At 40.7% G+C, this 121,896-nt stretch overlaps 1 protein-coding gene and 1 long non-coding RNA gene across 4 annotated transcripts; one reads left to right on the forward strand and one right to left on the reverse strand.

The window, feature by feature from the left end:
• Positions 1-46,408: 46,408 nt before the first annotated feature.
• On the reverse strand, positions 46,409-108,892 carry VAPA (VAMP associated protein A). 3 transcript variants are annotated; one of them, XM_058277355.1, is made up of 7 exons: positions 108,105-108,892; positions 79,904-80,056; positions 77,155-77,258; positions 76,635-76,715; positions 70,012-70,146; positions 65,668-65,841; positions 46,409-46,549 (listed from the first exon to the last, which is right to left on the reverse strand). In XM_058277355.1, the coding sequence occupies exons 1-7, from the start codon at positions 108,688-108,690 to the stop codon at positions 46,424-46,426; spliced, it is 1,359 nt and encodes a 452-aa protein (XP_058133338.1). In that variant the 5' UTR covers positions 108,691-108,892; the 3' UTR covers positions 46,409-46,423. The 3 variants fall into 3 exon arrangements, with proteins under 3 accessions (XP_058133338.1, XP_058133337.1, XP_058133339.1); XM_058277354.1 differs by lacking the exon at positions 46,409-46,549 and adding an exon at positions 58,455-61,749; XM_058277356.1 differs by lacking the exons at positions 46,409-46,549; positions 70,012-70,146 and adding an exon at positions 58,455-61,749.
• Positions 108,893-109,754: 862 nt separating this feature from the next.
• On the forward strand, positions 109,755-118,354 carry LOC131273653 (uncharacterized). The gene is made up of 2 exons (XR_009180910.1): positions 109,755-113,625; positions 118,113-118,354. It is a non-coding gene; the product is annotated as an uncharacterized lncRNA (long non-coding RNA).
• Positions 118,355-121,896: the final 3,542 nt, after the last annotated feature.

Consider the following 121,896-nt stretch of genomic DNA (forward strand, 5'->3'; position numbering starts at 1 on the left):
ATGAGCTAGATTTATGGTGAATGGATTAGTACAGATAAATCCTCTCTGCCCTCAGAGATGAACTAAATAAACAAGGGGAAAACATAATCTCAGTGTAAGCTTTACAGTCTAAAGGACTAGAGATGAGTAGAATGATGCAGTTGCTGTAATTGCCTTCATTGAGATGCTTTTTAAAATGCTGATGCTGATAATTGAGCCTGCTCTTTTCTTGGTTTTCCTTTGTGGCTCTTTCCAGCCTTGATATAAGTATCCAGAACACTAGGTTTGTTCTTTTGAAAGAAAGGGCTTATGGTTAGAGTTCAGGGTGGGCCAAGAGTCTGCTTAACCAGCTGAAAGACTTCAAAATATAATTTCAAAATTTATGTACTTGTCCCAATCATTTCTGCTGTGTAGCAAGAGAAATTTCAAATCTTGAGCAAAAATATTGCCTTGGGGTGGACAGAAATGATGTAAATGGCTCATCCTTGTCCATTTACTGTAAGCCACCCTTGCATAGGAGGGATTTGCAGAAAGGGCATTGTGTTCCTCTATTTTGTGTCTAGTATGTGCAAGCATGAGGGAGGTGGAATACAAGGGATTTGTATGGGGAGTTCACTTTTTGAGCAGGGCCTAATGGATGATAGTACTCAGATAACTGAGATTGCGTGAAGGGAGAGGAAGCATTTCAGCTGAGAGAAAAGTCATGTAAAAGGGTGGGGCAGCTCAAAACCTGAGGTTTTAAGTTTAAGTGAAGAGACTTGGACAGAGTTAGTCAAGTGATGAAAGTCAGGTTTTGAGCCCCCATCTGTGTAATGTTTCCACAAGCCAGAGAGAAATCAACTGATGCTTTGTTTTTGAGGGTCCGATGTGTCAGTGTTGCAAAGTCGACAAAGGGCTGGAGTCCATTGGAGATGACCTCTGGTATCATGAACCCTATGGTGAGGTTGAAGAAGCAGGGCATACATGACATCTGCAAGCCAGGCTCCCCAGCCCATTCTCGTTCCCCTCTCCATGCATGTAGGGCCTTCGGCAGCCCCATCCCCCCAGAGTACTTCTGGGAGTGCCCATGGGCAGCACCCCTTTCTTGCCAAGCTAGACATTCAGCCACACCTCAGACCTCTTCCTCTCCTGCTCAGGCTCCCTCACTTTGCCCTCAGGTTTGTGAAAGGGTTTCCCACTCTGACACTGCTAACATTTCCCCTACAGTATATATATGTAAGGGTATTGTCTCTTGATACTCTCAAAGCCACCAACCCTTAGGGTGACAAAGAAGTGCAGATATCTGAGAGAAATGGAGAGATCCACTATGACAAGAGCCCCTTGGCTCACACCTCACAAAATCTATCATGAAAAGAGCTTTCTCAATTTCTGGCCCCAAATGCACCTTCCCTAAGTGATCCAGCCCAGTCCAGAGAGAAGACATTCATTCCTCCTCTCTCATTCCTCGCCCCAGCTCTAAAACAAAAAACAAAATTTGGGAAACGGATTTGGCCCAACAGATAGGGCGTCTACCTACCACACAGGAAGTCCAAGGTTCAAACCCAGGGCCTCCTGACCCGTGTGATGAGCTGGCCCACGCACAGCGCTGATGCACGCAAGGAGTGCCCTGCCACACAGGGGTGTCCCCCGCATAGGGGAGCCCCACGTGTAAGGAGTGCTCCCTGCAAGGAGAGCCGCCCAGCATGAAAAAAGTGCAGCCTACCCAGGAATGGCGCCGCAGACAGAAAGCTGACGCAGCAAGATGATGCAACAAAAAGAGACACAGATTCTGGGTGCCGCTGACAAGAATACAAGTGGACACAGAAGAACACACAGCAAACGGGCACAGAGCAGACAACTGGGGGGGGGGGGAGGAGGCATGGGTTCAATCCCGGTCCTGGTACCTCAAAAAACAAAAAACACAGTTACCTCCTTCAGTCAAGCATAAAAGCACCATGCACGTATAGTAAACAGTGCCCAGAGAGGCCAATGCATCATTAATCTGTAAACAGCGCATATTTAAACTACATTTCAAGCAATCAAGCTATGCGTGTGTATATAAAGGTATATATGTGTGCATAAAAGAATAAAATTTATAAAAAGGATGAATAATGTGTAACACAGAATATGATAAACATCTAAAGGATAGTATGTTATGAATTGAATTGTGTCCTTTTGGAAACAGGCTCTTTGACGTTAAAATTAGGCCAAAGTACATTATGGTGGGCCCTAACCCAATAAGCAATATGACTGGAGACGGAATCGGACACACACAGAAAGAGACAGAGGGGACCACCACGGGATGAGTAAGGGTGATGAAGGCCAAGGATTGCCAACCAACCACCAGAAGCTAGGAAGAGGCATGCAAGGATTCTCCCCCACCACACACAGGCATGCACAGAGAGAGAGGGACAGAGAGAGATTTTGGCCTTCTCACCTCCAGGACTCTAAGACAAAAATTTCTGTTGTTTTAAGCTATTCAATCTGTGGCCCTTTGTTTTGGTGGCTCTCAGAAAGCAAGAAAGTACCCATTCATGAGAAATCAATCATAGTAGGATGCCTTTCAGGAAAGACAGAATTTTACCAAGAACTTAAAGACAATTGAAGCAAAAGGCTCATTTATGTGTGTTTGCATAACTCTCAACTCTTCCCCTATCATAGCTATTCTGACACAAATTTTCAATTGTCTATATACTCCTCTATAACCTCTATTAAACTTAAATGTCCATGGGGGAAGGTCCCATATAGTTTTTTTTTCAATTATTAACATAAAATTATAATATTTTAGAGTACCTGGTTCATAGTAGGATGCAATAAATATATTGGATGGTTGGATGGATGGATGGATGGATGGACGGATGGAAGGGTAGAAGGGTGAGAGGATGGGTGGGTGGGTGGATGGATACATGGGTGGATGGAAAGATGGACAGGAGAACTACATTGGCAGATGTTCTTTATACAAATCAAGCTGAAGCCTAGCTAGCTCACTTTCCTTGATACTTTTCCAAAGCTGCTTATCAATTTAATGTTCTTTAGAGAGTACAGGTATAACAAAGTTGATAAAATTATTATCACCAAAATTCCTTTCCAGTGAAAGCACCATGTAATGAAGAAATGTGAATAGGTGAAAGGGGCAGGAGGGAAAGGAAGAGACTGAAGCTCCCATATGCAGAGTGAGTAATTGGGAGAGAATTATGGAAAATGCCAAATGGGCCATCCTCAGTTTTTAAAAGAGTTATGGATAGATTCAGTCTATAATTTGGGGAGGAGGGCAACAATGTAGCATAGAGGAAATCTGAGGATTTGAAGTCTAAAGATCTGGGTTCAAGTCTACCACCTACTTGCTCTAATATACTAGGAAACTCACTTAATCTCTCTATGCTTTCCTTGCTTCATCTGCAAAAGGGCAAGGAGAACAATATATGTTAGTCTTCCTGGTGGGTAAGAGGATCACAAGAGATCAGAAAGTGAAAGCTCTATGTTAACTGACAGGCATCTTGTGAATGTTGATATTCATACTCAAACCTTCGACCAACCTGTAGACATAGAAATGTCACAAATTGCATCCCCTTTCCCATTTCAAAATGAAGAAACTGAGACACAGGGCATTCAACTAGGTTAAGTACATGTGTTGAAGCAGATAAAGGTTTGGTCATCTCCTGGCTCCCAGACTGTGCCACTATTCCTACTGGCATTTCACTTAGGTGGATGTGGTCTACCTAGGATCTTCAAAGAACACTGGGACTGCCTACCTTTGGGAGACACCTGCAGCTTTCTGATGCTTCTTTATATAATTAAAGTTTGAGATACTTCCTAGCTCTGGGAGACACCTGCAGCTTCCTGAAGGTTCTTTATACAAAATTGAAGTTTGACCTGAAAACAACACAATCTTTCAATGTGCCCTTGGTACACCTTGCTTGCCTGGGCAGAAGCTGTGAGATTGTGTCTTACCTATCGCAGTATCTACACTTTCAGCCTGTGAGTGGTGCACATTGGGTCTCAAGAGTCTCAAAAATAGTCCAGATTGTGAGCCAAAAGGCACCTTGAAGATCATCCAGGTCAACCTTGTTAACTATAAAAATGAGAAAATGGGTGCTAAAGAGGTGGAATGGCTTACTGAATCCTCACAACCTGTTGGCCCTGGGAACTTCAAAGCAGATGCTGTATTTAGCAAGAAAGAGAAAAGGACAAGGCATCAAATTCTAATTCATGAATTTTTTTGAGAACACAGACAGGAAGAAAATGCAAGAGTGCTGTTTATCAAATGCTGCTGCCCACGGCAACACAATAGTATCTCTTGGCTAATGAGAACTTTGGTAGACGTTATCCATTTAGTACAACACCTGTTCAGCCTTTAGTCCTTTGAATTTGCCACAAGGCCAGATGGTAGGATAGGACTGCATAGAGATTAAAATACCCTTACTCACGGACAAAGAAATTGCAGCCATCTCAAAACTTTCTCCATTGACCTTTCTCTCCTCCCCCGTCGCCATAAGTTATTGCAAAGATCATCCTGGTATGTTTAAAACACACTTACCCGAAGTGACAGCAAAGCCTGGGACATCTGTCTCAGGCATAACTTCTGACCTTGAGCTAATGAGGTGAAAGACAAAGTCCCTCAGAGTTTGAAATGCAGTATTGGTTTAGTCACACCCCCAGCGAGTCTTCTAAAAATAAAGCTCTGAGGGCAGCACAGGCTGAGATGAGGGAGGGAAGGGGGTTCCTGGGACTCTGCCTGGCCTCTAGATTAGGGGGAGTCCACAATCACCCATGTGGGCTGGACATCCCTAGCCACGCACTAACCCACCTTTCCCTCCCTTGGATGGTTCTGGTAAATGGTGAGGAGACGGAACTACAAAAGGTGCCGTGTCGTCCTCCCATTTTGTTCTCAAAGATTAAATGTTGCATGTGTAAGTCTGCCTAGATAGGTGGCTTAAATTTATGTCAAAATGTCTGCAGCAGTTTGTCAACAAAGTTTAGTCCTTTTTTAATCAAAACAGTGCAAAATCGGGGAATTATAAATATGACCCCTGGAGGCCTGATCCTCTCTGGTCTGTGCTTCTCCTGTTGTGCTATTGGCACTACTGACTTCCATAGCCTCCTCATTACCATTCTTACCAGCATTATCGGCATCAGATTTTCTTCTGCAACATGAGAGAACAGCATATGCGTCCTTACACCCATAAAAACAACAAGCTCAGAACATAAAGACTTAAACAGAAATTAAATTGAATAAAAATCACTGCACAGTTAATAGCCCCCTACAACAGGGAATCTTTTTTTTTTTATAATTTAGACTAGAGTCTTATCTTTTTTTTTTACTTTATTTTTTTTATTTATTTCTCTCCTTATCAGCGGCACTGAGAATCTGTGTTTCTTTTTGTTGCATCATCTTGTGTCAGCTCTCCATGTGGGCGGCGCCATTCCTGGGCAGGCTGCACTTCCTTTCGTGCTGGGTGGCTCTCCTTACGGGGCGCACTCCTTGCACGTGGGGCTCCCCTACGCGGGGGACACCCCTGCGTGGCAGGGCACTCCTTGTGCGCATCAGCACTGCGCATGGGCCAGCTGCACACGGGTCAAGGAGGCCCGGGGTTTGAACCGCTGACCTCCCATGTGGTAGACGGACGCCCTAACCACTGGGCCAAGTCCGCTTCCCTACAACAGGGATTCTTAACCAGGGGTCCCCAGACCCCAAATATTTCAGGGAGTCTGTGAGCTTGAATTTTAAAAAATCAACTTATTATCTTAATTTTCTCTGACATCCAACTGAAATCTAGCATTTCCTTCACTTAGGAACGTGTGCAATAAATAAATTACAGTAGTATTCGTTTCACCTGACTGGCGAAAGGGTCCGTGGAACAAAAAAGGTTAAGAACCCCTGCCCTACAAGGTGCCATGTGTCATGCTAGGTGTGAATAAGGAAGTGAATAAGGAAGCTCCTAATATCAGGCACATTACTTGCCATTTCAGGAACTCAGTTCTCCTGTGTGTGGAGTGGAACCAATGCCCATTATGCTGAACTTCATAGTCTGAAAGGTGATGTGATGACACCAGAGAATAAGCAGTAGCTGCTGTGGTGTATCCCTGCCCTTGAGGACGTCACAAATTGGAGCCCCTGCACTCTAGGTTCTTTTATAGCCTCCTTCCTGTGGATGAGGAGGGGGTAGCCTGGGGCAGCAATGCTTTGTAGAGCTCCTGAAGGACAGACAGCATCTCAACAAGACTAGGCTGGAGAAAATGGTCAACTATGGCCCCTGCCTGGTGTGCCAGGCAGTCAAAGGGAGGTGGAAACACCGAGGATGCACCAGACCAGTTGAAGAATTGCACGTCAGAAGGAAGGTGGGTCTTGCCTGACCTGAGCTGGTGACTGACACAGGTGGACCCTCTGTGGCCCCCAAACCTGGTCTTCCATGGGGTTAGTGAGTCCCTTTCTCATTAGGTGGCCAAACCTTGTTTTAGTCTCTACAGCTTTGTAGCTTCTAGTTCAGGTGTGATTACACAATTTCGAATAGCATATGTGGAAGAGTTTTGTGTTCTCTTCCTTCATTTGTCCGGATAATGAAGACATTACTCCCTAACAAATGGTCACTTTACATAAAAACTCGTCTCAGTTGAACAGCTACCTGGGCCTGTCACAGACAGGGTGCTGGGCTTCAGGCTTCAAAAGCTAAGAATTTACCATTGCCACAGTCAAAGAAAATCGAACACACAAGGTAATTACAATAGCAGGTCAGCATCATAAGGAAACTAGGAAAACAAAACTGGGAAAGATTTTGTGCAGGAAGGGACATTTAACATAGACTGCAAGAATGGGGAAATTTCCAGTTATAGAAGCATTCTAGGAGGAAAACAATGAGCAGGCTGTGGAGGCAGGAACACTCATGCTTTGGGAGAAGAATGGGAGAGAGACTTCTCAAGTGTTGGCACAGCTCATCACCCCTTCTCATTCTCAAGGAATGCCTGCAAGTCATTGAGGTGAGTCTTCAGGTGTTGTGTTAGCATTGAGCCTCTGATGTCACTTGACTGGACCAGATCCAAGTCCCCTGGAGTATGGATGGCCAGGCAGTATACATGTGGCTATAACAGTAAGACCTGAATTGAGGGGCTGCAAAGATGCCCCTTAAACCATAGGAGATGGGCAGCACAGAGCAGTGGAGGGTGGAGCAGAAGACAAGTGGCACTGACACACATGGAGGAGCCAGGAATAGAGACACAGAGCTAAGACCCAGCTACTGGGGTTTCACGGCTGTGGGGAGATCAGTCCCAGGCCCTCAGGAGTGACCCCAAGACCTTAAACAGGAAATCCTCCCTGCCAGCAGCACTTGGGACAACCATCAAGGAAATTAGGGAAAACAGCACCTGTGGTCCGGGGACTGTACTTACCTTGTTCTCCCTGGCCCTGTAAGAGATATTCTGGTTTCCCACACTACTACCTGGAGAAAAAAAGAAATATAAAGTTTCATTTGCATGTGGGGTGTCTATCCTCTTCCTTGCTAGCTCCCATCTCAGTGAGCTCACATGCATCAGGTTGTGCTATGATGACCCCTTTGGGTTTAAATCGGCTCTTTTGTATGACCTGGAATCTCTGGAATAAATCCTTAGAGTTGCCAATTCCCACTCCTTCCCTGCGGCAAGCTGGGGGTGCCTTTTGTCCACACAGGAGACTCTGGATCTGGCTACCTCTGCTGCCGAGTCCTGATCCAGCCCCGTTCCTGGACTCAAGTCCCTGAGGGGCAACTGGTCAACCCAGCCTTCTCAGGAAGGGGTTTTCTGGCACCCACAACTGCAGCTCCTCCCCAAGTCATTTTCCTCCAGCCAAAAACCAATGCCCTGCATTTATGCTGATCCAGCCCACCCCACATCTCTGCAGCCCCTGAGGGCACTGTCAGCTCTCCGTCTTGAGTTTCCTCTGTATCCCTTCTTCTGTTCAGAATCCATGGGATGGGAGAAGGCAGGCTTTCTTCCTCCTTTCCCTTTCTAGGGTGTTCTTCCTTATGAGGGCCCTTAGCTTCATTGGTCAGCCTTAATTCTAGAAGGGCTTCCTCTCCATGCCAAGGAAAAACCTCTATGGCTTGCACTCCTTCCTGGCTTTTATCATGTTAATTAGAGCTAACCAAATCAAAAAAGTTTTTTCTTTCTTGATAAGATCTGATTTTCAGGAATATTGTTTTTTGTTCTAATGTCAAAACTCGTGTTACTGTTGTTAAAGGCAGAGCACTGATTCTCATTTTCTGCTTCCAGCCCTGCTGTCAAAATCTTAGTTGCCTTTCACAGAATAGGAAGGTCGTGTAAGAAAACACAAAAGAGAAAAAACACACTAGTGTATTTTTTAAAATGTTATACTCACTGGTATCTAGACCAATGATCATATGTGGTGTTTTTCTGGAAGTTTCGTCTCCTTTTCCTAAATGAAAGTTTTATTGTAATTGTCATGTGTTTTCCTATTAGACTGCCCACTAACATTATAACATATTATATATAAATGGTTAAATATACATATGTCTAAATCTATCAATTAGTTCATAGAGTGAGGAGTTACACCAAACTCAACAAGAAGAGAAATGAATATCCCCTGAAGATCATGGATTACACAAAAGAGAGGTCTCCTTGGTATCACTTGTGGATGCAGCTCCTGGATGAAACATTCTATTGCCTCCAATCAGAAGAACACTAAGTGTGTTAATGGTTGTTATCAGAAATTTACACACATTGGGTTGGTCATTAGGGGTAGTATGAGGGATAGGCAGAGTGTCGGGCCACCAGTGGTGGAGTGGGGTGTGCCCAGAGCCCAGTAGCCTCCCTTCTCCAATCCACAGGGCAGGCTCACAGCAGCTATTTGTCCCACATTATCCTTTTTCCAATCCTCTGATTGAGTCAGAGGTGGACAATTGCACAGTTGGGTCAGTCACAGCCTCTCTCCTGGGAATGTGGGATTCCAGCCTGAAGCTAGAAGCAGGACCCCTAAAACCCGGGGTTATGAGGTCACAGTCTTCTGTCACTTGGCCGGAGGGGCACAGGAGGCATTCTTCCAGGGAAAGCACAGTGACACTCAGGGCCCACGGAAACAGAGATGCAGGCAGAGAGATGGTCCCTATTCCTCCCAGGTGCAGGGGCTGGTTCCTCCCTGGGCTCTGCCGCGTCTCTGCCCTTCAGCTTTGTGGAGCATCCGATACCCTATCCTCTCGCTCCTTTTTTTTAACGCCACACTGCCTCTGTGGGTAACTGTTACAATAAGAATGTTCTGATTACTAGATAATGTTTGTCTACAGTATAGGGTTTAAATAAGCAAAGAATGACTGACGGTGCTGGAGAGGTGGGCTGACTCCTCAATTGATTATGTGCAGGCTGCTCCTGGAGCACAAAACATGGGTACCATGCTCTCAAATGCCATTCCCATCGCAATGGGTACAAATGCACCTAAATCAAATCTTTTACCCAAAACCAGTCTCCTCAATTACTTTCAAGTAATTTCCAGGGACTTTTTATTGCCCAACATCTTTCTCCTAGCAATGGGTACCTTGAGAATGCTCTCTCTCACCAGCTGCCAGCACAGCAAAAGGCTTGGAGAAATGAGGAGAGGGATGACAGAATCGCCTGACTCTCACCTTCTTTGTTCTGTGTTCATAATTAGATAAACAGCAGGAGTCACCAGCTCAGAAGCTCGGGCCACAGAGCTGAAGCAGTCTTCTCCTCCAGTCAAACCCTAACACTTACCCACAAGGCATTACAAAGACACCACTCCCCTCAAATTATGCCCTGACCCAGCTCCATTTTCAGGAATCTGAAATGTTACCGCTAAAACTTCATTTCTTGTAAAGGAGCTGAGATCAATTGTCCCTACAAATACCCCAGGGAAGAGTAACACTTCACACCCCTGAGTGGGAGACATACTGTCCTTAACCAACCATGGCTCATCAAGAACCTGCACCTGCGATTAGCAAGATCCAAATGTAGGATGATGTTCTGGCCTTCGAGGAGCTCAGAGTTTCCTGGTGTTATTCTTGAACGCAGGCATTGACATTGGAGGAGGAGAGACAGAGGAGAGAGTACTATGTGTCTTTTTTGGGGTTAGAGATGGGCTTGAGAGGAGGACGGACGGGAAAGACGTTAAGAACAGGGAAGCTGGGTCACTAATGTAAGTTACATCCCCAGTGACTTTCTTCCCTTGGACTAGAGCAACAGAAGTGGTGCCAGGACTTCATCTTTCATTCAACCACTCATTCACTGAGTCAGCCACAATCTCTGAGCAAGTGGTTATGTGCCTACCTGTGCATTAAGCCATGGACAGTCTTGCAGACAAGATCATGGAACACAAACCTGAGTCTGGATTGCTCATTTGGACGTCCCATTTCTGAACATGGATCCCCTAAAGAAGGGCCACTCCCTAGTGACTCTCCAATATCAAGTTCATGACCAAATCGGAAATTCCCTTTAATGTATTAGTTTAGCCCCAAGTTTAAGATCATGTAGCCACCACAAAACAATTATTTAATTCTGCTTCTTCAAATTTGCAGGTTGGAAGTAAATGCCTGAGCAATTCTGACTTCCTGCCCTCCTGGACCCCTGCCCCATGGAGCCCCTCGCATGGACAAAACAACCAGTTGTGGTTTCAAACCACATTTGTACAAACCATCATTTTCCCTTCTCTGATTTCTAAGTTCTGTTCTCATGCACATGCCAGGCTTATGAAGTTGTGCAAAGTTCAGGAAGTAAATTCCTCAGCAAGAAAGTGATTTATATTACTGTTGTAGGTCCGGATGCTGTCAGAATAAATCTAATTCCATTTTTCTCCAATTTTTTTCTTCATCATTTATTCCACCCTTATTCCCTCTCCATACTTTCTCCGACCTACCCCAATATATACACACGCACAATACCCACAGCTCCAGCTGACTCCATCTCAACGCTACAGAGCTGTGGTCTAAATTTCCTCTGGGGCCTCTTATTTCCATTCCTGTGGTCCCAGGGTGTGTGACCCAGCTGGAAAGCCTTCCTTGAAAAGTCAGCATCAAGCGTCCTCCAGGACAAAAGCCTCCTCGTCCTGATACGGGCTACTAGGCCACGCTGACGGAATTCAGCACACCCTTCCTGGACGTTTCTGACTGCCAGGACAGGGCTGTGAATAATCAAGAAAGGCAGCTCATCAGCTAGGATGGCATTTTGCTTTCAAAGGCAAAAGCAGGTTCCAGAGACAGCCAAAGTAGATACAACTCCAGGTACTGGTTCTCCAGAGGGCTACAGAGACCCACAGGTTCTATGGTCATGGCAGATGGTTCTGGAGTTCAGGGCCATGTCAGTTGGCCCTACTTTGGAGTTTGTGTTCCTGAGTGTGATGGAGTTGGACTCAGATGTGACCTTTCTACGTATGCCTCTTCTGTCACTTTTCTGGACCTGTGGTTGGCACTGGGGTTGGTGTATACTCAGGAGACCTGAATCTCTGACCTGTCTATGTGACAGCCAGGTCCTGAGCCTCAGCAGACTTGCAGGTCCTACCCTCTGGTTTATTGGACTTACCCTGGCCAGCTAACAGGGAGGTGAAGATGGTCGACCCACCACACCAGGGAGCTGAGAGTGCCTACAACTGAAGGCAGGAGAATTTTATCCATCATTCATGTGGAATCTAAGCCCCTCTTGATACAGAGGTGAAGTGGACATAACCATCCCAGGGTCCACAGGATGAAGGAATAGAGTATGGATTAGAGTGGATTTACTGATATTCTACTATGGGACTACTGTGATTAGTAATGGAAGAAATTATAGCATTGATGTGAACAAAGTGGCCACGGTAGCTGCTGGGGCATTTTCAGGACTTGGAGTTGTCCTGGGTGGTACTGCAGGGACAGATGCTGGACATTCTATATCCTGCCATGGCCCACTGGGTGGACTGGGGGAGAGTGTAAACTACAATATAAACCATTATTCATGTAGCGCAGCAGTGCTCCAAAATGTATTCACTAAATGCAATGAATGTGCCATGATGTTGAAAGAGATTGTTGATGTGGGAGGATTGGGGTGAGGGGGGGTGTGGGGTATATGGAAACCTCTTATATTTTTTTAATGTAACATTTAAAAAAGAAAGAAAACATTTTTAAATTTTTTTTAAAAGATTTATTTATTTATTTCTCTCCCCTCCCCCCTCTCCACCCAGTTGTCTGTTCTCTGTGCCTATTTGCCGCATGTTCTTCTTTGTCTGCTTCTGTTGCTGTCAGCGGCACGGGAATCTGTGTTTCTTTTTGTTGCATCATCTTGCAATGTCAGCTCTCCGTGTGCATGGTGCCATTCCTGGGCAGGCTGCACTTTCTTTCGTGCTGGGCGGCTCTCCTTACGGGGCGCACTCCTTGGGTGTGGGGCTCCCCTACATGGGGGACACCCCCGCATGGCACTCCTTGCGTGCATCAGCACTGCACATAGGCCAGCTCCACACAGGTCAGGGAGGCCCGGGGTTTGAACCGCGGACCTCCCAGGTGGTAGACGGACGCCTTAAGCACTGGGCCAAGTCCGCTTCCCGAATTTTTTAATTTAAAAAAATGAAAAACAGGGAAGCAGACTTGGCCCAATGGATAGGGCGTCCGTCTACCACATGGGAGGTCCACGGTTCAAACCCCGGGCCTCCCTGACCCGTGTGGAGCTGGCCCATGCGCAGTGCTGATGCACTCAAGGAGTGCCATGCCACGTTGGGGTGTCCCCCGCGAAGGGAAGCCCCATGCGCAAGGAGTTCACCCCGGAAAGAGAGCCACCCAGTGCAAAAGAAAGTGCAGCCTGCCCAGGAATGGCACTGCACACACGGAGAGCTGACGCAGCAAGATGACGCAACAAAAAGAAACACAGATTCCCATGCCGCTGACAACAACAGAAGCGGACAAAGAAGAACATGCAGCAAATAGACACAGAGGACAGACAACTGGGGTGGGGGGGAAGGGGAGAGAAATAAATAAAATAAATAAATCTTTAAAAAAAAAAAAAGAAAAACAAAGGCAGAAGCAGGACTAAGTTTCAGTAGCTATCCCAACAGGCGCCAATCCCCACAGCACGGTACACAGCGACGTTAGACATGCTTGACCATCCTAGTGGAGCCACGATTTCTGTGCCTTTAAAATGCAGATAAGCAATGAGTCAATGAAGAACAGTTATCTAACCTGGTCTTAGATATCCTCCCGCCATACTACTCTGCCTACCTGTTGTGAACACGATAAAAAGAATGTGAGTGGTTATTCTCAAGGTAATTTTCCTCCTGACCCTTCATATTTCTAGCCTAAAGAAAGTGTTTACATGGTGGCGGACTTGGCCCAGTGGTTAGGATGTCCGTCTACCACCTGGGAGGTCTGCGGTTCAAACCCCGGGCCTCCTTGACCCGTGTGGAGCTGGCCCATGCGCAGTGCTGATGCGCGCAAGGAGTGCTGTGCCACGCAGGGATGTCCCCTGCGTAGGGGAGCCCCACGCACAGGGAGTGCGCCCCATAAGGAGAGCCGCCCAGCGTGAAAGAAAGTGCAGCCTGCCCAGGAATGGTGCCGCACACACGGAGAGCTGACACAGCAAGATGAGGCAACAAAAAGAAACATAGATTCCTGTGCCACTGACAACAGAAGCGGGCAAAGAAGACACAGCAAAGAGACACAGAGAACAGACAACCCGGGTGAGGGGGGGAAGGGGAGAGAAATAAATAAATCTTAAAAAAAAAAAAAAAAAAAAAGAAAGTGTTTGCAGGTCTGGTGAATGCAACAATGTGGATGAAACTTGAAGGTGTCATGTCATGTAGACTGAAAGAAGCCAGACACAAAAGGACAAATATTGTATGATCTCACTTTCATAAAGTACTAGGAAGAAGTAAATTCAGAGACAGATGGTAGTTTACGGATCACCAGGACGGGGAGGAGGGCAGTTATTGCTTAAGGGGTGCAGAGTTCCTGTTTGAGGTCATGGAAGAGTTGGGGTAATGGACGTTGGCAGTGATGGTAGCACATGATTGTGAATGTAAGTAGCACCACTTGACTGTACAATTTAAAGTGGTAAAAATGGGAAATTTTGAATTGGACTAATTACTACAATAAAAAGAGGAAGGAAGGAAGGGAAAGAATGAGAGAGGGAGGGAAGGAGGGAGGAATTTACACTGCTTTCAAAGATGTCCCTAAACTAGCTGGCCTGACCTCACCAGGGCAACCAAGCACTGATCTCAATTTCTCATGCAAGAAGCGAAGGCAGTGAACTCTACCCTAGGAGCATTTGCCTACAGGGTTTAAACAGACTACATTCTGACCCCAAATCAGAAACTTGGATTATCTGGATTTTCAGTTCTATCCTGTTTGTTAGATTTCTTGGAGGCTGCTTGAATTTCTCTCCATGGTAATTGGTCAAGAAGAATGTCCCTTCACTCTGTACTCCTAAAACATCTTTGTCTGTTCAGCTTATCTCTCCTCTATGACTTTCCATAGTTAAAAGTCAGAGAAGAGAAGTTTACTGAATTCTGTACTACATGTGCCCTACCAATTTTTTGATGTTCAACAAATGTTATGAATAATTAGTCATCAGCTCCTAGCACATGAACCTGTCCTCAGGAAGAAATTGGATAATTTGAAGGATGTATTAACTTTTACAGACCATGAGTAAACTGTGGTTCCTCAGAAGGCAAGTTCATCAACAGGTATCAAAGGCACATCAATTTTGGGGGACATGGCAAATGGAATGGTTGGAGATTTGCAATCCTGCTACAAGTTGAACCAAATACCTCTTTGAGATCACCCAGGAGCTTGATTATTCCCAACCTAAGTAACAAATCTCACTTAAATCTATTAAAAACACAGGAGATTTGTCCATTGGAAAATCATAAAATCTTATGGTTGGCCAAGACCCTAAAGTCACCTACTTCAACCTTCCTTCTGATGCTTACAAAGAAGGGGATGATGCACTATTTCCTTGATGGATACTCACTCCTCTTGGAACACTTTTGGGGACTGTAAAGAAAACACCTAACACCCCTTTCTCATAAAAGCAGCCCTTCAGCCCCCTTCCCCAATTTATGTGTCCCCAACTTCCCTCACCCATTGCTTGCATGGCATGATTTGGGGTGCCACGTGGTCTTGACTATTCTCTGTTCAGAGGGGCTCCCTCTGGATTCTTCCCCTCTTAAGGAGAGGTGCACCTCCCTAAGATCAAACTTGTTTCCCCAGGTGGTCCGACTAAGCCAGAACAAGGCAAGACTATCACTTCTCTCATTCTAAATACTACATTTTTATTAACACAGTCACGGCTCAGAATCTTGGCAACCACAACATACTGGTCCTGAATATTAACCTTATTCTCAACCAACCTTTAACCCATTTTCCTCCTGTTCCTGCTAAATCCCATCAGCCCCAACCTGTACTTCTGCAATTAGTCTTCTGGACCCAAGAGCTGCTGAGCCTTTTATTTGACAGGTATTTTAATTTAAAAGTAGACGGCGTGACTACAAATCAAACGTATGGCACACCCATCCAAGTTCTTTCAAAGTTGCCTCTGAACCAACCAAAAAAAAAAACCCAGCAGGAGAACAAGAACTGTCAAGTTGAAATGAAGCCCAGACCATATTTCATTTAGACAATTACTGCCCTATTAATTTTAGTCAATTATTAATTCGGGGCCCTGGGTATCCAGGCAGCCTGAAAGAACGAAGGCATCTATCACAGCTGCTGCTCCGGTAACAATGACAAGGGGCCATTCTCTGGCTTCAGCTCCATGAAACACAACCGGGGGCCAGGGTGGGATGGAAGGGCCCTTCAGAAAGCACCACTGCAGCTCACAGGCTCTTGTTTTCACCCTGATGTTGGCCAAGAGCCAAGCAAATAAATTATTATCCCTGTACAAACCAACTCTCTTGGCAAATTCTCTGCCAGTGAGTGGGCGCCCCCAAGTGATTTCTTCACCAAAAAATTATAGACTCAGTCACTGGGTTTTCCTACCACAAGCATTAAGATGTACTGAACTTTCTTTCCTCTCTCCCTTTCCTTAATATTCATGACCTCTGAGAATGCAATGGTAGGAAGAGAGGAAGAAAAAAAAAAGGAGAGGATGTATAAGGACGACAGAAGAGGTGGAAGTGGTTACGTATTTGCAGCTCTTTTTAAAAATGGACTATGCATGCTCCAAAGTTCTGTAGGAAAGTAAACTTTTCAAATAGTCCACAGATCTGGTTTGGGAAAGGATATAACACCTCCCCTTCTAAAATACCTTAGTGGAAGAGGGCTGCCACTAGGACATACTAGCCATCAGTCAGGAATCAAATTCCCAAAAAACATTAAGTGAAATCAGGGGCGTTGGACAATATGAAAATCCCATGAATGCTTTCACAGAAGTGAACCGGACTTGCAGCTTTCCTGGAGCCATCGAGTTTGCAGACGTGCTGGTTCCAGTTCATAGTTAGGTGAACCAGAGTTCTTGCCTGCTCACTGGGTGCTTATAAATCGATCATCAAAGATTGTTCTTTCTGATTATCCTCCTTTTCTCTCCCTCTGCTCATAAATCATTTTTAATTACCAACCTCAGTGTCTTCCTTTGGACTTATTTCTTTTAGATGGCTTTTGGTTAAAAGAAAAATCAAGTGCCATTAGCAGTACAGTCTGAGCGTTTCTTCCCAGACATTTCCATGGCTTTGTTGTTATTTTACTCTGATGTGGGAGGATCTGTTGGCCAGAGGCACCAACCCACTTACACACAGCTGGCGAATGAAAACAATATCAGAACATCTCCATTACACGTCAGGCTTTTATTTGGTGATGTTTCATATTTTACTGCAGTTTCCTTTGGAAGTCCTCAAAGCAACCACATCTGTTTCCTTTCATTGGGATTTTTATGTTCTTCCAGCCAAAAAAGGAGAGGATAAAGGTCATTAATTCAGTACAGTAATAATTGCAATGTTCACATAAATTTCATTTGGATTGGTGCTTTTAAATATTGAAGTATTCACAGGCCTCCTCTTCTCCATTTCTTAGTTCAAAAGTGAGGATGAATAGAAAATGGGTAAACTTCAGGAGTGAAACTCCAGAGGTCTTGCTGGTCATGAAGAACTTGCCATGGACTTTCCAAGAGGATGATGACATTTCCACCGTGCCACCAGGAGCTGAGAGCTTTAGGACTGCACAACAGGGTGACTACCGCATGTGTCGTTGGCCAAGTCGCCAAGGACAAAGGGAGATTTAAAGTGCCCAACATTTCATTTCATGAAGTAGGCTTAAAGCTGCCTCTTTTCCCCCACAAACTATTTTAAACCCATTTAAGAATCACTCCATCACTCTCATCTAGTTGTCTTGGGTGAAATTGTTGGGGTGAAAGACAGCTTTAGGGGCTAGTCATGTTTCTCTCTGGTAGCATTGGCTTCTGCCAAGAGGTCTCCTCCCTTCAACCTTCATAGCCACCAATTCTCTCCTTGCTGTGTTTCAAATTTCAGTGGATGCCATTTGCTTCTGCTGAGCTGATCACCATTGCCCCCGTGGGCATTGTCCCTTGTACTGAGCCATCTCTCAAACTGCTGTGCAGGCCTGGGTGGCTGCCCCTAGGCTAAGTGTCCTCTTTGGCTCCACTAAGAAGACATTCCTGGGCTCCTGAGCAGATGGCTGGAACAGCAAAGATAAGGGGCACAGCACACAGATGATGAGTGAAGACCAATATTGGGATGAGGCCCTGTGTGACAAGCCCGCAGGACTTTGTCAGCCTGGTGCCTCCTCGCTTCACAGCTTCCCTGCAGCAGAAGCTCTCTTGGGGTAGGTGTGCAGCAGGAGAAAGGGCTGTGATGCCTGGGGAGTCCTCACCTATCTCCAAGGCTGCCTGCTCCAAGCAAACAACTCCCTCTTCAATGCCCAGTTGAAGAAAGAAAGATATGGGGGGAATGCATTTCCTTTCCCTTGTACTTTCCCAAAATCCCTGGATTGAAAACATGTCTCAATAGCTTTGTAATTCTCAATTGAAAGTTAAATATATAGATTTTGGAGATAGGAACACTTAAATTCAAGGCTGTCTCTACCATCATCTGATCAAGTTGCTTAACTTTTCTAAGATTTGATGTCACCTTTAAAACAGTGCTAACAATACCTACATCTAGGAAGTGTTGCGAAGTGACCTCTGTAAATGACATTTACAGGAAAGTCATTTGTTATAGTCTGGTAGATAGTAACTCAATAGCTGTTAGTTACTAATAGTTCTTACTGATACTCTTAATCATGATAATTTCACAACATCTATTTAGCCCCTAATACACTGTCAACTCTGCATTTAATTCCAAGTATAAAAAATATTCAAGGCACAGTCTTTGCCCTCAATAAAGCCACTATCTAACAGGGTAGGCAGATGTCTACACACTGGACTATGTCTTTCTGTAATTGAGATGTGTTGTAACTTAGGCTAATGGTATTAATGGAAAAGGCGTGCAGCAGGTGCAGTGATTTATTCTCCCTACAAGAGGAGAGGGAAGCCTCTGCACGGATGGCACTCAGCTGTACCTTGAAGGCTGAGAATAATATCATGAGTTAGAAAAAGAAGGGAAGGGAGCTCTGGACAAATGGAACAGCAGGAATAAAGGCCCAGAGGCATTTATTGGAAAATAATACAGTGTGCATACTTTACCTTATACCTTATACCTTAGAGATCATAATCTCTAAATAAATCTTTCAACAAATAGGTATTATTTTAAGTATTCTTTGGTTTCTTTTAGCAATGTTCTGTAGTTTTGTGAATACAGGTCCTTCGTTAAGTTTATTCCTAAATATTTGATTATTTTAGTCACTATTATAAATAGAAATTTTTTCTTGATCTCCTCAGATTGCGCATCAGCAGTGTTTAGAAATGTTATTGATTTTTGCATGTTAATCTTGTATCCTTTGCTGAACTCATCCATTACTTCTAGTACCTCTGTTGTGGATTTCTCTGGATTTTCTATGTATAGGATCATATCATCAGCAAATAGTGAAAGTTTTACTTCTTCCTTTCCAATTGGGTGCCCTTTATTTCTTCATCTAGCCTAATTGCTCTAGCCAGAACTTCTAGCACAATATTAATAACAGTGGTGACAGTGGGCATCCTTGACTTGTTCCTGATCTCAGCAGGAAAGCTTTCAGTCTTTCACCATTGAGTACAATGCTAGCTGTAGGTTTTTCATATGTGCACTATACCATATTGAGAAAGCTCCCTTCTTCCCTATTTTTTGGAGTGTTTTCATCAAAAAATTATGCTATATTTTATCAAATGCCTTTTCTGCATCATTCAAGAGGATCATGTGATTTTTCCTCTTCAATTTATTAATGTGGTTTATTATACTAATTGATTTTCTTGTGTTGAACTATCCTTGCATACCTTGGCTAAAATCCACTTGATAATGGTGTATAATTCCTTTCATGTGCTTTTGGACTCATTTTGCAAGTACTCTGTTGAGGATTTTTGCATCTATATTTATTAGAGACATTGTAATTTTCTTTTTTTGTAGTATCTTTATCTGGTTTGGGTATAGGTGCTGTTGGCATCATAGAATGAGTTTGGTAGCATTCTGTCTTGTTCAATTTTTTGGAAGAGTTTGAACAAGATTGGTAATATATCATCTTTGAAGGATTGGTAGAATTCACCTGTGAAGCCATCCAGTCCCAGATTTTTCATCTTAGGGAGGTTTTTGATGACCGTTACAATCTCTTTACTTGTGATTGATTTGTTGAGGTCTTCTATTTCTTCCAGAATCAGTGTAGGTTGTTCATGTGTTTCTAGGAATTTGTCCATCTCATCTATATTGTCTAGACTATACATACATATATACATACAGTTGCTCACAGTATCCTCTTGTGATCTCTCTTATTCCTACAATGTCAATGTTAATGTCCCCCCTCTCATTTCTGATTTTATTTCCATCTTCTCTTTTTTTCCTTTGTCAGTCTAGCTAAGGGTTGGTCAATTTTCTTTTTTTTTTTTTTCATTTAAAAATTTTTATTGAAGTGTATCATTCATACATGAATATACATAAACAATAGTGTATAGAAAACTTGAGAATTTACAAAACAAACATGAATATCATCATACAGGGCTCCCATATATCACCCCACCTTGCATTGTTGTGAAACATGTATTACAGATTATGAAAGAATTTCATCAAAATATTACTACTGATTTTAACCAATATCTTACATTTGGTGTATTTTCCACCAATCTACTCAATTATTAATACCTTGTATTAGTATTTTATATTTGTTAAAGTTCTTGAGAGAATGTTTTCATATTCTGTTAACCGGTCAATTTTCTTGATCTTCTCCAAGAATCAACTTTTGGTTTCGTTGATTCTATTGGTTTTGTTGTTGTTGTTGTTGTTCTAAATTTCATTTATTTCTGCTCTGATCTTTACTATTTTTTTCCTTCAGTTTGGTTTAGGGTTAGTTTGCTGTTCTTTTTCCAGGTCCTCCAGGTATGCAGTTAGATCTTCAATTTTAACTCTTTCTTCTTTTTTAATGTAAGCATTGAGGGCTCTAAATTTCCCTCTGAGCACTTCCTTTGCAGTGTCCCATAGGTTTTGATACATTGTGTTCTCATTTTCATTCATCTCAAGATATTTCCTAAGTTCTCTTGCTATTTCTTCTTTGACCCAATAATTACTTAAGAATGTGTTAACTAATCTTCATATATTTATTCCTTTTCCACCTATCATTGATTTCCAGTTTCATTATGATTAGAGAAAGTGTTTTGAATAATTTCAATATTTTTTAATTTATTTTGACCCAACATATAGTCTGTCCTGGAGAAGGATCCATGAGTGCTTGAAAAGAATGTATAGCCTGCTGTTTTGGGGTGTACTGCTCTGTTAATGTCTGTTAGATATAGTTCATTTATCATATTATTTAAACTCTGTTTCTTTATTTATACTCTGTCCAGATCTTCATTCCAATACTGAGAGTGGTGTATTGAAGTCTCCAACTACTATTACAGAGACATCTATTTCTCCATTCAATTTTGTTTTTAATAAAATAATAGATACTTTAATAAATTTGAACAGAGGATTGTACCTACCAGGAAAATTAAAGTTAAAAATATTTTAAATAAAATATCATATTTCCCCATTCCTTTACACTATACTATTGTTTGATATGCTTTATCATCTTTTTTAAAAAGATACATAGATCACACAAAATGTTACTTTAAAAAATATAGGAGGTTCCCATATACCCCACTCCCTACCCCCACACATACTCCTCCCACATTAACAACTTCTTTCATTAGTGTAGTACATTCATTGCATTTCTAGAGTACATTTTGGAGCACTGCTACACAGCATGGATTATAGTTTATGTTGTAGTTCACACTCTCTCCCAGTCTATTCAGTGGGTTATGGCAGGATATATAATGTCCTGCATCTGTTCCTGCAATATCATTCGGTACAACTCCAAGTCCTGAAAATGCCCCATTGTCACACCTCTTTTTCCCTCTCCCTGCCTTCAGCAACTGCTGTGGCCACCGTCTCCACATCAATGATATAATTTCTTCCATTGCTAGAGTCACACTAATTCTATTGTAGAATACAAGTAAGTCCACTCTAATCCATATTTATTCCTCCATCCTGAGGACCCTGGATGGCAATGTCCACTCCATCTCTAAATTGAGAGGGGGTTTAGATCCCACATGGTTGATGGATGGAATTCTTCAGCTTGCAGCTAGAGACTTTGTTGGTTCCCTGGTGTGGTGGTTGACCATCCTCACCTTCCTGTTAGCTGACCTGGGTAATGCTTGCACACATCTCAGCAGGAGCTCAGAGACAGCCAAAGTAGATACAACCCCATGTACGGATACTCCTGAGGACTAGGGAGACATCCAGGTTCCTACAGTCATGGTAGATGGCTCTGGAGTTCAGTGCCTTGCCAGTGGGCCCTCCTTTGGAATTTGTTCTCCTGAGTGTGATGGAGTTGGACTCAGATGTGACCACTCTATGCATGCCTCTTCCGTCACTTTTATTGATACTGTGCTTGGTGCTGGGGTTGGTGTATGCTCAGGAAACTTGGATCTCTGGACTGCCTATGTGCCAGCTGGGCCCTGAGCCTTAGCACACTTGCAACACCTACTCTCCGGTTCATCTCCATTCAGTTTTGCCAGTGTGTGCCTCATGTATTGTGTGACACCCAGGTTAGGTGCATGAACATTTATTATCATTATTTCTTCTTGGTGAATTGCCCCTTCTACTAATATATAATGACCTTCTTCATAACTTACAATAGTTTTGTGTTTAAAATCTTTCTTGTCTGATATTAGTACCCCTACACCGCTCTTTTTTGATTACTATTTGTGTGGGATATCTTTTTCCAGCCTTTCACTTTCAACCTGGTTGTTTCCTTACATCTGAGGTGATTCTCTTGTAGACAGCATGTAGATGGCTCTTATTTTTTATCCATTCTCTCCATCTATCTTTTGACTGGGAAGTTTAACTCATTAGCTTTACATGTTTTTAAGGTAAAGGCATAACTTACTTCATCCATTTTGTCCTTTGGCTTTCTGTTGTCATATTTTACTATTGTCTGTCTTTTTACCCTTTAATTTATCCTTCCTAATAATCTTTATTTCTACACCCTTCTCTCACCCTTGTTTTTTCCTTTCAGGCTGCAGCACTCCCTTTAGTATTTCTTGTAATTCTGGTCTTTTGGTAACATGTGTGTGCAGTTTTTGTCTGTCTGTGAAGACTTTAAACTTGCCCTCATTTTTAAAGGACAGTTTTTCTGGATACAGAATTCTTGGCTGGAAGTTTTACTCTTTCAGTACCTTAAATACACTTTACCACTCTCTACTAACCTCCATGGTTTCAGATGAGAGGTTAGCACTTAATGATTTCGAAGTTCCATTGTATGTGATGCTTTTTCTCTTCCTGCTTTCAGAAACCTCTCTTTATCTCTATTTGTCATTCTCAATAGTAATGTCTCAAAAGAGGTGTATCAGATTTATTCTGTTTGGGGTGCATTGTCCTTCATGGATATTGATATTTATGTCTTTCATAAGGGTTGGGAAGGTTTTGGTCATTGTTTCCTCAAATATTCTTTCTGCCCCTTTTCAGTCTCTTTTCCTCTTGGGACACTGATAATGCTTATGTTTGTGCATTTCATGTCGCCATTCAACTCCCTGAGACCCTGTTCCATTTTTCCCAAGCTTTTCTTTCAGTTTGCCTGTCTTTTCCAGTTCAGATGTTATGTTCTTGAAATCACGAATTCTGTCTTCAAGCAATTCAAATCTGCTGTTACGTACCTCTAATATATTTTGAATCTCATCCATCATGTCTTTCATTCCCATGTCTGTTACTTTTCTTTGCAAGCTTTCAAATTTTTCTTTATGCTCACCCAGTGCCTTTTTTCTGTTTTTTGTTTGTTTGCTTTTTGGGTTTTTTTCCCCTCTCTCTTCTTAATATTCTTTATCTCTTTAGTCATATTTTCCTTCAATTCTTTGAATTGATTTAGGAAATTTATGTCATTATCATTGATTAGTTGTCTTAAATTTGTTCATTTTATTCAGCCATCTCTTCCTGTTTCCTAGTATGGCTTGTAAATTTTTGCTGATGTCTTGGCAACTAAATATGTTGGTGGATTTACTATGATGGTCAATTTCTCTCACTTGCCTAGTGTTTATTTTTTGTTTTGTTTTTCACAGTTCTTCTATGACGTTTAGTTCAACTCATTCTCAGTCTTTAAAATTGCCCATCCTTCAGTTATCTAAAAGAGGTCAGAGACTACTAATGGGGTGCAGATTTTCTCCCAAGGGTCAGGCTAAAGAGAGACCTAAAAGCAGCTTTTCTACTTGCAGTTTTCTAGACAGCCCATACGTGGCACTCACTGGTGAACCTTTCCACCTCTGCTTTCCCATGTTTCTGGTCTGGTCAGAGCCAAGGTACAAATCGAGCTCTGCTGGCCAAACTCACTGAAGAGAAGCCCTTCAACTCAGCCTCCCTCTCTCCTTGTAAACAGATGACAGGGAGGAAGATGTGTGTTCCCCTATCGGCGGACTGAAGTGAGCCAGGGGTTTTATCCAGGTTTACTGTCTTGAGGGTGGGGGATGGAAGCCCTTCCCTGCTTCCGTGGTAATACAGTAACTCACATTTGTTGCTTCAGATTCTTCGTCTCTCTAGTCCCTTGCCCTCCTGGGAGTTGTGCAATACTGCCCTGGTCTGTTGACCCCCAAAGCAGGTCCCTTTGAGAGCTTTTGGCTCTTTCTCTGTTGTTTTTGTGAGAGAGTTGAGCTCTGCCTGTCCACTCTGATGCCATCTTCCCAAAACTCCAACAAATAGGTATTGAATGCTGGACACTGTTACCCTCTGGAAAAATAATGGTGAGCAAGACAGAATGCTCTTTGATCTCCCAGAATTTCTAGTCTGGAGAACTTTCTGAAATGATAGGAATGTTCTCCCTCTGTGTTGTCCACTACAGTAGCCAATAGCTACATGTGGCTATTTCAGTACATGGAATGTGGCTAGTATGACTGAGGAATTGGACTTTTAATTTGATTTGGCTTGATTTTATTTTAAATAATTTCAACTTAAACAGCTAGTGGCTACCATATTGGGCAGTGCAGGTCTAGAGGGTAGAAGGAGGACAATTATATAAGCTGTTACATGCTATGTGCCAAAGGCTATGGTGGGGGAAGAAAGACATGGTTCAGGAGTCCTTTAGGAAGGAGTGATGTTAAAACAGAGATATAGGAGGGCGGGGCAAGATGGTGGCTGAGTGAGCATACCTGATGATATCTCCTGCAAAGAAGCAGCTGGGCAGCGTTGGAGGTACTTCGGGACCAGGCTGCTTCACAGGTGAATTCTACAAAACATTCTGGAAAGAACTAACACCAATCCTGCTGAAACTATTCCAAAAAATCAAAACAGAAGGAACATTGCCTAACTCCTTCTATGATGCCAACATTACCCTAGTACCAAAGCCAAACAAAGACACCACAAGAAAGGAAAATTACAGACCAATTTCTCTAATGAACCTAGACGCAAAAATACTTAACAAAATACTTGCTAATCGGATTCAACAACACATTAAGTGAATTATACACCACGACCAAGTGGGATTCATTCCAGGTATGCAAGGATGGTTCAACATAAGAAAATCAATCAATGTAATACACCATATAAACAGATTGAAGGAAAAAAATCACATGATTATATCTATAGATGCAGAAAAAGCATTTGACAAAATACAGCACCCTTTCTTGATAAAAACACTCCAAAAGATCGGAATACAAGGAAATTTTTTGAACATGATAAAGAGTATATATGAAAAACCTACAGCCAACATTGTTTACAATGGAGAAATCCTAAAATCCTTCCCTCTAAAATCAGGAACAAGACAAGGATGCCCACTGTCTCCCCTTCTATTTAACATTGTCTTAGAAATACTTGCTCGAGCACTGAGGCAAGAACTAGATATAAAAGGCATTCAAATTGGAAAGGAAGAAGTCAAAATTTCATTATTTGCAGATGACATGATCCTATACATAGAAAACCCTGACAGATCTACAAGAAAGCTTCTAGAACTCATAAATGAGTTTAGTAAAGTCGCAGGTTATAAGATCAATGTGCAAAAATCAGTAGCATTTCTATACACCAATAATGAGCAAGCTCAGGAGGAAATCAAGAAACAAATACCATTTACAATAGTAAATAAAAAAATCAAATATTTAGGAATAAATTTAACTAAAGATGTAAAAAACTTATACACTGAGAACTATACAAGACTGTTCAAGGAAATCAAAGAAGACCTAAATAAATGGAAGAATATTCCCTGTTCATGGATAGGAAGACTAAATATTATCAAGATGTCTATCCTACCAAAACTGATCTACACATTCAATGCAATCCCAATAAAAATCAACACTGCCTTCTTTAAGGAACTAGAAAAACTAACTATGAAATTTATTTGGAAAGGAAAGAGGCCCCAAATAGCCAAAGACAAAATGAAAAAGAAAAACGAAATTGGAGGAATCACACTACCTGACTTCAAAACATACTACAAAGCTACAGTAGTGAAAATAGCATGGTACTGGCATAAGGAGAGACACACAGACCAATGGACTCGAATTGAAAGTTCTGATATAGAACCTCATATATATAGCCATATAATATTCGATAAAGCCACCAAACCCTCTCAACTGGGAGAGAATGGCCTATTCAACAAATGGTGCCTGGAGAACTGGATATCCATATGTAGAAGAATGAAAGAGGATTACCATCTCACACCTTATACAAAGATCAACTCAAGATGGATCAAAGACCTAAATATAAGAGCCAAGACCATAAAGACCTTGGAAAGCAGTGTAGGGAAACATCTACAGGACCTTGTAATAGGAAATGGCTTCATGAATATTACACCAAAAGCACGAGCAGCAAAAGAACAAATAGATAAATGGGACTTCCTCAAAATTAAAGCCTTCTGCACCTCAAAGGAGTTTGTCAAGAAAGTAAAAAGGGAACCCACACAATGGGAGAAAATATTTGGCAACCATATATCTGATAAGAGACTTATAACTTGCATATATAAAGAACTCCTATATCTTGAAAATAAAAAGATAAACAACCCATTTGAAAAATGGGAAAAAGATTTAAACAGACACTTCTCCAAAGAAGAAATACAAATGGCTAAAAAGCACATGAAAAAATGCTCCAAATCTCTAGCTATCAGGGAAATGCAAATCAAAACCACAATGAGATACCATCTTACTCCCATAAGATTGGCAGCTATGAAAAAAACAGAAGAATACAAATGCTGGAGAGGATGTGAAGAAATGGGAACACTCATCCACTGCTTGTGGGAATGCAGAAGGATCCAACCATTCTGGAGGAGAGTTTGGCGGTTTCTCAAAAAACTAACCATAGATTTGCCATATGACCCAGCAATACCACTGCTGGGTATATACCCAGCAGAACTGAAAACAAGGACACAAACAGATATATGTACACCAATGTTCATAGCAGCATTGTTCACTATCGCCAAAAGTTGGAATCAACCCAAATGCCCATCAACAGATGAGTGGATCAATAAAATGTGGTATATACACACAATGGAATACTACTCGGCTGTAAGAACAAATACACTACAAACACACGTGATAACATGGATGAGTCTTGAGAACCTTATGTTGAGTGAAGCAACCCAGGCATTGAAGGACAAATACTACATGACCTCAATGATGTGAAATAAGCAAGCTGCCTCAGAGAGCTAGAGACTGGAAGATAGGCTTACAGGAAATCGGGGGGTGGAGGAAGGATGTGAACTGACATCTGCAGGGGTGGAATCTATGATGAGCTGGCAGTCAGTATGAGCACAAAGAGGAGATAAAATGGGGGTAAGGGGTTGCCTTTGGGTGGGGCTTTGCGGGTTTGAGGGGGGCTGGGGAAGGGTGGATGGGTAATATTGCCCAAAAAATTGGGGGGAGGGAGGGGCAACATACAAACATAGGAGAGTGTCAGGTGTTGGTTGAGAGTAAAATGCTGAGAAAACTGTATCAAAATATAATTAGGAGGGTTACCTGTTTAAGATGCTCAGAGGGGATGGTCTGATGAGGGACGGACTTCTGGGGAATGTCTGAATGCTCATTTTGCCAGGGTGGGTTGTACCATTGGGTAGAGACCCAAGTAGTGAGAGTAGGGGTGGACCCACATCCTGGGGAGGACTAATGCCATCAAATAGAGGGAACTGTATCTCTCGAGAGAAAGGGTGGCTCCCAGGGCATTAGTGCAGATGAGCAAGTCAGGCCCTGAACACTGTTGCAAGTATCTCTGGACGTGGCTCCTCGGGAAATGGAGATTGGCTGTCGCTGTGGGCCCCAAGGAGAGGGGAAAATGGATGTTGAATGGATGGAACCAAAGTAAATGTGGGGGTAAGAGAGGAGTTTCGCGAGAGTACACAAGGATGGATATAAAACATGTAATATTACACCAAAAACATATAGGGGATGACAGACTAATAATGTAAACCATAATGTAAAACATAGGATAACTAAAAAATTTAGAAAACTGTATATCCTAAAGTATGGACCACAATGTAAGCACAGATGTCACCTTGTTTGAAAGCTATTGTCTCAGAATCTGTACATCAGTTTCAGTAAATATGATAGGAATAAGTTAAAAGATTATCGCTGTGGAAGGGAAAAGGTTTTATGGTGGATGTGTGGGAGTACTGCATATTGTATATATGAATTACTGTGATCTAGGGCTCTTTTGAAGAGAAGCTCAATAATTAGGAAAAAAGAAAATAATAAGATAGGATGTAGAATTTTTCCAAATCAATATGTATTCTATATCTAACCTTTAAACTCATCGCTATATTCCATTTTACTAGTAAGGGAACCTGACATTATATTGGGCTTCACTTTTCAGGAAGTTTTGGATCACAGAGTGGTTCAACAATGGCAGCGGAGGAATACTGGTATGGGATGTTATTGACAGGCGATATATGGTTGACAGGGAGTTATACAGGGCATATGTCCAGGGTGCATGGAAATGTTTGGATATACGCATAGTGGAAACAATTAAAAACAACAGTTGGGGGGTACTGGGTTCCTGGCCAGGGGGGGCTCTGTCGTGGTCCCTAGAGGAGCAGTGGAAGTCCCCCAGGTGCAACGGTAAGGACCAGGAAGGAATGAGGGTCCAACAGTGAGCCCCTGATACTAATGACTATGCTTGTGAGCCTATACGCCTGAAATAAGAACAAGGCCTAGAGCAGCACTGTGCCTAGGAGTTCCCTCCTGACAGCCTCTGTGTTACTCAAATGTGGCCAGTCTCAAAGCCAAACTCAGCATGTAAATGCAAATGCCTTCCCCCCAGCGTGGGACATGACACCCAGGGATGAGCCTCCCTGGTACCGAGGGATCACTACCAAGTACCAGCTGATGATGCAACTAGAAAATGACCTTGAATTAAAGGTTCAACACGGACCAGCAGAATATCCCTGTCTACATATAATAACAGGATTTAAAAATGCTGTTTGACCTAAATTAAGGGGGAAATGGAAAGGACAAATGAGTTTATATGGCTATGAGTCTCTAAAAAAGAGTCTGGAGGTTGTCAGAAGGATTGCCCTTATGCACACCTGAGCAGAGTCTCAGAGACAGATAAAGTAGAACAACCCCAGGTATTGGTCCTTTTGAGGGCTAAAGAGACCCACAGGTTCTATGGTCATGGCAGATAGGGTTCACTGCCATGTCAGTTGGCCCTTCTTTGGAGCTGGTGTTTCTGTGTGATGGAACTGGACTCAGATGGGATCTCTTTTCACAAGCCTTTCATGCTACTTTATTGGAATTGTAGTTGGTGCTGGGGCTTAAGATATATGTAGGGGATCTGAATCTCTGGACTGACAATACGATAGCCAGGCCCTGACCCCAACAGACTTCAGCTCCTACACTCTGATTTATTGGACTTACTCCACTCAGCTAACATGGAGTTGAAGAATGTCAACCACCACACCATGGAGCCTAGAGTGCCTACAACTGAAAGCAGGAGGATTGCATCCAATATCCATGTGGAATCTAAACCCCCTCTTGACATATATGTGGAATGGACACAACCAAGCCAAGGTCCACAGGAAGGAGGAATACAGTAAGGATCAGAGTGGACTTAAAGATATTCTATTCATGAACTATTGTGGTTAATAATCGAGAAAATGTGGCATTGATGTGGAAAAAGTGGCCATTGTGGCTGCTGGGTGCGGGGAAGGGGAGGAAGAGAAGAGATGTGGAGGCATTCTTGGGACTTGGAGTTGTCCTGGGTGGTGCCCCAGGGACAATTGCCTGATGTTGTATGTCCTCCCATGGCCCACTGGATGGAACATGGGAAAGTGTGGGCTATGGTGTGGAACACAGGACATGGGGTGCAGCGATGCCCGGAGATGTACTCACCAAATGCAATGGATGTGACATGATGATGGGGGAGAGTGTTATTGGGGGGGGGGGGGGGGAGTGGTGGGGTGGGAGCAGTGGGGGCGAATGGGGACCTCATTTTTTTTAATGTAATATCTTTTTAAAAAATGAATAAATTGAGTAGAATTTGGAAAAAAAAAAAGATATAAAGTATGTTTGGGTGTTTCCCCAGAAAAGAGGGGCAGCTCCAAACAGAAGAGAGAAGCATGACAACCCAGAGGTGAAGAGAACATCACCTATTGAGGAGCCAAGACTTGTTCTGTATGGGTCACACAAAGGCAGGAGATGAGACCAGAAGGAGGCAGGGACCAGGACATGAAAATCCACATGCGCTGAGTTTGGACTTTGTCCTAAATGCAATGGAAGCCATTAAAGTTTTAATCAGGGCAATGACTCAGTAAGAGGTGCATTGTTTAAAAGTAGCTCTGACAGCATGGATGAACCTGGAGAACGTAATGTTGAGTGAAGCAGGCCAAACACAAAAGGACAAATACTGTATGATTGTGCTCTTATAAACTAATTATATTGTGTAAATTCATGGAGTTAATAACTAGAATACAGGTCACCAGAAAATAGAATGAGGTTAGAGAATGCAAAGCTGGGGGTTAACCTGTGCAGATTTAAGAAAAAGATTGTTTGTTAATCTTTGGAAATGAACAGAAGAGGTGAAAGCACAATGTAGTGTTTGTAACTAGCAGTGCTATTATATGGGTATAACAGTGGATGAAAGGCAAAGTCTAAGGTCATGTATTCTTCTAGAAGGAAAGCTAAAAAACTGTAATGAGTCTGTATAAGATAGTAAAACCTCGTGTGAAATATGACTATGGGTAATACTTCATATATAAGATTGTTTTTCTTTGAAATTGAACAAATGTATGTTCATGTTACAAGTAGATATCAGGCACACACACAAAAAAACACACATTATGAAAGAAACCAGACACAAAGTACTACATATTGTATAATTCGATTTATATAAAATGTAAATATAAATCAATTTATAAAGATGGAATTAGATTAGTGGTTATGTAGGACTGGGGAAGGATAGAGGGATTGACAGGTGACTAAGGGTTGTGGAATTTTTCTTTTTGGAGTAATGAAATTGTTCTAAGATTTTTTGTGGTGATGAGTGCACAACATTGTGATTATACTAAAAACCACTGATCATACACTTTTGATGGATTGTATGGTACATGAATATATCTCAATAAAACTGCTAAAAAGGGATCAAAATAAAGATTGAGATAAAGGATTACAAAGGAATATTACAATAATTGTATGCCAACACATTGAATCAACTGTACAAGAGTGTATAAATTGCATAAACTGAACAAATGCACACCAACAAATTAGATAACCTTGTTGAAATGGATAAACTCATAAGAAGATATAAACTCCCAAAACTGACTCAAGAAGAAATAAACAATCTGAATAGTACTAGAGCGAGTGAAGAGATTGAATTAGTAATTAAAAAAACTACCCACAAACAATAAGATACCACTTATATACTTATTAGAATGGCCAAAATCCAAAACACTAACAACATCAAATGCTGGCCAGGATGTGCAGAAACAGGAACTCTCATTCACTGCTGGTGAGAATACAAATGGTTCAGTCACTTTGGAAGACACTTTGGCAGTTTCTTGCAAAACTAAACCTAGTCTTACCACAGGACCCAACAATCGCTCTCCTTCGTATTTACCTACATGAGTTGAAAACATATGTCCACACAAAAAAACCTACACATGAATGTTTACGGAAGCTTTATTTATAATTGCCAAAACTGGGAAGCAATCAAGATGTCCTTCAATAGTTGAATAGAAAAACAAACTATGGTATATCCACACAATGCAGTATTTTCCAGCAACAAGAGAGAGGAGCTATCAAGCCACAAAAAGACAATGGAGGAAACTTAAATGCATGCAGCTAAGTGAAAGAAGTATATGATTCCAACTAGATGACATTCTGGAAAAGGCTAAAGAGACAGTTAAAAAGATCAGTGGTTGCCAGGACTTGAGGAGAGGGATGAGTAGGTGAAACCCACAGCATTTTTAGAGCAGTAAAAACTATTCCGCATGTTACTGTCAGGGTAGATACATGACATGATACTCTTGTCAAACTCCATAGAACTATGCAACACAAAGAGTGAACCTTAATAAAAACTATGGACAATATGTCAATATTGATTCCTAAATTGTAACAAATGACCACTCTAATGCAAGATGGTGAAAATAGGGGAAACTCTGTGTGTAGATGTGGGTATAAATAAGAACTCTGTACTTTCTGTAAAACAAAAACTGCTCTAAAAATTAAAGTCTATTAAAAAGAGGGAGAGAGACAGGTAAAGCACCCGATGGTATCCACATTCTCTGACCACATGGTTTAGAAATTTGCTCTTCATTTCCAGGGCATCAAACCCTAAGTGTCGGACTTAGGGGCAATTGTGAGAGACAAATGATCTCATTTTATACTATTGCACAGACTTGGGGTTACAGCAAAAACATGTAAATAAGACGATTATCAGAAGAAAAAAGCAGCCAGGATTTAGGGCAGAAATAAAGGAAGTGTTGACAGAAGGATAAAGCATTTCCACACAATGGGAAAGCTGACACTAATAAGAAGTTCATATTCTCACCTTCCTCTATCTGCTCATGTGCAATCTCAAAGCTGTTTTATATGAATTTACTTCCTGCCCATTAAAAGGACAAGAGTTCAGAAGAGGGAATTTCTTCAAAGTTGGGATGAGGTTTTTGCCTGTGACTATTTGCAATAACTCAGATGGAGAAAAAAAGCACCGTTTTGTGTGCAGAGTGGCGGAAGGATGTTGTCACTTCTCTCAGCAGAGTCGGCTCAGAAACCACAAACATCAAAGCAACGTGCAGCAGGGGGATGGAGCCCACCCAAGTTCCCCCTTGGTGTCACTGGCCCCTCAGCGGAGGAGCTGGGGCGTGAAAAGTGGAACGCAGATTGGCCATGGGCAGGGGGCCAAGTCCCGCCTTGGCAGTGCTGAAGGTAGGAAATGAGCACATTTGTCTTTCGTGCCTGAAGTAAATGTCAGTGCTACCCCCACACTCGTCCTACACACTCAGGGGCAGTTAGGACAGCCCCTACTGAAAGGACACTGGCCTGGAACCGTGCAGGCGGGGGGAAAGGACAAACGTTTGCACTCCAGTGTTCGTGGGCTCCGTAAAAAAGCCCAAGTGAGACTTACCGATTTATCGGTCTGTGATCCTTTGCCCTGCAGGTTCAGAGACAGCCTGCACATTTCTTTGTAAAAAGAATGAATTTGAGATGAAATCCAGATTTATTTTTCCTTCCCTGATTTTAATGAACTGTGTGGTATACAAAAAGTGGCAGAAATCATGCTTCCACCAAAAGTAAGTTTGAATGCAATTCACTAGACCAAAGAAATGATGTTGTCAGTAATTCAGACAAGAGTACACAGAACAAACAGAACATTTCCATTTTGGAGCGCTTTTTAAACAAAAAGTACCACTTCCAGTAGTACCAGCTCTGGGTGTGTGGAAGGATATTCTCTGTCCATCCCTAATTATTCCAGATTTTCACTGAGAGCCCTTCTTCTTTCCCACATCATTCCAATTAATTCTTAGGAGGTCCCACCAAATCTCTAACCAAATCCAGTCATTTCTGCCAGGACCCCCAACCAGAGAGAAGGATGCAGGCTGGTGGAGATACTGCACAGGTCTTCTGAGCTCTGCAGCTGAATTTGTCAGCAGGTCATAAGATTAGAACTGCTCACAAAATCCCAACTGACCACTTTAAAGGCCGGATTGTTGGGGCTCAGAATTATCTAAGAAAAAGCACATGAAATGAATTTTGTCAAAGAAACAAAGCCAAAAATATGCAGTCATGGGCCTGAGATTATAAAGAAGACAGTCTATTTCAAATTCTGTTGTGCCTCTGGAAGGCGCCAGAATTGAAGCAAAAAGACTGGCGGGAAAGCCTAGTTCTACTCTTCACCTGGTATAGAACTGTGGGAAATTCATGTAGCTCTAGGAGCCGCAGTAGCATCATCTATGAAGTAAGATATTAACAAGTTAAGAGTAAATGAGGGAAACGGACTTGGCCCAGTGGTTAGGGCATCTGTCTACCACATGGGAGGTCAGCAGTTCAAACCCCGGGCCTCCTTGACCCGTGTGCAGCTGGCCCATGCGCAGTGCTGATGCGTACAAGGAGTGCCCTGCCATGCAGGGGTGTCCCCCACGTAGGGGAGCCCCACGTGCAAGGAGTGCGCCCCCTAAGGAGAGACGCCCAGCGCAAAAGATAAGTGCAGCCTGCCCAGGAATGGCGCCACACACACTTCCCGTGCCGCTGACGACAACAGAAGCAGACAAAGAAACAAGACGCAGCAAATAGACACAGAGAACAGACAACCGGGGGGGGGGTTAATTAAATAAGTAAATAAATCTTTTAAAAAAAAAAAAGAGTAAATGAAGACAAGAAACATGCATTCAAAACTGTTGCACACTATTCAAGAATGACAGTTTCTCTTACTTACCTGAAGATAAATCCTCATTCATTGTTTTTTCCAAGTAGAGGTTTTGTAAGATAAAGGAACCAGAAACAAGCTCATAAGTTTGGGGGTCATTATAAATATAAATATATGTAATATATTTATATATTTAATGTATGTATATTATGTACATATATGTGCACATTGTACAAGCACTTCACCAGGCAACGTGCTAAGTCTGTATACTCCAGCAGCCTGTCATTATGGCCATTTCATAGATGAGGAAGCCGAGGCAGAGAGCTAAGGAACTTGGCCCATATTATCTAGCCTCTTTACCTGCTGATCCCCCTTGCAGATACAATAAGGCACTTGGCTGTGGATGAGGAGAAGTTTCCTTCCCCCACACTCCGAGCTCTCACCACATCAGGAAGTCCCAGGAAGCTCCATATATCATTTCCTCCCACCTTCCCCACCGCCACCCCCCAGCAGTGTGTGGGATCTGTGGAATCTTCTGTTGACAGGAGCTAGTCTTTCACTCGCCAAAGCACCCCCAACCAGCCTGGGACCGTCCCAGACTGAAGCTCACCTCCGTGCCTCTTCCCCCATGATTCCTACCCCTGGAATGCCCTCCGTTCTCCTTCCACCTATCAAGACCCACCAGTCACATGAGGCCTGGCCCGGTCGCACCACGTCCGCCCAGTCGTACAAAGCCGCGCCAGCCACGTGGCCCCTCCCTTCCCAGAGCCCCTGCTGGTCTTACACTCAGCCCCACACAGCTTGACTTCTGCCCTCACAACCCATGAATATCCACCTCATGGCTCCCAGACAGACGTTCAGTTCTTCGAAGGTGGAAACCGTGGTGTCTAAACACAGCGCTGAGACCACAGCCGCAGCTCAACACCTGCCAACAAACTGATGGAATTGACTGATGGATTTCAATTAAGCAATACCTTCAGAAAAAGTGGAACGTGACTGGTGACATTTAATAATTACAACAGGAAGACTGGTGATTTGGGACCCCAGAAGTTTCATAAACTTTCAACAGATGCTTCCTTTGTACTGAACAGGCTAATTTGTTTTCTCAACAGCATCTGGGTATGCATTCTGGGTGGTTTTTCAAGGTATCAGTTGCAGACTTAATAGCAGGTAAATTAATTTCCTCGTGCTCAGCTTTACCATCATTATTTGCCCACTGAGGACGGTGACCTGAGTCTCCCAGGACTGGGGATGTGAAAGACCCATGCGGCCCCACCTTCTACAGTTGCAACAGAGGGAAAAGAGAATGTTCTCTTATTTTTGCTTCTTTCAGGCACTTAGCACATTTGAGAAGAGCTAAAGCTCAGGCTATCTCAACTCCTGAGTATTTGTAAACTGGGCTGAGGGCAGCTTGAACTCTCAATTTCCTCACTCTCTAAATTAACTAAAAAGATTTCTTTGTGCTCCCTTAGATTGCTAGGACCCAAGAACTGATCTAAGTTATTTCCCCACTCCTTGATGTATGTGGGTGTCCTTACAAGTTCTACCCCCATAAGTAGTTTTTCTCTGTGAGACCCCAACAATGGTACGTAAGTATATTTCACTTCCATACAGCAGCTAATATGACCATCCTACCAGCATGAGCCACTGTCTGCCAGTAATTCCAGCCATGTTTAGTAATAGAGCCTTTAAACGTGGCAATCCTTATGCAGTAGACTGATTCCAAAATGGACCACTTCTCTACCCTCCTGCACTCACACTCTCTGCAATGTAGCTACACATCTCTACCCATCAAAAGGTGGAGTCTCTTGCCCACCTCTTGAATCTGGGCTGGCCCTGTGACTTGCTTTACCAGTAGGACAGAGCAGAAATGAAACAGGCCAGTTCAGAGCCCAGGGCTCCCAGGATCTAGACCAGCCTCCAGCCCCCCAACATGGGATGCTGTCAAGATCAGCAGCGCTGCCATCCTGACCCACAGCTGACCACAGATACATGGTCAGCCAAGATCAGGGGAGCCCCCCCAGCTGACCCAACACTGCTCAGCAATGATCCATGCTTCACACTTTGGCCTCTGCACTTTGGAATGATCTATAATGTGGCAAAAGGAAAGTGGCACCATCTGCTTCAATTGGTGACGGACAGGCCAGGTGTTTTACTTTTCTTTGGTTGCTCAAACAAACACATTGCAATAGTGTAGCTTAAACAATGGGAAGTTATCAGTTCACGGTTTTGAGGTTAAGAGAAAGTCAAAATTAGGGTGTCATCAAGGCAAATCTTTCTTCCCAAAGACCGATGGTGCTGGCTGCCTGTGACCCCTTGTTCTGGGTTCCTCTGCCACAATGCACCGGTGGTCTCTCCCTGCCTCTCTTTCTCTTCTGGCTTCTGTTGACTTTCAGCTTCTTGCTTCCCATTCTTTCTCACTATCTGAGTTTCATCTGCTTATAAAAGACTCCAGTAATAGGATTAAGAGCTGCCCTGGGTCACACCTTTACTGAATGGATTAAGTTTAAGAACATGTTTTTCTGGGGTATATATAGCTCCAAACTACTAGGGATGGTAGATGTTGCCCAATCCCTTTTCAGTAACTTTCTCTCTGTTGGTTGGGGACAGGGTATAACAGGCAGAAAAGCAGAGTGCTATATGTGTACATAAATGCCTAAAGAGAAAAATAACAGAGGAAATACCATATTCAGGTGGCCCTGGGAGAAAACTGCAGCCCTTTCAATAATTTACTGCAAATTTGCTGAATCAGTTTTTTCAAATATAAACAACACCCATCTCACAAGGTTGTCATGAAGATCAACAAGATAATATAGACACAGTATATAGCCATGACGGGTGTTACCTAACACCTAATCTCAAACCACCTCTTCCTATCTACAAAAGGTATTTGTCTCCAGCATCCTTTCAGATAGGAGCAAAGAGTGGCCCTGCGATGGAGATCTGGCCAATAAAACCCACATAGACGTTGTTGTGCCAGCCTTAATCCCTCCCCCCTTTCCTGCTTTTTCCATGGATTCTATGGGTGGAGCTGCAGCGCCATCTTACCACCAAAAGGGAAAGGCCAAGAGAATCCAGTAATGTTGGCTCTGCCATTTAGTCACTACTCAATGGCCAGGAGTTGCCTACTTTGAGACTTCTTGATAAGTATTAAAATAAACTCCTATTTTTAAAGCAATTGTTAGCCCATTTTTGTCACTTGCAGTCAAGCATTCCTAACTGATACAGCACTCATTAAGCTATTCAAATATCAAACTGAAAGGAAGCTTGAGTGCTGGTACTTGGTTACAAGTACTTATTTTTGCCTTCACTCATAAGCTAAGTTACACAGCTATTATACTAGCTGAAAAAGTGCAGACTGACTCAAAAAGCAATGAGTTTATGAAACTCTCAGCAAAACAGTCTTTAAGCCAAACGGAATACTGATTCCATCCCACTTCTGCTCCAAGCAAAGCACTCAATAACAAGTTTTAGAGGAGGCATCAACCTAGGACTTAATCAACATCTGACTCTGCTGAACTCCAATTCTATGATGGAGACATTCAACATGATGTGAGTCACAAACCACACAAAGTTCTTTTAACCATTCAAGGAAAATCACCTCCCAAAGCAGCTGGTGCTAGCTGGTACAATCAGACATTCTGGAGAAATAGGCAAAGGTGGAGCCTATCCATTCACACGGCACCAGCACAGACAGTTCAGTGACCCACAGGGGGAGAAGCCTTTTTCCACAGGATTCCAGAGTGCACAAAAGGGCAGGTGGACCCAAACCCAAAAGGCAGAGAGCATGTGGTGATGGGCGTCAAGCCTGTTACTCTGACCTGTTAAAGGAAACCTGCCACATTTCATAGATTTGCCATACATGCCAAGACAGAGAAGTATACCAGCAAGTCAAGGTGGTCATCCATATAAAGGATTTAGATTAAGCTTCAGAGATGGGGAGAGGGCGTAGCTCAGTGGCTGAGCACCTGCTTCCTATGTACAAGGTCCCAGGTTCAATCCCCAGCAACTCCTAAAAAAAAAAAAGAAGGAAGACAGAGCTAAAATAAAAGACCTACCTACACGTGGAAGAACTAGAAAAAGAATGAAAAAGAACAGCAAACTAGTCCCAAAGCAAGCAGAAGGAAAGAAATAACAAAGACTAAAGAATAAATGAATGAAATCAAGAACAAAATTACAATAGGGAGAATCAACAAAACCAAAAGTTGACTCTTGGAGAAGATCAATAAAATTGACAAACCCTTAGCTAGACTGACAAAGAAAAATGAGAGAAGATGGAAATAAATAAAATCAGAAATGAGAGGGAGATATTAGTAGTGTCTCCTCAGAAATTAAAAAAATATGAGAATATTATGAATAACTGTACACAAACAAATTTAAAAATTTAGATGAAATGGACAATTTATTAGAAACACATAAACAACTGACACTGATTCTAGATGAAAAAGAAGACCTCAACAAACAATAGTAAGTAAGGAAATTGAATCAGTCATCAAAAGCCTCCCAACAAAGATCAGATGGCTTCACAGGTGAATTCTACAATCATTCCAAGAATATTAATACCAATCCTGCTCAAACTCTTCAAAATTGAATGAGGGAACACTACCGGACTCATCCTATAAAGCCAACCTTACCCTACTACCAAAGCCAGATAAAGATACTACAAGAAAAGAGAATTACAAACCAATTCCTCTTTTTTAAAAATCCAGAGAGATTAAAGACAAGTATGAAAAACAAAACTTTGAGAAACAAGTAGAGAATAATATTTTTATGACCTCAGTATCATGGGAGGATTTCTTGAATGAAACTCACAAAGAAAGAAACTAGTAAGCTCAACTGCCTCAAAATGTAAAATGTTAAACGATAAGGGCCAGCCTGGGGGAAAAAATCAATAACAATTATTTAGACAAAGCAGTAAGGACCCAATCAATCCCATCAAAATGGAAAACATCAGCAATCAATAGAAGCCTCACCAATAACCAGGGCTATCAGGGATATGCAAGTGAAAACAATGAGACAATGGTTGCATACCCCTCAGATGGACAAAACTCTTAAGTCCAGCCCAGGAAGAGAGCCCCTAGACCCAGGCAAGAAAAATCTGCCACGAGGCATGCAAAGGCCCCATGCCAACCCTCCACCTGCTGCCCCCTTCCCACCAGAGAGGAGTTCACAGGGCCAGAGAACATGCTCTCCCAGCACGGGGACCGAGCCCTGTCACACCCAAATGGCCCTGATCCTGCCTGTGCAGATGGACCTGCACACACCTCTCCCAAGGGGCTCTCCTCCTGAGGGCAGGGCACCCAGTCCCCCAGGGTGTGGACAGAGCTACGATGTCCACACACGGGCATACCTGGCCTCCAGCAGTGCAGGCCAGAGCTGGGGGGAGGGGGTGGGAGTGGGGAGTGGGGGAGGACAGGACAAGGGCAAGCCTTGGGCCCACTCTCCAGGCAGCCACCTTCAGGCACAAAATCCGAGGAGTCTGAGACTTTCCAGGTCAGAATGGAGATGCAGCCATCAAAGGAAGAGGACATGTTCATAATTGTTCAGAAGCTTATTATCTTCATTTGTAACTTAAATATTTAGACACGAGGCATTGGGCCTCCACGTGCACTCATGGCCAGGGGCGGGCCTGGTCTGACAATACCAAATGTTGACAAGGACACAGGGAAAGGAGAGCTGACTTATACTGCTGCCAGGCTGGTGGATGGACATGGTTCCTGGTAAAGTAACTTGGCAATGCCGAGTGAGGTTGGAAATGTTCATACCCTATAACTTCCTTCTCTAGAAAATCAGCATTGGAAGATTTCTGAGTTTTAGTCCAGTGTCAGGCTCCACATTCAATGCTTTACAAACACCCTATTTAATCCTTCTAACAACCCAGCACAGCCCCATTTTACAGATGAGAAATGTGAGGATAAGGAGGTTTGGAATCTCACCTGTGATCACACAGAAAGTGCGAGATTTCGACCCCAACTCACTCCTCCAGCACCTTTGTCCTTAACCGTTGTGCTACACGCCAGAATGGAAGAACAGTTGTGCAGAGACACAAATGAGAATAAGCACAGCTAGGCAGGGGAGACAATAAAGTCTGGCTAACACAGAAAATTTCCACTCAGGAATAAAATCATTCAGAGAGTGGGCTACTTAGAAGGGAAAGAGGGGAAATGAGGATTGATATGAGAGAAAATAGGAAATCAGTGAAAGTTTTTCATTAAGGGAGTGTAGCATGACAGAAGTAGAAAATTTTAAATATTAATTTTTCAATAAATGCTTACTGGATTGAATTTTATGGCAAGAAAAATTCAACTTGCTTTATCCATGAGACAATAATTTTTGACAAACTAAAATCTCTAACATTTTGACATTTTTAATTTTAGAAATTGTCAGCAAAAAAGACATAGTCTCTTCTTTTCCAAAATTTATACCAATTGCAATTATTCCAATGTCCTGTCCTTTTGCATTAACTAGAACTCCAAAATAGTGTTTTATTAAATGGCAATAGCAGACAACCATGTTTGTTCCTGTCTTTAATGGAAATGGTTTTAGGATTTTATTATTTAGTATTATATTTGTAATTAGGTATGAGTAGACAAAAACAATAGCCATGAGCCGAGGTCAGCAAACCAGGGCCCAAGGGCCAATTCTGCCATCCGTTTGGTAAATAAAGTTTCGATGGAACACAGCCTTGCTCATTCCTTTACATATTGTCTGAGGCTGCCACTTGCCAGAATGGCAGTATTGAATCATTGTGACAGAAACCGAGCGGCCCATAAAGTCTAAAATGTGTGCTGTCTGGTCCTTTACAGGAAAAGTTTCCAACAACCTCTGGTCAAGAGAGGTTATGTTGTATGAACAAACAACTCCAAAATCTCCACAGCTCCACACAACAGACCTCTATCACTCACTGCCACAAAGCCAGCCGAGGATCTAGACGGCCCTCCCGGCTCACTGGTCCCCAGGAAGTGGCACAAGGTAGGCTGTTTCAGTCTTGTCACTCTGTCACCCCACACACAGCCTCCTGAGCCGCCTAGTGGAGGAGGGGGGCACGCAGGATTTTCGCATCTGCTCTTCTATGCTTTGGCACAGAAGTGACACAACACTTCCACTCACAGTCCATTCACCAAAACTACTCCCAGGACTCCATCTGTGCAGCTGCAAGGAGACTGGGAACTACAACTTCCTGTGCGCCTGGGAGGAGACAAAAACCAGATCATGGTAAGCACTATTAATATCTACCAGTGTTATTCTTTGGTTATTAAAATTTCAACATCTATGGATAGGTTCTTATGGGGATTTTTCCATAGGAAATTTAATGTAACAAATTATGCTCATAAAAAACTTTCCGGGAAGCGGATGTGGCTCAACCAGTTGGGCGCCCACCTACCACATGGGAGGTCCCAGGTTCGGGTTCTAAAGAAGACGAGTAGATGCCGCACCGCCACAACAAGCAGATGCCTAAACTAGCAAATGCCACAAGCCAGCGGAGGCTGCAGCCTGCAGGGAGCAGTTGTGGCTCAGGCACTCTGCTCCCGTGTGAGAGGTCCCTGGTTTGGTTCCTGGGACCTCCTGGAGAAGGTGAGCAAACAATGAGCAAGACAGACAAGAGAAACATCTCGGGAAGGGGAGGATAAAAATAATAATAATGAAGTAAATTTTTAAACTTTCTGGGCGGCAGATTTGGCCCAGTGGTTAGGGCGTCCGCTACCACATGGGAGGTCCGTGGTTCAAACCCATGTGGAGCTGGCCATGCGCAGTGCTGATGCGCGCAAGGAGTGCCGTGCCACGCAGGGGTGTCCCCCGCATAGATAAGTCCCACGTGCAAGAAGTGCGCCCTATAAGGAGAGCCACCCAGTGCGAAAGAAAGTGCAGCCTGCCCAGGAATGGCACCACACACAAGGAGAGCTGACACAACAAGATGACACAACAAAAAGAAACACAGATTCCCGGTGCCGCTGACAATAACAGAAGCGGACAAAGAAGACGCAGCAAATAGACACAGAGAACAAACAACCGGGGTGGGGGGGGAAGGGAAGAGAAATAAATAAATAAATCTTAAAAAAAGAAAAAGAAAACTTTCTGAAATGGAATCATTCACATGTTGCTGGAATAAGCCTACTTAGTCAAAGTGCATTACTCTTTGACAACAGCTGCATTCTATAAATTAGTATTTTATTTTTTTTAACTATATTCATAACTGAGATTATCATATTTTGTGTTTGGGAGTGGAGCACAAGCAGCATTATTTTTTAAAATTCCCTGATGACTTTCATTGTGTAGAAAGTATTAAGGTTATATTAACTTAAATCCTCTTTACAGGAAAATAAAATATAGAATATAAAATCATCTTAGGCCTCAATTTATTATACCATTTCTCATACTCAAAGCCTAGCATTAAAATTAAAATAACCAAGCACACCAGAAAACTAGAAAAACATGAATGAAAACCAAGAAAAAAAGAGAATGGAAATTGACCATTTGGATTATAGATAACAGAGGCATATGGCACAAACTTCTAACAAACAATGGAAACCAAATACAATGGAGCGATATATTTAAAGGGATGAAAGAACATGACTACAAACCTAAAATTGCATATCTAAGAAAATTTTTTTTTCTAGAGTGAATGTAAAATAATGAAATTTTCAGATCTTTTAAAAGAAAAGGATATAGCAAAGTCAGGCTAGAAAGCGTCAGACTGCTCAGGACCAGTTTTCAACAACAGCAAAAAAATCATGTGGTAAGCAAAAGACTCTGCTAGTGGATAAACAGCTTTTCCGGTTCTCTCTCTGCCTGGATTTGGAGGCGGGATGAATATCTTTGGTCAACTGTGAGGAGTGGGAAGGTTGGAAGGGGAAAATGCTTCGAGAGGAAGGGACTCCTGCAAATTTAGGCATGTGACAGCCAAAGTGGGTTTTTGTTGTTTTTATTCCTGTTTCATTTAGTTTTGTTTGAAGTGTTTTAATAAATGAAACAAAAGAAAAGTAATGATATTTGCACTGGTGAAACATTATGTAAAAATTAGGATGGCAGAAAATTTGACGACAGGTCACTTAAACATTAGGTTGTTAGGTTTTTTTCTCATGCCACATGAAGTCCAGTGGTAAGCCAATTAGCACTGGTTCAACATTCACGGATGTCAGGGCTGAGAGAGCCATGCTTCTCTTACTCTTTGCTTCTTGCTCTCAAGATGTCTACAGATCTGAAGCCAATCAAATTCACTTTCCAATCTGGAAAAAGGAAAGATAACACATGGGGAAAATAGTGGAAGCTAAAATAGGAAAGCAAACTTTCCCAGCAGTCTTCTGCTTACTCCTGATTATTCAAAACAGTATCACATGCTCCTCTCCCAGCAACAAAGGAAGTCAAGAAATGAAATGTTTTAGTTGGGCACAATACTACCCCCAAACAAAAGAAGGGTTCTGTTAGTAAAGAAGAAAGGAGAAATGGATGTCAGATAGGTAAGTAGCAATGTCTGCAGTTCCAGCTATACCAGCCAAATATTCTAACTTAATACGTGAAAATTCATTGTAATCCTTGCTTGGATTTCCAAAATAACTTTATTCTAAGCAGTAAAAGTCTTCTTTAAAAATGCACATTTGGAAGAAATTGTAGTAGTGATGTGGAAAGGGTGGCGACAGTGGCTGCTGATGATAGGGAGAGAGAAGAAGAGATATGGTGTGGGGGCATTTTCAGGGTTTGGAGTTGTCCTGGGTGGTGCTGCAGGGATGGATGCTGGACGTTGTGTGTCCTGTCGTGGCCCACTGGGTGGACTGGGGGAGAATGTGGACTACAATGTGGACCACTGTCCATGTGGTGCAGCGGTACTCCAGAAAGTATTCGCCAGGTGCTGTGGATGTGCTGCAATGATGGAAGAGGTTGTTGATGTGGGAGGGGTGGGGGATATATGGGGACCTCATATTTTTTTAATGTAACATTTAAAAGAAAATAAAGAAGAAAAAAATAAAAAAATTTTTTAAAAAAGGCATCTTTGCTTCAATGTGTGTTCATCAATTGTAACAAATGAACCACACTAATGAAAGATGTTACTAATGGGGAAAGTGTGGGAGGGGTGGGGATGGGATATATGAGACGCTCCTATATTTTTGATGTAACATTTATGGAATTTAAAGCTTCTTTAAAAATAAAGAAATAATAATAAAATTACACATTAGTCTCTAAAATTCTATGGTGTTTTTTGGTTGGTTTGTTTGCTTTTTATAGATGCTTCCATGGCGAATTTATGAAACATGGTTTGGATACCACAAAGATTGTTTTACTCTTTATTGCCCAAAAAAAAAAAAAAAAAAAAAGGTTCTTTTAAAACTAAAAGAACATCATTAGAAAGGGTATGTTAAGGAGTAAACATAAAATAATTCCCCAAAAAGTTAAAATCAGATTTTTTAACATTGAAAATGTCCTGCGGCTTTACTCGTTTTCATCAAGGTAGGTGGAGGGAATGTATTTATTTACTTCTAGGATAAACTACCTAATGATACCAAGAACCCCACCCAGACCCCTTCTCCTCACCCAGACCAATGAAAAGCAGGCATTCCCAGTGGCACCCCCAGGCCAGTGTTGGCTCTCCGTTCTAGTGCAAACAGCTTTCGGCAGAAATGAGCCATGTCTGGAGATGGTAATTCCTTCTCTCCTGGTAGACTGTGCCAGGCAAAGGGGAAGGTGCCCCTTTAGCTAGCAGAGGGAAACCCGCTGCTTCTTCCCCTAGATGCTGACCTTCAGGCTGATTTCCTTACCACCAAGACTTGCCAGCCTCTGTCCACCCACAGCCCACCCAAGGCACTCTGGGGCGCATTGAAAAAGGGCTTTGAGGACAGAGACGGGGCTCTAATGCCAGCTCAGCCTCTGCTCTAAGGGGTATTTTAGCAAATACTGAACCCATGCATTTTAATAACCCCCTTCTAAGGCACATGCCTCAGTGGTCCTCAGACTTAGCGCCCTGAGGCAAGAGAGGGCAGGATAACCAGCCTGAAAACTCAGATTGAGATATTGGGAAGGTTATTGCCATTTTCTTGAGCTTTTAAAGAGCCAAAGTGGGAAAACTCGATTCAATTCCCTCAACCATCTTACAATGAACCAAGAGCTGAAAAGTGGAGGGTAGAAGGGAGGATGGGCTTTGAAGATGGAGGAAGGTGGTACAGCCACGTGGCCATGCTGAGGTGGCCTTGGAAACCAATGGGGACGCGGGACCCTTCACCCCACTGCCACCCAGCCACCTGATAGACACACACAGGTCCACTGGAGCAGAACAGGTGAACGGGGAGGAAATAAAAAGAGCAACAGAGCAATTATTCAAAGCAAAACACAGCCTTGCTAATTGGATCAAGACTAAGTTTCAAACTGAGCAGATTGGACAAGCAAATTTCCCGTCATTCTCTACCTAGCAGGTGCAGGATGGTGAGAAATCACATTTTCTCAGCAATCTGAGCCATGATTTGATGATCTGATGGTTCCACACAATGAGTGTAATCTACAATATGGAACCCTGGTGCACCACCTTCCTAGGGCTGCTATAACAAACTGAGTGGCTGAAAACAATGCAAATTTATTATCTCACAAGTCTGGAGGTCAAAATTCTGAAGTGTGCTTCAGTGGGATAAAATCAAGGTGTGGGCAGGGCTGCGTTCCTTCTGGGGGGCTCAGGGGAGAATCAATCTCCTGGCCTTTACCGGCTTCTAGAGGACACCTGCACATCTTGGCTCACGGCAGCCCCCTGCTCCATCTTCAAAGCCAGCAAAGTGGTGCCAAGTCTTCCCCCGGAGCCATCTCTCTGGTTCTCCCTCCTATACTTTGAAGCCCCTTTGTGAAGACATTGGTCCCACTTGACTAATCCTGGATAATCTTCCCTTTTAAGGTCAGCTGAAGAGCAACCTTAATTCCATCTGCAGCCTTCATTCCCCCTTGCCATGCACCCTAACATATTCACAGATTCCGGGCACGATTAGGATGTGCACATCTCTGGGGACCCATTCTACTGCCACCACACCTGGGAAACCTGTCTTCTCACCTGTGAAAAGGGGGGGTGCTACAGAGCTGTTGGAAGGATGCAATGACTTGATGAGAGGAAACTGATGGGCACAGAGTAGGTGGTCAGTACACATTGGGTCCCACTTGACAGACCAGCGCTCACCTGCCCCAGACTGGGTTGCCTTTCAACCAGGCACAGTTCAGACATTCAAGAAGGATGACATTAGCCAAGGCCAGCCGTCCTCTTCCTCCTGTCAGGTGGACTGGGTGCTGAATGCATGCTGCCTGAGAGCGAAGAAAAGCAAAACATACATTGAGCAACAAAAGGAATTAAGCTCATGAGTCCTCTCATTAGAGTTCCAAAATAGGAAACACAAAAACAATGCCATTACTATTTTTAACAATAAAAAGTTCAAGAGTTTTGGCTTTTAAAGCACTGCCATTTTTAAGCTCTGATTCAGACTTTGCTCTCCTCTTGGCCAGAGGTTCCACTTGACAATTTGTGGACAGGACATTACATGTTAAGCTGTGTGTGCATATGTGTGACGTGGGTAAGGGGGGACATGTCCGTGGAATCCAGACTTTAACAATTTCAGCATTATCAACAGTCAGCATTTGAGTGAAGGAACAGATACAGATAAATAAAAAATGCCTCACGTAAGTATAAGGTATTGTAAAAACTTAATGCTTGCAACAGTCACACAGATGAAAGTTACTAATTAAATTAAAGGTATTACCGTATGAAATCTTTTCATCAAAGACACCATAAGGGTTTATCCACATTATCACTATAATCCAATTTTAAAATGGACAAACTTTTTAACTATCTGGTATCTCCTCAGGGGGGTGGGGGGGGAGTGTTTTACATCTATCATCAGGATCAAGACAAAAGCTTCCTTCAGTCAGAATTACAGTTTGAAAAAAAAACATAAGAGTTTTATTTTGTTTGAGATGTGGGTCTTTAAGAAATCCACAGATCAGTACAGCTTGAATAAACCAACCCGGGTTTTCCATCATCCAGAAAGTCTCAAGACATAAATCCACATTGCCACCTAGCGGCAGGATTAAATTTTACAGCAATTTATGTTTAAAGCGAGCCTTTTGCTACTGAAAAAGTGAATGCTTTTAAGTATGTATTTTAAGTGCTTAGAGTCTAACTTCAGGAAAAATGAAAGGGTTTGGGGCCAGTGGGGGGGCTGGGGAAGGGGAGGGGATGAGGCGGGTAGTGGGGGTTGGAGGCACCAAACTGAAACAAAATTTTCTGTGAATGCCAAATCTTCCAGTGGCTTATTAGAAAAGCTAGCAGCCCTATTCTTCCATGGGACCAAGCCCAGCCCCCACCACAACATAGAATTCCATGACAAGGGCGCCCCCTGGAATTGAGCAATAAATTGGTACTTGAAGAACGCTCGCTTTTTACCTTAAAGTTCAGCAGTGCCATTTAGCCAAAATAAAATTGGCAAGGTTTTGGAGGCCGGGAAAACAAAACAGAGCTAATTACCTAGTTTTAGCAAACCTAAAAGAGCTTGCAGCAAAGGTAATACTTGAATCTAATAAACGCCTGTGATTCCCATTTCAAATACTTGACAATAGTTCAAACAGGGAGGCTGAGGTGTGAAGGAGAATCTCATAACAAGGGTGGTTTAGCAAACTGGCCAACGTTTCATGGGCAAACACCACGTTCCGTGTGCTGGTAGAAGTAGCAAACACGCACTCCCTGCAGTGCCCTGAAGTGTCCACCACGAGTCCTTCCTAGGTGGTCAGCCAGTGACCCAGCCTTCCTCAGTAGGACCAAAGTGTTGTGACCCTAAAAAAATTAAACAGGGCGATTCTTATTTTATTACTTTTTAAATATATTATTTATTTTTAAAAGAAACACAGATCATACAAAATGTTACCTTAAAAAAATATGGGGGAATTCCCATATGCCCCACCCCCACATACCTCACTTTTCCCACATCAACAACTTCTTTCATCAGTGTGGTACATTCATTGCATTTGATGAATACATTTTGGAGCACTGCTGTACTGCACGGATAATAGTTTACATTGTAGTTTACACTCTCTCTCAGTCCATTCAGGGGGTTATGGCAGGATATATAGTGTCCTGCATCTGTCCCTGCAATATCATTCAGGACAATTCCAAGCCCCAAAAATGCCTCTTTTTCCCCCTCCCTGCCTTCAGCAACTCCCAGTGGCTACTGTCTCCACATCAGTGATATAATTTCTTCCATTGCCAGACTCACAATAATTCTATAGTAGACTACCAGCAAGTCCACTCTAGTGCGTATCTCATTCCCCAATCCTGAGGACCCTGGGATGGCGATGTCCACTCCACCTCTTCATGGAAAGGGGGCTTCAATCCCACATGGCTGATGGATGGGGTTCTCCTGCTTGCAGTAGTAGATTCTCGGTTCCCTGGTGTGGCGGTTGGCCATTCTTACCTCCTTGTTAGCTGACCTAAGTCCAACAAACTGGAGAGTAGGTGTTGCAACTAGCTGAGGCTGAGGGCCCTGCTGGGACATGGACAGCCCAGAGATTCAAGAGTCCTGGACATATACCAACTCCAGAGGCACTCACAGTTTCAAGAAAAAGGACAGGAGAGGCATGTTTGAGAGGTCACATCTGAGTCCACCTCCATCACACTCAGGAGCACAAACTCCAAAGTAGGGCCCACTGGCCAGGCACTGACCTCCAGAGCCATCTGCCATGACGAGAGGAACTGGGTGTTTCTGTAGCCTCAGGAGCACCAGTACCTTATTCTAAACCAATAAAGAGTACACATAGCCAGAATTGCTGAATTTTGACCCAACCATACACACTCAGGTCACATATATGATCAGGACTCAAGCACTGCTTTTCCTGGGACCTCCCTCCCTAAGTACTCGAAAGACCCAAAAAGGTGTGCATCCTTGCCAGAGCCTCAGTCTTCCTACCTTTCCTCCTGGGAGAGCAAGTGGCAATGAGTATTTATCTGCAGTCAAGATCTCAGGGAAATGTGTCCGTTTTTGGTAATGACACACTCCAGGAAGAGACGAAGGCAGTGGGTGGCAGACATGGAATGGAGGTCTTTGGAGATGAAGATTGAGAGCTATAGTCTATCCACTGAAGTCACCAAGCGCAGGAGGCACAGGGGTGAGAGGGAAGCTGGAAGGAGTGCAGATGGTAAATGAGGGGGAAGTAACAAGGCTATCATTAGTGGACATCAACTAAGAAAGGGGAGGTGGACCGTCTGGAGAGTGTAAGTTAGAAATGGGTAGTAGCTGCTGCAAGAGGGCGAGGAAATAACCATTCAGGACAGAAATGGAAATGAGGCAGGAAACCAGTAGAGGGCGTGAAGAACAGTCTCCATTCAAGAAGATGGCAGTCCAACAGAAGACTGTTGAGAAGGTGAGGGGAAAGATGGGGGCTCAGACCAGGTGGTGACAAGGGACGTGGTAAGAGGCGACCAGAGTCTAAGTGTCTTTTGAAAGGAGAGCCAGCTTGGCTGTGGCAGGTGAAAAAAAGAAAAGGACAGGGATGGCTCCAGGCTTGACGCCTGAACAGCCAGGAGGTATGGATGGGAAGGGCCTCGAGGGAACAGGTTTGGAGATGAGGAGAAACCAGGCGTCCTGTTTTGGAGTATCCAGTTGAGCCATCAAATGCACATCCAAGCAGTTGGGTATGTAAGTCTGGAATTTAGTGGGGTTATCTGTACTGGGGATATATAACTTTAGAAGTCACCAGGATAGAGATAGTATGAATATCACAAGGCTCCTCCAGACATGAGGCTCACAAGGCAGAAGCAGTACAGGAGAGAAAGGGGGCAGACATTGGACAACTGTAGTTTTGGTATTTAACTCCACTTTTTACTTCCCACATGATCTAACAGACAGATGCATAAAACATGAGACATCAGTGGTTTGGGATTCACAATGTATAAGCATATAATTTGTGGCAAGAACTACATAAAGGTGGGGGAATAGGAGCGACATTTATATCACTGAAGTTAAGTGGGTGTCAAAGCAAACAAGATTGTTATACATTTAGGATATTAAATTTAAGGCTCTTGGTAAATAGAGAATAGGCAAGCTCATAGAGACAGAAACTAGCGTACAAATTGCCAGGGGTGGGAGGCAGGGGGATTGGGGAGTTGATGCATAATGGGTATAAGGTTTCCATTTGGGGAGATGCAAAGTTTAGTAACGGAAGGTAATGCAGGTACCATAATATTGAGGATGTAATTAATCCCAATGAATGGTATGCTTGGGAATGGTTGAGATGGGAAATCAATGTTGTATATATTGTTTCCAATGATTAAAAAAAAAAAAAAACAGCAACAAAGAGTCAATAACAATTAAATGCAATATGTGATCCTGGATGGGATCTAATGAGGGGAGAAAACGTGCAAATGAACATTTTGGAACATATGAATATGTGTGGAATATGGACTGAAATTTTATATCAATGTAAAATTTCTTGAACTTGCACTTAAGGTAGTTACGTAAGTTACATAAGTGAATATCCTTGTTCTTAGGAAATATCCAAGGAGCATGAAGTGTACAATCTACTCCCAGTGTAATCAGAAAAAGGAAGGAAGGGAGGGAGGAAGAAAGACACAGAGAGAGAAGAGGCACGGAGGGAGGGAGGGAGGAAAACGTAAATGTGACAAAATGTTAAAATTCGTGGATCTGGGTATGGGGGGGTAGGTATGTTAAGTTCTCTGTATGGAGTTTGCATTAGTTTTTAAATTTCCTATAAGTTTGAAAGCATTTCCAAAAAAACAATTTTCTTTTAGGTGGGGATAAGGATTGGAGAAAAAAAGACCTGTGCATTTGGAAGCAGGTAAATGAGGAGTGGCCGGTGAGGTAGGAATTAAAACCAAAAGAATGTGATGTTTTGTAAGCCAAGTATAAGAAGTGTTTTTAAGAGGAAGTAATCCACTGAATTTGGGGGACAGATAGGTAGAGAGGGAGGGAAGAACCTGTTTCCCCCAAGACCCCACGTCACAGGAGAAAATGCCGGACTCCGTGTTTGCTCTCCTAACCACCGTTGCCACATGTAGCCTTCTGTAAGTGTCCAAGACGCTTTTGGAAAACTAGGTGTGCATCATCCTTCTACAAGGGTGGCAGGCAGATCCGCGTGAAAGAAGATGTGACGATAGAAGAGGTCATAGTGTTGTGAGCGCTGGCTGGGGGTCAAGGAACGCAGGTGGACAGCCTCTAGAAGCTGGAAAAGGCAGAGACACGATTTCTCCCCGGAAGCCTCCAGAAGAGAATGCAGCGCTGCCAAAGCCTTGATTTTAGCCCAGTGACTCATTTTGGAATTCTGGGCTCCAAAACTGTGAGATAATAAATCTGTGTTGTTTTCAGCCACTAAGGTTGTGGTAATTTGTTGCAGTAGCAATAGGAAACTAATAACAGTGCCCTAGAAGGAAATCAAAGTAGAACGAGAGAGAGAATGGAAAGATTACAAAAACTACAAATGTCCTGTACCTTTCCTTGCTCAGTTCTTCTGCTTGATAAGCCAAACTTATTGCTCTTCTTTTTATTCTCTGCACCCTCACTCATGAGGGTGTCTGGCCAAGTAGGGGAATGGAGGTGAGGAACGTATTTCTGAGCAGAAAGCATGCTCAATATTCCTCACATCACATCGTGCAGTCCACCACCAGGAAAAGGCTGGTTTCCACTTCTCTATTTCACCCTTTAGAATACTTTCCAGATTGTTAGGGGTTTGCCCAGCAAGTCAATGGAGTATACAATTTGCGTAGTGACAAATTCTCTCCCCAGAGAAGATCATTATTAAAATAGGACGTGGATCAAAGGAGAGGAGAGGAACTAGACTGCTTTTGACATCGTTTCCTCTGCCTGTTCTAAGCAGAATGGAAGCCTCACCCAGATTGAGAAAAGGAACAAGCAATTCCCCAGTTATCAGCATTCTATGCGCTTGTAAAGTCACAGAAAGAGAAATTTCACATTTTATCGCAATGCCTGAGAGTCAATTTGGAGATTTGGCAGGTAGCATCAGTTTTACACTAAAAAGCTCCAAATATTATTTTTCACAAATATTCACACTTACCCAATTAAAATTAATGTTTTACTTGCTGACACTTGACTTCAACAGTGACCACTAGATTCTAAATGAACAAGGTCTATAGTCTCTTAGTGGAATAGAACCAAAACAGCAATAGTTGCTTCTCCACAGATTGAGGACAGGGAGAATTTTGATGTTCTCTCCTAGGGGCATTATCACGAGGGGACACAAAAACAAACTCTATTTTCCAAATCCCTTCTGCATCATCATTATCCAGGCCTACTACATGCTACTAGCAACAGGCTTCACAAAAGTCAAATGAAGATATCACGAACAAGGAGAGTACACGAGATTTAGCTTCCTAAGACTTAGACATGAGCCCTGCCTACTTTCTACCTTAGGAATTTAAACAAGGAATTTAGCATTTCAGCATTTATGAGACTTCATCTTCTTACCTAATTTTTGAAAAGACTGGTAATAATTATATTATTGGGAGAATGTCAGTGGTGAGATATATGACTTGTACTCAGCCGGTGTTCTAAACACTCTAGAATACTGTTTAATCCAAAGAACAAACATAGAAAGCCCAAATAAGGAACATTTTATTTTAAAAGGTGGGGACAGGGAAGGACTGTATTCTTTAAGAAAAAGAGTGAAGCAGACTTGGCCCAGTGGTTAGGGCGTCCGTCAAATCCCGGGCCTCCTTGACCCGTGCGCAGCTGGCCCATGCGCAGTGCTGATGAGCGCAAGGACTGCCGTGCCACGCAGGGGTGTCCCCACGTAGGGGAGCCTCACGCGCAAGGAGTGCACCCCATAAGGAGAGCCGCCCAATGCGAAAGAAAGTGCAGCCTGCCCAGGAATGGCACCACACACACGGAGAGCTGACACAAGATGACGCAACAAAAAGAGACACAGATTCTGGGTGCCGCTGACGAGAATACAAACGGGCACAGAAGAACACACAGCGAATGGACACAGAGAGTAGACAACTGGGGGGGGGAGGATAGATGGATGGATGGACGGATGGATGAATGAATGAATGAATGGAGAAAAAAAAAAGGCTGAGGTACTATTTCAGATTGAGTCAAATGTGACTCAAGAGACATGGCAACTGAATGGGGGGGAATACTATAGAAGATTATATTTAGTATATACATTAATAGCATAAAAATCAGCATGCCTTTATAAATCAATTAAAACTATTAATTAGGCAACTGGATATGAACAATAAATTTAGGGGGAAATTACTCTACCAATGATCAATGTTCAGTTTACCAAGACTGACAAACTGTACTGTGGTTATGTAGAATATCCTTATTCTCAGGAAAATAATTAGGGATCTACACATACATACGTAAAAACGCTGATATATTGAACTTACTCTTGGCCGGTTTTAAAAGAAAAGTTGTCTATAGGTATAAATGCATATGTATGAGTATGTACCTACACACATAGGCACATGTATCCATCTACACTATGAATGCATGTGTATATGAAGGTGCATAAACTATATGTGTGTGTGTGTGTACATAGCATATAGAGCAGATGACAGCAAATAGGGCAAAATGTTAATAGGTGAATCTTTCTAAAGGGCATATATGCTTTCTGCACCTTTTCTTGCAACAATTTCGCAGTTTCCTTATTAAAATGAATTATCCCAATACAATTTTGCTAACTGGTTTACAAAAGCACATTTTTATGCTATTAATACATATGTAGACTAAATATAAGTTCAAAATTCACGTTGGCATTTTTTAAAAAGTTATCTCTGGGGAGTGTGGTATTGGAATTTTTTTCCTACTATATACTTTTCTATATTTTCCAAATTTTCTATAATTCACTCTTACCTTTATATTCATAAAAAAGAATCAAAACACAGAAAAGTGCTTCACATTTATTAGCACTCACAATTTACTTAGCTGCAAAAATAGCATCCACCCTTTCAAGTATTTTTGTATTTTCTAACTCAAAAATCATCCACTGCCATCAAACAGCTTTTAATAGTTTTAAATTCTTGTGATATCCTGTTTAATATAAGGACAGAGCAAAAATGCAATTTTAGCACATGCTTATTATGTACCAGAAATAATACTATGCTCTTTAAAATGTACCAGACAATCCTCACATGACCCTACAAGACGGAAAGGTTTAAAAACCAGAGGATGGTACAGCTGAGAAAGCTGAGATTTTGAGATAAGAAAAATGTTCAAGGTGATAATCCAGTCAAAGGTGGATTCAACTCCAAATTCCATGTATTCTCCAAACCCTGGGCTGTTTGTCAGGCTGCTTCTCCCCGGGTGCTCAATCAAAGGCTGCTGCATATTGTCAGATAATTGCCTTCATCAGCAAAACAGAAGTTAATGGCTTCAATTAAAATTTCAAGTCAAATGCCCATTGTCTGATATCTCATGTGAGCATTTAACCCAAATCATCAACTTGCCCAGTTGTCTGCTTCACGTGCACATACACAAATCCCTGCTAACATTTGTTGAGCATCTGCTTTGGTTCAAGCCTGTTCTAAGAGCTGTACCTGTCTGATCCCCTTCACATCCAAAGAAGTATGGTTATTATCCTATTTTAGAGGAAACTGGGGCACAGAGAAATGAACTACCTAAGGTTGCAAACTAAGGAGGCCAGAATTTTACATTTCTTATATCCTGGATCCCAGGCTCATTAACAATTTCTATATGCTTCTTCCCCAAAAGTTACTCCAGCTTAGAATTTGAAATGATAATCAAAACACTATGCATAATTATTAATCTAGGTTAATTGGTTGAAAACCCAGCTGTAAAGAGTCAATTTCAAAATATCTTAAATTCTGAAACAAAATTGCAGCCACAACCCAATTCCTAACCACTAAGAGAAGTGTGTACAAGCTTTAGGTATATTCCTTGACTTTACAATTTTCAAAAGTAGGGAAAATTTTTTTTTAAATTCCCCATACTTAGTACGGCTGACACCAAACTAAGCTCACATTTCTACTGAACTGCATGCCACTTAAGTCCATTTCACAGTGTAACTTTCTTTTTTTGAAAGACAACATGGTGTGGTGATGGGTGGTGCAAACTTGGGGCCAAGACTTGGCTCTACACGGCAAACTTGGACACCACCACTTCTTCTAAAACAAGTTTGAAAGGGTATACTGAGAGTGAGATGCTTGATATTAAGTATCTAGCACACAACAGGCACTCTTTATAAAAAGCACCCTCTACGGCTCCTCGAACTTTATACCTAAGTTTCAATTTACCATGTTGTGGATGTTCTGGGCCCCATCCCTCTACTGTGTACCAGTGTGCTTTTTTTAAGTATTGTTTGCCTTTTGACAGTAGGATTCCCCTATATCCCAATACCCAGAATTAAATTCTAATCTAATAAAATTTTACACTACTGTGCACCTTTCCCCAACCCCTAAAGCACCTCACAGAGCAAGTATTCAGAATTTAATACGTGAGGAGGAACAAAACCAGGTTTCCCAAATTCAATGGAACACAGGGATCATGCAGCCAACAAATAAGCAAAACCAAATATAAAGACCATAGAAAGTCCTGGATGTTCAGCTGCTACTCAGCTCCAGCAAATTGATGCCATATGACAGAACAATTACTGTGTTTCAAATCCCGAATTTTCAAAAGTAGGAATTCCAGATGTTTATGTGGTATTTCATTTTTAAAACATGCAAGAAACACATGCATGATCCCTGTAGTTTGATCACACACACATGCATCAAAGCTGCAGCCTGTAGCACATAAATACACAAACAAAAATGGGCAGTGACTCGTGTACTCATCTCTTTCCTGAGACTTCAGTTTTCCGTTTATTTTGTATGCTGCCAGAGTACATAAAAGCATCCTATGAAATACTTTGCAACAAATCATTCCTTTGATTCTCAAGTTTAAATTTTATTTCAAGTGAGATTCCTAAAAACTTTACTTCTTGAGACAGCAATGTACTAAAATTATAAATTCTTATTGCTCTGGAATGTAAAACAGATTTCAATTTCTTACAATTTCAAGCCTCTGCAGTATCTTTAGTTAAAAACTTCTCTCCAAGAAAAGATCTATACTTATTTTTCCTCAGGGCTCTTTTGTGCCTATATTACTTGAAAGCCTTTGTTCTTTATGGACCATAAACAGTATCAAAATTTGGACCACAAAGCCAACTATCAAAAGTCAAAACACTTAATCACTAAACTTCATGGATTATAGAAAAAAATTCAAGTACACACTGTTCTCCACGCTTGAAGAGCACATAAACAATTTCCACAAATTTTATAGCTTTCTTCTTATGGCACATTAATAACTTTGCTTATAAAAGTTCACATTAGTACTTTTCAGGAGCTGAGACTGTAAATGGGCAGTTTATTTCTTCTCTACTTCTTTGTGGGAATATAAAGGCAAAAAAAGTCAAATTTTTAAGAGTAAAGGTTTTCACAAAGAATTATCAGTACTTCTTTTTATTAAAGTGGAATGAAAAGGATCATTTTTGTGAGGAGACAATATTTGACTTGGACAAACATTCAAGTAATTTCCTAGCATGGTAGATTGTTAAGAGGATAGGCTCTAGGGCCAGATTATCTGGCTCCAATTCCTGCCTATTACCGACAGGTTGTGTAAACCTGAGTGAGTTTAACCCTCTACCTGTCTACACACACTATGGAAAAAGTAACTACACCTAGTAGGATCTCTGAGAGGACTGAATGAGTTGACATAAAACGCTTGGCACACTCAACATTGTGATTATACTAAAAGCCACTGATGACACACTTTAGATAGAACATGTGGTATATGAGTTTAATCTCAGTAAAAACGGTTTAGTAAATAAATAAACTGTGCAAAAACAGCCAAAAATAGCAGCTATGTACAGCAGGGGAAACAGAGAGACTGAGTGAAGAATTCTGTGTTATAATTATTGCTGAAATAATGAAAATGCTCTAACAACAATCACTGAAGTGATGAAAGCACAACTACTTGATTATACCAGATACCACTGATTGTACACTTTGGATGAATTATTAACATGAATCAATAAAATTGACATGTTAAAAAAAAAAAACTGCCTGGCACAGACTGGTAAGCATTTTGAAAACCACGTGGACAAATAGATGACAGGCAAAATAAAATTTTCTGGTGGGTAAAGATAGTCACTTTGGGTGCCAGGAAAACTAGTAAATGAATTCTGGAAAATGCAGTTTCCCTCTGTAACAGGACTTACAGCTTACTTAAATCTATTTCATTTCTGGCTTTGGCACTTAAGATCCTATAAAGCAGTTGTTCTGGTTGCAAATTTTTTTAAAAAGCAATGCCCAACCAATCAAGCCAGTATCTCTGGAGGTCTCATTCAGGCCTCAGTATTTTTATATTTCTAAGCTCCCAGTTAATGTCCTGTCATAGTCAACAACAAACAAGTCTGATAACTATCTTAATAGTTCCTATATCTTTTTTCAAGATGGGTGTAATATACAGGGCAAAGGAAATGACAATAGGAAGGTAACTAGAAATAATCAGAAACAGAATTACATTACATGGAGGCCCAGCAAATCAACCATGACATTATAAAATGCCCATTAAAAAAAATAACTGTAAAAAAAAAAATCAAAATATCTTTGCAGTCATTTAAATTATACTTGGTTTTCAATAAACTGGAGAAATGACTGTATTAAGTTTAAAAAAAGGGACAAAAAGCTGCATGTAATTTATGACTCAGCTTAAAGAGGATTATTATTTTAAGGAAACAAATCAAAATGTTCGTAGCAACTGCTGCTGTTACGTGGCAAACTTTACCATTATTTAATATTTATTTTCATATTTGTCTAAAATACACAAGTATCTCTGTAATCAGAAATGTGGGAAGGGGGAAAAAATTCTTTTCCTTTAAAGTCAATATATGTTCAAACTCCTTTGCACCAACCCTAAAAAGGCATATCACTCCTAACATGCCCCTATTCCTGCATATAGCTCACCAGAAGCATGGCTTCTACCAAAAGTGAGCCAACAAATGTGGCACCGACAAACCATTTCCTACTAAAAAGTACTTAACCTCTCGGTCACTAAGCAAGTGACTATCTGCCAGCAAGTTCAAGGCAGTAACCAGCTATTAGTAATGCTTGTGAGCTTATAACAATATTTTTAAGAATCTGTCAAAACCAAGTTGTTTTTTGAAAAGGAAAATGACACTTCACCACATTTTTAAACAGTTTATTTATTCACGCAATAGTTCAATTTCCCTTGAAAGCTTTTTCCATATGGTAAAGCACTGCTCTTTCCCTAACACTCATAAAGGTCAATTTTTTAAAATCTATGCACACACCAAAATCACTGAATGTGCAAAATTCTAAGAAAACTATTGTTTGAATGTTTCTAAAGTGGCAGAGGATCACAATTTGGGGATATACCCAATAAGAACCCGTTTTCTTTCTTTCCTTAATAATAAAATTTGCTTTCAAATTGGTATAATTTCAAAGATTACAATCCAAAAGTAATTCCCATACCATATAACAATTTCAGAAGAACTTCTAAACTAGGAACTTGGAGAAGAATGTATTTTTCTTTGACTAGAATTTCTGATGTTGATACATTTTTTTTAGTGCACTTCTTTAAAAGAAAAAAAAAGTTAATATACCACACACAAAAAATACAATTCTTAAATTTGTTTCTTGTAAATACAAGAACGGGCAAAGTTAAAGTACATTAGTTAGAGAAAGGATGGTAGTGCAATGAGCGTCACATATTAACTTAAGGCCTTAGTTACTTGATTGTAATTTTAGCATTAGCAACAGTATATTTCCCTCATGCTTACATATACAAGTAAGCAGGCAGACAAAGCAAAAATTTCTAAGCATAAGAAATGGAGACAGCATAAGCTATACATTATCAGTCAATACAGTTGAACTCTTTGAAAGTACCTGACAAGAAAATAATTTGATCACATTTCATACAGCAATTAAAAAGAATAGGAATCAAGGGCCTCTGAGATAATCAGTATGACATGTAAAGCAGTTAAGTAGCCCAAGTATACTTCTATTTGGCAGACACTCAGACTACAACTTCTCTCAAAACAAACCACTGCATAATGGTTTGCATTTTCTCAAACCACTGATCTAAAAATACATTGTATTTCTCATTCATTATACTAACAGTATGAGGCATTTCTACCTTAAACACTAAAACTAAACATATACATGAGACTACTAAACAGTTAACTATAACAAATCTGATAGGAAATTTCATATACACTTATTAAATACCATCTTATATTCATTATTTCATTCATTTGTCAAATTAAGACAACTTTTTCTATAAAGCTGCCAGAAGGACAATGAGCTGGAGTTAAGAGAACAGACTTCTAGTTCCAACTCTGCCTGTACGTGCCTATGAGACACTGGGCAAGTTTTCTTAACCCTTATAAGGCCTCAGATTCAACTATAAAACAAAGGGGCTGCACAAAATGAATTCCAAGGATCATTCCCATAAAATGGGATTATGATAAATTCTTGAGAACTTAAATTTTAAAAGATAGCTATGAAATCTCAAGTTTGACACTCATTACCTATAATGTTGATTAAATAGAGTTTAAAGCCAAGAAATTACTGACTCTGCATTTATGCGATGAAAATGCAAGACTAATTTTTAGCATGCCTTTCCAGTTATCAGAAAGAAAGGAAAATTTTACAGTGAAAATAAAGTCTACAACAATGGAAACGTACCTGCAGGAACATGCTAAGAGTGGAGAGGTATTACTTGTGTTTGTTTTTAACAATTCTGGGATACAGGCAAGAGATTTTATGAAAGATACCACAGAACACAATGACACAATTGCACTTGAAATGCAAAGGCAACTGTAATACTTGAGATCTTTTCACTCTTATCAAACATGTACACCGACCTGGGCCTGGCATACTTCACTGCACCACATCAAGTCCCAAAGTGATTCCACTCATAGGCTCAAGTGCATCTGTTACAAAATCAACACCTATTTTCAAAATTCAAAACTTACTTGGTGTTAGATTGTTCGAAGTTAAAAAAAAAAAAATTTTTTTTCTCTGGTTCCAAAATGTCCTATCCTAATTCAAATTAAGTAAATGAAGACATAAGACAAAGTACAGGAAATTATCAGACCCTATAATGCACATATATTGTGCTAATGTGTTTCACATGGTTAAGAGATTTGCAAAGAATAAAGCCATTTTTCACAAAGAAAATTCTCAAGGTTGGTTCAGTAATACCAAATTCCATAATGGATATTTGAGTGTCCCTGGGCAAGAAAAACACCTACTTCCTACTTTAAACTATTTTTGTTCAATGTTATAAAGCAACGAAAACTATTAGGTTGCCTAAAAAATACTTTATTAACCAAAGGAGAATTAGCCTTCCTCAAGATACTAAAAGAACCTGATATGGAGGTGGTATCTTAAATGCATTACAACCACACAGCTTACACATAAACTGATTAAAATTACAGCCCTTTTATTCTCATGGCATTTACTTATTTCATATTCTTTTGATACCAAAAGACATCAAAATACTAAAAGAAGCTTGAAATTTTATCAGTTCCTTTCCTTAAGAGGAGGAGAAATGTAGGACAAATACTGTAATTTCCAAAGGGGGTTTCCAATGTGAGATAAGGTGATGTTATAAATTTCGAATAACCAGAGTGGACTTCCTGACACCCCCATATAATGACACAAGAGACACGCAAACAAGCTATGGAGCAAGAATCTGTTAACAGTTTTATTTTTTTTTTATGTTAAATACCATGGGACAGGATGAAAAACTCAGTCAACAACTGCCTCACAGGGGATAAGAAAAATTCTGCCATGATATTAGCAAAGGTAAAGGAGAAAATTTACAATGTAAGAGGCACCATTTCCCCACAGAATACCTCTTGGCATTTCCTGAATGAGTGGGATTAGCAATCTAAATAAATCAGATTTCAAGAGGTAACAGCAACAGATAAAATTTAAAGGGATTATTAAAATAACATTTACAAGACTCTGAACAATTCTGGAACTCTTATTAAAACCACAAAGAAAGAACAATTCTTTATTTATGAATTTCATAAAGGACTGAATGTGCAACTGACATCTGCTATTGGTGATCTGGGAATATACAATTTGTCCATTAGCTGAACAGTTTGTTTTTATTGTGTTTTCTAACCGTAAGAGATCATTAAAGGCAAAGCCTATATGACGCTGTACACACAAAAAAAATGGTCACTGTGGGCCATACTACCAGTGAAATGGTAGGTAAACAAATCTTTTTCTGGTCAAGAGAAAAAAAAAGAAAAAGAAAAAGAAATAGCACTCTGCATGCTTCACTCTACAAGATGAATTTCCCTAGAAAGAATCCAATGAAAATGGCTGCAATTACAACGAGAAGTGAAGGAAGAGGACTGGTGACATTATCTCTGAAGGATGCAGCTGAGGTTGATCCAGGTTTATCCGAATGTGCTACCTTTCTGAGCCTTAAGCCTTCATCCTAGAAAAAAATGCAAAAATAGAAGAGAGGTTTTAAAAACAAATATCCATATCCAAAACTACTGAGTCTTTGGTCAAAACGGGAGCTGAAAATTATAGACAGAAAGCAGATCAGCAGGCGGCTGGGGCAGCAGAAATGTCCTAAACCTAACACTCATTCACTGAACTGTATCCTTACACACTGGTGTAAATATGGTATATAAATTATACCTCAAAAACGCGGACCAAAAAAAAAAGCTAGAGCTGAGAAATATATTCCTAAAACTGAAAATTCAGATACGGCTATATTTACATAAAATGAAAAATTCCACTAAAATGAACATAATTAATGAAGAGTTCTATGCATACACTTATTCCCAAGGTAGTACACAATATTTTACATCAGTCAAAACTATCCATGCCCAATCAGTCAGAGAATACCAGGACTGAATCCTGAGAGCCAAGTTTGCAACTAAGGAAACCAACCCGCAGAAGGCCAAGTAGGCTACCTCACCAAAGGAAGAGAGAGAGTGATGACAGGATTTGTGAAGTGACGAGTTTAGGGTGAAATGTAAATAAGGCAGTACTTTACCTTATAGGCTCAAAGCAAAGTAGGACTGTGTATAAAGTAGCTGCATCAGGTCTGGACTGCAAAATAAAGCCAGAATCCTATTTCTGTGGAAACCTACAAATTAAGATTGATGCAGAATTCTTTGTCTAGAAACCCCTTACGCCAAGCTCTGCACCTGGGCTGGAAATGGAAGTGGCTTCTCTTTATGAATGTGAGCATCTCCAGCCAAGAAGGACAGAACTTCACAAGCAAAGTTTCTAACAGCCTATGATTTTGAGAGACAAGGTTTCTAAGTATGAAGGCACTAGTCACTCAAAGTAGGAAGTTGTTATGACACTTTACCAGCCAGAGTGTTAACTATGCTTTATCCATGCCTGTTATCCCAGCCTAATGAACAGCAGGGTAGGTTTTTACTTCTTCAGTCTGAGCTAATTTTTATTTTGTCACACGGATTCCTCTACTGTGCTTATAAATAAACTAAGCTAAAAGAATACATCTGATGGCATACTGTTTTCTTTGATTTTCTGGTTGGTTTGGTTACTTTGTTTTTGTCGTATGCTAATCAGTCATGTGTAAAGAAACCAATGGCTCTCAATAACACCTACACATCACAAAAATGAAGAGAACTTGACTTAAAAAACATAAACATCTAGGAATATAAAATGGTGCAGCCACTGTGGAAAAGTTTGGCAGTTCCTCAAAAAGTTAAACATGGAATTACCATGATTGACAAATCCACTCCCAGGCATTTTTATTCAACAATGTTCATGGCAGCATTATTCTCAATAGCAAAAGCGGAAACAGCCCAAGTGTCTACCAACAAATGAACTGATAAGTAAATTGTGGTCTATCCATACAATGGAGTATTCAGCCATAAAAAGGAATGGAGTTCCGACATATGCTACAACATGGATGAATCGTGAAAACACTATGCAGAATGAAATAAGCCAGACAGAAAATCCACTTATATGAAATACCTGAAATATGCAAATTCTCACAGAGACAGCAAATAGATTAGAGGTCACCAAGGGCCACGGTGAGAAGAAAATGCAAAGTTATTACTTAATAGGCACAGTTTCTGCTTTGGGTGGTAGAAACAGTTATGATCATAGATGGTGGTGATGATAGCAAACATTGTGAATGTAATTAATACTATTGAATTGTATACTTAAAATGGTTAAAATGGGATATTTGGTATATATTATGTTACCAAAGCAAAAAAAAATTTTTTTAAATCTTGGGAGATGTGGCTCAAGAGGTTGAGTGCTTGCTTCCCACATGGGAGGTCCCAGTTTGAGTCCCCAGTGCCTAAAATAAACAAAAAACAAGCCAACAAACCAGGAGAAAAAAAAATCCAACTCAAGGGAGGCTATGTAGCTCAGTGTTTGAGCACCAGCTTTCCAATCCCAGTACCTCAAAAAAAAAAAAAAAATCATCGTCGTCTTTAGGCCCTACTCCCAATGTTTCTGATTCATTAGGTCTGGGGAGAACCTGGTCAAGTGCATTTTTCAAAAGCTTACAAGATGATTTGGATGCACACTCTGGATTGAGAACCACAGGGCAAGAAGAATTAAAAAATGGTAGTGATCAGCTATGAGTGAGGAAGTTAATCAGGCAAAAAATTATGATGGACCTTATGTGTGAAATGTTTTTAAAAAGCCTAAATTAGTTCTATAGGCCAATGGTCTTCAAGGGTCTTTGGTTTGGTTTCATCAAAAGCAGAAACTTTTTCAAATGAAATCTTACTTGGAACATCAACATACAAAGAGCAGAAATCAGGAATAAAGTCTGCCAGCCCCCTGTTCATTCTTCCTATTTTCCAGTCCTGCAACACCAATGCCATCCCATCTTTTCAATTCTATCCTCCCTGCCAAGAGATACACTGTAGTCTTTTGAATAAAGCTATTGAGCATCCTAAGAAGCACATCTTTCACCAAAGAACAGAACTATGGAAGACACAGCAGGTAAAGTAAAAGAAACAGAGGAACATCCCAGAAAATCTATGAGCTGTGGGTGTGGGTATGAAATAGAGATATTCTTTCTACTATCCAAACAGGTGCTGGGGATGGGGGGACTTCTGCAGGGCATATTATGGAGTATGAAAAAATTAGTCTCAAAAATTATTTCAACGAAGAGTTCAAAGATACTGAACTCTGACTCATCTATGTTTAACAGATGGAATAATCAAATAAAGATTAGGTTCCATAATTTAGCTTATTTACTCATAAACAATACCTTTTAGTACCAACTTTGATATGAAAAGCCTAAAAGCCCAAAAAGCAATTTATACCAATTTTTTCAGATCTTAAAACAAGTCAATTGCTTAACAAGCAATTACTTATCAAAGACAAATCAATAATAAACTCAACATATATTCAAATCAGTCCTCAGTCTCCAGTCCATCCACTGATTCTTTCAAACATATAGAATGACCACTACAGGCCATTTGCTATGAGTATAAAGATTAACGAAACAGTTCTTGCCCTTGGGGAAATTACTGCCCCCTAGAGGAAGAAAGACCTCTAACAAAGTAGTAATGTGTTACATGGTCAGTAGGAATACAAAGGCAACAAAAATCCAAAACTACTTTTCTTTTTTTTTGGGGGGGGGAAAGGGAGGGGTGGGTGGATGGGAGGTTCCAGAAAACACTATGCTGAAAAAAAAGAACTTAGTACCAAAAGGTGTGTGTGGTGTGTGCTTACGCTGATGGGCAGGGAGAGAATTTCAGAGCACTCCAATCAGAGGGAGAAGCTTAACCAAAAGGAAAAGAGGGATGATAAGAGAGAGAAGCTTCTTCAGGATGCTCCCCAGCACCATCCAACAGAAATATGTGAGCCACATATGTAAACTTTAAATTTTCTAAATCACATTAAAAAGGTTAAAAAAAAAAAAACTGGTAAAATTATCTTAATTATGTATTTTATTTAGCCCAATATACCCAAAACATTATTTCAATACGTAAATTAAAAGGATATTCTGCATTCTTTTTTAAAATTAAATCTTCAAAATTAGTGTGTACTTTACACTCACAACATATCTCTAACCAGACTAACAGCATTTTACGTGACTGACAGACAAGCAGCCAGCAGCAAGCAGACAGGGCAGAGCAGGCCCAGGGAGTTCAGCGCCCAGGGCCCAGAATGTTACTAACAGGACAAGCCAAGGCTCAGGTCAGACCACAAGGAATGAACAAGTCTGCTAACGAGCATCAACTTCTAGGCAGTGAAAGTCACAGTAAGATTTTTAAGAGAGGGTAGGGGTGGGGAGAAAAAGGATACATTTAAAAATTGACTGATAAAATGGGGCTATTAGTGCTCAAATATCCTATACTTCCATTTAGTCAACTTATTTTCAAAAAGTAGGACTTACTCTCAGGTGTCGATTTTCTTCTGATAGTTTCATCATTTCTCCCTGCAGTCTTTTACACTCTTCCATTAGTTTTCTCGTTTCAGTGTCATTGAGTGAAACACTATGTGGTTTTGGCATGGGTCCATCTTGTTTAGATGCATTCAATGGAAGAGCTTTGTTAGGTTCCATATCATTCTGTATTGTAAACATATTGGGAATTTTTAAGTTGACCAAATTTCCTTACAGGTTTAAAACAAAATTTCAACTCCGTATCTTTCTCTTCCCAAAAACTTCTTTAAATAAAAACTGTGATAATTTTCAATTTTTTAAAACAAGATTTACATACACACACTAAACATTACGGTGATCTGTGAACAATTTTTAAAGGATTAAATCAAGAAATTCAGCAATTAGTTAAGTCGAAATGAGCAACCCACAACCTCCTCTCCTTCCCTCCCGTAATTCTTTGCACTTACCTCTACCATAGCACTTATCACATATTATAGTAATTTATTTTGAAGTTCTCCCCCACAATACTCCCAAAGCTGGAAGACCAAGAGCTACCTCTTATAATCCTGAATATTTACTCCTAAACCCAGTACATTGTTTGGCCAACAGTAGTTACTCAATCAACATATGCTGAATCACTGATGCCATTCAAAATCCAAATATGAAGTTCATCTTCAGAGCTCTGATTAATTCAAATAAGGTTCTGGTGGTAGAGGGCATAATTGTAATCATTCCAATGAATTTAGGAGACTACTTGAAAAACATTAAAAAGAAAACCTAACATCTATTAACAGGGGGGAAAAATAACCAAACGATACAAACACTGAAGGGGAGATAATGAGCACAAACATATAATAGCCAAAAAGGGGAGTTAAGTCTGGGGTGTTAGGCTTAAAGCAAAGGATTATTTCAAATCATTAAAGCTGTTTGCACTAATTCATGTGATTCAATATAGAATCACAGGATTACATAGACACTGTTAAACCTATGAGCCCCCAAATCTTAATTTTTACCACCACTTACCCATTTGAAACTAGTGACAAAGACCTGGAAATAAATATATACGGAATATATATGTATTCCAGGGTCTGTGGTTTAAAGTACTTAAAAAACTTTCATCATTTATGCCACCACATGCTCTAACAGTATTACTGCAATGTCTTCTTTTTTAATTAAAATCCATACTTATTAAAATTTTAACTTTTAGACAGAAAGTTACAAACTTCTCTATTCAGATATAAACTGCTAACATAGACACTTAAAAAAACAATTTTACAGCTCTCCACAGACTCATTCACGAGATTTAATTAAAGGCCGCACACCCACCACAACATCCCCATCCCCAAAGTTATGCTAAGTGGAACTGTTTGTTCAAAGGACAAGACTAGTATTGTAAGGGGTTGTGATTTTATCCATGGAAAAAATTAATCATGTTATGGGGAGGTTCTAATGTACAGCACTATATACATATGACCTGTCAGCATTAGGTTTTTTCCATTTTTTTTCAGAAGCTTCAAAGTTGTGAAGGATTTTTAAGAAGCCTACTCCAACTTCCCTCTCTGAGTTTCTCTTACTATCTTTCTTCTCCTTCACCCTCATCTCTCCTGATCCCGAACAATCCCATTTTAGATAAATCCCACCTTACTAATAAAAATGTATTTCAATATATTTGCTCCAATATTCTTTCCTATTCTTTTCCTTAATAGTAATCAGAAGACATTTCAAAATGATTTTTCAAGTGTGCTCAAATTCTATCCTAGTACGAGTCCAACTTTTGAAAAAGAGGAAGCATGTTGCCTTCCTCTAGAAGAAGAATGCAACAGTCAAGAAAATGGCAAGTGAAGAAATTTGAGGTTTTAGTTAAGAATTGGAAAAATAAATATACTCGTACTAGAAAGATGACTTAAGAAAGGAAAAGGAGACCTATGAGGCCAACAGTGAAGAGAAAAAATTAAAATGAGGAATCAAGTTCTTCACAAGAGGCTTTTTATTTTTAAATAAATTCTTGAAAGTCCAGAAATTTTTACATTGGGGTGGGGTGAATTTAGCTCCATTATCTCATCATCCCAACGCAACTATTATATGTTAGCTTCCAATATATTTTTCATATGCACAATTTACATAGCTAAAATCAGCATACATGCAACACTTTATCTTGCTTTAGTCAGTTATGCACAGCTTTTCATTATCATTTTAAATGATACAATGTCATTAAATATTCTACTCTGTGCTTCACCGAAATTATTTAAAATCATTTCATTCTTGTTAAGACATTTGATGGGTAGCTTCCAATTCTCTGGGATTTCAAATAATATGTCAACGAATACCTCTTCTGTGGTAGACTGAGGATTTTTTTTAACTGAAATTTTTCTTAATGTTGCTATATTGGTTTTACAACAAAAAGGAAAAGAAATGCCATAACCAATTTGTTGGAGCACAAACATTAGACAAGAATGCAAAGAAGACAGTGAAGCTTAAACTACTTCCCAAGTGAGCCGAGCCATGCAAATCATGAACCAAGTTACCCAAAATAGTTACACCATGTGCTATTTAATCCCCCTACAAACCAGTCAACATACATACAGATGCAAAAAAAATCTAATTTATTTATGTAGATTTAAAGTATAAGGAAATATATCCTAACTTAGGGATTTAAAAAAAAAAAAAGGTGCTGAGTCACTGGTTGTACAACAATCTGACGAGCCTGGTGGGGAACACCAAGCCGGTGTGACTTGAAGCATATGCTTCCATGCAGGAGCGCCATTAGTGAGGTTTGGCTCCAGGAAAACAGCTTGTTCCTTGAGAGGTGCTTCAGACTGGTCCAGAAAGAGGAGACTGGCTGCTCTAAGAACCATGAAACAAGCAAACTAGAGGGATTCAACATGCTGTGACTCTTAATAAACTGAATAGCAATGAATAATAAGCAAACTTAGTAATGAGCATGTACATGTACATTACATTAACATTCTATTTAACACTGCAACTTAGAATAAGACAAAAAAATGTTAGTGCAGTGATATCAATTAAGACAAGATAGTATCTTCTACATTCCCCACTCTAATTACATAATTTAGCCTATCTACAGTAATCCCTCTCCCAATGAGTTGGATTTACTTCTGTATTCCTTTTTCAACAGCCATCAGAATTTCAATTCCAATATTCCAAATAATCCCTATTGGGGATAAACAGAAAAAGGAGGTTCTAGGGATTGGATATAGGAGGGGAAAAATAAAAAGTAAAAAGTAAAAAGGCAGAGCTAGTTTCCACAGTGAAGCCTTGGGAAGGAAAAGGAAGCTAAAAGACCATGACTATGGGGCTACATTCTGTGACTATTATGAATAAAGGATGTCAACGTGTATGAAGGGAGTTAAAAGGCTAAAGCAAGAGCCTGAAATTGTAAAAGGCAGAATTAAGACCTTAACCTATAAATCAAGAGATTTTAATAACAAGTTACCCATTTTTTCCTCTTCAGCCAATTTACTATTTCTATAGAATCATGATTCCAGAAGTAAATGATTCCAAATCAAAAAAGTACTACACATTTAGATAAAGAATCTAAATATGTAAAGATTTTTTTTAAACCTTGGTGTGTACATTATCTGCACTGGCAAATTAATTTACAAGCAACCTGTTAAAACTAGGGTTCTTGAAATTCCCAGTAAGCAAAAAATTGTAAAAGTAATCACACAGAACACCAAAAAGTCAGCTCTCTTTATTAAAGTGCAGTCATTTCACCTGAGTGAATGCAATAAATACACACCACACACACATATGAAAATATAAATAAGTTCAATTATGACCTAAGATCTTTAGGATTTTAGCCACAAATTCTCCTATCCTGGGACATTATAAAAACCTAACAATGGCATATATGTATTTGATAACAAACTATAGATTGATGGCTTCATTTATCTTTTATTATAGAACAGTACTTGCCTGAAAAACAATGTTTGCCAGTTCACTCTTTTACTGTTATGCCTGCCATCCTACTCAAACAAGCTACAAAGTTGCCTACTGGTTACATTAAAAGGTAATAAAATGGAAAATTTCCTTTTAGAGGATGCTCCTAAAAATCTCAGTGACAGGAAAAATTACACCAACTTCATAACAGTGTTCACACTTCCATTTGCCCTGCTCACTGCTGAGATTTTATCAATGAGTTTATTATTTTATAAAAAAAGTCTGTGTACATCATATTTAAATGGTGATTCTACTGTAATTTGAAAGTATAGCTGAAAAATTCAACTTTATCTACTTCATATAATACTCACAATACCACTTATCTGCTAGGTATTGACATTAACTTAATTATTAACACTAATAGACTTGTAAGTCTCTTAGCTCCCTATAACAAACCTTCTGCTTCTCCTGTTTGAACACACTGAGTCCCCTGGGGTCATTCTTCATGTTAAAACTGGCAGATGTTGCAACTGTGTTGTTGATGCTGCTCAATGAAGTAACAGCCGTGGCAGTCCCTGGTGAAGTTATACCCTGAGGTGGCATGGGAAACATATTCTCAGATTTGCACCAAACTCTGTTTGCTCCTGCATGATATTGGGAATGACTAACACAGAAAGCATTAGGCTCTAAAACATTCACATTTTACTCTATAAAAATGCATTATGTATAAGAAATAATACTAATAAATAATATCTATGTCTAAGCAAAAAGTACAAAAGTACTTATTGATCCAGGTCATTGTATACAACTAAGAGAACTCCATACTTAAATAAATGTACCATTGCCCAATCTGTTCTTTGTCTCTATAAGAAAAGTATATTTACATAAATGTCTTTATATATAAGACTCTTGAAATTCCTGCTCTTCACAGCCGTTCAGTCTATTGATTATAGACAGTAATAGACAAATCAGTACTTTTCTAGAAAATGAGTCATTGGTAGATGTTAGGCACATAAATGAAATGCAAGACAATAAAGAAATTTGGAAAAGGTAACATATAGTTGGAAGCCTTAAAATAAATCAAATATTTTTTTAGATATTGAACATAAAAGAATAAATACATCACAAAATATCAAAAATAACCAATTAAAAATGCACTTAATTCTGGATTAAAATTTTTAAAAGACTACCAATAACTGGGCAAGAGATTTCATAATACAAAGTGGACAATAACTAAAAGATCTAAATAAGGGGAACCGATGTGATTCAGTGGTTGAGTACTGGCTTCCCACATACGAGGTCCCGGGTTCAATCCCCAGCCCCAGTACCATTTAAAAAAAAAAAAAAAAAGAGCTGGTAATTCAGAGAGCCCCATTTGTAAAACAGTTAAGCCATCACCTGAATATCCTCTGCCTCCAACGGTCAACAGTCCAGGGAATGTGTTAAATGGTGAATATATTTCAAGGCTTCTAGTCCCAGCACTGAAAACAACTCAACTGAAGCCACTATTGGCCTTTAATGAACCTGAAATCTACCTAGTCAAAGACCGCGTTGCCCAGGACCACAGGGAACGTACATATTCATGTGCTTGAGGACAGCATGAATTGATGCCTGTTGTCCAGGAATAATTAACAGTGCCTCCTTTTATTCTCAAATAAAAGGGTCCCAATGTCTCATGAGTCACCATATCAATGACCCAAATGAGAGAATTATTGCCCCAAAAAGCCCCCACTTTTTAAAATGAATTACTATCGTTTTGTCACACACACATCTGAGTACATTTTTAAAAATCAAAATCTTCACAGGGTGGAGCAGGTGCAGCTCAGTGGTTGACAGCCTGCTTCACATGAATGAAGTCCCAGGTTTAATCCCCAGTACCCTCTAAAAATTTTTAATTAAAAAAAAAATCTCCATGGGGTTAAGAAGATTCATGTGGGGAACACAAATATTAAGTGCCTGCCTACATTTTGGCAGGGGGTGGGGTGCAAGGGTGACTGAGCGGGTAGGGGTGTTAACATAAACACTAAAAAAATATAACAACACAAAGCTTAAAGCTTGCTATCTATATCACCTTTCAGGGGAAAAAAAGCATTATGAACTCTGAAAGCTACTGCAGTATGCATCTGCTTTGGATACTGAGTTTCTAGGTTAACTACTGAAGATCATAAATTCTGATGATAAACTCTAAAGCAAATATGTAAAACTATGCCCTCTCTATTGCTCCAAACACAAAATAAGGCTGACTACAAAAGAACATCCAGAGTCAAGCACATATTAAATCTTAAATTGTCACCAACAATTAAGATTAGCTAAATGAATTTTTCTTAACATACTTTTTAGTAATATATTAATAACCTGAAGGAATAATAAAGGGTCAAAGATCTAAAGGGATTCACTAAACTAACAACCACAGTTATAAACTAAAAAATTTCGTGGAAGCAGATGTAGCTCAAGTGGCTGAGTGCCTGCTTCCCATGTACAAGCTTCCTGGCCCCAGTATATCAAAAAAAAAAAAAAGTGTGCTCTGCTTTTTCAACATTCATTCCAACAGTTTTCATAACATTTTTATTAATCTTGCTCATTTAGGGGTTTATTTTCCTTAAGCAAGGGAGTGTCATCTTTAACCAATCTGTATAAGTCAGGATCCAGCATCATATAGCATTTTATCAAACTGTCTGATAAAGTGACCGACTATTGCTAGGCATCACACTATCTAACAATGTCCTAATTTCCAGACACATTTCATACTTAAACTGAAATATAAATAAAGGGGTATTAAATAACCTTATCTTTGAAAGACAGAAAGAAGTCAATATGTCAAAGATGCTAAGGTTTTTAAGTGTTTTAAGTTATAACAATTTCATATGTAAACCATACTTAACTGGAAATGGCAAGATATAATTATCAACAGGGTTTTATGAATGAAGTGTTACGAATGAGGTGACATGTATTTTTATACAGACATAAAAGGTTTCATCCTTGTTATAATAAACAAATACTATAAAACAAAAATTTGTTATAGATTTTGTACTATTAGAAAAGCTGCAGATTTAGTACTTTGAAGTTTCCTATCCTCCATAAAATATGATATGCAACAGTAAATTGATGACTTCACTAAGTCACATAAGCAACTAAAAACCCAGATGGAACTGTTCAGTGCCAGTTTGCACTGAATTTAACTATATTTCTCAGCAATTAACATTTCTTATAGAATCTACAGGTTACTAACACCACAAGAACGAGTTTAGGGAGAAATCGTATTTCCAAAGCATATTTTACAGAACACCAGGTATCCCATGAGAAGTTAACAGTGTTACATTAAATTAAAACAAGGAATACTAGGTCAAACATTTCTTTACTGTAGGTCTTTAATACGCAAACTGTAGCCTTTAATGCTAACACTGGGAGTCATGGTGTCCTGGAACTGTTCCAAACCCCTCTGACCACTGGACTTTTTCCAAACTAACAGTACACTTTGAGAAATCTTGCCTTATACAAACATAGCTAGAGTTTAGTCCTTCTTTTTAACATACACATTAATCAATAAGTTACCTCTAAGCGATGTACAGTGCAGACACAATTTTTGTACCTTTTAATTATTATAAATTTGGAAAAGTGGCATAATGAAATAATATTAAAGTCTCATTTTACATGTAAAACTTGAGATGTGAATTCCAAACACTTAGAAATATCCAAGAATTCTAATAGCAAAGTTAATAAGCTATATGAATCATAAACCAAAATTTCTGTATTGCTGTAATACAGCAACACTTCAGCTTGCCCCTGATCAGGGATGGATTTTACACTATTTGAAGTATCCAGCATCTTCAAGGACATATCCCAATCATAATAAACAATCACCACCATGAGAAATAAAAGGATAAGCATCGTCTGATGTGTGACAAGATTTTACCAGTAACATGCTACCATCTAAAGTACCTTCAATGACAATCAGGTCTGCACTCCTCTTGGCCAAAAGAATGGTTTGAACAGAATTCTGATAAAAGTGAAAATCATTTTACCCCAGTGACAAGACTGTGGTCTTGAAACAACATCTCCCACAGTTTCTTGAAGAAAAGGCTGATTCCAGGTCTGGGCCTGGAAAAATCTTGCCATATTAGACACCATGAAAGATACCAAAGACTACGGAAAAGGCTCCAACTGGCCAATTTGAGCCCAATAAGGAAAATAACTGTGAGGAATTGAAACACAAATATGTTTAAATCTATAGGGAGGGAGGGAGGAAGGGAGGGAAGGAAGTTGGCTGTATATCCAGAGGGATGACTGTAAATCAATGTATATTTATAAAACCTTTATCTAAAGGGAAAGACTCAGGCATTTATTCTGCCTTTATAAACAATACCATGGAAAGACCAAATAATAGATGAGGGCATTATTGACATTTTGAAATGGATAATTCTTTGTGGGATTTTAGGATGTTTAGTAGTATAACAACCCATTATCTGTGGGTAGCACTACAACCCATGCCTACTCCCTCCATCCCCCACAGTTTAACAAATTAAAACAAATTAAAAATTGTCTCCATACATTGTCCAATGTCCAAAATCACCCCTGGCTGAGAACCATTCAACTACACCTTGCACATCAAGCCCTAACTTCACAAAACAACACAAGCAGCCATTATCTGCCTCTTCACCACCTACCAGGCAGTCTTGTTCTACTCCCCACCCCCAGCAAAAACATCTAAATTTAATCAAGCCTCTAGACCCAACTCCATTTATAGGAAATACACAGGACAGAGGAAAAGTTAAATGACACTACAAAGGTACAATCAGCAAAATCTAGACCATAGGAAAGTCTAAAGGACAAACCCAGTTCCTTTAATAAATAATTTGTAAGAGGAAAAAAAAATTGGAAGGAGGAATCAGGAGACTTAAGAAAAATAGCAACCAAGAACAGTATGTGGGCTTTATTTTGATCTTGATTCAAACAAACAGCAAAAAAAATGTCTAAACAGTATTTGTAAAACAATGAGAAATCTGCTGCTGCCTGGACAGTTTGATATTAATGAATTTTTTATCAAAGTTTAAAGGTGTAATAATGGTAATACGTGGTCAAGCTCTTTTTTCCCCTGAAGTCCTTACTGTTGGGAGATATATAATGAATAGTTATTGGCAGAATTATATGGAATTTCATAATGGGATTATGGAATTTGTCCATAAAAGATGGATGTGCCTTCAAAAAACAAACAAGCAAACAAACCAACAAAAAACAGTTGGGAAGTGGCGGATTTAGATGAAGTAAGATTAACCAGATGGCTATTAAACCTGGGGACAGGTTCATAGTAACCCACTGTATTCTATCTACTTTTTTAGGTGCTTATAATTTTTCAAAAAAAAGTGTTAAATAAATTATCTTAGCAGATATTCCCTACAACTTAACTGGTCAATAATATTAACAGCTATACCTCAAGTCCAAATAGTTTAAATAATGGAAATAAATTCTGCAGCTAGCTAATCCAGGCATAGAATAAGACATTCTCCCGTGGACTCTGAAGTTACTGAGCAGCCTTACAGTTACTAATAACTGCTGCTCGGCAAAAGTGCCCTGCTTTATGGTGTGGAATCCTGGGAACTCGATTCACCATTTGTTCAAATGCTAAAGCAAAAGTGCTTTCTTAGGTTATAACGGGCCGTACCTACAGGAGGTATACCGGCCACTCTCCTCCATAAGGGTGCAAAACCCCTAAGCGCAAGGGTCACAGTCATGGCATTTCCACTGTCAACTGCTGGTGTGGTTTCCAAAGCAGTGAGAGATCCTCTTAATCAGCAATATCAAATACCTGGGTGCCAGCCTTTCCAGACTATAATCTCAAACCGTCTGCTAGTCAGAGCATAACAGAGGCAACATGAAACGCAGTCAGATTTCACTAGGTCTATTATATGGCTGTAAAAAATGGCATAGAATTCTCAGTGAGAGAACATCCAAATGTGGTTTTTTAACAAGTCGAGCCCTGACAACTGCTATTATGGTTTCTTGGTCCCAATAATAAGAGCAATACAACCCTATTAGCCTCTTGGCAGCCCAGGTAAAAGGAAAAGTAAAATCAAAATGGGAACCATAAACATGCAATCCAACCCCCACTTTACAGTAAGAATTTGTGCATTCATATTTTCCCTGCTAGTATAAGTCATGGGGGGTTTTGTTTTTGGCAAATACTTTAAAATCCCTTAAAAAAAAAAAAGCATAAAAATTTCAATTTCAATAAATAATTTAGTCAACACTTAATCATCATTCAGGAACTTTTTCAGCCTATCCCAAAAGAGCAACACAATACTTTAGTATTAATCTCAAGTTTATTTTTCATTATGACAAATGGCCTCCAGATCAAGGCAACAGTCATGTCAGATTGTTATCAATCATGTCAAAATTCTATTTATCCATATTATCACATATCTAAGTCACAAAAAAACTTACTTCTCAAGTCCCTCCTACAAAGCACAGAAAAAGGAATATTAAAATTTGCAGTTTCTTTAGAAGGGAAACAAAAAAAAATGACCACAACCCATTCTATACATGAAAAGACTATTTTTAAACTACACACACATTCCTCAGAGTCCCAAATTTTACTTGCCTTGTACCAATCAATTGGTTACTAAAATAATTTACTAAAGAATGAAACCAGCTGGATTTTGACCAAAAACAAAATTGAGCAAAATACTTGAATAGCCAAATCTGGGACAAACTGTGTCTCCATGTAAATTAACTCCTTCATACCCAAGTTGCCAAAAAGTTTGTGTATATTATTTAATATGTATGAATACACGTCTCATTCCAAAAGAAACTTGAAGTGGTTTAAGTGGTAAATAGTTGGCAAAATTAAATGATTCTTCTCCATCATGCAGCTTGTACCTACTTTCCTTCTTCTTGAGTGAACAAAATGTTATAAAATTAAAAGAGCATACCAAATTTTTTAAAACTTAAGACAAGCTGAGTCTTAGGAAGTGGAACAGCCGTATCACACAATCCCAAAGGCCAAAAGCAATGAAAATTAATTTCAAAGTATTGAGAGGTTAACAGCTTCCAATTTATTTATGTTCCTATAGTTTCCTACTTACCAACTTATCATTTTCATTGGGCATTTCAAATACACATCTCAATTTAGAATCCATTAATTCATCAGGTTTTGCCTCTTTCCACTAAAAAAGCAAACAAAACCAAACATGAGACATAGAAGGTATGAGCAGGGAAAACAGGTATCACCTCAGGAGACAGTTAAAGGATCAGCAGCAGCTCGTGGAGCGAGGGTGAGGGGAGCCCATGGCCCAGCCAGGACTCATTGCTGCATTCTGCAGTGATGGCCCAGCTATCCTCACTATGTGGTAACGACACAGAACTTGATAGATAAGCCTAAGAAGAGCTACTACTGTCTGATTCAATCAAACTAATAGCTCTAGAAGATTTCAGGGCATTCTGCTTAGTAGTAGTGTCCCTAAACTGCTTCTGAGAAATAGTATTTCAAAATCCTTTCATTCTTGAAATTAATTTCTTTAAAAAACTTTTTAATTAGATTTCTAACAAAACCCACACTTTAGACAACAGTCCTCAAAATAAATTCTATTCAAAATCTACACTTACCACAGCTTCCATATCTGAAGTGTTTGGTGGAGCAAAAATTGTCTGTACCATGAACTTGTGTTTACTCTTCTCGTTTGGATCATAGTCAAAAGGCTGCAGCATTACTAAATGAGAAGAAAGAACACATTACACTGTCTTTTGCATCTGTTTATGTATCATTTTATTACCTCATTCACTAATATGAAAACTTCAAGAGAGAGCAAATGTGGCTCAAGTAGCTGAGCACCTGGCCTCCTACATAGGATGTTCTGGGTTTGGTTTCCAGAGTCTCCTGAAAAAAACAAAAACAAGCAACAAGCAAAACAAATGAAAAAAAACAACTCAGAGGAGCCCATGCAGCTCAGTGCTTGAGCACCAGCTTCCACATACGAGGTCCCCAGTTCAATCCCAGGCCCCCAGTACATTAAAAAAAAAAACCTTAAAGAAAACCAGGAAGGGTTCTAAATATTTACACTGTCCACCATTCCGACTTGCTAAGTCTTTAAAGACCTGCAAAATAAACAAATGCCTATTAAAAAATTAATACGAATCTATGACACCTCTCCTCTCTTAAAAAAACCTTGTTTGGGAAATTTTTCAGAACTTTGCAAATACGATTTTAACGGCTGTAGATCCAGATTAAACCTAGCAAATTATTTAATAAAGCTAGTTATAAAAATTCAGGCTTCATTTTGATATTTAGTGTTAATATCTTTTAAAATTACACAATTTGGAAATTTAAAGGAGAAATAAAAGCTGACTATATTACTGTTTTAACAGACTATTCTAAAATGAATTTTAAATTAACACTTATTTTCAATTTGTTTAAATTTGGCTCTAAAAAAAGTGTATAGAAGGAAAAGTTCTAAATTAGAGCCCCAATAATTACAGAAATATTTTTCAACACATTTATGACTTTCAGTAGCCTATAAAGAATGTTTTTAGAGGCTCTATGTGGTTTTAAGTCATGCTAAATTTGTGTAATATAGATACAATATAAGAGCTTAAAAATGAATGAATTATACAAAATATGTATATGTTATTGTGGAAATTATTCCCTTCCTAATATTTAGATTATTTCTAAGGTAGACATAGGTGATAGTGTCAACACCTTATGCAGTTAAGTACATAAAAGGCAATATGCAAATAAGCAAATGTATTTCTAGAGTATACCTGAGAAGTCCATTAACTGTTTTAAAATTTTTTTCAAAGGGGGCTGAATATATATCAGCAGAAAATGCACAGGATAATACCACAGAATTCAGATAAAGCACAATAAAAGTCCATGAACAACCTCCTTGAGTAATCACTCTAGGATTAACCCAACCATTAACCCAAACTTTGAAGACCCAAAGAAAACTTAATACATGAGTATAACTTTATGACGGTTACACTCTAAGATTGCAAATCACATAACATGAGGAAGACAATAAAAAGCAATAAAAAATGTACAAATTAAAGAGCACACCCATAATACTAACTGATAAAGGGACAGACAAAAGAAATGAATATGTAGTATAGAAAGGTTACCAGGGAAGGTTGGAGTTTTTTTGCAAGGTGCTCCAAAATGCTTTGGAAAGTATACATTTTCTTAAGAAATACTGTTATTGTAAAACGTCCACAATTCAGAAACCTCAAAGAACAAGTCATTCTGAATAGTTTCATGGATTCCTACTGTTTGCACCAAAAACTGTTTTTAACTACGTAGAAAGAATTCTATCTTCTTCCAGTTAAGCAAAGCATGCACATACTCATTCCTTTAACTCTTACTTTCCATCCATATTTCCCACGAACTAATGAATCAGACTAAGAGGTCAACTTAGCAAACAAATACAAAAGTATTCTTCCCAGGCATCCTGACCACAAGACCCAATAAAAACATTTTTCTAGAGACATTCAGCTCTGAGTTTGGGACTATACCAACACTGAGGGAGGATTTACTGTCACCAAGAGCTCTCTGACTATGGTTTGTCCTTTATTGCCCTTGTAGTCAGGTTCCACTTCTAAATATTCTCGAAGGGCCTGCTATAGGCTCTTGCTCTTTGCAAAATTTGCTATTTTTAATCTGCTGTGGACCAGAAAGCCAGAAAACTGATACAGAATTATTTTAATGCTTTAAGAGTCTTACCAGGTTCACCCATGCAAGTATTTTTTTTAAAACATACACATGCCCAGGCCATACACCCAGAGATTCTGATCTCAATGAGGTCCATGTTTGGTATGATACACAGTGGGAAGTGAGAACTACTGTTATAAAGTAAAAGTAAATGGTCTCTACATGAGACTAGCAGGAGGGGTTCTCCTCTAAGATATGGAGGCCTGAACGCATGGACTGAAACACACTGTCACACTTGTTTCCCATCTCTCAGCTACACTGGATAACACAGTCAAGTACTATCCGGCTTTGAGAAAAGAAAGGAGCAGATGACAAAGGGCATGAACTACAGCACCAGCACAAACTCCATGGTAGGAATAAGCACCCTTCTTCAACTGTAAGCAAATCACATCAAGTCTCCAAGAGCAGAACATATTTACAGTGAAAGGCAGAAAGACTCATCTGACTGGATGCAAAAGGCAACACAGAGGCACTATATATTTTTAAGCTAAAGGTCTGGAAAAATGATTCTACAGCTCTATGTGATATGTAACAAAAACTAGAGATCTGAATGATCAGTCACAAAAATGATTCAATTATTTCAAAAGTAAATATAAAAAGGACAGAATGGTGGTGAGCTGTAGAGACAACAAATATCAGGACATGATTTTCTACCTGAAACAGTCACAGTCGACCCTGGATCAATAATTCCACTGTTGGGCCTCACACAGTACCGACGAGGTGCTGTAGTCTTCACTTTGAAACATACTTTTCTATCTGATGGATTTCGCAATTTGAGATTTGTAGTGACTACATCTGTGAAGGGGCCTGTAGGTTTAAAAATTAAGAAGAAAAAATTTAACTGCATTCACAATTTAAAAAACAAGCAGAATTAAAAGCTTTATATATTCCCTATTTTACTTAAAGTATGTACAAAGTCTCTATGCATAAATATACCAAATGGTTAATAGCATTTTTTTCCAGGTGGTAGAATTACAAACATGTGTATTCTCATCTTCATTCCTTATCATCTTTTACAAAATTTCTACAAAATTATTTCCATCAAAAAAAAAAAAACCTTTTCAAAGCTTCAACAGATGAACTGAGTTAATTTTATTCCAACAGTATGTTCTTACCACATTATTAAATAAATCAGGATTTTTCAGTGGTCTCCAAACCAGTACAAATCTTCAAGTTCATTTTACTAGGCCAACTGTAAAAATCTCTACATCTGAACACACTATCCACAACGACAACAGAGCTCTTGCTTTACCTGGTTCACATTTGAGTCATTCACTTATTCACTCAAATATTCATACACTGCCACATGCTCCAGATAAAAGTTTTTAAAATGTGGTTCTATACCCGAATATAAAATTGCAAAACATGGCACTTCTCACGTTCTTTTATTATTTATGTACATGTCCTGTCTCACCCAACTAGCATATACACTTCTTGAAAAGAAATACTCCATTCACCCTTGAATGAACTAGAATAGCTAACAGAGACCTTAGGTCATATACCTGCTCAAATACATCTGTTGAGTGAATGAATATACATCAGAAGTATGGCTGAATGGTCAGATTCTTTTTACCAACATGCAACAACAACAAAAATGTCAGAGGAAAAGTATGTTTTGTTTTAAATGCTATAACCACAGGACTTCATCAATCATTTATTCCAACCATTACATTTTTACTCCTTCAATCTACTCCTTCTTTACGGAAGTAGAAAAGGTGAAAAGTCTAATAAGGAAGGCTGGATGCTCAATTCAACTGCATAAATAATATAACATAGCCATGCAAGTGATGATACACTAAGTTTCCACAAGTTTCAGTAAAATCAACAAACATATCATCATTAAATTTCCCATGTGAAATTTAAATAATCATGCAATAAAATATATACTCTATAGTATAAATAAGAATTTCTATAGTACAAGTAGCAACAGAATAAAAATAGAAATAACAAAAGTTTTTACATACACCATGTAACAAGAGCTTTGCATGAATTATGTCATTTAATCCTCATAATACCCCATGATGCAGTTACTTTTATTATTTACTGTCACCCTTTTTTACAGATGAGTCAACGCAAATTAAGAGAAGTTCAACAGCTGTCCAGGGTTATACAACTAGAAATCAATGGAAGAAAGAAGTCAAACCAGGCCAGCCTGACTCCAGAGCCAGAACTTTTATAAGTTCTTTATGCATTTTATAGCAAATTACCTAACTATATTTCCTAATTCATAAGTATTCCCGGTAGATTTCTACAGCATTAAAGCATGAAACTGCAGCCAAATCAGAAATACATGAAAAGGATTTAAATGTGTTTTTTCAAACACACTGAAATCTCAGACTTGAACATAAGCTCCATGAAATCAATCTTTTGTCCCCTACTATATCCTCAGCAGATAGAACATCAGGTACAGCAGATACAGAGTAAGTATTGTTGTACAAATATTGCTCTAGAACAGAGAACCATTTTCTGAAAAAAGAAAGTGTGTCTTAGTATCCAAGCAACTTTAATTATTAAATAATAAAAATATTTCTACTTAAGGATGTTTCATTAACATAATTACAAAAATATGGATACTGAGAGTATCACAAAAGCCAGACTTCAAGGCTCTATGATTTAAAAAATAAATAAATAAATAAGGTTCAATTACTCTGCTTCACTGTCCCTGTTTATCCACATTATCTAATCAATTTCAAGGTGTATCATGAAAACTCTCCAAAATCCACTTTACAGTAGTGTATGGTATGTTAAAAAAAAAAAAAAAAGTTTTCCCACTCTAAGGGCTTAAAGTGATAGTTAGAATAGGTAGAGCCATGCCTTTTATTTCTTTTGTACAACTTTCATGTAACAGAGCCTCGTTCTGGGCATACAATTAAGTGCTCACCCATCACATTCAGATGAGAAAGCACCAAGGTCAAAAGTCAAAAGAGGAGGAGCGGGTATAGCTCAGTGGTTGAGCACCTGCTTCGCACATATGAAGTTCCAGGTTCAATCCCAGGTATCTCCTAAAAATATATGACATAAAATAAACAAATAGAAGTCAAAAGAGTTATTTTCTTCATTCCTTTGGAAGCTTTTTGTGGGGAAGTAGAGCATGTTACTGATGTTGTATGACTTTTTTTTTTTAATCATAATGTAGTGTGCTGCACTACCATTTAGAGCTAGAAACCATTAATAGGTGATTGACCCTAGGCCAAATCACTTAACCCTTTAGGCCAGTCTAACCCCCTTATTTTAGAATTTAATAGACAAAATTATCTTTAAAATTATGTGACATGGTTGATTTTAGTTACTGTTTAATTATCTCCTCTGTGGTAAAGACTGGAAATAATTCACTCCTAAACCATCAACAGTCTCCTGGACATTTTTCATATAGCTACCTTAAACAGTTCAGGAGTGCTTTCTATGGCATTCTGATGCATAGGCTACTCCCTCTGACCCAAACAATTCTGGTGACCCAATCTTGAAAACAAGGGGGATAGAATAAACAATAGATAATCTTTATAGGGAAGTGGAGTATTTTGATTTGTTATATTCTTATATAAATTATATTTCTTTCCATTATGTAACCGTCCAAAGGAAAAAATACACACATATGGAAAATTTTGAAAAATGAACAATGTTTATGTTCAAGATTGAAAGTTAAATGTGCAAGCTATTTCACTTAACATTTTTTTTTAAAGCAGAAATAGGTGGAAATATTTTTTGATCACTGATGGTGTATGGTTCATATCTAAAGGTTTATATTAATATTTAGAATCTAAGTATGGTAAGAGCAAACAGAAGAGAATGGACATTTTCGAAGAACTTGAAATAACTGATTTTAGCATCATTTATAGGTCTAAAGCTATTGTTAGAGAAAGAGATTTGTATTATGAGAAAACGATCATAAAATCTTTAAAAATAATGACTGTAAATATACAGTTAAACACAGAAAACACTAAAAATAACATATCATATGGTAAAAGTTATTTCTAGGTGGCAGAATTCAGTAATTGTTTTATATCTTCCATACTTTTTCAATTTTCACATTAATCATTATTTTTAAATCAGAAGGGACTTTTGCTTAATTTGCTCATAAAATCTTTTATTTGTAAAGATCTGGGGAGTGGGGGTGGGGCTGAAAAGATTCATAAAAATATCGAAACATCTTCTGGGGATTTTGTTGTTCACTGACGTTTGGGGCAGTGGGAACAGTACTCAGAACAGCAAGACCAAGAGGTTATTCTTCCTATACAAGTTTTATAAAAATGTAAGTAAAATTTTTTCACTGAGAAAACAAACTAAACAGAATTGATTTGAAGGTACACTACCTTTAAAAGTATGGCAGGCACTCTATTCTGTCAAATTATCCCAGGTACCAAAATAAAAGCAAAAAATATGTAAAAAAAAAAAAAAGGTGTCAAAACTTAGACCCATAAGAAATATATCAAATTATATTGCAAATTGATATTTTAACGTTTTCTCATATTAATATCTTAAATTAACATCTCAATTTTTTAAAACGTAGTCACTGATTCTAATCAGAGGCTTAAAAAAATTTACATCATGCCAGCGGATGTGGCTAAAGCAGCTGGGCACCCACCTCCCACATGGGAGGTCCCAGGTTTGGTTCCCGATACCTCCTAAAGAAGACAAGCAGACGAGAGGACAAAACAAGCAGATAGCAAGTGGACACAATAAGCAGATACAGCAAGCAGACAGACAAGGGAGGGATACATTTTTTTTATTAAAAATTTTTAAAAAAATAAAAAAATAAAGTTATTGATATCATAAAAACCTTCATAAAAAAATAAACAGGGAAACAGATGTGGCTCAACCAACTGGGCTCCCGTCTACCATATAGGAGATCCAGGTTCAATGCCCAGGGCCTCCTGGTAAGGACAAGCTGGCACACATGGCGAGCTGGCCCACACAGAGTGCCAGCCCTCTCGGGAATGCAGCCCTGCATGGGAAAGCCACCCCACACAGGAGGGCCAGCCAACGCAGAAAGCTGGCACAGCAAGATGATGCAACGAGAGGTCAGAGGAGAATAAAAAGACGTAGCAGAGCAGGGGAGTTGAGATGGCACAAGAGTAATCACCTTTCTCCCACTTCAGAAGGTCCCAGGATCAGTTCCTGGAGCTGCCTAATGAGAACACAAGCAGACACAGAACACACACCAAAAGGGCACGGAGAGCAGACAACAGGGGGGAACGTGGAAGGGGGTAGAAATAAATCTTGTAAAAAGTTTTTTTTAATAAACAAAGGGGCGCAAGTGTAGGTCAGTGGTTGTGTACCTGCTTCATACACACACACACCACACACACACATACACATACATCACTAAACTCTCATTCATTTAAATCTGAATTGTGAAGAAGTACCAAGTGCTCATAACAACTAGAGTAATAGAGAACATCCAAAATGTAAAGCAGAGAAGCAAATTATAGTGTATTTGTGGCACTGACTGTATGGTCATCAAAAAGGAATCTATATGGCTTTATCTTTTTAAAAATTTAAGACACTAGTCTGGATGATTTTTATGAAATGAAATGTGTCACACAATCAAAAAGTTGAAAGCATTTTAAAAAACTAAGAAATCCAATCTTGTATAAGCAAGGAAGTGTTTTGGTTTTTACTGTTGTTTTTAGGAGGTACTGGGGATCCCAATGAGTTGGGTTTCTTCATTTGTGTTGTTTTTAGGAGGTACCAGGGATCAAGCCCGGGACCTCATACCTGGGAAGGACGCACTCAGCCACTTCAGCTACATCTGGTCCCAAAGTTTTTTTATTATGAAGACTAGAATCATACTTAGAAGATTATTATAAAGATATAATAAGCTATTTCAATGACAAAGGAAATGTCGTTTATCTGGTCTCACAGGAAGAGGCTGCATTCAAGACAAACAAGTCCCCAGGATCACAAGATCTCTTGCTTGCTTTTCTCTGCCTTTTTTCTCTTACGTCTGCTTGCATATGGCCCAAATCAGCCATTGTCTCCAAGTCTACATGACCTTAAAGGTCTAACACCTAACAACCGCTGTGTCTAAAGATGAGACATCAGAATCCTGGTCAGTCATCAGCACATTTACTGGCTGTCCATCACGGGACCAGTAAGTACTGTTAAGGAAGACAGAGTCTATAACTACTATGGCTGCTGAGACTTACCTACCTTTTAATACAGTCTGCAGGCAGTGGCCATTCTCAGAGAAAATAATCTGTGAACGGAGCACGTAAACCGAAGATAAAAAACTTCGGGACCAGATGTAGCTGAAGTGGCTGAGTGCCTCCCTCCCAGGTATGAGGTCCTGGGCTTGATCCCTGGTACCTCCTAAAAACAACACAAATGAAGAAACCCAACTCACTGGGATCCCCAGTACCTCCCAAAAACAACAACAAAAAACAAAACACTTCCTTGCTTATACAAGATTGGATTTCTTAGTTTTTTAAAATGTTTTCAACTTTTTGATTCTGTGACACATTTCACTTCATAAAAATTATCTAAACTAGTGTCTTAAATTTTTTAAGTATAGTATATTTACCATACTTCTCACAGGGACCATCAACTGATGCCAACTATATGAATTCAATGAAACTAAACAAATTTACGTGTTGTTACAATCTTTGAACTGTTCCAGGATAATTATGATTTAGATTTACTTTTAGGTAAAAATGCTTTTCTATTTATCTTTTTTTTTAAGATTTATTTTATTTCTTTCTCCCCACCCCCTTGGTTATTTTTTCACTTGCTGTGTCTGTTCACCTTCCTTGTTTCTTCAGGAGACACTGGAACCCAAACTGAGGACCTCTGATGTGACAGCGAGGTGCCTAATCACTTGAGCCACCTCCACTCCCTGCTTTGATGTCTCTCTCATGTTTTCTCTCCCTGCATTTCTTGTTGCATCATCTTATTGCATCAGCTCGCTGCACCTGCCCATCGCATCAGCTCATTGTCTTCTTTTGTAGGCACCGGGAACTTCTGCTCCTTGCTTTGCTATATCTCTCATTATGTTTTTTCTTCTTCTATCTCTTGTTGTGTCAGCTCACCATGCCTGCCCATCACATCAGCTCAATGTCTTCTTTAGGAGGCACTGGGATCTGAAAAGTGACCTCCCATGTGGTAGGCAGGAGCCCAGTTGCAAGAGCCACATCCGTTTCCCTTTCTATTTATCTTTATATACCCTGATTAGTGAACAGTTGGTTGATGGTAGTAAGTTAGACATGTTTTCCATTTATCGTTTTTTTTTTTTTTAAGATTTATTTTTTATTCCCCCCCCCCCCCGAGTTATCTGCTCTCTGTGTCCATTCACTGTGTGTTCTTCTGTGACCGCTTCTATCCTTATCAGCAGCACCGGGAATCTGTGTCTCTTTTTGTTGTGTCATCTTGCTGTATCAGCTCTCCATGTGTGCGGGGCCATTCCTGGGCAGGCTGCACTTTCTTTCGCACTGGGCAGCTCTCCTTACGGGGCGGGGGACACCCCTGCAGGGCACAGCACTCCTTGTGCACATCAGCACTGCACATGGGCCAGCTCCACGCAGGTCAGGGAGGCCCGGGGTTTGAACCTTGGACCTCTCATGTGGTAGGCAGATGCCCTATCCATTGGGCCAAGTCTGCTTCCCCCATTTATCTTTAATACCTTGCCTTATGACAAAATAGATTTCACACTTGTGTAAAAAAGCTTAAATTGTTAATGAAAAATAAAAATACAAGTAAGATGGAGAAATTAAATCTTTACTCTCTTACAGGTAGCATGCTTACTAACTAAATGGCTTTTAATTAATTTTTCTCTTACTATAAAAAGTATTAACATTAGGAAAGAGGAAGAGGAAAGGTCTTAAAATGCCTAGCCTGGGGGGCCCCATGTGCATCTCACTCTGCAGCACCGCCCACAATCCATATCTCAGACTGTGTACTTATCCCTTTTCTTATTTCTTAATAAACTCTTTACTCCCTTGCCTACCCTAAAAAAAAGTAAAAAATGCCCATTATTTTAAAAATGCTCATTATAGAAAAAATGTTCATTATAGAAATTTCAGAGAATACAGGAAAGTTAAAACATATAAGCAAAAGATCCTCCTAATCCTAAAGCAGAGCTAATGACTACAAACATTATTTTTTGTCCAGTCTTTTTTCTCTGCATGTATTTCTATTTGCAGGCTCATATTTACGCAACTTTACAATGGAGGGATTAAGGCTATCAACATCAATCAACTTATCATTAAAAAAGTGGGACAAGGGAAGCAGATGCAGCTCAAGCAGTTGGGTGCCCACCTATCACATGGGAGGTCCCAGGTTCAGTTCACAGTGCCTCCTAAAGAAGACAAGCAAGACAGCGAGCTGATGTGATGGGCTGGCACGGCAAGCTGACACAATAAGATGATGCAGCAGAGAGACAGAGAAAGGAAACACAATGAAAGATACAACAAGCAGGAAGCATACAAGTGACTGAGTGACTCCCTCCCACCTAGGAGGTCCAGGGTTTGGTTCCCAATGTCTCCTAAAAAGAAGACAAACAGCATACAGCAAGCTCAAACAAGGGAATGAGGAGGGGAGAAATAAAAAATATATATATATTTTTTTTTTTTTAAAAAAGAGGACAACCAGTGATTATCTACACTTGATGTCACACATTTATGAAGTGTTTTTACCAAAAACATTGAAACCTAAATCTAATCAAACCCTTAGACCTACCTCCTAATTTATGGGAAAGAGTATATCAGATATATCTAGAATATGGAACATTCTACTGGACAACTGTAAGTGGCATGATTTAAAAAAAAAAACAGGGTGGCACTGTTCAAGACTACCACATCTTAAGACATATGACACCCAAATGCAATGCATAGATTAAACAATCCAACTGAACAACAGGCATACAGTTGTGTAAATTTCAACAGACTAAATATTAGATAATATTAAGGGAATTATTTTTTACTTTATTAAGTAGTAATGGTATCAGATTTATGTAAAGAAAATGTAACAAATTTCTTGTTAGAAATACAAGATCAAATATTTAAGGATGAAATGTTATGAGATCCAGGATTTCCTTTAAAATACTGCAGCAAGCAAACAAAAAGAAACAAATACAGTAAAAAAAAAATCATTAAATTTAAGTATATGAAGGTATTAAACTTAGGTATATAGAGATTCATTATAATGTTTTCATGAATTTTGAAAGTTTTCATAATAAAAAACTTAAAACTTTTTATCAAGTAATTTGTCACATTTTAGTTATAATAAACCTAGCAGGCATTTGCAAACAATAGAAAGGCCACACTTAGATTTAATTTTCTTTCAAACCAACTTTTTATGGAGGAAGGAAAGCAAGACCCATCATCCTGTATCATCTCTCTTTATCCTCTGAAAGATAAGATTTCAAAGAATGGTCAGTCAAGGTAAGGTACAAAGGCAACAAGAAAGAGATCAGGAAGTGCCTATGAGAAAATAAAAGGGCTCCTACTTAGAGGCAGCCTAATTAAGGAAGGTCTTACTTAAAAGAAATTTAAAAAGGCAACCAGTACAATATATATATAACAATAAAATTACCAATACTAACAAATCACAAAATACCAAACTCTGAAAAACTTACACTCAATCTTGTTTTCCCAATTCGCTATATTATTTCCAAGAAAACTGCATTTTCTTTCCTTACATCTGTCATATAATCACAAATCTTTAGGGCCAAACACCACTCAAGAACTCAAGTGAATGCAAAAAGTTGAAGAAACAATTTACACCCATGGTTCAGTCAGCTCTTTAAAAAATACCCTACACTGGCCCTTTTCTGAACTACAAAATTTTGATAACACACAACTAGATGGGGCAAAGGCAGATGAAAAATCCAACTGAGAGTAAGACCTCCAATACTTAACAAAAAAAAAAAAAATAGGTACTACGGAATGAACTACAAGTTCATTCAACCAACTTTCAGTGGGCAGTTATGATATTCTTACGATGGATACAAAGACTTTAAATCCTCAAATAATTAACAGTACAGTTTAGAAGAGACAACCACATAAACATAAATACTATATAATGTGATAAGAGCTGTTATTACAGGTAGGCACAAGTTTCAGTGGGGGCATAAAAAAAAAAAGCAAGGGGGAGAGGGGGGCAATAGCCAAAGTGGACTGGGTGAATAAAAGAAGACTGCATGAGAGGAAACAATTCTCTAAAGATTAACTGACCGACGAGAGGAAAACAATATTAGAAGCAAAGAATGTGCAGAAGTCTTCGAACAGCTTGGAATGTTTGAGAAAATGGCTTCACGTAGCCAAAACAATAGACAGAAGAGAAACTGTAGGAACTGAGTCTGGAATTTTACATGTGCGTACTGGGAAAACATTACAGGATCTTCAACCAAAGAAGAAACATCAAATTTGCATTTTTCAAAGGGTAACTCTAAAAGCAGCGCGTAGGATAAGCTGAAGAGAACTGACTAAGGAAAAGACCAGTTTGGTGGCTAGTAGAGAAAAGATAATTATAAAGAAATTATCCCAAGTCCAGTTTGCTCCTTGAGTAGCACACCCATATAACCAAAGGCCTACTTGATACAACAGCAGTGTCTTGAAAGTATCTAAATATAACTAATGAACTCAGCATATCTAACATATCTGATGAGATCATGATCTTCCTCCTACTACTCCCCCTCCTCCCCCCACCCCCACTTCTCCAAATAAAACATTTGGTCCTCATCCAGTCATCCACTATTTCTTAGCTCAGGGAACAGCACCACCATTCCTCCAAATACGCAACCCAGGGACATCCACGATAGCAGCTTCTCTCTCAAGGTGCATGGTTAATAGGCCACAGTCTCACTGATTTTATCTTCTAATTTTTCACCATCTCCAACACCATCACACCTAAATCCAAGCTGCCTCTCTTGCCTGGACTACTGCGGCTGCCTAACTGAGTTTTCTCCCCTCTAACATTACTTCATGTTGCTACCAGAATTATATTTTTTAAAGGGAAATATGGCATCACTCCACTCCCTCTATCTTTACCACCCCCTCACTTAAAACACCTAGTGGGTTAGGATAAAAACAAACTCCCACCTTTTTTTAAAAAAAGATTTATTTATTTATTTATTTATCTCCCCTTCCCCCCCACCCCGGTTGTCTGTTCTCTGTGTCTATTTGCTGTGTCTTCTTTGTCTGCTTCTGTTGTTGTCAGCGGCACGGGAATCTGTGTTTCTTTTTGCTGAGTCACCTTGTTGTGCAGCCTGTGTGGGGGGCGCCATTCTTGGGCAGGCTGCACTTTCTTTGGCGCTGGGCGGCTCTCCTTATGGGGCGCACTCCTTGCACGTGGGGCTCCCCTACATGGGGACACCCCTGCATGGCAGGGCATCAGCACGCATCAGCACTGCACATGGGCCAGCTGCACACGGGTCAAGGAGGCCCGGGGTTTGAACCGCAGACCTCCCATGTTGTAGACGGACGCCCTAACCACTGGGCCAAGTGCACCGCCCAAACTCCTACCTTGACTTTACTAAACAGCACCACACATCTCTTGGCTAAAATTTCCACCCCTGCCCACACTGACCTCTTCAATCTTTCAGCCTTGTAAATGTTGTATTAATATTTCCCTTATGCCACGGAATCTTGGTGCAGGCTGTTCCTTTTGTGCTCATCCCTTTCTTCTTCATCTAGATGACTTCTACTCCTTCTTAGCTCAATTATGACAACCTTCCCTGACCAGACCAAAGCCCCCTATTTTCTTTTTTTTTTTTTTTTTTTTAAAGATTTACGTATTTATTTAATTTCCCCCCCTCCCCTGGTTGTCTGTTCTTGGTGTCTATTTGTTGCGTCTTGTTTCTTTGTCTGCTTTTTGTTTCTTTGTCCGCTTCTGTTGTCGTCAGCGGCACGGGAAGTGTGGGCGGCGCCATTCCTGGGCAGGCTGCTCTTTCTTTTCACGCTGGGCGGCTCTCCTCACGGGCGCACTCCTTGCGCGTGGGGCTCCCCCACGCGGGGGACACCCTTGCGTGGCACGGCACTCCTTGCGCGCATCAGCACTGCGCATGGCCAGCTCCACACGGGTCAAGGAGGCCCGGGGTTTGAACCGCGGACCTCCCATATGGTAGACGGACGCCCTAACCGCTGGGCCAAAGTCCGTTTCCCCCCCTATTTTCACATTCTCAGCACCTCTAACACTTCATTCTTCTGATTATCTTTGATTAGTATCTGCCTCTCCCATTAGCATTACCCTATGAAAGCATGGACAGTACTTTATTCACAATTCTAGGCCCAATGCTTATTTACCATACAAGACATACAGCAGACACTCAAGTTTAATTATATAAATGCATGAATTGGTTATATAATTTACTGAATAAAACTAAATGAATTTAGAAGTGGGGATACATTAGAGAATATGCATTCAAAAGATATCTCTAGAAGGTAGAAACACAGACTTAAATTACTGAATGTTTAGAATTTCTGGCATAAATAAATAATCCTGATGCCACTGAAAACTACATTAAAAAAACAGGAAGAGGAGGAAGAAAAACCAGTTTGGGATATGTTGAGTATAAGATACCTGAGGAACATTCAAATCCAGATCATCAGTAAGTAGCTAGTATGTGTTCTAGAACTGACTCTGAAGGCTAAATTAAAATACAGATTTGGGCGCATACCAATGTATGCAAAGAGATAGCAAGGAAGAGAAAGAGAAGCCCTCAAAACTGAATAGGAACGTTCACAGGGACAACAAAGAAGCCAAATCAGAATCTCAGAGACATTAGCATTAAGAAAAAGGCCACAAATGAGACAAGGGGAAGCAAGAACAAAATTAGAAGATAATAGTGTGACAGAAGTCAAGAAAACTGAGTTTTTTTAAAAAGAACTACCAATCATGACAACTGCAAAAGAGAAGTCAAGTAAATGTTGGAAATGATCAATGCAATTGACAATCAGGTCACTGGAAATCTTAGCAAAAGTAGATACTTAATAGGTAATGAAGACAGAAATAGGACTACTGTCAACTGAGGAAATACATGAAGTGAAAAATGTACAGACAGTGAACACAGGCTCCTTTTCAAAGACACTGGAATGCAAAGAAAGTGAAGGACAGGGCAGGACATACGCTAGGAGAGCCAAATGAGTATTTTACTTGCTTGTTTTTAAAACGAAAGATTTTAGTGCAGGGGCTCTTAACCAGATTTCAGGGGGTCTGTGAGCTAGAATTGAAAAAAATCAACTTATTATCTATATTTTCTCTGACCTCCAATGCTGAATGTCATAAATCTGCTGCTACATTCTAAGAAGGGGTCCGTATATTTTAACCTGAATGGCAAAAGGGTCTGTAGAACAAAATAAGATAAAGAATCCCTGCTTTAGTGTATTTATCAATTAAAAGAAAGATGCCAGGGGTTGACGATGTAAGAGTTTTGAAAAAAATCTAACGGCGCATGGTCTGAATCATGAGGGACTGAACAGGGACCAAAATGCAAAAATGGAGGAACATTCTGAAAATGAAATCAAGAAAAACAATTCCACTTAAAATAGCATCTAAAAGAATAAAATACGTAAGAATAAATTGAACCAAGGATGTGAAAGATTTATGAGTGGAAAACTACCAAATATTGTTGAAAGAAATTAAAGACGACCTAGATGAAAAAAGACATTCCATGTTCATGAATTGGAAGACTAATATTATGAAGATGTGAACACAACCCAAAGCAATTTACAGATTCAATGCAGATTCAAAATCAAAATACAGATTCAAAAATCCAACAGCCTTCTCTGCAGAAACAGAAAAACCAATCATCAAGTTTCCATGGAAGAATAAAGGACCTGGACTAGCCAAAATCATCTTAAAAAAGAACAAAGTTGGAAGATCCATACTTCCCAATTCCAAAATCTATTACAAAACAATGTGATACTGGCAGTAGGACAGGAACATACACCAATGGAATAGAACTGAACTTTCAAAAATAAACCCACACATCTGTGTCCAACTGATTTCTGACAAGGGAAGACAAAACTCAATGGGAGAAAGACAACCCTTCAATAAATAGTGCTGGGTTCAACACACCAAAAAAAAAAAAAAATCAAAGTGAACCCATACCTCACACCATGTACAAATATTAACTCAAAAAAGGATTAAAAAACAATCTAAATATAAGAGCTAAGATGATAAAAACACTTAGAAATATCTTCAGGATCTTGTATTGAATTCTTGCAAAAAATTATTAGATATGACACCAAAGCATGAGCAACAAAAGAAAAAAATAGAAAAATGGGGCTTCAAAGTTAAAAACTTCTGTGCATCAAAGGGCATTATCAAGAAAGCAAAAGAAATTCACAGAATGAGAAATCAAAACCACAGTAAGATACACAAGAGAATGGCTATTATTAAAAAATGAAGAATAAGTGTTAACAAAGATGGGGAGAAATACGAACCCTCATATGGTGTTGGTAAGAATGTAAAATGGTGCAGTCACTGTGGGAAATGGTTTTGACAGTTCTTCAGAAAGTTATATACAGAATTATCATTATGACCCAGCAATTCCATTTCTAGGTATGTACCCAAAAGAAGTCAAAGCAGGGACTTGAACAGATATTTGTGCACCAATGTTGATAGCAGCATTTATTCACAATAGGAAAAAGGTGGAAGCAACCTAAGTTTCTATCAACATATGAATGGATAACAAAACATGGCATACGCCTACAATGGAATAGTTTTCAGCAGAAAAAATGAAGTTCTGATACATACTACAACATGTTGAATGAAATAAAGCAGGCACAAAGGGACAAATATTGTTATGATTCCACTTACATGAAATACCAAATTCACAGTCACAGAATCTAGAATACCAGTTGGGAGTGGGGAGTTACTGCTTAAGAGGTGCAGTTTTTGTTTGAGGTGATGGAAAAATGTGGGTAATGGGTCATAGTGATGGTAGCACAAAATTGTGAATAATTATTACCATTGCAATGTATACTTGAAAGCGGTTAAAATGGAAAATTTTATGTTATTTTATATGTCTCCACAATCAAAACTAAAAAAACTACTTAAAAATTGTTTTTAAAAAATGTTAATAAGGTAACTAACCTGACATAGGAAGATTTTTTCTTTAAGAAAGAAATAGGGATATTTTCTGATGAACAGGTCTTAATAAAAGGTGACTGACTAAGGGGTGTGGGTTTTCCTTTTTAGAGCAGTGACAGTGTTCTAAAATCTTTTGTGGCGATGAATGCACAACATTGTGATTATACTAAAAACCACTGATTACACACTTTGGATACACAGTATGATATGTGAATACATCTCGATAAAACTGCTTAAAAATAAATAAATGTGTAAGAATAGCCAGAAATAGCAGCTATGTACAGAAAGGGAAGCAAAGAGAGATTGAGAGGTGAAGAATTTTCTTGTTTTTTTTATCTGTTTATTACTATTATTCAAATAATGAAAATTCTCTAATAATGATTGAAGTGATAAAAATACAATTATGTGATTATACCAAATATCACTGATTGTACACTTTGGATGAATTGTATGCTTTATTAATATGTATCAATAAAACTGATTTGTTAAAAAAGAGGCAGAACATCATGGAAGGGCTTGTTTCGATTTTTTTTTTTTTTAGGAGGTACCAGGGATTGAACCCAGGACCTCATACTTGGGAAACAAGTGCTCGAACACTGAGCTACACCCGCTCTCCATGGAAGGGTTTGAACTCCATACTAAGCACATTAGATGTTTATCCTGTGGGCAATCGACTGAAGACTTTCATGTAATGTAGTAATAATAAGATGACATTTAGTTTCAGGGGGAAAAATTACCCCAGGGGTTTGGTGTAACCACCCTGAAAAAGAAGGAGCCAACCTGAAACACATAAAAATTTGCCAAATAGTCCACAAAAATAGAAATGTTTTATATCATCCTTTGTGCTTCTTAGAGATGTGCTGCTATTCAAAAATGCTCTCACTCCGAGAGCTTAATCTTTTTTTAGTGGTTTGTTACTGTTCTGGACCAACTTCAACACAATGATTGACTATTCTCTTCTCTAAGAAAAAAGGCCTTTTAGCATTTTATAAACTTTCTTTCCCAAATTTTCCTCCAAAACTGGTACTATATAGGGAAAATTGCTGTATAATACAAAGAGGAAATTTTAGAATAGCAAAAATGTTAATGGCAAAAAAAAAAAATCTTCCATGTACAATACCAAATTTCAAATCTGAATTCTAGCTCAAATTACTGCCAAAGTTTACACAGCAGAATTTGAAATCTTCTTTTCTTTGCTAATACAATGAGATATTTACCTTAGAATTTGTTACATTATTATAAGAACAGTTTCATAAATTACCAATGGTTCAAAATAAAACAGTAAGATTTTTGGAAACACTGAAGTAAAACTGGTATACTCCCTTCTTCACAACTGCACAAAGTACCAATAATTCATATCAAGATGACTGTTAAGGTTATAACAGAAAAACTCACCACCCAATCTCAAAATGATTAGTCACTCTTGCAGAAATCATCTTGGGCAAACATGGTCAAAATAATTTTAAAAAAACAACTAGAAGATAACAAAGTATTATGCAAGATTATCTTTTTAAAACCTTCATTTAAACTAAACAGATACAGGTGATTTATGACAAGTCAGAGTAAAACGCCTTTTTATATCTTCATCAAACTAAACCTAGACTATTGATTCTAAATAAGTTTCCTCACTTAATGTTGAACTGTGCACGTGAATACACAGAGAAGCTTTCATCAAAACAAACTATTTCCCTTTGGTTAAAAGAATAACATTAAGAATAAGTGACTAAAAAAAAGAAGATATGCAGACAGAGCCCCTGCCTCAACAAATAGATGCCACAAGCCAGCAGACACAGCAGCCCACAGGGAGTGTGGCTCATGCCATTGGGCACTTGCCTCTCATATGGGAGGTTCCAAGTTCAGTTCCCAGAGCTTCCAGGAGAAAGCAAGCAAACAATGAGCAGACAGCAGAGAGAACCATGTGGGGATTGGGGGGGTAGGCAGGGGGGGTGCGGTAAAGAAAGAAAAATAAATAAATCTTAAAAAAAAAAAAAAAAGAAACCAAATGTTTTCTCCTAATATATCCTACCCCTCCACTGTCCCAATCCTCCCATTACCTACAAACAAACTACTGGACATTAAAGTATAAACCACAGGGCTTCATTTGACTAAGATGGTGGCATAAGATGCTCTGGGATGCCATTCCCCCACAGAATCTTTGAACAACTAGCAAAAATTGGAAAGCCATCTCCCTCAAAATTCTGGAAAACAGTTAAGGGGTTACAGTAAAAGAGGACCAACAAATCAAGAATCGCGGTTTTAAAAATGGGAGAAGGGAAGCAGATGTGGCTCAAGTGACTGAGCTCCTACCTATCACATGGGGGAGGGGGGAGGTCCCAGGAGCCCCGGATTTGGTTTCCAATGTCTCCTGGAGAAGATGAGCAAGACCCAAAGCTGGCGAAAGCAAGCTGCAACAGTGTGGAGGTGCAACAAGTTGACGCAACAAGATGCCACAACAAGACACAGAGGAAAGACAATGAAAGATTCAATAAAGCAGGGAGCTGAGGTGGCTTAAGTGACTGAGAGCCTCTCTCCCACATGGGAGGTCCCAGGTTGAATTTCCTGGTGCCTCCTGAAGAAAATACAAGCAGAGAGCACACAGCGAATGGACACAGAGAGCAGAGAGTGAACACAAACTATGGGGGTGGGGGTGGGGATAAATGAATGAATGAATGAATGGATGAATGAATGAATGGAGAAGTAATGGTGCCACTGCTAGCCCCTCCTCCATTCCTTCCCAGGCACTGTGTGGAACCTGCCCTTATTCTCATTGTAGGTCCCTGGTCCAACAAGGGGAACACAATAATTCCTATGCACATACTGGAGTACCTGTATGTTGGCACCAATCAAGTGAGTAGAAACCTGAAAAAGTGACTTGACCTCCAGAATTTGCACTTCAGGAAGCAGCAGCTTGGGGACAAAGCAGCGCAAGAAACAATTACATTGAAGCAGCCTGGAGCAAAGATTACCTGCTTTAAGTAAAACAAGAGCATCCAGGAGGGTGAAAAATCTATTTCAGAGAGAGTGAACGGAACATCCAAATCTTGCAAATGGAAAATTCCTAAGTTCGGGAACAAGCAGGTGCCCAGGACTAGAACTAGGCTCAGAAAACACAGGCAGAACCCTGTACCACAAATTCCTCAAGGTGATCTTCTTGATAAACTCTGAAGGAGACCAAGAGCCAACTCAGAGCAATCTGCAAATATTGTAAAAGGTATTTCTTGTTATACTTTGTTTTGTTAACACCTGGCACTTAAGGAATTCTCTGTCATATCACTCCTGGATAGAAACTTAAGGAAGAGACAGCACAGGGACTAAATTCAAGAGATAACACTTTAAGTATAAAAATAGTGGAATAAATTACAAGACAAAGAAACTGAAAAGGACAGCTCATTGAAAAGAAAAAGGTAAAACTCCAGAAACCATCAATGAAGATTTTAGACATACCAAAGACTTTTTTAAAAATGACCCTCAATATGCTGAAAATTTTAAATGAAAGCACATAGAGAGAATTAAAGAATATCAGGAAAACAATGAACAGCATAAGACACGGAATTTTTTAAAAGGCAACAAACAGAAACAATGGAGCTGAAAACCACAATAACTAAAATGAAAAATTCCCCAAGGGTTGCAAAACCTAGACTGAGGCTGACAGAAGAATCTATGACTGCAAGGACAAGATAACTAAAATGATTCAGGCAGAGAAGCAGAAAGAAAAAAGAATGAATAAGTGAACAGAACCTAACAGACCTGTGTAACACCAAGCATGCTAATATATGCATTCTGGTGATCCCAAAAGGAGAAAAAAAAGAAAGGGACAGAAAGACTACTCAAAGAAATAATGGAAGAAAACTTTCTAAATTTAACAAAACCCATGAACATGAACATTCAGGGAGCCAAAGGAACTTCAAACAGGATAAACTCCAACACCACCATGCCCAAACAATAGTACTCAAACTCAGATGCCAAGGACAAGGAATTCTGAAAGCTGCTAGAGAAAAGCAACATATTGTGTACAAGGGATTCCCAATAATATTAAGAGCCCATTTCTCATCAGAAACCATGGAGGCAAGAAGGCACTGAGACTAAATATTTAAAGTGAGGAAGAAAACAACTGTCAACCAAGAATTTTGTATCTAGTGAGACTGTCTTTCAAAAACTGAGGGGGAGATCAACACATTTCCAGATAAACAAAAGCTGAGGGAGTTTGTAACAAGACCTGACCTATAAGCAATGCTAAAGGGAGCTCTTCAGACTGAAAAGCACACCAAGGCAGTGAATCCAAGTGACGTAAGAAATACAGTTACCCTGTATTTGGCCCAGTGGATAGGGCATCCGTCTACCACATGGGAGGTCAGTGGTTCAAACCCCAGGCCTCCTTGACCCATGTGGAGCTGGTCCACGCACAGTGCTGATGCGTGCAAGAAATGCCGTGCCACGCAGGGGCGTCCCCCAAGTAGCGGAGCCCCATGCGCAAGGAGTGTGCCCCATAAGGAGAGCCGCCCAGTGCAAAAGAAATTCAGCCTGCCCAGGAATGGCGCCACACACATGGAGAGCTGGCACAGCAAGATGACACAACAACAGAGAGACACAGATTCCCATGCCGCTGATAACAACAGAAGCGGACAAAAATACACAGCAAATGGACACAGAGAAAAGACAACTGGGGCGGGGAGGGGGGAAAGGGGAGAGAAATAAATTAAAAAAAAAAAAGAAATACCGGCCTCCCAATAAAGTATGGACTATTACAAATGCCAGTACTACTGTACTGTATTTTGGAGCACATAACTCTGCTTTTTACATCTTACACATTCTAAATGTAAACGCATACAAGTAATGATCAATCTCTGGTTTCACACATACAACATATAAAGATATAATCTGTAGTAAGTACACAAAAAGATGGAGGGAAGGAGAAGTACACAAACCATTTATGTATACTACTGAACGTAAGTAGGTATCAAACCAAACGTGACTGTTACAGATTTAGGATGTCAAATTAAAGTCCAATGGAAAAACTACAAAAGAAAAGAAAAATAATGCAAAAATAAATGAGAAGGGACTCAGAATAGCATACTACCAAAAAATTCAAATAAATATTTCAGTAAGCATTAACAGAAGAACTGAGAAACAAAATGATACTGAACTTACCAGTGACCTAATAGCAAAAACTCACAACATCAACAGCACATTCGGCCAAGGAACTGCTAAGGGACGTACAATGCAGAGGTGGTTCAAGAAGTTTTGCAAAGGAGATGAGAGCCTTGAAGATGAGGAACATAGGGGTCCAACATCCCAACTTGACAACAACCAACTGAGAGTAATCATCGAAGCTGATCCTCATACAACCACACGAGAGTTTGCCAAAGAACTCTACATTCACCATTCTACAGTCATTTGGCATTTGAAACAATTGGAAAAGTGAAAAAGCTCAATAAATGGGTGCCTCATGAGCTGGCAGAAAATAAAAAAAATCGTTTTGAAATGTCACCTTCTCTTACTCAACACAACAACAAACCATTTCTCAATTGGACTGTGACATGCAACAAAAAGTGGATTTTATACAACAACCAGCAATAACCAGCAATAACCAGCTCAGTGGCTGGATTGAGAAGTTCCAAAGCACTTCTGAAAGCCAAACTTGCACCCAAGAAGGGTCACAGTCACTGTTCGGTGGTCTGCTGCCAGTTTGATCCACTACAGCATTCTGAATCCCCGCAAAACCATTAGATCTGAGAAGCATGCTCAGCAAATCAATGAGATGAGCCAAAAATTGCAACATATGCAGCCGCCACTGGTCAACAGAAAGGGCCCAATTCTTCTCCACGACAACGCCCAACCGCACATCACACAACCAGCACTTCTAAAGTTGAACGATAGGGCTACTAAGTTTCGCCTCATCCGCCATAGTCATCTGACCGCTTGCCAACAGACTACCACTTCTTCAAGCATCTCAACAACTTTTTGCAGGGAAAACACTTCCACAACTAGCAGGACACAGAAAATGCATTCCAAGAATTCATCGAATCCCGAAGCACGGATTTTTATGCTACAGGAATAAGCAAACTTATTTCTCATAGGCAACAATATGTTCATTGTAATGGCTCCTATTGTGATTAATAAAGATTTGTTTGAGCCTAGGTATAATGGTTTAAAATTCACGGTCTGAAATTGCAATTCCTTGTGCACCAATCTAATACATGCAACTAACAGCAAAGCCCAAACAAAATATATAAAATATTGAGTTCTGAAAGGAGAAATAGATGGCCCAATATTAATAACAGACTTCAATATACCACTTTGATAGAACATCTAGACAGGAGATCAATAAGGAAATAGAAGACTAGAACTTGAAAGACACAATAAACCAAATACCCTATCAGACATATAGAACCCTTCACTCAAGAAGAGTTGAAGACACATTCTTCTTTAGTATATACAGGACCATATATTAAGTCCCAAGACTCAATAAATTTAAAAATATTGAAATCATACGTACAAAGTATCTTCTCCAAACTCAATGGACTGAAGCTAGAAATCAGTAACAAAAATACAGAAATTAAACAACATACTCTTAAACAACCATGGGTCAAATAGGGAAACAGAAAATATCCTGAGGCAAATAAAAAACAAAACTCAACCTACCAAAACTTATGGAATGCAGCAAAGGCAGTGCTGAGGGAAATTTATACTGCTAACTGCTTACATTAAAAAAAAAAAAAAATTCTCAAATCAAGAGACATAACCTCACAAGTGGAGAAACTACAAAAAGAAGAGCAACCTAAACCCAAAAGCAGCAGGAAGAAGGAAATAACAAAAGTTACAATGGAGATAGATAAAAGGGGGGACATTACTACTGACTCTACATAAATAAAAAGAATTATAAGAAGATACTATGATTAAGAGTATGCCAACAAATTAGACAACCTAGACAAAATGAACAAATTCCTAGAAACACATAAATCACCTAAACTGACTCAAGAAGAAAAAGAATATTTCAACAGATCTATAACAAGTAAACAGATTGAATTAGTAATAAAAAAAAATTTTAACTCCCAACAAAGAAAAGTCCAGGACCAGATGGCTTCATGGGTTAAGTTTTATCAAACATTACAAGAAGTATTATTCATTATACCAATCCTGCTCAACTCTTCCAAAAAATTGGAGAGGGAACACCTCCTAACTCGATCTATGACGTCAACATAGCACTAATACCAATCCAGATAAAGATACTAAAAGGAGGGAAAATAACCAATGCCACTTATAAATATAGATACAAGAACCTTTAACAAAACAGTAGCAAACCAAATCCAACAGCACATTGAAAGAATTATGCACCATGGCCAAGTGGAATTTATCCCAGATATGCAAAGGGGTTTCAACACAAGAAAATTAATTAATGTAATACACGACATTAATAGAACAAAGGGAGGCGGTGGACTTGGCCCAGTGGTTAGGGCATCCGCCTACCACAAGGGAGGTCCGTGGTTCAAACCCTGGGCCTCCTTCACCCGTGTGGGGCTGGCCCATGCGCAGTGCTGATGCACGCAAGGAGTGCCGTTTCACACAGGGGTGTCCCCCGCGTATGGGAGCCCCAAGAGCGAGGAGTGGGCCCCGTAAGGAGAGTCATCCAGCGCGAAAGGAAGTACAGCCTGCCCAGGACTGGTGCCGCACACACGGAGAGTTGACACAACAAGATGACGCAACAACAACAAAAAAAAGATTCCCGTGCCGCTGACAACATGACAACATCAGAGGCGGACGAAGACGACACAGCAAATAGGCACAGAGAACAGACAACCAGGGTGGGGGTGGGGAAGGGGAGAGAAATAAATATTTTTTTAAAAAATAGAATAAAGGGGGGAAAATGATCATCTTAATTGATGGAGAAAAGGCATTTGACAAAAGCCAGCACTCCTTGATAAAAACAATTTATGAAACTAGGAATAAAAGGAAACTATCTCAATCTGATAAAGGGCATAAAACCCTCAGCTAACATCATACTCATTTCTGAAAGACTGAAAGCTTTCTCTCCAAGATCAGGAATGAATGGGCTATGATGTGGACCATTGACCATGAGGTGCAGCGATGCCCAGAGATGTACTTACCAAATGCAATGGATGTGTCATGATGATGGGAGAGAGTGTTGCTGTGGGGGGAGTGGTGGGGTGGGGGCGGTGGGGTTGAATGGGACCTCATATTTTTTTAATGTAATATTTTTTAAAAATGAATAACTTAAAAAAAAAAAAGATCAGGAATGAAACAAGGATGTTCACATCACCACTGCTATTCACCACTGTACTGGAAGTTCCAGCTTCAACAATCAGACAAGAAAAATAAATCAAATGCACTCAAATTGGAAAGGAAGAAATAAAACTTTCTCTATTTGCAGATGACACACGATTCTATATACCGAAAATCCTGAATATTAGCTCTATTACTAAAGGGGTAGGGTCCAAGATCAATACACAAAAGTCAGCAGTATTCCTATACAGTAGTAATGATCAATCCAAACAGAAATCAAGAAAAACAATTCCATTTCCAATAGCAACTAAAAGAATCGAATATCTAGGAATAAATATGGCCAAGGATGTACAGAACTGACACACAGAAAACCACAAAACATTGCTAAAAGAAACCTAAGAAGACCTGAATGAAAGGAAAGACACTTCGTGTTCATGGATCGGAAAACAAAATATCATTAAGATGTCAATTCTACCCAAAGCAACTTACAGATTCAATGCAACCCAATCAAATTTCCAACAGCCTTCTTTGCAGAAATGGAAAAGCCAATCATCAAATTTATATGGGTGGCAAATGGATGTGGCTCAACCAACTGGGCACCCGTCTACTATATAGAAGGTCCAGGGTTTGATGCCCAGGACCTCCTGGTGAAGGCAAGCTGGCCCACGTAGCAAGCTGGCCCACGCAGAGTGCCAGCCCACACAGAAATACTGCCCTGCATGGGAATGCTACCCAGTACAGGAAAGCCGCCCGGTGCCTGGGTGCCGGCCAATACAGAGAGCTGGCACAGCAAGATGACACAACAACAGACACAGAGGAGAGAAAATAAGATGTAGCAGATCAGGGAGTTGTGGTGGCACAAGAGAGTAATCCCCTCTCTCCCACTCCAGAAGGTCCCAGGATCAGTTCCCAGAGCTGCCTAATGAGAATATGACCAGACACAGAAGAACACAGAGCAAATGGATAGAGAGAGCCGACAATGGAGGAAATGGGGGAGGGTGGGGAGGAATAAAATAAATCTTTAAAAAAAAAAAATCCATATGAAAGGGTGAGAGGTGCCCAATAGCCAAAAACATCCCAAAGAACAAAGCTAAAACATCCCAAAGAACAAAGCTGGAGGGGTAACAGTTACCAATTTAAAACCTATTTCAAAACAGCATGAGGGAAGAGGATGTGGCTCAGGCAACTAGGCTCCCACCTACCACAAGGGAGGTCGCTGGTCAGATCCCGGTGCCTCCTAAAAAGGACAGCAAGATGACACAAGAGACACAAGAAGAAAAAACATAATGAGAGACTCAACAAAGCAAACAGCAGAGGTTCCCGGTGCCTCCTAAGAAAGAGCTGATATGACAGGCAGGCACAGCGAGCTGGCTCAACAAGAGGCACAGGGCAGAGGGGCATAACGAGAGACACAACAAAAGCAGGGAGCGGAAATGGCTCAAGGAAATTGGCACCTCCCTTCCACAACAGAGGTCCCCAGGTTCGGCTCCCAATGCCTCCTAAAGAAACAGGGAAGATGACCAGACACAAGTGAAAAGCCAATAAGGGGGTGGGGAGAAAGAAAGAAAATAAATCTTAAAAAAAAAAAAAAAAAAAAAAAGGCAGCATGATACTGGCCTAAGGACAGACATATAGACCAATGGAACTAAGTTGAGAGTTCAGAAATAAACCCTCACAAATAAACCCTCACACCTATGGCCATTTGATTCTTGAAAAGGGTGCTGTGAACACTCAATAGGAAAAGAACGGTCTCTTCAACAATGGCACTGGGAAACTGGATATCCATATACAAAAGAATGAAGGTAGGCCTCTACCTTATATCCTGTATAAAAATTAACTCAAAATTGATCAAAAACTTGAGAACATAAACTCTAAAACTATTAGAAGGAAACATAGGGAAGTATCATCAGGACCTTCTATTAGGCAATGGTTTCTTAACCTATACACCAAAAACATGAGCAACAATAAAATGAATAAACAGGACTTCATCAAATCTAAAACTGTGTGCAAAGAACTTCATAATAGAAAATGCAAACCACAGAATGGGAGAAAATATTTGGAAATACATATCCAATAAAGGCTTAATATCCAGAATATATAAAGAAATCCTACAACTCAACAATAAAAAACTAACAACCCAATTAAAGAATAAGGCAAATAAATGAGTTGGATAGACACTTCTCCAAAGAAGTTCTATAAGTGGCCAAAAGATACCTGACATCATTAGCCACTAGGGAAATGCAAATCAAAACCATGAGATACAATTTCACACCCACTAGAATGGCTAGTATTAAAAAAAGAAAAGAAAAGAAACTGAAAAATAACAAGTGCTGGAGAGGATGTGAAGAAATAGGAACTCTCATTCACTGTTCGTGGGAATGTAAAATGGTACAGAGGTAGTAGTTTGGCAATTTCTTGGAAAGCTAAATATGGAATTACCATATGACCCAGCAATCCCACTCCTAGATACATTCTCAAAACAACTGAAAGCAGGAACTCAAACAGATATCTGCACACCGATGTTCACAACAGTCTTATTCACAACTGACAAAAGATGGAAGCAAACTGTTCGACTAACAAATGGATAAACAAAATGTGGTATATTACTACAATGGAATGTTATTCAGCCAGAAAAAGGAATGAAGTTCTGATACATGTGACAACATGTATGAATACTTAAGGCATCATGTTGAGTGAGATAAGCCAGACACAAAAGGTCATTTATGATCTCACTGATAATAAATAATCAGAAGCGGCAATTTCAGAGTCAGAAACTTGAATGCAGGTTACCAAGGGTCAGGATGGGAGTAGGGAATGGGGAGTTAGTGCTGAATTGGTACAGTTTCTATTTAATGTGATGAAATCATTTTGGTAAAGGACGGTGGTGATAAGAGCACAAGGTGAATATAATTAACATCAATTAATTATATCTGAATGTGGTTAAAAAGTCAAATTTTAGGGTGTATCTATGTTACTAGAAAATTTTTAAAAAACAAAACAGTAAACCCTAATGTATACTACCAACTATAGTTAATAGTATAATTATAATAATATATTTTGTCAATTATAACAAAGGTACCATGATAACACAAAGTGTTCATCTGGAAAACTGTGTGCATGGCTGGGAGGGGGGTATATGAGAACTCTGTATTTTCTGCATAGTTTTTTCATAAATCTAAAATTTCTCCACTAAAAAGAGGGAAAAAAAGAGAAAAAAAACATATGCCAAGCATTCTCTCACATTAGTGAGTTTAGTCAACAACTCCCTTTGCCCACTCTCCCCCACCTCCCAATCCATGATAGCTACCCTCTTCCTTTAAGGCTTCCTAAAGCAATGGGAAGAGGAGGGAGAAGAAAAGGGACCTTCTTTCCTCGAAAATGTTTGTGCCTCAGTTACAGCAACTTTCTGCCGTTTTTGTCTCCCTCACTAGTCTTGGTAGTTCTTCAAGGACAAAGACAAAACTTAACACAGTTTACTATTTTATAATTGTGTGCTTTCCCCCATTAAACTACAAACTAATTCTGGGAATCTTTTCTCTACCTTGTTAAGCACTGACTCCCCAAATAAAAGCTGGTAACCGTTCTACCAATTGAATAGCGTTGAATAGCGTCATTAGTCAAATGTAGTCAACAAGTAGGGTTCTGGGTTGGTTTTTTTTAATCTATTTCACTGTTATTAGTTATTTACTATGGCAACATTAAACCTCTTTAGGAAGACCAGTTTAAACTGTGGACATTTCCTGGTCTACAACTGCTTTCAAAGGCTTCTAAGTCCAGAACGCACATCCAGTAGAGGAAATTTCCTCTATAAAATTCAGGCTGTCAAAGGGTAAAAACAAAATACTTAAAAACTTGCCTTAGAATTCCTTCAACTGAAGATACTGGATATTTGAGTTAGGTAACTTGTAAATTCCTCAAAGGCTTTTTTTCCTCTCCACTAAACTATGGAAAATCAAGCACCCAATTCACCTCAAAATACTTTTTAGAGTTGTCTTAAAACCAAATTCTTACCTAACCAGCAGCTCACTTACATTTCCAAAGAAATTTGCAAATGCACTAAAACAACTGCAAAATAAAGAAGTTTATGCAATACTCTTAATTCCAGAGTAAAATATAAAAGAACTCACTAAAACTATTTAAAATTTTCCTACGGAAAACCATCTAATTTTTTTTCTTTTGGACTCGAACTTAAACCACAATAAAAGATTTATTTTTTTCTATTAGCACTGTAACTGCTACACATCTTACAAAATTTGTTCTCATCATAGCTACTGAAATCGAAATACAAGATAATGACTTCAAAAAGGGTTCACTTTACACTTAACTAAAGATAGGAAGGAACCTGCTTTCTATTTAGCATCTTCACAATCTTTCAACATTCCTTTAAAAAAAAAAAAACACTGCTCATTTTTATCTCTTCCCTCAACTGTCCTCCTGCTCATTTTAACTCGCTTCCCTAAACTACATATTGAGATAAAATGAACCAAATAGTCCCTGGATTCCTCAAGGACCATCAAGTACGACTAATAAATTTACCACAGGTGTTGCTACAAAATAAATTAATGAAGTTTCGGAGCTAAGTGACACCTTATCATGGTTTGCTGGGAAACTGCTAGCCAAAGTCACAAACACTGAAGATTCCGCAGCAAAAGAACTAAGCTACAGGGCTTAACAAGAGCAAACACACCAGGTCTGCCCTACAGAAATGTCTCGTCAGACGATCAGGAATCCCTACTACCGTAAAGGTCCGGCTGTCAATCCTCAAGGTGACGCGCACACCCTTCCTCCCGGCAGATCCTCCCAACAGAAGCAGGGAGGCGATAACCAGAAAAGCCTAGTGCTCCAAACATCTAACTGCCGAGTTATTAACCCAGTTGCGACAAGGAGCAGCACCCTCTCCAGGTAGAGGGGTCGGCTCTGTCCAGCTCTCCCCAGGATGCGGACGGCACCTGGAGGCAGAGAGCGACCGGGCTCGTCAGGTCCCGAATCGGGAGCTGCCGCACCGACCACAGCCTCCTGCCAGAAGGACGCAAGACCACGGGAGCAGCCTGCGCCGCATTAGCGGCCCTTTCAACCGCAGAAGGGAGCACCCAGCTCGCCGGTCGCTGCCGGCCCGCAGGATCCGAAAAGCCCTGAGGGCCAAAGGCCGGTGTAAGGGCAGACGGGCCGGGGAGGGGTAGGACTACCCGGGGCAGGAGGGGCACGCGGAACCGAGGGGAGCACCCCAGGGCGGGCCTGGAGGACCCCTCGGGGCGGGCGGGCCGAGGGGAGCACCCCAGGCCGCCCGGCGGGCCTCAAGATGGCGGCGGCGCGGGAGCAAGGAGCAGGGCCGGGAGCGGGGCCGGGAGCCCGAGCAGCCGCGGGAGCAGGCTGGGCCCGCCCGCCCCCGGCCGGCGCGCGCCGAGGAGCGAGGGAGGGGAGGAGAAGGCAGGGAGGGAGGCGGGGAGGGCGCCCGAGCGGGAGGGCCGCGCGTGGGGGAGGGGACGCCGCACCCGCCAGGCCCGGACCCCGCACGCCCGCCGCCTCCCGGACCCTCGGCCAAGCCCCCGCGGGAGGACGGCCCCGCGCTCCACCGCGCGCTGCCCACCTTTGAATTTGAGGTCTGTGGGCGGGTCGAGGACCAGGATCTGCTCGTGCTTCGCCATGGCCCCGGAGGCGGACGCCATCGGAGACAGCGCAGAGCGGGGGCGCGCCCGCGGCGGCGGTTTGCCGGCAGGGGCGGGGACGGCGCCGGCTCGGACTCGCTCTACCGCCGGGCCCAGCTCCGGCTCCCGGCTCGCCTCCGCCTGTCGCCCTGGCGCTGCTGGGTCGGCCGCCGGACAGGTCAGCAGCTCCGGTCTCGCAACTGACTCAACCCCACACCAGCTGCCGCGGCGGCGCGCACTGCGATCCCGGCGCCTCACGTGACGGGCTGCGTGCCGACGTGCGCGCCCCCGCCGCCAGCCCCTCGGCCCTCGCCCCGCCCCCAGGCCAGCCCAGCGCGGCGGAATCTGAGTGCGCTTGCGCGCTGCGGCCCAGGGCTGCGGATGGAGCCCCACTCCAGCTGTCAAGGAGACGGGTGTGGACAGGGGCGGTGCTGAGCTTTGTGGAAGGGAGGGACACGGGGCGCGCCGCTCTGTCGCGTTTGGGCGGATTACGAAACAAGAGACCCTGGTACGGTAGTGCATCACCATTTTCCAAGTGGGAATGCCTGGTAGAGGGAAGTGTCGGGAGGCGAGGCGAACTACAGCTCCCAGCAGGACCCGCGCGGGGTGGAGCTTGGGCGCGGGCCGGTCCCTCGCGGCCTTGAGCGCGGAGCCTCCTGGGAAGTGTAGTGCGGATTGCCCGCGGGCGGGAAGGAAGGATCGTGATCCGTTGGAAGCGGATGGGTGGAGCGCGCTTGACCCCGCTGGGGGCTCCCAGGCAGCTCTCGTCTGCGCTAAAAGAGAAAAGCCAATGATTTTGGAGGCTGATTAGAAATAAGAAAGCTACCATGCGGAATGCAGGCCAGGGCTTATCAGTTTGCTCTCTGAACCCATCCATCACCGCACCGTAGAGCTCGAGCCTCTCGTATTCCCAGCCAGCCTCTCCTGCTCTCTCAGTCCTCTCCAGAGATAGCGAAATCACACGGGGAAACGCCCTTGTCGCCTGTTGGGGAAATCTGACCATGTCCACACGCCAAGTGAGAAATAAAAGTCAAAATCTACTGCGCTGAATCCAGCTGCTGCGCTGCTGCCCCTCGGTTGTGATGCACGATGGACCCAAACCAGAAGCAGGCGTCACGTTCACGTGGTGGAATCGAATTCCGTCTGCGGCACCCACGGTCGCCTGTAGTAAACTGAACCAAAGGAGGAAAATGAGCAAAGCTGCTGACACATCTTCAACCGATGGCCGGGGCAGTCGGGGACAGGAACATCAAATGAAACAAATGAACAAGGTGCTGTAAATAAATCTTTAGGGGACAGCCTGGGTTTAAATTCCTAGGAAGCATCACAAAACAAAGGACATGTTGAGGCTACTGCAAAAAAGGAGCAGCTCGGTTTGGCTAGAAAATAAATGAGACGAATGAACAGTCGTCTAGACACGGGCGCAAAGTCCAAGCTCCGCGTGCAATCCGAAGTCTCACAGCATATCAGAAGCAGTTAGCGGGGTTGACAGCTCTCGGGAATAGCTAACCTAGTATTCACGGGATACCGCCCCAAAGCAAGCACGTATCTTCAGCCAGAAAGACGACCGAGGGAAAATGGGAGTGTTTAAGTAGCCTGAAAAGCATATTCTAAATTTAACTGTCCTTTGATTTCTTTGTATTCACGAAATGTACTTGGAAATTTCAATTATCATTAAAGGAGGGGAACGGAAGTATATGTTTATCAGAAGGGGACTTAAGGATAAAAAAAAAAAAGTTGAGGTTGATACGCCACAGGATGAATTCGTTTAGTTGTGAACTGACAGTCCTACAAGCTATCACTAATTCCATTTCCTTGCCTGCGTCAGAACCTCTCCTCCCTTGGCAAACTTTCCAAGGGAATAGGGAGCATTGGTTGAAAAGAATCTTACCCCCTCCACAGCTGGATGGACATTTCTCTTTCCAGAAAGCCTTTGGGAATCTCCGGTGTATACACAGCCAGTTAGGCAGGTATTGCATACTGAGGAAGTTCCCAGGAACTCCCCTATGGGACAATGATTTCCCATCCACCAAGAGTTCAATAGAAAACCCAGTTTCCCAATCTGTGTCATTAAGAAACCTCTGTCCATTCAAGTCATCCCCCATTGAGATCCACTGTTTTCCTCTTCTCAATATTGCTCCCAAAACATGTAGACATAGTCTTAAAATCTATATGAGTCTGATATTCTAACAATACATGAAACTTCTTGGGAATAAGTCCCCTATGACTATTTTAGGGTGTTGTATTAATAATAACTCAGAGTGCTCCTGAATCATCTACCCCTCATCAAATGGTGGATTATTTAAGTGTTTGTTCTTTGGGTTTTATTAACACCTTTCTTCTAACAGTTCAAAGAACTGTACAAACATCATTACAGGCTACACCAGAGCAACCTTGGAAGAGATGGCAAAGGTTAATTTGGTGGTTAAATAAGGAAATGACACACAGGTGAGAGCATCTCAAGCTAGTACTTGAGTCAAACTATAGGGCCCAGTTTTCCATCCTGTGCATTTTTGCTTTTCCCAAGGCCACAAAAAAGTGACAGTGCTAAGTGATTAAAACAACAGTTTAAAATGTAATTGACTTATCTGTTAACATTTAAGCTAGGAACATTGAGACCTGGGGCATCAGGTTCTTTCTGCTTTTCTAGATTGATTAATATACCACATAAAGTTACTTTATGGTATTAGCAAAATACATACTGCTAAGCGTATTTCTTTAGAGACCAATTTTTCATGTGTCTTGGATATAAAGGTCTTGAATATTAATTACTTTAACCTACTTGTATCATTAATAGTGTTCACCTTTCACAAATTATCTCTTATGGGTTTGGCAAAGATCCACAGTTTTCACTACAGATGGAGACAAAGTATTAATATAACCATCTCCACAATGAAATATCTTACACATTACTACAGAGGTGCTCTATAATTTTGAATTTCTTTATGATCAATTCCCTGAATAATTTAATTCCATAAACAATTACGGGCGGGGAGAAAGTGTAGCTCAGTGGTTGAGCACCCCTTAGCATGTACAAGGTCCCAGGTTCAATTCTCGATACCTACTGAAAATGATGATAATAACAGGCATGCTTTCAGTAAATATTGTGGCAGTAAAGTGTGAGTACAGGTTTTGGAGCTGAACTGCTGGGTCCAAATCCCCTTTTCCACTTTGATCTTTGCAACTTATTTCACCTCTCCATGCCTATTGTACATCTATAAAACAGAGATCAAAATAACACCTGCATCCTAGGTTTGTTATGAGGATAAATGAGTTAATACACAGGATGACCTGAAAACAGTGCCTGCTTCTGGCACTTGGTCCCTTATTAATGTGAAATGTTAACTCACTGCTATTGGCCCAGTGCCGAGGCGCTGGTGATGTAATGATGAGCCGACAGACACAACTCTGCCCTTCTAGGCTTACACAAGCAGAAAAGAACAAATGTCAAATTACTAACTATGCAACTGTTTTATCCAAAATGTGGTGAGCTTTAGGGCCAAGAAGTCTGGGTGCTGTGAGAGTGACCTGCAGGGTTTGGGAAAGTTTCCTTAAGTCAGTGACAAGGTTGTACTCTCAAGGATGACGGTATATTCCAAAGGGAATGGCGTGCACTGGATGTGAGCACGGCATCTTCACTGAAAACAAGGTCAATGTGGGCAGCAGAGATGAGGCTAGAAAAGCCAGGTAATGCTGATTGTTTTAGGCCATATTAAGGGTTTGGGTCTTGATGCTAACGAAATGGGAATCCAACAGTCTGGACAATGGAGTAATATAATCATATCTTTTAAAAGACCTCTTGGCTACAGTGTGGCAATTGGATTAGAGGGAATATGGAAAGAGCAGTTAGCACTACTCTATAGCTCAGATGGCAGGAGGATATTGCAGAGGATGGTAGCTTGCGCTAGGGTAGATGCACTAGAAATGGAGAAAAGTGGATGGATTTGAGAGATTTAGAAAGTAGCATCAAGAGAGAGATGGGGGGTGGTAAGAGAAGATGAGATATTGAGGATGACTCCCCTTCTTCTGGCTTGTGCATCTTCTTGATGATGGTGCCATTTTCAAAGAGAGAGAACACTGGAAGAGGGCCAGGTCCTGTTGTTGGGGAGCAGGGAAGGGATGATCACAAGGCCAGTTTAATGCAAGATGCCTTGAAAACATTCATGGGAAACTGTTGAGTAGGCAATAGGATGTTTTGATCAGAGCTCACAGGAAAGAACTCTGTGCTGAAAATAAACTGATTCCTAAGCAGGAATGGTAACTGAAGTCGTGGCCATGGATGAGATCATCTAATACAGATAGAGAAGCAAAGAGAGCCTGGCACTGTCTTCGGGGAGGTGCATCTTTTAAATATCTCCTAGTTAGATACGATAGCTCAGGAAAGAGGGCGCGAAGGAGAGAGGAAGCCCAGGAGGATGCAGTGAACACTGTATCCTGGTTCAGCTACCCCCTTTCCAACATTCTTTGGGGATGCCTTCCTGTCTTGCAGCCGCTGACTCCTTTGCAGCTAGGATTCTGTTCATGCAAAAGAATCTACCAATTAGATACACTAAGGTGATACCCAGAAGTTAGAAAGGAGACAGAGGACATCTTTCTGCCCCTTTTGGCTAACACCTAATCTAATCCCCCTTATTTATATAATTTCTTGCTTATAATATTAGCATGGGGGGGCACAGATGTAGCTCAAGTGGTTGAGCACCTGCTTCCCATGTAGGAGATCCTGAGTTCCATCCCCAGTACCTCCTTAAAAAGTTAAAATAAAAATAAAAATAAATATATATATTAGCATGACACAGCTAATATTAAAGTGGGGAAGGCACGAGTGTATAAAGAAGAAGTGGTGCAGAAATCTGATGAGCTGTCCTATAAGGCAAGGATTAGAAAACCTTCACCTGACATAGTAACAGAGGTGGTGAAGGTGAAAGATGAATAAAGCAGAGTCACTGCACAAAAAGAGCTCTTTCTAAGACATATGCTATGGAGTGATCACTAATTGAAATGTGTGCAAAGTTAGGAAGTATTACAGGAAGGTAATCCTTATGTACAGGAGAGCTATGCTGTTGTTTACTGCAGCATATTTGTCAGACTTAAGCGAGGAATATAGATTCCAAGAGAAGGCAGATTGAAGCTTCACCATATAAAATCAAGGCTGGAAAAAGAAACATTAGAAATAAATTCCTTATGCTGGGGATTTTTCTTTGTATGACTTTTTTTTAAAGCAGTTAAAACTATAAGATGAACGAGATTTGTAGAAAATAATTTGAAGAATATTTATGTTGGGTTCTGTAAGTCATTTGTTTTGCATATACCCTCCTCTCTCCTCCTCTGCGCCAGGGCCAGCCTGCCTGAGACAGTGATTGTCACCTAAGTACTTTGTCCTGTCACCTGATTGGCTCTCTTGTCAGCTCCACCCCCACATCCTCCCGTAGTCCTCCCCTCGGTGCTCCTACAGCTAACATGAAGGTGAGTGGAAAGAATTTGAGCAAAAAGAGGGTGATTACAGCAGCCTCCAAGTTCAGGCAATGCAAATAAGTAAAAAGAAAGAAGATGATAATGAAAAGAGAGAAGATCCAGGTGATAGCTGGAAACAAGGTGGATGTAATGGTGGTGAGCTTTAGGGGAAGCAATTGTGGTTCAAGCAATTGGGCTCCTGTCTACCATATGGAGGGATGGGTCCCCACTTTGGTTGCTGGTGCCTCATGGAGAAGAAGAGCAAGACAGCAAGCTGGCACAATGGGATGGTGTGGCAAGCTGATGCAACAGGATGACGCAACAAGGAGCTACAAAGAGGAATCACAGTGGGAGACACAACAAAGTAGAGAGCGGAGGTGGCGCAAGCAAAAGAGCACCTGTCTCCCATATGGGAGGTCCCAGGTTCAGTTCCCACTGTCTCCTAAAGAGAAAATGAGCACACAGCAAATGGACACAGTAAGTACAAACAACAAGGTGGAGGGGTGAATAAATAAAATAAATCTTTAAAAAAAGTCGTCAGGTCCCTAGAATAAAAAAACTCTGGTACAAGCACCTCCTGCTCATGTAATTGTTACAGAAACCCCAGAGCCAGCGATGATGAATGGTGTGTCTAAGCCTCCTGGGGCCAGGTTGACCACAACAAGGAAATCACCAGAAGGACCGCCAGAGATAGTGATACACAGCTCCCATCCCTGCAGGCCACCAACAAGCACAGAAAACCAGAAGGGTAAAGAAATGGAGAAGGGCTTTGAAGTTGTAAGACATAAAAAGAGAGGTAGGGATGAGATTTCAAAACACTAGGCCCTTAGGGAAGCAGATGTGGCTCAAGTGGTCCCAGGTCTACCATATGGGAGGTCCAGGGTTAGATTCCCGGGGCCTCCTGGTGAAAGGCGAGCTGGCCCAAGCAGAGAGCTGGGCCACACAGAGTGCTTGGAGTGCTGGCCTGCACAGGAGAGCTGGTGCAGCAAGAAGACATAACAAAAAGAGACACAAAGGACAGACAATAAGAGATGCAGCTGAGATGGTGCAAGAGATTGAGCACCTCTCTCCCACTCCAGAAGGTCCCAGGATTGGTTGGTTCCTGGTGCCACCTAAAGAGAAGACAAGCAGACACAGAAGAATGCACAGTGAATGGACACAGAGAGCAGACAATGGGTGGGGGCGGGGGGGTGAGGGGGAATAAGTAAATAAATAAATTTTAAAAAAAACAAAAACTAAGCCCTTAAACTTCAGCTAGACAACCGGTATGCTGTGCTTGAAAATCAGAAAGGCAGCCACACACGGTACAATTAAGGAATGGTTTTAGCTAACCCTTCTAAGGTAACTAGACCACAGCTAACCACCACAAAAGCCATTCATCATCTGATCTCCCACACACCCCTCGATAAAAGCAATCGGCCCTATTGCACTGTGGAAGTTTAAATTGTCACAAATGCTCTTCGTGTATTTTGGGTTTAGGGGAATCTTCACTGTTATGTAAATGCGTGAACTAGATTGAGCAGCATCTTTCATAAGTACTTGCAAATACAAAAACATCAACAGCCGCAGCCAGTGGTCATTTCAAAATCTTTTCATGTTCAGATACGGAGCCTTCGCGAGGGCTGACTCCCTCCGATTTGCTGCACTTATTGTGAACTTAATGTGGATCCCGTCTTCCAGATAAGGAGGGTCCAGCAATTAAGTGTCGATATGGAAACTTGAAACAAGCGCCACTGGATTCCTGTCAGAAATCCTGCAGAACATTGGCCATCTGGGTTCTGACATGCTGTAGAAGATGAAGATTTAAGTGACCTTAATTAACCAGTCCTGTGCCCTACCCTGAAGGAACACTCTCTGTAGTAGGCTGTGGCTATATTAGACTTTCTAGAACATGCCCCTCTAAAGAACTAATGTGTTCAGAGAATCTGTATAGGGCTGTGATTTATAATTCAAGACTTTAGTTGCATTCTGAGGTCATCGCAAATTAAATTAAATCAAGCATGGATCCACCAAGTGGGAAAAGGGGACTGGGGAAGGGAATAATCTTATTTCTTTTTTACTAATTTTTTATTCGAGTAGTACTTTTTCTGTGTTCTACAATAAGGCTTTTATTTTTGCTTTGACTTGGAATTAGTTCCTTGACAGTGTATTGATTGGTTTAGTAACCTGAACTACGCATTAGGTTTGTGAAACATCTCATGAATTTGCCAACCCCTAGAGTGGAACTAAATAACCTTCGGTGTAAATGACAGTGGCTTCCAGGGGGCTCACTTCAGGTGCTGCTAAAGTCTCTAATCAGGTCTAAATTATATAGTAAATGGCAGTGGAAACAATTTCTAGCAGGTTTCTGCTCAAGCCAAAGGAGTCATTGACCTGTTCTCATAAACTCAGAGCAGTATGGGCAGAACCTTGCCTAAAACCCTTTTCAAGCTCCATGCATCTTGTGTGATCTTTGACAAGAATTCTAGATATCACACTTGTGCCCAAAATTTAAAGGTATTGGCTATTCTATAGCTGCAGTGATTACCCCAGCTAGCTCTATGATCAACCTTTTTGTGTGTCTTTACATTGCTCATTTGGAGAGTCTGGGGCAAAGAAGAGGTGATTTAGCACTTGTGTGTGTGTGGGGGGGGGGAGTTGTGGGTTTTTTTCTATCTGGTTGCATCATCGTCTTTTTGGTGCATCGCTTTGCCGTGCAGGGGCCTGCGCCTCATCACACAGGTCTGGGACGACTTTTTTCTCTTTTTACCAGGAGGTCCCAGGGATCAAACCTGGGTCCTCCATATGGCAAACAGGAGCTCCAGGACTTGAGCCACAGCCACTTCCCACACCTGTGTTTTTAATTGTCGCAGCTTAAACAATCCAGTAAGTTTTAGTCCTTCAAAAGGGACTTGAAGAAACTACCCAGAGTTACTGAAAATTTTCTTTCCATCAAATGAGATATTCTGGTAATTTCCTAGTTTTGTCTCTTTGGTTCAACAGAAATATTCCAAAGTGGTACATGACCACTGGATGCTGAGTCTGGGTTTCTCTATAATAAATCTCTTTGCCAAATGCAGGAGTTGCAATGCTGCTGGTAAGATTGAAGCAAATGGGTGAATAAAACCACTGCCCTGCAGTTCAGTCTTGATGAAAGTGCCAGAGCAAGAATTGGACTCCAGGAGGGTTGCGGTGTCTCCTGACAGGAACCGCCACCACTTTTGGGCAATAATGTTGGCATTATTTAAGGCAGGGAGGATGCCTGCCTGCTGATCTATTTGGGTGAAAGCTGAGCCAAGGAGAGGTTGGATGATTAAAAGAGGCACAAGGGATTCTTGGTTAAACTGAAGACTTCTAAGGAACCAAAACCCTTAAATAAATCTCTTGAACATTGAGCCACATATTTTCCCTGAAAGGCGTGCTTCTTTCCCAACAAAATCTTGTTGGGTGTTAATGTTTTTGAGGCATGAACTTAGATGAATATGTGGAAATGTAATTTACTGGCATACCGTACTAGAAATCTGAAGCTCTGAAGGAGATTTAAAATTCCAGCTCTTGTTACAACTTTTTAAAAGATTGTGAAATTATAAACATGCACATGGGGAAGCAGATGTGGCTCAAGCAATTGGGCTCCCGCCTACCACACGGTAGATCTGTGGTTGGGTTCCTGGTGCCTCCTAAAGAAGACAGTGAACAGGTGCGACAGGCAGGCTTGGCAAGCTGACACAACAAATGATGCAACAAGAGACACAAGAAGAAAAACATGTTGAGAGATACAACAAAGCAGGGAGCAGAGGTTCCCGGTGCCTCCTAAAGAAGATGAGCCAGACGGCAAGCTGACGCAACAAGCAGGCCAGCTGGCACGACAAGGTGATACAACTAGAAACACAAGAGGAAAAACCTAATGAGAGACACAACAAAGCAGGGAACAGAGGTGACTTAAGGACTAGGCTCCTCCCTCCCATATCGGAGGTCCAGAGTTTGGTTCCCGGTGCCTCCTACAGAAACAAAGACGAACAGACACAGCAAGTGCAAACAATGAGTGGTGGGGAGAGATAAATAAATAAAAACAAGTCTTGAAAAAAACACACATGAACTAAGTTTTGATACGCTGTGTGATGGGTAGATGAGGGTGTCCATTGTTCCATTTTGTCTTTGAGTTCTCAGGCACGGTTTTGGTGGTGCAGGAACTTTGTAAGATTCACAAAGTCAATGAAAAATCAATATATGAAAAAATAATATATGTGTTCTCTATTAATCTCTTCTATCGTAGAAGCAGAATGCACTTTTTTTACAAGGAAAACAATCCAAAGGCATATGAATGTAAAGTCCCCTCCCACACTGTGGGGGTTTGGAGCTGTGTGTACCGCAGGAAAACATGCTCTTAAATTCAGTCCATTCCTGCGGGTGTGAACTCATTGGAAGTAGGTCCTTTTGATGAGGTGACTCCAGTCGAGGCATGGCCCACACCTTAATCCTATTACTGGCGTCCTTTAGAATGAATTTCATTTCATACACAGGGAGAGAAAGCCTCAGAGGGAGCAGCCAGAAGCTGAACATCAAAAACCCGGAAGAGAAAGGAGAGGCCAGGCGATGCCACCGTGTGCCTTGCCATGGGACGATGTAAGGGCCGACGCTCGCCAGCAGCCAGCCCCAGCACGCCACCATCTTTGGGGAGAAAGCATTGCTTTGATGATGCCTTGACTTAGGGCTTTCTTTCAGCCTCAAAATTGTGAGCTAATAAAGTCCTATTGTGTAAGCCGACCTATTCCATGGTATTTGTTTGAGCAGCCAAGGAAACTAAAACTTCTCCCCATTTCCACCCACTTAGGGTACCCAGTGCTGTCTGGGTTGCATGTCCTTCCGCAGCTTGATCCACTTACAAAAATATGACTAGTTTTGTTTTGTTTTTCTTACAAGGATTTTATTGCATTACTATGAATTTGCTTTCTCCACCTAGCAGAATATTGTGGATATCTGACCAGGTCACTTGATGTAGACCTAACTTAGTCTTTTTAATAGCTGAATCAGGGAAGCAGATGTGGCTCAACTGATAGAGCATCCACCTATCATATGGAGGGTCCAGGGTTGGATCCCCAGGGCCTCCTGACCCGTGTGGTGAGCTGGCCCACACGCAGTGCTGCCGCGCGCAAGGAGTGCCACGCCACGCAGGGGCGCCCCCGCGTAACGGTGCCCCACGCGCAAGGTGTGTGCCCCGCAAGGAGAGCTGCCCCACGTGAAAAAAGTGCAGCCTGCCCAGGAGTGGCGCTGCACACACAGAGAGCTGACACCGCAAGATGATGCAACAAAAAAAGAGACGCAGTTTCCCAGTGCCACCAGAAAATGCAAGTGGACGCAAAAGAACACATACCAAATGGACACAGAGCGCAGACAATGGGAGGGGAAGGGGAGAGAAATAAATAAAATAAATCTTAAAAAAAAAAAATAGCTGAATCTATCGACTGGATTACCCTACTGTGATACCATTTGTTCCCTTACTGATGAACGTGTACACTGAGCTAGGCTTTTATTGCAACAAATAATACCACAGAAAACATCCTTACCCTAGAATGCTTTCACTTCCATAGGAAGATCCCCCACCCCCAGTGGTGGGCTGGGGTGGGGGGCCAAAGTTATTTCATATTTCAATAGACACTGCAGACTGTTTATCCAACGTGCAAGGCAAGCTTCTGCCAGGAATCGATGAGGCTGTACAGTGCCCCTGCTTCTCCCCAAGGTGGAATCCAGACTCCACCACTTTTTGCCATGTCGTTGTGCAATTTAACTCTATGGCCTCATCTATCAAATGAGCAACAACCCAACATATATTTAATATATTGAATATGGCTTATGGGTACTAAATGTTATAAGGTATCTAAAGGGCTCGGCAGAGTGCTTGCCAAGTAGGGAGCTTTCAGTAAATGACTGGGAAATGATATTTCACAAAATTTATCTCCTCTCGGGAATTTAAGCCATCTACGTATAGGCACCCAACCTAGTGTGGCCCAGCCTTGTCAGTCAGGAAACTGAAGAGTTTCATGTACACCTGGAGATGATGCCATCTCTCGGCACGGCCGGAACGCCACCTGTGAGGAAAGGGGGTGAGTCAACATTCAGTTCGGTGACTCCGGAGGCGTGCTCAGATTCCACTCTTTCATTTACCTGCAGAGTCCACGCTCAAAATATGTAAGGCAAGCCCAGGGCCTGACGTTCCAGAGGAAGAGTTCAACATCGTGACTGTCCTCAGAACAGGCAGCCTGAACCACGAACAGTGCGTGACATGTTCAAAGGAAGTTGAAGCCAGGCGTGTCGGTTTAATTCTTTCAATGCAGTGACAGGGTTAGGTTGTGGAAACTTGTTGAAGAGAGGCACTCAGCCACTTCCTCTGATGGAGGGCTTTTGGGGGAGTTAAAAACCCTCAGGAGGGAAGCAGATGAGGCTCAAGCAGACAGGTGCCTGCCCACCACGTGGGAGGTCCTGGATTTGGTTCCTGGTGCCTCCTGAAGAAGATGAGCAAGGCAGTGAGCTGACGCAATGAGGAAACACAAGGGGAGACACAACAAGCAGGGAACACATGTGGCTCAAGCGATTGGACATCTCCTTCCTACGTGGGAGGTCCTGCACTCACCTCTCGGTGCCTCCTTTATAAAAAGAAGATGATCAGACACAGAGAGGACACAACGAGCAGACACAGAGAACAGGGCCCGTTTGCCAGAGAGTGCAAACAAGGGGGGCAGGTAATAAATATAAAAAAATAATTTTTTTGAAAAAGCCTCAGGAGCTCACATGATTACACTTCCTTATAGAGGTGATAAAAATACCTGAACCCTCAAAACCACACACACCTTGCTGGCTTTTTCCAGATTTGCGTGCTGGCAAACAGTAAAAGCCTCAGGACTCCAACACCAGTCTGTAGCCTGGGTCGCCTCCACTGGCCTGCTTCGCCTTCCAGGGTCTGCCCTCAGCTGCCTACCCTGTGGCCATGGGTAAGACCCCACTGGAGAGCGTCTCTTTCTACTCGGCCCATGGACTGGTCAGCCAGGTCTGCTCCTTGTCGAGTCTCCTAGCCAAGGGAGGAGGATGTGAAGCAATTTGGACAAATGAATTGAGCAGATGGCAATAGGGACTACAATTATGCCTATTTTTAATCTGGCCTAAGATCTGTAGAATCACAGAATTTAAAGAATTGCAAAGCTGAAAAATGGAACTCACCATTCAGATATGAATCATGGATTTTTTTCCCTTTTTTATTATCTTTTTTTAAAAATACATCGATGACACAAATATTACATTAAAAAATATGAGGTTCCCGTATACCCCATTCCTGACACACACACGCCCCACTCCTCCCACATCAACAACTTCTTTCATTAGTGTGGTACATTCATTGCATTTGGTGAATACATTTTGGAGCACTGCTACACAGCATGGATTATAGTTTACATTTGTAGTTTACACTCTCTCCCAGTCCTTTCAGTGGGTTATGGCAGGATATATAATGTCCTGCATCTGTCCCTGCAATATCATTCAGGACAACTCCAAGTCCCCAAAACGTGCCCATATCATACCTCTATTTCCCTTTCCCTGCCTTCAGCAGCTCCGGTGGCCACTGCCTCCATGCAATGATATAATCTCTTACATTACTAGAGTCACAATAGTTCTGTAGTAGAATACCAGTAAGTCCACTCTAATCCATATTTTATTCCTCCGTCCTGAGGACCCTGGGATGGCGATGCCCACTCCATCTTTCTGTTGAGAGTGGACTTAGATTCCACATGGCTGATGGATGGGATTCTCCTGCTTGCAATTGTATGCTCTTGGTTCCCTGGTGCGGTGGTTGTCCATCCTCACCTTCTTGTCAGCTGACCTGGGTAAGTCCAACAAACCGAAGAGTAGGAGTTGCAACTCTGCTGAGGCTCAGGGCCCAGCTGGCACATGGACAGTCCAGAGATTCAAGTCTCCTGAGCATACACCAACCCCAGCACCAACCACAGGTTCAATAAAAGGGACAGAAGAGGCATGTGTAGAGACGTCACATCTGAGTCCACCTCCATCACATGCAGGAGCACAAATTACAAAGTAGGGCCCACTGGCAAGGCTCTGAACTCCAGAGCCATCTGCCATGACCGTAGATCCTATGTGTCTCTGTCGTCCTCAGGAGCACCAGTACCTGGGGTTGTATCTACTTTGACTGTCTCTGAGATCCTGCTGAGCATAGATTTTTTTCTTTCCCCCAACCCAGTTGTCTGCTCTCTGTGTCCATTTGCTGTGTGTTCTTCTGTGTCTACTTGTATTCTTGTCAGC

Source organism: Dasypus novemcinctus, chromosome 16, assembly GCF_030445035.2.
Source record: "Dasypus novemcinctus isolate mDasNov1 chromosome 16, mDasNov1.1.hap2, whole genome shotgun sequence".
NCBI lineage: Eukaryota > Metazoa > Chordata > Mammalia > Cingulata > Dasypodidae > Dasypus > Dasypus novemcinctus.

What these genes read in the sequence shown, in the direction of transcription:
- VAPA (XM_058277354.1), bottom strand. Translation starts at nt 108,690, where the DNA reads ATGGTGATGCACTACCGTACCAGGGTCTCTTGTTTCGTAATCCGCCCA. An exon ending in GTCGACTGTGACTGTTTCAG is followed by an intron (nt 77,259 to 79,903) that starts GTAGAAAATCAT and finishes CTTCTCATTTAG; the next exon opens with TAATGCTGCAGCCTTTTGAC. An exon ending in TCAAACAGGAGAAGCAGAAG is followed by an intron (nt 65,842 to 70,011) that starts GTTTGTTATAGG and finishes TTTACAATACAG; the next exon opens with AATGATATGGAACCTAACAA.